The sequence below is a fragment of the Diospyros lotus genome, chromosome 10 (genome assembly GCF_014633365.1).
Source record: "Diospyros lotus cultivar Yz01 chromosome 10, ASM1463336v1, whole genome shotgun sequence".
NCBI lineage: Eukaryota > Viridiplantae > Streptophyta > Magnoliopsida > Ericales > Ebenaceae > Diospyros > Diospyros lotus.
The window spans coordinates 27,729,079-27,873,257 of NC_068347.1; the positions used below are offsets into that span (position 1 = coordinate 27,729,079).

The 144,179-nt window shown below is 34.4% G+C and overlaps 11 protein-coding genes across 19 annotated transcripts; 7 read left to right on the forward strand and 4 right to left on the reverse strand.

Annotated features, from left to right (window-relative positions):
* Nucleotides 1–9,070: 9,070 nt before the first annotated feature.
* On the forward strand, nucleotides 9,071–15,254 carry LOC127811640 (serine/threonine-protein kinase RHS3). Of its 2 annotated transcripts, none has more exons than XM_052351668.1 (3): nucleotides 9,071–9,577; nucleotides 11,770–12,641; nucleotides 14,154–15,254. In XM_052351668.1, exons 2-3 carry the CDS (start codon nucleotides 11,770–11,772, stop codon nucleotides 15,019–15,021), a joined length of 1,740 nt encoding a protein of 579 aa, XP_052207628.1. In that variant the 5' UTR covers nucleotides 9,071–9,577; the 3' UTR covers nucleotides 15,022–15,254. The 2 variants fall into 2 exon arrangements, with proteins under 2 accessions (XP_052207628.1, XP_052207629.1); XM_052351669.1 differs by having other exon boundaries at nucleotides 9,071–9,552.
* A 1,381-nt stretch (nucleotides 15,255–16,635) lies between these two features.
* Nucleotides 16,636–25,301, forward strand: LOC127811641 (isocitrate dehydrogenase [NADP]-like). Its single transcript, XM_052351671.1, has 15 exons — nucleotides 16,636–16,773; nucleotides 19,004–19,047; nucleotides 19,156–19,265; nucleotides 20,881–20,918; nucleotides 21,057–21,134; nucleotides 21,251–21,304; nucleotides 21,403–21,504; nucleotides 21,648–21,739; nucleotides 21,855–21,958; nucleotides 23,992–24,060; nucleotides 24,140–24,255; nucleotides 24,437–24,471; nucleotides 24,565–24,707; nucleotides 24,817–24,939; nucleotides 25,025–25,301. Exons 1-15 carry the CDS (start codon nucleotides 16,725–16,727, stop codon nucleotides 25,116–25,118), a joined length of 1,251 nt encoding a protein of 416 aa, XP_052207631.1. The 5' UTR covers nucleotides 16,636–16,724; the 3' UTR covers nucleotides 25,119–25,301.
* A 12,304-nt stretch (nucleotides 25,302–37,605) lies between these two features.
* On the forward strand, nucleotides 37,606–43,795 carry LOC127812237 (uncharacterized). Of its 2 annotated transcripts, none has more exons than XM_052352620.1 (5): nucleotides 37,606–37,947; nucleotides 38,050–38,130; nucleotides 38,334–38,371; nucleotides 38,525–38,591; nucleotides 43,207–43,795. In XM_052352620.1, exons 1-5 carry the CDS (start codon nucleotides 37,738–37,740, stop codon nucleotides 43,585–43,587), a joined length of 777 nt encoding a protein of 258 aa, XP_052208580.1. In that variant the 5' UTR covers nucleotides 37,606–37,737; the 3' UTR covers nucleotides 43,588–43,795. The 2 variants fall into 2 exon arrangements, with proteins under 2 accessions (XP_052208580.1, XP_052208579.1); XM_052352619.1 differs by having other exon boundaries at nucleotides 37,608–37,947; nucleotides 38,050–38,190.
* A 959-nt stretch (nucleotides 43,796–44,754) lies between these two features.
* On the reverse strand, nucleotides 44,755–56,899 carry LOC127811461 (zinc finger CCCH domain-containing protein 37). The gene is made up of 12 exons (XM_052351349.1): nucleotides 56,460–56,899; nucleotides 54,066–54,313; nucleotides 51,910–51,969; nucleotides 51,741–51,818; nucleotides 51,582–51,644; nucleotides 51,292–51,495; nucleotides 50,552–50,589; nucleotides 50,401–50,447; nucleotides 50,169–50,299; nucleotides 49,240–49,293; nucleotides 48,488–48,631; nucleotides 44,755–45,171 (listed from the first exon to the last, which is right to left on the reverse strand). Exons 1-12 carry the CDS (start codon nucleotides 56,863–56,865, stop codon nucleotides 45,016–45,018), a joined length of 1,629 nt encoding a protein of 542 aa, XP_052207309.1. The 5' UTR covers nucleotides 56,866–56,899; the 3' UTR covers nucleotides 44,755–45,015.
* A 17,423-nt stretch (nucleotides 56,900–74,322) lies between these two features.
* On the forward strand, nucleotides 74,323–91,225 carry LOC127811458 (ABC transporter D family member 2, chloroplastic). The gene is made up of 10 exons (XM_052351345.1): nucleotides 74,323–74,662; nucleotides 74,771–74,957; nucleotides 75,765–75,832; nucleotides 76,446–76,772; nucleotides 76,881–77,045; nucleotides 79,154–79,382; nucleotides 85,725–85,966; nucleotides 86,057–86,363; nucleotides 88,784–89,055; nucleotides 90,648–91,225. Exons 1-10 carry the CDS (start codon nucleotides 74,414–74,416, stop codon nucleotides 90,831–90,833), a joined length of 2,232 nt encoding a protein of 743 aa, XP_052207305.1. The 5' UTR covers nucleotides 74,323–74,413; the 3' UTR covers nucleotides 90,834–91,225.
* Nucleotides 91,226–92,809: 1,584 nt separating this feature from the next.
* On the forward strand, nucleotides 92,810–95,718 carry LOC127811459 (protein SOMBRERO). 2 transcript variants are annotated; one of them, XM_052351347.1, is made up of 4 exons: nucleotides 92,810–93,114; nucleotides 93,963–94,152; nucleotides 94,283–94,557; nucleotides 94,958–95,718. In XM_052351347.1, exons 2-4 carry the CDS (start codon nucleotides 93,984–93,986, stop codon nucleotides 95,468–95,470), a joined length of 957 nt encoding a protein of 318 aa, XP_052207307.1. In that variant the 5' UTR covers nucleotides 92,810–93,114; nucleotides 93,963–93,983; the 3' UTR covers nucleotides 95,471–95,718. The 2 variants fall into 2 exon arrangements, with proteins under 2 accessions (XP_052207307.1, XP_052207306.1); XM_052351346.1 differs by having other exon boundaries at nucleotides 92,811–93,114; nucleotides 93,902–94,152; nucleotides 94,958–95,706.
* Nucleotides 95,719–96,408: 690 nt separating this feature from the next.
* LOC127811211 (cation/H(+) antiporter 19) lies at nucleotides 96,409–99,397 on the reverse strand. Its single transcript, XM_052350919.1, has 3 exons — nucleotides 99,197–99,397; nucleotides 97,865–98,866; nucleotides 96,409–97,659 (listed from the first exon to the last, which is right to left on the reverse strand). The coding sequence occupies exons 1-3, from the start codon at nucleotides 99,395–99,397 to the stop codon at nucleotides 96,409–96,411; spliced, it is 2,454 nt and encodes an 817-aa protein (XP_052206879.1).
* Nucleotides 99,398–104,863: 5,466 nt separating this feature from the next.
* On the forward strand, nucleotides 104,864–110,785 carry LOC127812238 (chromatin structure-remodeling complex protein BSH). Its single transcript, XM_052352621.1, has 10 exons — nucleotides 104,864–105,126; nucleotides 105,321–105,409; nucleotides 106,052–106,146; nucleotides 106,292–106,363; nucleotides 107,968–108,015; nucleotides 108,100–108,183; nucleotides 109,523–109,561; nucleotides 109,663–109,751; nucleotides 109,871–109,933; nucleotides 110,201–110,785. The coding sequence occupies exons 1-10, from the start codon at nucleotides 104,972–104,974 to the stop codon at nucleotides 110,304–110,306; spliced, it is 840 nt and encodes a 279-aa protein (XP_052208581.1). The 5' UTR covers nucleotides 104,864–104,971; the 3' UTR covers nucleotides 110,307–110,785.
* A 13,939-nt stretch (nucleotides 110,786–124,724) lies between these two features.
* On the forward strand, nucleotides 124,725–127,358 carry LOC127811717 (1,4-dihydroxy-2-naphthoyl-CoA thioesterase 1). The gene is made up of 3 exons (XM_052351859.1): nucleotides 124,725–125,060; nucleotides 125,236–125,427; nucleotides 127,034–127,358. Exons 1-3 carry the CDS (start codon nucleotides 124,920–124,922, stop codon nucleotides 127,184–127,186), a joined length of 486 nt encoding a protein of 161 aa, XP_052207819.1. The 5' UTR covers nucleotides 124,725–124,919; the 3' UTR covers nucleotides 127,187–127,358.
* Nucleotides 127,359–131,353: 3,995 nt separating this feature from the next.
* LOC127811716 (uncharacterized) lies at nucleotides 131,354–133,527 on the reverse strand. Of its 6 annotated transcripts, none has more exons than XM_052351855.1 (4): nucleotides 133,193–133,527; nucleotides 132,147–132,191; nucleotides 131,912–132,045; nucleotides 131,354–131,776 (listed from the first exon to the last, which is right to left on the reverse strand). In XM_052351855.1, the coding sequence occupies exons 1-4, from the start codon at nucleotides 133,472–133,474 to the stop codon at nucleotides 131,743–131,745; spliced, it is 495 nt and encodes a 164-aa protein (XP_052207815.1). In that variant the 5' UTR covers nucleotides 133,475–133,527; the 3' UTR covers nucleotides 131,354–131,742. The 6 variants fall into 6 exon arrangements, with proteins under 6 accessions (XP_052207815.1, XP_052207816.1, XP_052207812.1 ...); XM_052351856.1 differs by having other exon boundaries at nucleotides 131,354–131,780; XM_052351852.1 differs by having other exon boundaries at nucleotides 132,141–132,191.
* Nucleotides 133,528–136,853: 3,326 nt separating this feature from the next.
* On the reverse strand, nucleotides 136,854–138,594 carry LOC127812316 (diacylglycerol O-acyltransferase 3). The gene is made up of 2 exons (XM_052352743.1): nucleotides 138,022–138,594; nucleotides 136,854–137,650 (listed from the first exon to the last, which is right to left on the reverse strand). Exons 1-2 carry the CDS (start codon nucleotides 138,421–138,423, stop codon nucleotides 137,018–137,020), a joined length of 1,035 nt encoding a protein of 344 aa, XP_052208703.1. The 5' UTR covers nucleotides 138,424–138,594; the 3' UTR covers nucleotides 136,854–137,017.
* Between the last annotated feature and the right edge of the window lie 5,585 nt (nucleotides 138,595–144,179).

Genomic DNA, 144,179 nt, shown 5'->3' on the forward strand with positions numbered 1-144,179 from the left:
AAAGATCGAAATTTCAATAAAAAAAAGACCTAAATTTGGTCTTTTATAAAATTTAGATTTTGTTATCAAATTTGATCTTTTTTCATATTAGGGACCAAATATCAATTTTTTTAATTGTTGAGAAACCAAATATCATTTTTATGTATTAAGCTTAATTTAATGTGTCTCGTTAAAGTGATTTTTTTATGTAATGTGACATCCTATGTGGTATAGATAACAACTCTATTTACTCTCAATCACAATAAAGATAATTTTTAATAGTTAAGATACTGAATCTTAACGTTTTGTATTTTAAAGACCAAATGCTATATTTTTTTAATTATTGAGACGGTGTCATATATATTAAGTCAATTGTAAATTGAAAATATTTGAGGGTTTTAAGTATTAAAAAGTTATTATATTTAAAATTATTTAATTATTTTTAATTGTAATTCTGTCAAACACTTTTTTATATTTTAAATGGTGTGTTGATTATTTCTTATGAAAATTGTCAATAGATAGATTTTTATTACATTAAAAATAGTTTAATTACATAAAATTTTTATAAAATTAACAATGAGCTTGATAAAAAATTAAAAGAGTGCCCCATGCCATCTCCTTGTAAAAAGAATAACAATTTTATTTTTCTCTTTAACGTTGGAAATCAATGAGATCTCACCTAACAGCACATTTGGCACGAGTGTTATTCTTTCCCTATAAACCAACGAGGCCCACCCAAACCGAGCAATCTGGCTGGCCAAGGTAAATTTGGGTCAAAGACCCGTATCCGTGATCTCTCATGTAGCGTAGTGATACAGTGTTGTATTATTCGACAATTAAACATGTAACCTAGCAATATTCAACACCTAGATCCCGTGCGGACGATGACTGCGTGAGCTATCCTAAGGGGCTAAAAGAATAACAATTTTAATTGGTCCCTAGGTCATGTTTGACTATTAGAGTTTATTTTTAACTTCTTTTAGGAAAAAATTTATATAAGATAAGTTTTGGTGTATTAGTTAAGTTGTTTTAAAAAATATTTATTATGTAAAAGTAATAAGTTTAAATCTTGTTAACGTAATTAATATTTTTTAAATAAGATAGGTAAAGAGTATCGTTATATATATTTTTCGCACCACTTTGATAGAGCGTATATTTTCATATTATTTAGCCCTCATATTTAGTCTTTTTGCACGTTAGTTGTGTCATTTTATTCATCTTGATTTTGTTTTATTTTATTTTATAAGAATTGGCTTCACACTATTTTATTTTATTTTGGACAGATTTGGGCTTCCTGGGTCAAGAGGAATTTTGATGGCAAGAAGGGAAACAAGGAGATTGGAGACAAAGAAGCAAAAAGTGTGCTGATAAATTTGACCTTCTGTGATTCTTTTAAATGTTTGGCCAAGTTATAATCCCAGAACGTGAATGATGTCTTCAAAGATATTGTAGAGGACTTCTTAGGCTTTTTGGAATGGTATGATTTGTCCAAATCCGAGTTCGTTTGGGCCTCCAAACATCTCTTCAAAGTCGGGACCAGATAGCTGGGTTAAATTAGGAAAGCTGCACAGACGCTGAATCTTTAAAAGGCCATAACTTGGGCGTCCGATATCCAAATCAAGTGATTAAAAATCCCAAATTCATATACTCTTCCTTATCTACAATTTTTATGAAGGGGCCGAAGTCCAGAACGCACGTTATCCTATTCGAAATCAGCTGTGAAGTTTCGGTAACCTAGGGTTTCCTCCCTAAGCTCTATTTAAGCACATTAAGAGGCCATTAGGGCTGGACAATTCTTTTTTCACGTGAATAGTAGCCAATTTTCCTTTTCTCCATTGTTCTCGTCAAGATGGAAGGTTAAGGATTTTGTAACCGGTTGCATGCCATACTCCTTATCCGATTTGAATCTTTGGATTTTTTTGTATATCTGTTTTCATCTTTAATCTTATGGTTTTGTTTCTTTGTTTCTTCTCAAGTGTGTATGTATTTTATGCGATCGTATGAATGCATGCATGATGCTTGGGCAGATTTGACTAATAGGCTCGATTGGGGTATTGGTTTGCAAGAAACAACATAAACTTAGTGGGCGATTGTTCATGTCGGTTTCAGATCTGTATGCTAAAAAAATTGAAACTTGTATATTGACTAAGAAGATCTTCTGTAATTTTTATATTTGTTTCGATTTAGTCTTCGACGATTGTCAAGCATTTTTTTTAGATCTGGGGATTAAAGATAAATAGGTTCTTTATATGGTGGATGATGATACCCGGGTAGGGAGGAAAGGTTGCAACTGGTTGCATCTCGATTTACTGTGTTCTTGTTTATTTTATTTTCTGTTTTTCATCAAACCCCCCCCCCCCCCGGTTTAGTCTTGTTTTGATAGATCCGTTTGAGGTTCGTTGGGAGACGACTTTGGGTTGCACCCTTATTGCAAATCCGAATCATTATTCATCTAATCTATCGATGTTCGACAGCCCGACCACACTTCTTATGGGCTAGACTCAGTCTAGTGGACCAGCCCAATCGCCCGAAGCCGAAAAGGTCCAAGCGACCTCATCAAAGAGAACTCATACACCCCTGAAATCCGAACTCATATCGCAGAACCTAGCGAGCTCCCAATACAACCCCTAGTTCGCTGGCTCAACCGTTCAACTCGTTGGCCTAAACCCTCTAGCTCGCATAGACAACAAAACTGATGAATAGCCAAAAACAAAGACCCACTTACTTTATCTGAGGCGGACCATACTCCTCGTAATAAGAATCTCACTCTCAATTTTATGCAGATAATAAGGACTGTTTGTCCCCCATTATATTATCTTTATATTTTTATATCTTATGCAAATTGTAAAGGCCCCTTATTATAGATAAAAGTCAAAAATATCAAAAGGGGGGACAGGGAAAATAATTAGATACCGCCATTCTAGATGAATAATCAGGATACAGTTCTAGAGTAGGTATCGTTCTGGCCAAATCACGTAAAAACATTTTTGTGTTCTTCCCACCTTCTTCTTCCTCCTTGCATTTTGGACTCACTCACCGTGACCCAAACGAATCACGGTCGACTAAAATTGAACGTCGACAAGTATTTTATTATATTAGACTTATGAAAAAAATAATTTTTCTTAGTACAAAATCTTTTGATAATAGTTGGTTTAAAATATGAGATTTTTCAAAATATGTAAGGGAACCAAAAAAAAAAATATATATCACAACACAAGTTTTATAAAGGCTTGGCTATAAAATTCTACATCCCCTCTTTTCAAGATATCCCTTGAAGGTTTCACTAAGAAACTATCTCTACTTGTGTACATATTGTCATTTGGTGGCTTTGTCATTACACTCAATCCTTAGTGCTTGATCTAGGATTTTGCTATAGTTGAATATGATTTAAAGTCTTTCTTGATGCTCTTTTGGACTATGTTTTTTCTCTCTGTGTAGGAGTGATTTGATTGTTGCTATTCTTGATAAGATATTATTGGATAAATTTGGGTTGCGATGTATATTTATTTTAGATTCCGTCTTTATTGGTTGGGACTCTTGAGTTTAGTGTTAGTTTCTTGCATTCGTTGTGCACTGGGGTATGCCCTAAATGCTTTTGGCGTAATTTTCTTTTAATACAAGTCTTTTTTTTAAAAAAAAAAAAAACTTATGTTTAAAAACTAGTAATCTCGATTTTAACTCTACCCTTTGTATAGGAGCTAATAAACCTCTATTACAATCCCTTGCAAACAAGATAACTTCTTGATATAAGTATTACAAATCCCCTAAAAAAATTTAATACAAAACTTACGTAGCATTTAACAACAAAGATAGTGAACATAGTCATAACTCTTCAAAATTCAGTATAACCCTTTACTTCAACACAATAATTCTCTTGTATTCTTAGACTTTTTGTGTCTTGGTTTGAAATATATGAAGGATTTTTATAGAAAACTTCTTTAACTAGTCGATAGAAGATAGTTAGAAGTATTCAATAAGTACTCCCTCAAAAGCCATCAGATGCAAATCATAAAGTGAAGATACAAAGTTGGTCCTGGATTTTCTAAGGTCCAGGGCAAATTTTATCTCAAGTGTGTCTCTTTATACAAATTAAATAAAAAAATAAAAATTATTAACTAATTAATTTTATTAAAATTATAAGAATTTACAAAAGATAAAGAAGAATATTTTGGGGTCTCATTAAATTTTTTTTTCAAATATGTAATTTGTTTGTTCTAAAATAATAGAGTAAAATATAATATCAAATGAAAATTGATCAAATAATTTAATTTATTAAGTTACAAAAATTTAATATTACTAATAGAGAACATGTATTATAAATATATTATTATTTAATTTTATAATTTAAATATTTAATTAATTTAATGTGTTTAATTAATAAGATAAAGAGATGAGAGTTAATTAGATTTATGAAGGGAGAGTAATGTGAGAGAGAGAGAGAGAGGGGGAGGGGGGGTGGAACAATGAGCTGAGAAAGAGGGAGAGCTGAGAGGGAGATTGTTTGCGAAAAAGTAAGAGTGGGGAAAGGGAAATATTAAAAAATTAGAAAGTAGCTCAAGAAAAAGTTTGTGAGAGAGATTGAGTGGGGGAAGGAAAAATATTAAAAAATTAAAAGGTAGCGAATGTAGCACTATAAAAAAAAATAATTATGCTCCCTCAGTCGTGGGCCTCGGGCTGTAGCCCTGGTAGCCCTAGCCATGGCCGGGTCTGTGAAGATAAATCATCTAAAACTAATCTCGAAAGGTAATAGTATATTTAAAAAATAGAAACTTTTAAGTTAACATGTTTAAAGATGTTAATTATTATATAAATTAACAAAAATAACACAAAAACTAAAATAACCAAAATAGGGAATGCGTACAACCTTTTGTACCTTTTGAAAGTTGAAAAGATCAGGCAAAATATCAAGTAAAAATGAATGTTTTAAACATATAAAGATTATATATAGGCATTTGGTTCAAGTGTCTATAGAATGATTGTTATGAAATGAATTTGTGATTCTTGTGATAGTGTTCAAATGTCTAAGGGTACCCCTTTAGATGTCTATAATCTATTCAAAAGTCTAAACAATTTTAGTATAGAAATTTGAACAAGATTCAGAAACAAGAGTACTTACTGGTCAATATTCGGACATTTGTACCCCTTAGTTCAAAGATATATACGAACCCCTGGAAATTAGGATACATTATGGGCATGCTTTGGACTTTTATATCATGGTCTCAATCATTTGTATGAAGCCTTGCTCAAGGATATATACTAGAAGTATTTTGGACTTCTGTAGCTTTTGTCTTGAAAGTTTGAATAAAAACCTTAAGTTTTGTTGCATTGTAGACCAAGTTTAGACATCTAAGCATGTGCTTCAGATGTTTGTATGACAACCTGGATGAGATTGACTTTTTGGGATTAGTTCAGATATCTATTTTTTATTTTTTAGACATTTAAAACATTTCAAATCATATAAGCCTATTTTAAGATTATTTTTTGTTGTTATAAAATATTTTTATTATCATTAAAATTAAATTATTCAAGATCAATGCATTCTACACGTTGATTGGTCTTTATCATTTTGGGGATTATGTTTCTAATTTAATGAAATTCAATTATGACTGTGTCCACCTCTCCAATCGATAAAAATATAAAAGAGAGAATCGCTCTCGCCTGCTCTATTTATTAAATTTGAAATTCGTGAAATAGGAATATTTTTAAGGACCCAAGGTTTCATGTGGACTGTTTTATTCATCAGATTAAAACACATGTATATAGAATTATCTTTTTTTTGTATCCCCATATTTTAGTACAGTACGAGTCTTTTGTTTTTAGGCATTAGGTTGGCCCTTTTGTTTCTCCTGTGTATGCTCAGTGTATTCTGTATAGTTTTGATCTCTATATATATTTATTTTTAAATAAAAAAAAAACATAAAAGAGAGTGGAAATTATTCAAATGAAGACTAAAAAAGTTAGAGATTTACATATCATCTACTGCCTGGAAGAGAATCTATGGAAGGTGTATTTCGATTGTTGGAAGTATTTATTTTGGTAGTTAGCGATCAACCAAAGCTAGATATGATTGTGAATAATGTTTTATAATAAAAAAAATGTTAATCAAATAATTAAGAGTTTTAGACTTGAAAATAAAAAGAAATATAAAATAATTAAAATATTCAAAGATAATAAGACACTAGAGTAGGGGTGAGCAAGAGTTCGAATAAATTGAACCTTGTCAATTCGGTTCGATTTTTCACTGATAGAGGTTCAATTTAGTTATTTCCCTCAAGATTTTTGGTTATTCAGTTCAATTTGATTTTGTTATTTTCTCAAATAATTTTAGTTATTCAGTTCAATTTTTTTAGTATCATTAACCAAAAAACTGAATCGGAGCGACAACCTAACCCTCTTTTATTAGGTTCGGTTCAATTATTTTGGTAAAAATTTTAATTCAATTTTTAGTTCAGTTATAACGGCTCAAAATTAAGTTAGTTCAGTTTTGATTAATTTGAATGATTCAGCTAGTTCGGTTCAGCTGTATGTCTTAATTCAATTAGTGATTTTCGATCAGTTCAGTTCAATTATAATCGATTATATACCCTCTATACTAGAGCATATAGTTAAAAAAATAAAATAAAAGAGCAATATAGCAAGAGAGTAATAACAAGGGACAAATAAATAAACGAATTAAGACCCTTTTATATAAACATTTCGTATCTCATAGTCACTTATGAAATCATAGTATGTGAAACTATGAGAGTATTTACAAGGATTCCCTTGGAAGCGTGTTGGCACACTTTGAGCGTGTTGCGCAACACACTTACAAATTCTCTATAAGTAAAAATATTTGTTTTTTATTTTATTATTATATGATTAAATATTTATTTAATTTTTTTGTAAAATTTTGTTATCTTAAGATTTCTTTTAAAAATATATATTTTGACAAAAATTAATTTTTTTTGTTTCTCCTCAACATTAAATACAATTTGATATAGAAACATATTATTTATTAGGTAAATGATATCAGGTTGATAATAATTATCTTGAATTTAAATAAATTAAAAAATATCGTGTTCTATTTATTTCTTATTTGAACTTTTCTTAGTTAGAATTGTAAATTTATTGACATAAAATCATCTAATTATTAGTGAAATTATAATTTTAAATTTATAATATCGAGTTCATAAGACAATATTTTTAAGCTTTTAAATTAGACTCATAATTTTAAAAGTATAGTATAAATTTATTATAATCCACAGTAATATTATTAATGAGTGTGTAATAATCTAATAAGTAATAACTAAATAAATAAATACTAAATGTAATGCCATTATTATGAAACATACTTGATTGATTAAAAAAAAATTATATATTTTTTAAAAAATTCTTGAAAAATCAACTAAATGAATCAAATGAGTTGAATAAGTCGTGTTGGGACATATCACAAGCATGTTGTATCAAAATGACAAGATACGTCGTGTCAAGGTGCAAGTCGCATACCTTTAGTCTGACATGACATTATATTTTTAGTTTAAATTAGCACGATTCACTTTTTAAAATAATAAATTGTATTACGTAAACTATTAGATAAGCGAATTAAGATAGCAATGATAGTCCAATTCAGTCCCCTCGACATTTCTATCTCTAGTAAGAATCAGACCCAATAAACTAATTTCAAGACATTTTGGGCAATTCATCAATTCTCTTGTTTACATATATATTTTATACTTAAATATGACTCATTCATCTAATTGTAGAGAAATAAATTTTGAATGTAATAATAATTAGTATAATATTTTTTAATTTTTTTATTTGTTAGTCTGAATAATCTAACTAGACTTTTTTTTTTATATGAGTGTTCAAAATAATCGTTAAATCATGAAAACCGACTGCATCACACGATTTTTTTAAAAGAACGAGTTGAGATGATTTAAGAAATTTATAAACCGTACAATTTGTAATTTAATAAAAATAATTTCAATTTTTAACTGAACTGCCTAACTATTAAGTTTTTAGTAATTAGTAGTAATTTGATTATGCTTGGTGTTTGGACTTTAATAGTTATGACATATTTTGGAAATATGTTTAAATTTACGTTTTGATTTTTAATTAAGTTGTAGTTTGTTTAAACTATTTATCAGTATAGTTTTTCTTTTTTTTTTATTGTAAAAAAGTTAATTTTAAAGTGATAAACTCAAAATATATTAAAATGATTAACCAAAAAAGCTTTAAACCCATTTTGTTAATAGATCAAATCTAATAGAAAACTTACTCGGACAAACCTTGGAAACTGCACCATATTTTATGGTGCGGTCTAATGTAGTTTATGAAAATTAAATAAGATCACGTGATTTGAAATAATAAAAAAATTATACATATAATTTGACGCATTAAAAAGAGTTTAGATCAACTCAATTATACCACAAACACATTTATTTTTTTAATTATTATATCAGAAAATAAACATATGAACTACGAGCTATTAGTCATGGAAGTTCATCGAGGTGTCCATTTACATAAGAATTTAGGCGATATACATGATTGTCCATTTCTTCTCAAAGAATCCCTTAATAGGGCCTCTTTTGATAGCGTCAATTCGCATCTTGTCAAATTTATTTATAAATTTTATGATCAAGATACCACCAAAGATTATAGAAAGAAAATTTCTTTCACATAAACATAATATTTTACAGCCAAACTGATTCAATGCTGATAATTAATCTAATAGTAATAATTAATATAATTTTTAAAATATAAAAATACTTATATTTTTATATAAAAATGTTATGTTACTCACGTCAGACAACATAACAGTTATCCGACACGAGTAATTGTGAGAGGACGAGTGTAAACCTAACCACAGACTGTACCCCTTTGTTACCCTGCGTCGAACAATACGAATAATATATCAAGACTCCATTTTTATAAAAAGCATTACTCTTTTTACTCATGTTATAATTTTAGCCTAACCAAGCAGAGAAATCCAGTCCAACTCAGAGCAGATGTCATTTTTCCATCGAATTTGATGACACGTCTGTATGTACGATAGGCACGGCCACAGACGATTACCAAACTATATAGAGCCCTTGAACAGATTAAACGGCGATCCGTCCGTCTTCGCAAATGGAAGAACGGTGACCAGTTCCTCCCCCTCGTTGCTCGTCTCCACGTCGTCTTCTCTCTCTCTTTCTCTCTCTCTGTGATTCACATGCATCTTCATGCTCGTGCGTGCACACACGCGAAAATGGAAGATTTTCCAAATCCGTCTTTTTTTCTCTCCCCTCCTTCCCACGAATTTCTCGCCACAACTGTCTTCACAACCAGCAGCAATAATAGTAATACCAACCTCCATTCCTGCACCGGCAATGTCCCCAATCCAAGACCACCTCATTTTCTTATCCAAACCGCCATTTTCTATTTCTTTCCCTACATTCCTCTCCTGCATTTGTTCGTCTTCTACAGCGGGAAGAGATCGAGGAATTTGATCGATTGGAATGGACTCGAGTGAATGAAACTTGTGATTCGCCGATCGAACAAGCTAGGGAGGCATTTTGCCAGGTTTTGGTCGAGGAAGCGGATTCCCGTCCGGTTTGTCTCTTAGAATCTTCTAAAAGTTCGTTTAATTCTCTCACTTCCTTTCTCTAATTATTTTTTATTACGTTAGCTTCTTCATTCTTCTGCCGGGTTTAGCTGTATCGCTTATGCTTTATCTACTATGTTATCCATGACAGTGTTTTACATCCAGGGAGGTTAATGTTTGTTTTGTTTGATTTGCCATTTCATTCGGCTTGAATTCATACACCCGTTATGCAGTTTTCTCCCATAGATAAAAAAATTTAAAAATTTAAATCTGGTTTGAGTTGGATTAGATCGACGTTTCCATTGCCTGGCTAATATTTCTTTGTCTTCATGTCATCTTTTCATCTAGTGTGTGTTGAAGCAATTATGCTCTCAGATGATCCTTTTCAGTACATGAAACTAACGGGATCCCCATTTAAATCTAATCACGGTATCTGGTTGAGGCTATTGCTTGCTTCTGCGCCCCCCCTCTCATGTCAAAGCCCAAGAGCAAAGACTTGTCAAATGAGGTCGTGTTCCAATTAAACGACATAACAAGCCTTAGAGGGTCGGTTAATTGAATTCTTGCTTGCTAATCATTTCTGTCTATGACCTTAGCTTTTGCAAGGCCTTTATACATAAGAGTCTACCTGTAAGTTTTTCTTGTCTTCCTCTACCTATTTTGCTAAAGACTTGTTTCATTTAATCCACTTTGCTCATAAAAGCTTCTATTGGTCTTCTTCTCACATGATAAAACTATTTCAATCATGTCTCACACATTTTTTCTTCAATGGGAGCTACCTTGATTACGAATAATCTCATTTCTAATTTTATCTTTTCGTATATAACACATCTATCCTAACATCTTCATCTTTGTTACGTTTTTATTTTGGATGTATTGTTATTTTACAACTCAACATTCTGTATGATATAACAAAGCTGGTCTTATACGTCTTTACAAAATCCTTTTTGAAAAATAAACCTGTTAATGGCCCTGTAAAAATAATTGATAGGAGTGGGCATATGTATTCACGAAAGTCATGGACTAAAATTTAGTCGCATTTACTTCCCCTGAATTTCAAGTCACATGCTCCTTTTAATTCTTCTTTTATCAGGCTACAGGAATTTAAATAATTTTTATCAGTTATGAAATTCATAATGTTTGATGTTTCTATCTTACTTTATTGTTATGGAAGTTCCAAGGCGTCCCTTGTTCAGTGTCAAAAAGAGGCACCACTACCTCTATGATCAGTTCTCATGTATTAGTGCTTGTATCATGCTCCCATGTTCGCCATTTTAACTCCTAGCAATTATATTCCAAACTTGAAGTGAAACCCAACTCAAGCTCACTAAAGAAGTTTCCTCCGATGTTCATGTGTTCTGGAACTTACCAGTCCACTAGTGAGGCCTAGGCAAAACTGTCTCTTTCCCGGGTCCTTAAAGCTCTAATAAATCAGGTTATGTTCTTTCACGGGAATAATGATGTAGGCTTGGATATTTTTGGTCTTGTTTGTTTTTGTTTGTTTTCACTGCGTCTTTACTTCAGAGATCTTGAATATTACAAGTTCTCCGATCTGAATTCCATTTACTTGACTCTCCTTGCAACAGACTGGCACAGCTGCCAACCATTCAGTCTTCTACACTGCCAAATACATCTTAACCATATGTTCAACATTTCACCAGTTCTACCCCATTCACTCCCCTCTAATCAAAATCTGCACTTTAGGCACAGGAGCCCTAATGATTTCCAATAACTCTGCCCTCATTATTAACTGATCCATGGAACAAGCTGTAAATTAGTCTTAAGTAAAATGTTTTTCTTTTCTTTTCTTTCTTTCCTTGACTGTATGCATGTGTGCTTTCTTTTTTCATCTTTCTCTATCTTATAACTAATAGCCAAGCTGTCATCTCACCATGTGGGGTCGGCTAAAATCTGACAGTTTTTCCTGTGGTCCTAACTTGAATCTACTTAATCACCTTGATGAACCTGAATGTCATCTTTGAGGTGACAGTCAATAGACCCACATTTTGTGTAGTTCTCTTTAGTTTTTTTATTCTTTTCTCCAACTTCTCATCCTTACAACTCTACTGTTTAATGACTATGAACATTTTTTGCTGCATGGTGAATTTTGAATGGATTCTCTCAGTTGTTTTAATTCACAAGCATGCATTTCTTCTTATTGATTATGGTCCAGACAAAAAACAAGACAATGGAATAACAGTAGCGTGTTTTCTCGTCTAGTGCAGATGAGCTACATGTCATCAGAAGGAACATGCGAACATAAGAAAATAGATCTGACTGCCGAAAGTATTACCAAATCAACCTCTAGCCAACCAGATGATCCTAAACAAGAGCAAACAACAAAACCCGCTGTCAATTTAAATCGTAATTTGCCATGCGGACCTGAACATATGGATCAAATTCCCAAAAGTTATGCGAATTCAGATGGCAATCCATGCCCAGTTCCAACTCCAAGGATGCCCATCACTGACAGTAACTCAACTTCCAAACAGGACCTAGTTGAAAAGGCTGCCAATTCTGCAACTAACCCAAATATGTTTCCGAATTCTGAACTCCCAATAGCAAGACCAAAAGGAGCAGCAGCAGCTACTCTATCAAGTGTGACAGCAAGTGACCCTAAAGGTATTCCACCAGTCAGCAATTTTGACAGAGGGACTGGCAATGCCACACGTAGTGACAGCACAGAGAGCTCCAGTGGACACCTTAGGCCCCACACTGGTGGTGATGGTCATTGGGATGCAATTAACTTGGCTTCTTCCAGAGATCCCCCTCTTGGTCTCAGCCACTTTAGGCTCCTAAAACGGCTTGGATATGGAGATATAGGAAGTGTCTACCTTGTTGAGCTCAGAGGAACCAATACCTACTTCGCCATGAAAGTCATGGACAAGGGGTCTCTTGCCAGTAGAAACAAGCTTCTTCGAGCTCAAACAGAGAGGGAGATTCTTGGTCTTCTTGATCACCCATTTCTGCCTACTTTGTATTCATATTTTGAGACTGACAAGTTCTATTGCTTGGTCATGGAGTTCTGTAGTGGAGGTAATCTTCACACTCTTCGTCAAAAGCAACCAAACAAGTATTTTACAGAGGAAGCTGCTAGGTTGGTATCTATCCCTTTAATTTTATGTACATTTTGCTTCTTCAATTATATATTATTCAAAATTCACCTTTAGCTGCATTATTATGGCAATATGGGATTTTATCTGCTTAATAACTTTATTTATTAGTATCTGTATTTTTCAGTACTGAAAATTGCCATATGTGGAGCCTGCTTAAATGATAAGTGGTTGTAATAGACCGGTAGCATTTTAGATCCTCTGACATTCTTGACGTCTCTATTTGTGCTTATAAGTCAAGGGTTTTAAGTTTCACCCCTGCCCTTTCTTTTTCTCCTCTCTCCAAGTATGCTTAAAAGGGTATTCATTAATTAAAGATTAGTAAAGCTGGTTTCTTAATTACTTGTTGAGAGGGCACTCGTGCATTATAATGGTCTGCCAAATTTCGTGGTTCTAGTTTTGCTTGGGGAAAGAGAAATAAGATTTTGAGTTAATAAAGTGACAACTTTTGGGATGTTAATCGGTTCTTTTCAGGGTAGCAACTTTGGTATCGCATTGCTCATTATGTATTTGAAAAAGTTTTTATTTAATTCCTATGATAGTGAGTGTATCAATCTCCGTCTTAATTTGACAAAGGAGTTTATTTGTGTTCTTAGCTTCCTCATATCTTCTGCAATTAATACCAATCATGCTCAATTTATGAAGTTGAATAAAGAGTTATCTATTCTTCTACTTTTGCCCCTGTTGAATTGCTAATAAAGCCATTCCTTAGTTGTGGATCAGTGATCTGTAAAAGCATTTATGTCAGCAAGACCAATTCAAGACAGAAATTGTTGGTGTCTTATGGAAAAATATTTTCTGTTTTGTAACTTCTTTTTTTTTCCCATAACCTCTCTAAACAACAGCACATATTTTCTAATGCTAGCAAAAAGAAATATTTAAAATGCTTTACTGCTTTGTTAATTTTGTCATCAGTATGTTTTGGTAAGTTACTCTATGTTATTGATATGCCTGTGATCTTATTCGACCGAAGTTACTTACGTCTAGTTTTCTGTAGTATATATATATGTTCTTTAAATCATATTGAGACTGGAACTGGCACCCAAGTGCCCTCCATCTGTTGGCAATACCCATAGATCCTTCAACAACATTAGAACCAAATAATTCAAAAGGAATAAAAAAAATAGTAATTAAACAAATAAGATTAGATAACTGAAGAAACAAGAAACAGTTCTATGCATTGGCATTTGCGCCATTTTAGTTTAGACATCGAACATGCCGTGAATATTTTGCGGTAATCATGCCTGGCTATTCCCCTACTTTGTTGGTTTGGTATTTATGCAGCAGAATCTGCTTTTGCCAAGTATAAGAGCTTCCCGAATTGCATGACAGGATTCTTTTAGAAGCTTCACTTATATGTATGGTTGAAATTTTTATGTATGATCTTGGAGGTTTATGGATCTTAACTGGATTTGATTTGTAATTCAAATCCTACCCCTTTCTTGTAAGTAGATAGTGTTGACATGATACAATTTGTCTTCCATTTAATTCACCAGATTTTATGCATCAGAGGTGCTGTTGGCACTGGAGTATCTGCACATGCTGGGAATTGTGTACAGGGATCTGAAGCCAGAAAATGTGCTAGTAAGAGATCAAGGTCATATCATGCTATCTGATTTTGATCTCTCACTTCGCTGCTCTGTTTGCCCAACACTTGTCAAGTCCTCATCGGTACTTGTAGGCAATGGCGGTGGTGGCATTTTGGATGAGGAGAATACAGTCTATGGTTGCACCCAACCCTCAACTTTTCTCCCGCGCATCCTACCTTCAAAGAAGAACCGCAAATCAAAGTCAGATTTTGGCCTCCTAGGTGGGGGATCTCTCCCGGAACTAATGGCAGAGCCCACCAACGTGAGGTCAATGTCGTTTGTTGGGACCCACGAATACCTGGCCCCGGAGATCATACGTGGAGAGGGTCATGGCAGTGCAGTGGACTGGTGGACGTTTGGCATTTTCCTGTACGAGCTATTGCATGGGACAACCCCTTTCAAAGGGGCAGGAAACCGCGCCACACTTTTTAACGTTGTAGGCCAGCCGTTGAGGTTCCCCGAGAGTCCGCAGGCGAGTTCTACAGCTCGTGATCTTATAAAGGGGCTCTTGGTAAAGGAGCCCCAGAAGCGAATCGCGTACAAGCGGGGCGCGACAGAAATAAAACAACACCCTTTCTTTGAGGGTGTGAACTGGGCTTTGGTGAGGAGTGCCATGCCTCCCCACATACCAGATCCTGTAGACTTTGGGCGTTTTGCTAGTAAAGAGACGGGCCAAGGCGACAAGAAAATGACGGACATTGGAGCTGCTAATAATGCTCATGTAAACCAAAATAGTTCTGATGATTCTTCGTATGTTGATTTTGAGTACTTTTAGGAAATTTGACCATATTGATGATGATAATGTATATTTTTCCAAGTGAAATATATGTCACACAAAGAGCAAAATCACATATCAACATGATTGTGATTTTGCTGTGTCTGTACTGAAGAAAGCTTTTTATACGTTACTTTTTGCAGGGTGTTTTCACTTCATTTTCTCTTCTCCTTTTTTCTGTCCGTATAATTTCATGTAAGACGTGGCTTTTGTCCTTCTCTTTGTAGTTGAGGTTTGACTTCCACAAAGTCACACTGCCTTCCCTTCAATTCTGACTATATATTTCTTGTTTAGTGTTATATCTGCCATTTTTTAAAATATGTATGAAACATACTTATCTTTAATATATATACTAAATTCCTTATTTTTCAAAAATTAATGCTTAGAAGAAGATCATTTTATGAATAATCTTATTTTTTTTCGTTACAAATAGAGTTTTCACAATTTAAATGAGTGATATTTCAATTATAAAGCAATCACTAATCATTCAAGATTATTCCAATCAAAACTTAATAAAATAATAACTCAAAAAATTTAAACTACCAATATCTGCTTAGACAAAATAATAATAATAATAATAATAATAATAATAATAATATTATTATTATTATTATTATTATAATTATTATTATACAAGTCCACTCATAAGCTGACCCCTTTCTTTGGCTTTAGGCAAATTTGCAAAAATAGGACGGCCGGTAAAGAATTTTGCAAAAATAGGACTCTTAAATTTTTTTTACAAAATTATGACTTTTGAGAGTTAAATTGACTAAAATATCCCTAATTTAAATCAGCCTACGATCCCCTTCGTCTTCTTCTTTTTCAATAAATCTTTTTCCTTCTTTCTCTATTACTCTATATATATAAGGTACATATATATATATCCATCTATCATTCTTTTGTTCTTTTACCATTATTTGTAACCTAAATATATGTGTATATATTGTTTATGATTCAAGAGACGTGAGTCTCTCTCATTCTCTCTCCATTATGTATTATATATTATACATGTACTGTGTGTATTTGCGTTGATGGGTGAGGAAAAGAGACAAATGGTGGCCATGTACAAGAAAATGAGAAAAACGATTGCAGTAGGGCCATGGCATCGTTGATTACGGTCGTGACTGATATATTCACTGCGACTGTTTTAGTTTCTTGTCGTGGTCATGACAGATATCTTCAACAGATAAGTGTTAAGGATATCTGATATTTGTTAAATATATCTGTTAAGGTTATTGGTAACATATACCGATATCGGTAACGGATATCGGTTAACAGATATCGGTAACGGATATCAGTATCTGTTAATCGATATTCTTAACAGATATCTTTAACAAATATCAGATATTTTTAAATTACCTGTAATGGCTTTGAAAGCGAAGACCGACGAAGAAGTAGTAACCTTATATGCTTAGAATAAAGGACGGGCGAGAGAGATGTTTTGATCGACGGAGCGATTGGGGATGTGCGTACGAGAGGAAGAAGATGAAGGGATCGTAAGCTTATTTAAATCGGGGGCATTTTAATTCATTCAACTTTTAAAAGTCCTAGTTTTTCAAAAAAAAAAATTAAGAGTCCAATTTTTACGAAATTCTTCGCTGGCAGTCCTATTTTTGCAAATTTCCCTTGGCTTTATCGTCCACTCTCGGCCAGGCTCTGTCGTCTTCGTTTTCTGGAATTCCGAGGGAGGCAGTCGCTCAGAAATGGCTTTCGAGAGAATAAAGGTTGCCAACCCCATCGTTGAAATGGACGGTAAGTTTCGACGAAGTTTTCTCTTCGTGAACGAGGCATAATTCTTCCTGTTTACGCTTCAAATGTTCCCCGATTCGATAGGGCGAAACCAGAGAGTTCTGGTTACTTATGAATAGTTACTGATGAATCAATCGCCAATTGGATGTTGATATCGCGCCTTTCCTTTCCCGTGTACTTTTGTGTTATCTCTCAGTCGTTTAAGGCTGTGATCGATTGAGAGATCATGAATTTCTAGAAGGAAGTGAGAACTGAGAAGTGTTTTTGTTTGGTCAAACTTCGCATTCGACATAAATGGCCGGATAAATTGAGTATTTTGATATTTTTCTTTTTGAATTTGTTTTTGGTGAATGAAGTACAGTTATATTAGATTTTGTCAAAACTACAAGTTCCCATCTGGACAACTTACATTCAGAGTTGAGCCTTAGGGCAGCATCTGAATATATCTGAAGTGGTAGTTCTCTGAAACTTTCTACGATTTGTCAAATCAAGCATAATTATGGCAATAATGAGAAACAGTTAATATTGTTTGTAATAAAGTGAGGCATGAGAGATAAGGAGGGAATGATACCAGACCGAACCAACCAAACAATTTAATTAGTGATGGTTTAAAAACACAAAGACTTGTGATCTCGAATTTACTTACATATCTCTAGGTAGTAGTCTCCTTGCCAAATCAACACTCTTAACTGGTCATCATCCCGTGCTTGAACCAAAGCTCTTTCAAGACTACCACTATTCAAATGAGTAACCCACATGAACTCTGAACATAATCCTCAATCACCAAGTACTTGTAAGGAATAAAAGATATAAAATGCTTGAATTAAATCTTGAGGCTTAGAGGTGCATGAATGCTTCTTAAAGATAGTTGAAACCTCTCCCATGGGAGCAATAAAGTATTAATGGTAGCACTATCTCCTGAATTCAATTAAGCCCACAATGTGTGAACATTATGAGAAATGTTTTGTCTATTTGAACCAATGTAATCACCTCCTACTAATGTCTCAAAGGTTACAAAGAAATTGCACAGTACTAGAGAAGGCTTAAATTTATGAATATGCCTTGAAAGACAACTATGGTCACTTTCTAGTCTTTCAAAGGTAAAGCAAAAGCCAAATGACTTTTTCAAGATACATGGGTTTAGAAGTTTAAGAAATGTATCTTCATGAGTAAGGAATGAATTCATTTCTCAGAAATTGACAAGTCATTTGAATTGGAATTTGAAACACATACCAACTGTAATTTGATTATTCTGTGCTCTGTATGTGATATCTCAAATACTTGATGTCCTCCCCATATATAGACAAAAGAGTTTAAAACCTTTTGGGCTTTCAAATTGGCAAAAAGAAGTTGGTAGAAAGTTGAATGGGAAAATAAGCTTCATTCAGTACTTCATAAGACCTTTATCTTACAACAGCTGTTGGAAGTTGTCTTTCTAATGGTTTATGATGAACATCCGAAGTACACTTCAATAGTTAGGTTTTTAAACCTCGAGGACTTGTGTGTCCATGGGAACATGCATGTTTGTTGCTTGGACAAAGTAGAATGACATTAAGATTTAAAAAGTTGAGTGAAATATAGATTATAAAAAAAAAATAGTTCTGATTTATGTTTATTTGTTCTTCTTCTTTTGAATTTTAATCTTAGGTATTTTAAGTATCAAAATATTCAACTGGTTCATGAATAGAGTTATTCAACATAGATGTTATCGTTTTTTCTTCATATTTCTGCAATACACAGGATATGAAGAATAATTTCTTAATATTTTGATATAATAAAATACAAATGTATAATGTAACAAAATGGAGTAAGAAACTATTTTCATGAATGCTTATAAACTATATATTTATTCATTGACATGCTCAGGCCCTGTCATGTCCTAATTTTTTTAAAAATTGATCGTATTGGTTTGTTTCTGCAGTTTCGTGTCTTTATCCTGCATTCCTGTTGGTGCTTCCTAATGTTACCTCTCCTAACCAAAGATACTTGTCAGAACTAAAGTGCTTTCTTAAGAAAGCATGAAGAAAATTGCATTACAGTGCCATCAAAATGCAATCCTTGACTTCCTGTGGCATAAATGCCTACTGTATTTACATGTCTAGGGATTTGGTTTTTACCAAAGATGCATTATCTTTCCTCTTTCTACAACACAATTGCACTAACATAGGCACATGCATATGCACTGGGTTTTTCTTCTGCACTCCTGACTGAGTCATTGATGCACGTTATGTAGGAGATGAGATGACTCGAGTTTTCTGGAAATCAATCAAGGATAAGGTAATTATGTTTTCACTAAATAAAACAATGTGTTTTCTTTTCTTCCAGGGCTGTCACTTCATTTGTCTTAAATACTTCCAACAGTTTTTATTGCAAAATATTCTGCAGCTTATATTCCCCTTTCTGGAGTTAGATATAAAGTACTTTGACCTTGGTCTCCCCAATCGTGATGCTACCAATGATAAAGTTACGGTTGAAAGTGCTGAAGCTACTCTCAAGTATGTGTAGTCATTTTCATGTGGACATTTAATTGTACTTTTGGTGCTAAAAAATAGAAGGCTTGGTCAAGTGTTTCTTGCTTTTGTGTTTTCCTTATTCTAATGGGTTCTATCAGCATGGACATAAGTTAAAATACGGAAATCAACATGAATGATGAAAAGCTTTAGATTATTACTTGATTGAAAAATTTTCTAATGGCAATTAGCTTATGTTTAAAAATTGAGGTTGGTGTAACATTAAAAGTTTAAGCTACCAAGTGCAATGAGAATGTTACAGTGGATGTGGAGGCAGACAATAAAAGATGAAATAAGAAATGGGACCATAAATGATAAGATTGGAATGGGGCCTATTGAAGATAAGAGGCTAGAGTCATGAAAAAAGATGGTTTGGATATTTAAAAAGGAGACCCATAAAAGCATCTGTGAAGCAAGTCGATGAATGGAAGAAATTTGTAGCAAAAGAGAGAGAGGAAGACCAAGAAAACTTGGTGGGTGTCAAGGCTCGGGGACAAGACTTTGTAGAACAGAAATTTAGAAAGATCGAGAGGGAGAGATAAATATAGAATTGGGAGGGAAAATGAGAGAATTGAGAGGGAAAAGAGAGAGTTTAAGAGGGAAAGATCTTCTCATTCAACATAGAAGTCCCATCCTCCTACATTCAGCCTTATATAGGCCCTTCCCGCAGTTCAGATTGTAACCATGGGGAAAGTTCTAGTTCCCGCTACACAAGTGGCCCATGTGGGCTACGGTTATTACAACAGACAATTGCAAAAAAAATTACAATACTGCCACTGGGACATAACAGTGGGAAACCGTTTTACATGACATAGGATATTATGGGCTTACAGAGAATATGGCCTAGGATAGAGATGTATGGAGGTCTAGAATTCATGTAGCTGAACCCACCTTGTGGGATTAAGACTTGTGATTCTGTTGTTGTATCAACAATTCCAAACTGTTAGGATTTTTTTAGAACTTAAGGGTTTATAACTGTTTCAATAAAGCATTAACCCCGCTCTTTGGGTTTGGCTGCATGTATTCTATTCGACAAGAGAATGGAGTAGATATTGTAAATATGCTGCTAAGCATGTTCAATATGGCATCTAGGTTTGACCTGTTAATACCTGTTCAAGTATTTTCATGATATGTTGTTGTATGCTTCAATGCTATTTTCTCTTTTGAGCATTTTATTTAATATGGTATACACAACCATGCTTGAAAAGTATTTGGTATTGGACAAGAGAAATGGAGTAGATATTGTAATTCTGCTAAGTCATGTGCAATATGGCATGTAGATTTGACATGTTAATACCCGTTCAAGTATTTCCATTTTATGTTGTTCTGTGCTTCAATGCTATTTTGTCTTTTGAGCATTTTTTTAATATTGTATACACAACTATGCTTGAAAAAGTATTTGGCATTTGACTAATTACTCTTTTATCTTTTCTTTTTGTGGCATTAGTTTGCACCTGTATGTGCCTCTTCATTATAGTACCTAGTGGGCCCATCAGTTTGCCATTTGTTGCGTAGGCTGTTCTCTCACATTTACCACTCGACCATTTCTTTGTTTTTCCTTTTCATCTAATCCCTTCATTTATTCATTTGTTTATCTTAGGTACAACGTAGCAATTAAGTGTGCAACTATAACTCCAGGTATAAATTCTTCTGTTGCCAATAATGTATTTCTTTTTATTGGTGACGTTGAACTACTTGGTTTGCCTCTTAAGTTGTTTTAGTTGTATTTTCCTACTTGGGCAAAGTATTTTTAACATTAACTTTGATGATTGGCAGATGAAGGTCGTGTCAAGGAGTTCAACTTGAAACACATGTGGAAGAGTCCAAATGGGACAATTAGAAACATTCTAAATGGTCTATGAACTTTCTGTAACTTTCTCTTATGATTACTATTTTTTGTGTTTGTCTTGGTCACCATTTGTGGACTTGTTTGTAATGAGCATAATAATATGTATCTTCACTTGGTATAGGCACGGTGTTTAGAGAGCCAATTATCTGCTGGAATGTCCCTCGGCTTGTCCCAGGTTTTTATCCATTTCTTCCCTATCCTGTCCTATTCTGCTGGGGGTATCGTTGTTGCTATAATGCATACAATGAGCATACAGATTTGCAATCATGTCAGGCTGGACGAAGCCAATATGCATTGGGAGGCATGCTTTTGGTGATCAGTATCGAGCAACAGATATCGTTATTAAAGGACCTGGAAAACTGAAAATGGTGTTTGGTATTTTGCTTGTTCCCTCCTGAGAGCTTTAAGAAAACTGATCCATTTTAAACTGTTGCATGTAAAGTGGTGTTCCCTGTGATTTTATTGCCAGTATCACTAAAAATTAATTGTTTAAAATGGCTTCTAACAATTATCTGCAGTACCAGATGGACAAGAAGAGAAAACAGAGTTGGAGGTTTTTAACTTTGCTGGCAATGGAGGAATAGCTCTCTCAATGTACAACACCAATGAGGTCTTGATTTAGCTAGTGCTTTACTTACATGCAAACTAACTGGTATCTACCTTGAGAAGAATTAAGCAATATCAGCCATTAATTTTTTTATTAATTCATTGAGCTGGGATTACAGTCAATTCATGCTTTTGCTGAGGCTTCAATGAACACTGCTTATCTGAAACGGTGGCCACTTTATCTTAGCACAAAAAATACCATTCTTAAGAATTATGATGGAAGGTAACACGCTGTTAGCTTTTCTTTTAGTTGTTTGTTTTTCCCTTTCCCTTCTAATTTTGGTAGTGAATGAAGCCTGTTGGTTATAGTCTGAGCTCCTCCCCATACCCCACCCAGCTGCCCCTTTCCCAGGAAAAACATGCCATCAGCTGTGGCCCCTGTATTATACAACGGATTAATGGCATGTACATCTCTTGTGTAAATTATGTTAGCCTCAAATTTCTGGGATAACCCCATCCCAAGAAAGAAAGTGCCACCAGTTTTAGCTCCCCATAATATGCAACCGATCATGGAACTTTTGGAATATTACACTGACCTCCTTTTTCTGGGGTGACAGGAAATTTGATTTATTCTAATTTTGATATTAGAAATTTTATTTTCCTAACTTTTAATACTATCTGGTGTAATGAATAAAATTGTATGTCTCTCTCTCTCAGGTCTCCCTCTCCCTCTGAACTTAAACTTCTCCAGAGTTCTCTCCCTGATTTTCTTCTCCAATTTTCTACAATCCTTCTGCCATCCCACATCACGGGCAGTCAGATACTTTCAGCCCTTTGTGTTAATTGTATTTTTCCATAGGGACGAAGGCTTACTTGAATATAATGCATTCTGCAGCATGTATTATTCTCTCTCTCCTCCACTAAACGTTCAGACCCAATCAACCAAAATTGCCATCATCTATAGAATCTCCATTACCACCCAAAAATAGCACTTCTAAATTCTTAAGGTCCTGTGTTTATTTGCCAATTTTCACAGCGCAGTCTGATATTTTTCAGGCCCATGTGTTAATTTTATTTTACAGTAGGAAAGGCTTATTTGAATATAATGTTTTTTGCAGCATGTTTAATGGTCTCTCTCATCTACTAACCATTCTTTCCCAATCAACCAAAAGCACCATCGCCTATAGTATCTTCATTACCAGCCAAAATACTTCCAAATTCATAACGTGCTGCGTTTATTTGCCAATCCAAATAAAATATACAAGGAGGACTGAAAAGCAATTCATATAGAAACCCAAAAGGAAAAAAAAATTATGGATATTATATACAACTGTAATATGTAAGCCAACCAGCAAAACTACCTGGCCAATTGCCTCAACCTACTCTTAGCTCCCCTTCCTTCACCCTTGACCACATCAAATGCTTCTCTTTCACTTAAGCTATCCATGGCCCCACAATGCAGATAGTAACACCTAATACAACCTCTTTGTCCTCCTTTTTCTTCATCATCCTTCTACCACCAGTTTTGCAGTCCAACACCAACAAGCCAACATTTTAGCATTGATGGAGGCATCAGGCAGGTGCTCTGGACTCTGTCTCCATCAATAGCAAGCCAACATTTATGCATTGCAACTAGCAATAGTTATTTGCATCATTTTCAATGTTACTGGTATCCGTTGCAAGCTGTTAATAGGTTTAGGGATTGAAGTTGAATACCCACTATAGTTGGAGAGAGTATCACTCCTAACCAGATATCTGTTTCTGTAGTGTTATACCAAAATAGGTGCAGTTCTAAATGGGTTTGACTTTGTATGTACTTGATATCTATTCCTCTCTCCAGCACTCAGTGCACACACTCTCGCACAATTTTTTAACAATGCTTGAGCAAGACCACATCCAGACACTCTAGTGAAGGCATTGTTTTTACCAAGGAAAAGAAAAATTGCCTTGGAAGGCACATTAACATCGCCATATTAAATTTAAAGCTCATATAAAACTCCCCCAACCCTTGCAAAGTGGTGCACTAGGGATGGCCTTTTCATATAGAAGTAGCTGTGCAATTTTGAGCTTTTAGTATGCTGACATGTTCTTTCCATTGTTGCCTTAATGGTCCTTTAGTAATTTGGGCAAAGTGACTTCTAACCAAAAAGGACTGTGTATTTTAGAAACCAAAGGCAAGGTTTTTGTGACTGTAAAACTCCAGGGAAAGTTGGAATAATTTATCACATCTGTTTCTATATTCATATTCCGCCATCCATGGAACTGTGTTTTCTGTTCTAGTTTTAGTTCTGTTTTCTGATTCTTGTTTTCCTAAAGATTCAAGGACATTTTTCAAGAAGTTTATGATAATACATGGAGATCCAAGTTTGAGGCTGCAGGGATATGGTGAGCTACAATCCTGCAATCAATCTGGTTTATGCTAATGGAGCTGTTTCTGAATGAGTTATTTTCTCAATAATGGAAGGTATGAACATCGTCTTATTGATGATATGGTTGCTTATGCTCTTAAGAGCGAAGGAGGTTACGTGTGGGCATGCAAGAACTATGATGGAGATGTTCAAAGTGATTTTCTAGCCCAAGGTATGTTCAAACTTAGGTGTTTATTGTTTTGCAACCTATGGATATCAGTGTATTCTACTGCTGTTCGAGTAATTTAATATGAATTGACAGTTGAGGAAGCTTATAGCTCAGGCAATGGTCAGTTCAGATAGTTCTTGCTTTATTAAATTTCTGACAGATTTCTGTTTCCACTGTGTCGCAGGTTTTGGTTCTCTTGGTTTAATGACATCGGTGCTGGTATATCTGCTGTGCCAATTTATGCATTTCTTTTCAGATGCATTCTCTTTTTATGTGCTCCCTCATTAAGGTTGAAAATACGGATGGGTCCAGGTATGCCCAGATGGAAAGACCATTGAAGCCGAGGCAGCCCATGGCACCGTCACTCGCCATTACCGCGTTCATCAAAAAGGAGGAGAAACGAGCACCAACAGCATAGCATCGATTTTTGCCTGGTCTCGAGGCCTTGCACACAGGTGCTTTAATGTCATCGACTGTATTCATAGCTTGGCTGCTTCCACAAGTATATGCTATTTCAGATACCCTTTCACTAATAGGTGAAAAATGCCGATTTGATGCTAATAGGGCACGCTTAGACGACAACCAGAGACTGCTGGATTTTACTCGAAAACTGGAAGCAGCCTGCATTGCAAGCGTTGAATCCGGAAAGATGACGAAGGATCTTGCACTTCTTGTCCATGGACCCAAGTACTGATCAACAGGGTGTTTCCTGCTAGCGTAAACTGGTTGTTTTGTTTGAATGTTGATAGTAATTGTCCATGTATTGATGCAGGGTTACCAGGGCTCATTACTTGAACACTGAAGAGTTCATAGATGCTGTGGCTGAGGAGCTGAAAGCTAGGTTATCTCAGCAAGCCAAGCTGTAAACTACTCCCATTTGCAGTGGATTCAAGTAGGGCAGAAAGAATAAATTTGTTCAATACATTTACAAGTGCATTTATCTTTGGCTAAGTGTTATTGTAGTTTGGGGATGAAACCCGTCATATTTAAGTGTCCATGAATATACTTTGTATTAGAAGTGGAACATTAATAAATCCATTTGAATATAATACTATGCCATGCTTCGTGTATCAGTTTTTTTTTTTATCTTTCCATTCTTAGTAATAAATTGTAAATCAATGTAAAGGGAATGAATCTTGCTTAATTCTCGTGTTGTCCCTGAGATGAGATAAGACTTTGTAGGATCAATTTGTTATTTTTTTGGATTACGTTTTATTATTGGCGTTCTCAGCCACCTTACTTTTAGAGTTATACTAAAAAAAGGTAAATCGCAGAATGTGCTCGAGTGATCATGGTGGTAGGCCTTGGCACTATTGATGCCACTCTCAAGGTCCTCTCTTAGAAGAAAACATTTTACTTTTCCCAATAATTGAACTCACACTGAGAGCTCCCAAACAAACTTTCAATATGCACTTTTGCTAGTCGACTATGCTCCGGGGGCATTGATTTGCTATTCTTTTGTTCATATTGTATACAATCAATTCTGATAACTATGAATAATATTTTATGGATTATGAATAGTGTCAACATTAGTCCCTTTACACTTAAGTTCCACATAAGCATAAATGCGTGCTATGTAAATCTCATGCTAAGTATGATATTCATATTCTTGATTACTATTCTAAGTTTAACTTCAATTTACTTATCACTTCCTTGGGAGCATTTTTATTTTCAATCTTTTGTTGAATCCTTTTTGAAAAATAAGAGTTTAATAAGTGAAATTGTTAAAAAGTGATAACAATTCTTAATATATAGGAATTAGAATTATTGCAAATATTTCTTATCTCTCGTGAATTTTTAGAGAAGATTTCAAATGTCAATTTATGCTTTTTTGTACTGACGCATGAGACTCTCCATCAAGTTTCCCAAGTCTCTCATAGTCCCTCCACCTAAGAGGGTCTCCTTTACTCTTTGTGGCTTTCTGGTTTATTTAGGCCTTTATATTTCATTTTAACTTTTAGGTTTCTTCCTCGTGGGTTTTGTAAATGGGCTTTTTGCTTGTGTCGCCGCTAGTATTCATATCAATAAAGTTTTTATATCATGTATCTTAATAATAATATAAGATAAAAAATATATATATTATTTTTAAATCATGTATATTTATTAACTTTTTTTAAAAAAATAAATATTTTTATCTATTGATTTTATCATAATAAGTGTATTTGCTTGATACCAACTAATAAAATATATTTAAGTGTATCTTGTTTATAGATAATATGTATTATTTTTAATTTTAAAATAGTTTTATTGGTTAATCAAATATTACAAAACATGATCAACCATTTAAGTGAACTGTAGGGAAATGGATAGTATTACTTTTATTAAAATATTTGTTTTAAACAAATTCTAGAAAATTTATGGTTTTGATTGTTTCATCGAATATTATGAGAATCAAAATTGGGTATTTATTGAAAATGTGAGAAATTCAGAGTTTAGTGTATGATCGAAATTAGAATAGATTTGTCTTTTTATAAAATAAAATAAATATATATTTGTTAACTTTAAGTGTACAATCAAAGACTTTTGATAATAACAAAAATAATTTTTTGTTTAAATAAAAGGACTCTTAAAATGTTATCAAATTTTTCTTTTGGTTTTCTTGATAAATTAAAGAGTTTAAAACCATTATTTTCTTTCACCAAAAAGATCCCCCAAAAGTTTTTTCAAGGCTTCAATAACAAAAGTACGGTCACCAATGTTCTATTTTAGTAGACCAATGATATCCATAGCCTCATATTAAAAAGGTTAGTCAAATTAGTTAACTACAATTTCACTCTAATCAACCCAAAGTCTCATAGAATATCCCAAATTTTTTTCAACCAAAGTTTGATCGACCAAAATGTTGATCTAAGGGTACAATCCATTTTTACTTTTTTTTATGATAACAAAACAAATCATCTTTAAAGTTTGCCAAAATGCATTCTTAGTAAAATCATCTTAATATATTATAATTTTTAATTTATTAAAAGATTATGTCGGTATTTACAATCACATTCCAAGATTAACAATTAAATATTTGATTGCTAAGATGGTCGATCCAAATAGGTGGATTTGGTCAACCAACAATGGATAAAAAATGTAACACGTCATTTTCTCTCGAATATGTTATAACTTAAGAAATTTGGGATATATATATATATTTTTAAAACAATCTTAACGTTATATTAATTTTCAAAATTTTTCATTTACTTACATAGCATAAGAACCATCATACATCATAAATACTAAGCTAGATATTCATCAATAGCGGAAGCATGAATCGAACCTAAATATACATCGAACCATATTAATACTACATGATCGCTTCGGACATATTCTATAATACAAGACTAATCACTAACAGAACATAAGTTTTTCAACATGACGTGAAACATAATATAACATAATCAAATTTTCATGAATAAGCAGAACATCGGATCTATACGTAAAATCCATCAGCCACGTCATCACGTGCCTCGAACTCTAACTTTATCACTAACCATAAATAAGGTTGTACATCATCATTCCTCAAAACATTCAGAATTCAATATAGCAGAACTTAAACACATAGGCTACATAACATTCAATCATTACATCTTGCACTTTACTAAGTGTCATATCATGCCTCATTCATCCTCGTTTCTGCTACAATCTTCATCTGAAACGTTTGAATATTCTAGGGGTAAAACCCAAATTGGATGATGAATCATCTAAGTAAGATAATAATAAACATATTTCGCATATGGATGCAATAAGCAACATAACATCATTCATTTCATTTGAGTCGACCGCACCCAACTGTTACTCTCCATTTTAACAATCTCCTTACCAGACCGAGGTGTATGGGTGCACCATTGGCAGAGTAGCTACGTCAGTTCCTAATCTCAAACCCTTATGCGTTGCATGTTCAATATTATCATCATGAACATATGCATAATATATCATCAATACATATAAATGCACTTTACATGATGCATAACATAACATAACATAACATGCCAATATGATAGAATCATTGGCATAAAATTGATTTTGGGTTGAACCACTTGTCTTTTCATGAAGTTTAGAATACCTCAAAAAAATGATCCTCTCAATTTGCATGCCTGACATCGATTATCGTGCACAATCTTAATTTTTCCACAAATCACTTCACCTCAAGCCTTAAAGTACCATATTCATCATATTTATTTAATTGAACATCAATGCCTATTTTTCCATAATTTCTTTGCATTTTTCTTTATTTTCTTTCTATTTTTCTCTTTGAAAATCTAAAATAAATACCTAATCGAATATTTCTCTAAATATTTTCATACCAAAAATCATAAAATACTATTCCAGATAATCTAGAATTTTTCCTGGATTTTCTCCTATTTTTCTCTAATTTCCATTATCCCATTTTTCTCCAAAATTGTAAAAACAAATATTTATCACATCATTTTCCAAAATTTTCTCCACAATAATACCCAAAATAGTTTTCTGGATTTTTTAAATTTTTCAGAGAATTTTTCAGAATTTTATTCTATTTTTTCCTTTTTTTCTTTTTCTATTTTTCTTACCTTCTCTGATCATCTTCTCCGACAACGGCGACCAGAAACTTGCTTTGATACTCGATCTGACTTCACCTCTTAAAATATCTCCTCAATCCGATCATAATGGTGCCTTTGAATACTCGAAAAACCAACTGGAAGTGCCTTAAATTGGCCAATTACAGTTCGGCCCCGACGATGCTCGTTTTTCCGACGAACTCTTAAAACATGCTCAAATAAATATGAAATTTCTCCAAACTTTTCAGAAATGATCTAAAAATTTGAGGAACAAAAGCCCCTTATCCTTCTTCCTCAATTTTTCCTCAAACATGCAGATTTCAAGACTCGTCCGATTTTTCGACGACCCTTAAAACCCTCTCAAATGAACACGAAATCTCACCAAAATTTTAGAAATGATTCTAAAAATATAAGGAATAGAAGCCCTTCATCCACTTTTCACAATTTTTCCTCAAATCCTCGAATTTGAAAGATAAATTTTTGAAGAATTTCGTTCATCCCATAACCTCTATTTATAAGCAATCCTGAGCTCTTAAATGCTCATGGCTGCTCAACCCAGCGCCTCTAAGGCTTCTATCTTCTCCAGATCGAGTCAAAACATCATCATTCAACCTTCAAATCATGCACCAAAATTTTGGCCAAAAACGGCCGAAAAACATGAAAAATCAGCCACCTTTGAGGCTAATGTCGGCCTAGGACCGATCCTAAGCATCCCCCATCACCTTTCTCAAGCCTCTCGTGGTCGAAAGCAGTTGTCGGCAGCCAGCAAGGTGGCTGGTCGGCCATGGCAAATCTCTTCACTGTTCAAGTTGCAAAAATTGTACTTCAGCCCCTCTACAAATTTTCAATTTTACTTTAATCCTTTATTTGAAGCCCTTAAACTTTTCAATAGTTTCATTACGACCCTGAAGCTCTATAACCTTTATTTCATCCCCGAAGATTCGGGAATAACGTCATTTCGACCTCCCTTGAGCAAAATTAAAAAATTATACTTAGGCCCAAATGTATATTTTGACTATAAACCTTTTCATTTCAATCTGAAATCACTAAATGGTTGTTCCTTATGTAAAATCAGAGCCCCTTCAGGGTTCCGTTGACTTCCTAGAAGTCTCATACGACAATTCGATTTTTTAGCCCAAGTCACAGTTGTACCGAAAATTGTCTCTAACTCGAATTCTTTCGATGTCATAAATCATGCATTGATACACTCGTCAATACTGTATCATTTTATTTAGACATCTTGACTCCAGAATACTCCTTGCAGTCAATTTGATCGCTCATAACTGTACCAAAATTACCCTATAATCTCAATTTATCCATAAATTATATTTTTGTTCCAAGATAAAATACTTTTGAGTCTTTTAAAAATTCTTGAGTATTACAAAAAGAATATTTTATTTAAAAGTTTTAAAAAAATTTAAATTTGTGAGTTTGGTCAACTAATTATCTTGTTTTGGTCAATCAAATATAAATAGAATACTAAGGATATCAACTAATTATCTTGTTTTGGTCAACCAAATTCAAATAAAATGCTAATAATATCATCATGCACTAAGTTAGTCGACCACTTTATCTTCCTTAATCAGATCAATGTTCCCCAAGTTATATATTAGTTATCATTTAGTTGACCAAAATCTCACTTTTGATTGATCAAATGTGTCCAACAAATTTTAAATCATTTCAAGAAAACTGTCTAATGAATCAATTGTACCCATTTGATCAACCAAAACACCCTTGATTCATTGAGTTTTTTTTTTTTTTTGAAAAACATGTTTTTATAAACCATCATTTATACGATTTTTGAAATATTACTATACATTATCATAAATTCTTAATATTTTATCTTAAAAATTCAAGTCAAATGTATTTTTTTCTTCTTTTAATATTAAAAACTAGCATGTGACCCTTCTCTAAATATTAATACTTTCTAAAACAGTCCTATATACAGTCTATTTTATCTTTCTTTTTCTTTGTTGAGAGCTATTAATTGCTTTCAGAACTCACTTGTCTGATCCATTTTGTTGTTTATTCTTTTGATTTCTAAATACAAACTAATACAAAATACATTTGATTATCCATTTAAAGATGCAATCACATTTCATATTTAGATAGTGAGCTTTATTGAAATGGTTTAAAATTTTTAATTTGTTTTACATAGTCAATTTAATCGATCAAATTTAAAGTTTAGTCAACCAAACTCTCCTGACATACTTTTTTCACTTTCAAAAAGATATTTAGTCGACCAAAGGTCCATTTTGGTCAACCAAAATCATCAAATTTCAAAAATTAAATTCAAATAAAGTTATTTTTCAAGTCACATTTGATCCCAAAAAGAAGTCAAAGACTATTCAGTTTTTCAAATTTTTTTATACAATTTTTATCTCATTTTTCTTTAGATTCTTAAATGGTTTATAATCAAACAAATTTCTTGATTTAGTGTAAAAGACAATTAAAATTTCTTTTTGGGCACTAATGTCTTTCACAAGAAAATATTTTTTAACAATCTAATTGCTTTCAAACCTAAGTGTTTCCATGATTATTAATGACTTATCATCTGCATTCTTTGTTACTGCTGACCTAGACTCTTTTTTGATATATTAAATGTCATTATTTTTTACAAAAAATAATTATTTTTTATTAATATGATTTGTTAATTCATATTACTTAGCTAAATTGTTGCTAACATTTACATTGTTGAAATCTCTCTAATAGACTTCTCTCTTTGTTGTTTAACATTTAGGTGCGTTTGATTGCAAGCATGGAACTTGCATGAAAAGAAAATAAGTTCTAGGTAATTCAATTGTGTAGAAATTATTTACATGAAAATTATCAATTGAGGGCGTTTGATTACAATTTTATTTTCTATGGAATTCCCTCTCCAAACCCACCCCATCTTCTCCCTGCCTCCCCCAATCTCTCTCTCTCCCCCCCTTCTCAAACCCACTTCTCCTTTCTGTCTCATCCCATTACCGCCATCGCCGCTTCCATCCTCTGTGGTAGATTCAGATACAAAAAAGTGAAGTTGTAGCGAATAGACTGTGTGTCAAGGATGGGGTTTTTGCTTATCGTTGACCGCTCACCCCTACAAACCCCTCGGCCATTCACCGTCGCTCTCATTTGCTACCCCTCTCTCTCTCTCTCGCCCGCCCAGCCTCTCTCTCACTTACTTCGTCTTGGCCTCTCCTTCGCTCCATGTCCCTCTCTCGCTACAGATCTACTTACAGGGGAAGGGGATGTCAAAAATGAGAACATAAAATGGCTAAAACCTTACCTTGAACGAAGATGAAGATCAACCCTCGGAGCTATTCTTCGGTAAAGATAGTGACGAACACTGAGCTGTTCTTCGGCAGAGAAAATGAAGATCAACCATCGCTAGTTGTAGATTGCTCGCTCGTCACTCGCACTCACTCTCAACCATGGTTTCCCACTGAGCTCTAGTCGCTGCCCCTCCCCCTCTCGCTACAAATCGAAGGTTGCCTACCTAGAAAATAATTTCTCTCCCCCACCCTAAGAATTCATTTTTCAGCTAAAGTGAGAAAAGAGGGTCACGTGACCCTCAAGTGAGAATTTAAATTACCTGAAAAATTAAGCAATCAAACACTACAAAAACTAGAATTTAGATAGAAAATAGTCATTTTTTATGAAAAATGTAGGCAATCAAACAGGCCCTTATTATTTTTCAACAAACATATTATTTATCCATTAATCCATACATTATATTATTTGCTTGTAATCTATAGAGTTAAGAAGTGTTAACAAAATTAACAAAAAGATGTATTCAAACAAATTTTGAATTTCAAATCTCTCAAATGAGATGGACTTTCGATGGTGTAGACCCCCGAGCGCGGGGCATCTAGCCAATTAGCTTCTTTGCATCTTGCGAGTTTACTCGCTAGTAAACTCGTAAATATGTCAAACCCATTAATTCGTGGTTCAAAACGAGCTGGATGGGGAGCTCATTGGCTGATGCAGGAAGCACGCAAATGCCGAGGCACATCATAGACACGCGCTGCCAACCACTATCGGGGCAAATGTGTGTTGTTCATTTAAGATTTGCTCATTGCTTTTTGTTAGTGCATTCAAAATTGAAGGATCTCAAGCTTTAATTATTGTTTATATCATTTTGCATTTCTTTTTGGGCTATTAGCACCGGAAAGCCAAACATTTTCGAGTTTTGGCAATTTTATCCAATACTTTCAATTTTGGCAAAAATAGCCCAATTTCTGAAATTAGTTGCAATTTTAGCCAATGCTGAAATCAATTTTGATCGACGTGCGGCTTTACCCAGGTGACATGCCACTTGGCATTTAATTTATTTTTAATTTTTTTTTCATTATTTTCTAAAGAAAAATACTGTAACAGCCCGCCTCCCGGAGCCCCCGTGCACCAAGAGGATCCGTGAGAGGGTCATTATAAAATGATATCGAACAATGGCGCACCTACAACACACACATAACCCTTTTTGAAATCGTAATTTTTCTTTATTATAACATCTCATCATAATCTTTACAAACCATTCATCACTTGGGCCCACCTGAGCTTACATAACATGCGACAAACTCTGAAAACATAAACATTAACCTTATTAGGACACGATGACACCCAGGATCTAGTTTTGGGAGAGCTCTGCACTGGCTACCATGACTTGACGGTCTGGACCCAAACCCCGATGAACGCACATGCGATCTCAGGATATGCTGACCTGGAATGATGTAAAACAAACATGAGTCGCGAGACTCAGCAAGCTCATGAAAGGAAGGCTAATGGTTTAGGATATGACTCTTCCCATAACACCCCATGCAATTCATGCCAACGCAATCACGCCATGTCATGAGCTATACGTACCTTACTTCTACATGCATAACATAAAATTAACTGCACATAAGGAACCAGGGGCCCACATAAGTCAAACATTGACACCTGGGTCCCACATACAAACCTGTTGTAGCCTAACATAGGCTACTATATCATCATTCTCTTCGACCAGTCTTTTCCTGACATGGTCGGCTTTTCCTGACATTCAACATTTGTCTTTTCCTTATACTTGTTACATACTTTTCCAGATTCTCATCATATTCTCATGTGTTCCTCATGTCATACATCACATAATCATGTACTTCCGCGATCTTGGTCTTCCCTCGGGCCAACCCCGAGCTAATATCTAAGCCGAGCCGAAGCTCACATGAGTCGGTACTCCCGACACCTGGCACGGTACTCCCGTCCAGAATAACAGTAACATTAGAACCATGTAATGCAACACATAAGAAATGCAAGGGCTTCTGTAGCATAAACGTGATGACAAGGCCCCCATAAATCAAGCATCAGGCCCTGCTACGCCCACACATAAGAATTCACACGTGCGACATGCTCTAAATGCATATGCTCATCTAGGATACCCAAATTGGCTCTTAGGCCAACCGGGTCATGCAAATGTTCACACATCCCGTCACACACAAAGCATGATCCCAAGTGAATGCAACCCAGCCCCTTGTAGCACACACATCATGATATGCACAAACCAAGGCGGGAATCTGGAGTACTAGCTCTTCTGGCCGTTTAGCGCTTATCGTAACAACCGATGACTGGCGCCCATACATCCAGCCATCAACTGCCACGACCCACGGTCAACAGTCAGTGGCTTTGTATCCATACCCTTAGACACACTTACTGACCCTATTAACTTTAGATTCTCTAAACTTAACATTACACAACATTTCTCCATAACTTTTCATGTACATAATCACATAGCATCATGACATCATTCTCATTCTTCCTCATTCATAGAAAACCATCTCAACATACATAATAGACTCTTTGACACATTTTCCTAATTCTGACCATAACCAATTTCTCTAAGAACCTAACCCCAACGGGTTCGACATCATTCCCAAGGGAAGCGGAGCGATACGAAGCTCCGTGACGGTCGAAATAAAAGACGTCATGACATCCTTACTTAGCTTATCCCATTAACAATAAACTCATTAATAAAATAAAAGTCATAAAATGGTTACTACGCAGATTATTATTATTTATGCGTAGAACCGAGTCACGATGAGGGAGTGTTTAGAGTAGAAGAAACCTCAAAGACTTTCAAGGAAAATAAATAACGCGAAGAGGGGGTTAGGAACTTGCCTTCCAGTAATGGATTCCAACTTCCTCGCTCAACTGCTGCAAAATAATAACTTTTTACTAATACTTCAAAGCCACAGTCTAGATACTAAATTTATCTGTCTAAAAATTGAATCCACCGCACAGTGTCTAATATACTTATTTCCTACTTACCTGATTATACAGACACTAGTTAAAATCCAAACTTCTTCACTCCAAATTTCTCCACTTCTTCGCTGCTGCTCGTTGCTCTTCTTCTTCAATCTTCTCCTCTAATTTGCTCCCTTAATTTCCCTCTTTTAACTGGCTTGGCTCGCTGCCCACGTCGTGCGGCCTCCTCTGTTACCTTCTCTCTTCTTATCATAAATATATTTATATACATGGATAGCGACTAGAAGACCTGACAGACGCGAGGGAGGAGCAGACAAATAAAATTATAATTTTATTTGCACCACAAAATAATTTTTAGCGATATGGGGGTTAGATTTTCAATTGAAGTTTCCTAGGAGTATCATGACGCCTGCCTGCTTCTATCCAATCCATTGACCACACTTGACAATTTTTCCCGCACCCAATATGGCCATCCCTTCTTCCAAGATCATCTTTTCCCACATTTGACAATAATTTACCTTGATTTGCCTTACATTTAATTTTATTATAATATTCACTAATTCAAGTTATCACACACATCTTATATATATATATATATATAACTATAAAGCGAACTCAGCAGCCACTGCTTCACCATTTTATTTTCTTAATTTTTGACTTTTCTACAAACATATCCCTTCCTCAATTGCCATCATTATTCACAATTAATTCATCTGATTTCTTCTTCTCCAACGCTAATCCAAGCTTCCACGTTTATGGCTGGAATTACATTAAAATTGGAGAGTAATTGCTTGGTCCAAAATCACATTGAAATTGGTGAGAAGGTAAGGCTATATTAATATATATATATATATGCATTATGCCATTGATATAATATATAATAAAATTATATATGTATATAATTTACTCATTCATTATGAGAACAAATCACGCACAGCAACATGCTCCAATTTACAATCTCTTTTTTTTTAATTATTTAGTTATTTTATTTTATATATATACATATTAATTAAATTTTTTTTATAATATTTAATTTACTTTAAACACTTAATAATTTAAGTCCTAAGAATTCTACAAATTTTCGATCACTTCCTTATTTAAAAATACAATAAATTTAATATCCTCTCTTATATTTCTTTAACTCACAAGTATTCCATATATCACCAATTGCCCTAAACACTGGAATTAATAGTTAATATTTATTTTTGAAATTTCGGATGTTACAAATACTATTTCTTCTCTTCTCTGCACATATATACACACACAGAGCAACATATATTTATACACACACACAACAACATATATATACACACATACAGAAATATTTACACACAACAACATTTATATATATAAACATATACACACACAACAACATATATATACACACAACAATATATATACAGTGGCCGACAATGGGGAGGGCGACGGACGGCTGATTGAGCAGTGGTGGGGGGTGGCGGGAGGGAGAAAGAGGGTGAAAGAGAAAGATCGATGATGAAATTTGACGGTCTTCATCAGAGAAATTCGATCGGAATTCTCTGATTGAACTTCTCTAATCGGACTTCTACAGCCTTTATTATCAGATTTTTCCAACCTTCATTATCAGATTTCTACGCCCTTCATTATCAAACTTCTCTTGTCGGCTTTTCCGATCGGACTTTTCCAACCTTCATTATCAAATTTCTTCGATCAGACTTTTCTGATCGGGCTTTTCTAACCTTCATTATCGGGCTTTTCTAATCGGATTTTTCTAGCTTTCATTATCAGACTTTTTCGATCGGGCTTTTCCAGCTTTCATTATCGGGCTTTTCCGATCAGGCTTTTCCAATCGAACTTTTTCAGTCTTCATTATTAAACTTCTTTTATTTGACTTTTTCAATCGGACTTTTTCGATCGGGCTTATTTTAGTATTGACTAAAATTGTAACTAATTTCAGAAATTGGACTCTTCTTACCAAAATTGAAAGCATTAGATAAAATTGTCAAAATTAAAAACGTTTGATTTTTTGGTGTTAATAGCACTTCCTTTTTTTTATCTTTGAACAGAGTTGTAAGTCACATATTTTATATTTAACTTGTTTTAGAAAGGTTTGTAGTTGAATTTTTTATTTTTTTTAACAAAAAAAGAGAGAATGTAAACTTTTAATCTCTATCAAAAATTAATATTATGTTATTGGGCTTAATTTGCTTACTTTTAATTTAATAATTTTATCAACAAATTACGCTCAAAATCAAATTCATTAAAACTAATCCACTCTTCATGGATTATTTTCTTTGGGCAACAATATTGCTTAAAATTATGATATGAAAACTTTAAAAAAAATTAAATTTATCATATAATAATAATTAATTATATTTAAAAGTACATTAAGTAACATTATTCTAAAATTAAAAAATATATATTAACACAAGTTTATGATGAAGTAGAATAAAACTTGTAATTAAATATTAATAAAAATAAAAATTATCCATATGTTAACAAAATAATATTTAAATAATACAAATAAACTCGTTTTAATATCTTAAACTATTATTATATTTTCTAATAGATAAAAATAAAAATATCTGGATTCACCCATCCAACCATGATTTTTTTTTTTTTTGTAAAAAAAATTAATATTTCGGTCGTCCCCGGCCAATGTCCATGTCCAGCCCTAGAAATTAGGAAGCAAAGATACTGTATCTAGATAGCTTGTTTCCGTTCGCTTGGTTGACCTGCCGGCCGGCGGTGGCGGCGAGAGAACATGTTATTGCAAGCTTCGAGCTGCTCTTCCTGTGCTCTGCTGCTCTCTCCATTTTCACGTTCCGGCAATGTCATTATCGACGTTTCACATTCCCGTCGTCTTGGACTCAGAAGAAAGGCTTCCAAATCTTCTTCTTCTTCTTCTTATCCGGGCACGTCCGCATGTGCCAGAGTTGGAATCGACGGAATCGCTGAAATCGTCCGCAACAAGGTATAGTGTAATAAACATGGTGATTACGTTTCTACTTTTGCTTCGTGTGATGTAGTAGGGTTTTGTTAGTTATTTCTTTGTCCTCTCTACGGATGCTTGTAGGTTATAATTTCAGCAGCTGTGTCGGCGGCTATTGGGCAGCTCTCGAAGCCATTCACCGCGGCCATCTTTTCTGGGAATAGAGTTAGTTTCAATTTCAAGGCTTCCTTTCAGTCTGGAGGGTTCCCTTCTACCCATTCCTCCGTAAATAATACTTCCAAACCTTCATATTCCTAATCCATGTCTCTGATTAATTTTCGTTTCTCTGTTGCAATAGTTACGAATATTTGTTTTTTGGTCCTAAAATTTTACTATCGTGTACTATGTTTCTTCTACTTTGGTGACAGACAGCAGTGGCCACTGCAACAGCCCTTGGCCTTGAAAGGTCGGTAAAATGCTGCATCTCTGATATGACCTCCGTTAAGGTGGATATGGCTTATTAATTGTGTGTATTATAAACAATTAAATTTATATATTGGTTTTGCATTTTGTTTGCTTATTGAGAATTATATACCTGCTATTGACTCTACGATTGCAGGGGTTTCTCTGATGCAGTGTTTGGTTTAGCAGCTGTTTATGCTGCGCTTATCATGTTTGACGCCCAGGTATACATATTATCATTTCATGTATGTACAAATCTGCTATGCCAGAAATATATCATCTGTATATTCATGCACACACAAGTGTAATATAGCATTGATGCATTTAAGTTTGTGTTCTCCATCTACCATGATCTCCAGTCAAAGGCATTGGATACGAACCTGCATTAAAGATATTGAATTTCAGCTTCTGCTAGCTATGTTTCCTTGAACGTTAACCAATTAGTGTTCCTTCATATTGGAGTAAACTTAGAAAACTATTTTGATGTAGGATTATTATAGTGGCGAATTGAGTCAACATCTGTGATCCAGTTATCCTTTTCAAATTATCCAATCAAGTATCATGAGGAAAAGATGTCAAGCCCAAACTGAAGTACTAACTGAAAATTTGGAACTCTCTCTTACTCCCCATCAAACTTCAAATTTGAAAATAATGACTACTGAACTCCACTAAACCTAAAAATTTCCAATTTCAGAGGTGCTATTATACATGGAGAATGTATTAGCATCCCCTTGACCCTGTCATCCACTTAAACTAGCGGCTATCTTGTTTTATTTGTAGTTTTTTTAAGTGAAAGCATTATTTTGCTGCAGTTGCACATGAATGATTCTTTGGTTTAAAAAAGAACTCTATAATTATTATCAGTATTCCCTGTACTGTTTACTTTCTGTTTCCCAACATTTTGAAACTTAAAAATATATATATATATATATACGAACAGAACAGAACTTTTTATTCTGTTCTGATAAGTTTGCATTCCTCTGCAATCAGAAATGAAAATGCAATCCACGAATGAATGATGAGGGAAGGGCAGGAGGTGCATAAAAGTCCTGGTTTACCCATCTCATCCACTGGAGGAATCTTACTCTTAGCTGCTACCGGATTAATGCATAAGCAGAACACTGCCTTGAGATGCAAAAGAACACATTCAAGAACCTCTGCTCTTTTTCAGACGCCTCACACAATAGAGAAGTATTATTTCTAAAAGGGAGATGTAGCACCAGATAAAGGAGCCCACCCTAACACAAACCTGAAAACCATGCATTTGCCCTACCCTCTCTACTTTTTGCACCATAAGGCTCTACTGCCTCCATCACCACAATAGGAAGGGGAAAGAACATCCCCTTTCTAAGGCAGCTGAAAATTGCTTTAGACAACATTAGTTAAGTTTGAGAACAAGACTGTATCGGTATCTATCTATAGCTAAAACTTCGATAAACCCGGGGGAAAAAGGACATTATATGATGTCAAAATCACATTTTATATGATGTCCATGAGCCTTGAGGAAATAACTTTGGGAATTATCTTATACATTCTGGCCCCTAGATCAATGGGAATAAAGTCCTTCAGCTCCCGACCACTTCATAGCAATGAACAGGTATTTAAACTCTGAAACTGTCTGCATGAAAGAAATGTTGGACTCCACCTGGGTACTCCAGCAGTGTTGGAAGAAGGGTAGAGAGAAGCTATCTGGATTGTGGTCCTCATCGTTGTTCAAGCTATTTAAAGATCTCACCATCATCCATTCCCCAAAAGGCCTTTCAAGTCAATCAGGAACTCCCTAAAGGGAAAATTCAACATCCAAGCCTCTTCCCTGGATAGAGCATTTTATAGAACTCAACAATGCCCTTGCCAATATCTTCTTCTCACCTCCTCCATGTCAAGAAGAAACTTTGTACTATGATTAGATCTTCTATAAGCATTAGGCAACCTATGGAGGAACTTTGTATTCCTCCTTTTCAATGCACACCACTCCAGATTTCTCGTCCAATTAGTTTCTCCTCAGCTTTTGCCTACTTCTCATTCCTCAAAAGTGACTCACTACCTTATTAATTATCCAACAACCTAATGGGATCCACCGCCTCCCCCCCCCCCCACTTATTCTTACCTGACATATTCTTGCTTTAGTTCTGAAAATCATTCTATAACAGTCACTTCTAGCTAGATCAAAATTGAGAGCACCATGAACTGCATAGCCAGCCCAACAACCTTAATCGAAATCCATTAACATTAGCTGTACCTCCCTATCACGACCCAAAGGCATATTAGTAATAGTAGACTACGTGTATTAGTTAGGTGTTGTACTTTGTTGCTTTACTTGTTGTACCTTTTAGTTAGACAGCCTATAAATAGGCTAAAAGTATAGGTAGAGAATTGGATTGTGAAATGATATTTTGAATTCAGTCTTCTCTCTCTTGATCTCCTCTGTGCTCCCTTAAAACTCTCTGTTTCTGTTCTGTCTCTCCCTCCATTTCTGCTCTCTCTCTCGTATTCTTCTCAATTTCTTTTCTAAACCCTAGCCCAACCCTAGGCGTGACACTTCCTAAGCCATATATTCTAAATCCTAAAAAGGTGCAGAGACCAAGTTGATATCTCCACTATCAAGCAAAATAGGGGAATGGTTTGTAAAGGCCCTAGGAAGACATGACAAGAAAATGTCCAAGAAATGCTCCTCCATTCCATCTTATGGACACAGGACATGGGAGAATTCTCTCAGACTCTATACCAAGTATAAGGCCTCCCCTCTCCATCAACTCCTCTCATGGCCAAGTCTATCGTATCAAAATTTGATCATGTAGAGACTGCCCTCGAACACCAGGTCAAGTCCTCTAACCTATGTCAGATAATTCTTCCATGTTACTCTTAACAGTAATGTGCAAGCCATACATTCCTCCCCCCCCCCCCCCCCCCCCCTTTCTTCCGGGCCAAAATTTCCCCTGCTGCCTCACATATCCCACAGAACAAGCAGCCTTGCTCCCTCCCTTCCTAAACAACCTTTAAAAAAATGAAAATAATTTTTTGACTAATTAATAATTGGAAAAATCTTTTAATCTTTTGATACAGTATTGAGCCAATTTAAGGTTAAAAATTTTGTAAAATATTAACTTCATGAAGCTTTTATTTGTTATTTAAAAGTTTTGGTTAAAATAATGTGACAACATGTTTAATCTTAGAAGTCATCATAAGAAAAGAAGAGGCGTGTATTTTGCATACTCCCCACTGCTGAAAATAATGTTTGACAGCACAAATTGTGTAAATAGAAACGTCTCTTTAATAAATCACACATATATATTGATCTTTGATTTCCATCTAGATGTATTAAATAATTTTATTTGCTTAGATGAAGATGGGTCAGGTAAAAACGTACAAGATTGGAAGCCAAATATAAGTATTTTTATTAAAGATTATTATGTTGTACCCCAATTTCTTACCTTGAGTGTTTATTTTCATATATGTTTATCTAGCACTATCTAGAGAAATATCATCAACCTCAATCTCTTGTAAAAAGCAAGGTCAACTTTCCAGTTAATAAGGATTTGACAGTCACCCTTTTTCTAGGGTTGTTATGATGCCTAACAAGGCTAACATGCCAATAGAGCTTAAGGGGTTTCAAATGGACAACAATCTGGCAGCACCCCTGAACCCTTATTTCTTAGTTCACCTTTTGTAACAGGTCTCTTAGGCTCCCTCTCCCTCCTAGAGCTAGAGGGCCTAAAAGCTTAGGGCCTCAAGATTCCTGTGCTTTCATCAACCTAGTTTTCCTAAACACTAATTAAACTACCTAGTTTTCCTGACCACCCAGCCAGATAACTCTTGATATGCAAGAGATGAGGGTGGGGTCACATGACTCAAGCCCCTTTGGCCCTGGAGAACCGGACAGTCAGAGGGATACACAAAGGGGGCCAGGCTCGCCAAAAGGTCTTACCAAAGAGCAAGACCCAAACATTCCTTGTCACTAGCAACCCTCATAATGATCCTTCTCCCAGAAAAGAAAAGGAATGAAAAAAAAAGAAGATAAAATCTTCCCTGACTACAACTGCTTGTTTGGCAATATCATTGTTCCTGAAAGTGGAGAGAGAACCCAAACTCTCATATCTTCAAAAGCATAAATCCTTCCCCAACTCCTACCCTATCTGAGATTGGAATTAGAACAACCCACATGATCAAATGAAAAGGGGTCTGGAACACCCCTAGTTGCACTATGGCAAAACCTTATAGTAGGGCCTCACTGTCTGAAAAACCATACCTCAAAAGACTAGAGATGAACAAGAGGGTTCCTAATCGTACCTATTAGGGATCCAAAGGAAAGAGCATAACCTATTGGTGCCATTGAGAAAACAAACTCTCTACAGCTGAAGGTGCTCCAAGTGCTGTAGAATGGCCCCTGGATAAAGGGACACACCCAAACCCAGCTTTGTCCCATTGAGGAAACAAACTCTCTACAGCTGAAGGTGCTCCAAGTGCTGTAGAATGGCCCCGAAAAAAGGGACAAACCCAAACCCAGCTTTGTCCTTTTTCATGTTCAAGCACATATTAAATCAAGAAAGGAAGGATTCATGGTTCCCCTTTTTTGCCACCTTATGGAGGACAGGACTCTCGCTTACTGCTGCAGCTTTGTCTTTATTCTATTTTGCTTTTTGTTATAACTAGGTTCTGGTCTCTTTTTCTATAGAATAGCCCCTTTTGGCAGGTTATATATATATATATCATTCAAATATAACAATAACAATGAAGGTGGAAAAGGAAACAAAAAGTACATCAAATCAAACAACTAAGGCTGTTTTGACATTCTTCACATGAAAAATATCCAGTCTTATGCTGATTCTTTACTTTTGGCAGGGAGTGAGGAGAGAAGTGGGCATCCATGCCAAGACACTAAACAGGTTACTGCTCCAGAACTTAGATTCCTCAAACGATGCTGAAGATCTGATTGATTTAAAACCTAGAAAATCATACTCAAATCCTGAAAGCCTTGAGCCTCTCCTTTTGGAGGAAGCAAATTTTCTCAACGCAAAGTTAAATGCTAATCTTTTCGTTAGACCTGAGAACAGCAATAAGGTAATGTCATCTACTCTAGCATCCGATGATGGAGGAAAATCGGGAAAGGTTGCAGAAAGTAGAAAGTTGCTGAAAGAATCTGTTGGCCACAATGAGATTGAAGTTATTGCAGGTGCCTTTCTGGGGTTTCTTGTAAGCTTGGCAGTCTACACTGTGATATGATTTTTTTTTTCCTTGCCCGATATTTTCTATTATATGTTTGCCTTTCTCAGACTAAATAATTAGCATAACCGAAATGTTCAAGATCTACCAATGTTTTGAGCATTTGTTTGATTTGTAATGGATTTGAATGTTCTAGCCAAGATCATAGGGTCACATTATTAGTATGATGTGTTGGAAAAAAATTGGTGGAATTTTCTTCCTTTTCCTCCATGTTCAACTTTCTTTGTTTTTTTTTTTTCTTTTATATATAAATGCGTAGGAATAGCAATGGGGTAAGAGGAGGAGGAGGGGGGGGGGGAGGGGGAGGGAGCCAGAAGTGACTTCATGACCTCAAACTTGAACTACCAAATTCATCCCCAAACTTGATCGAGAGTTAAAATCAACCATTACCCCATGGGGTTTGAAAATTCTTGGAGAACTCATTCCTCAAATCATCTAGCCTAAAGTTATCCAAAATCACTTAAAACATTAACTAAACACGTGATTAAAATTAAAAAAATATTAAAATATCAACAATTTATAACATTTAATTAAGATATTTATAATTAAGATTAAAATATTCAAAAGAATGTACTATTGTGAAATTAAAATTTTAAATTAGGTTAATATTTTTTATATATTTTGATAATTTAATAACTTGACTTATTTATGAGTTAAAATACAAATAATATTTTATATATATATATATTTATAATGTTGAGGTCCGGGTTTGTCCCCACCCCCACTTCAAACCTAATTTTTATATTTTGAGTTTTTCCTGCATGGAACTCACAACTGAAATTGACTATGATACACTCGCTTTTGACCAACATGAAATTCAAACAGGTAGAAATTATCATACCTAACCAATGACTTCATTTGAAATACTTCAGAGAGCAGTGTTTTATTTAGGATCCAGAGATGAGCCACTTCTAATTCTGAACTCGATATGATTATTATTCTTTAAGTTCTGCACAAGTGCCCAACACAAAAGCTATAAATAAATCAGACAATTATTAACCGCATTATTTGGTACATTTCTACGTTGCTAGTCTTGCGACAAACTTCTGATTACCAGAAGCTCCAAACTGCCTCCAATAATGATCTGAGTTTGCCAATAAGAATCAAAGAAATCTATAGTGGGGCAATACTGACATCGATGCCATATATGTTGCCATGGATTAAATGTTAAACAAAAATAAAAGTAAAATTTCTTCATGAAAAAAGCAAATTGCAATAGACAACCATCAATAACCAAACCACTCAAAAAGTACATCTATCTCAGTACCAGCTCTACTGGACAAACACAACTAACAATGAAAAGAAACGTCAAGAATAAGCGAACAACGTGCCATGTTGAACAGTTGGGAGAGACACGGTCAAAAAGGAAACAATGCCGAAAAGGCCCACAGAACCCTTGGGTCATTCATGTGAACTTGTTCACTGCTGCTACTCTTCAATGGTCTCGTCGTCTTTGCCTTCCCCTGTTGATGTTCCTGATGTCCCCATAGCCATAACCTCTCCGGGAGGTGGGTGGTCAAATTTGCATGTCGCACCATATTTGCATGTCCCGGTCTTCATATAGTAAGGGCAGTGAATAGAACCCTGCTCAAATGAACTCAATTACTGTGAACCAATCCAACTAAACGGCACAGTACAACAGAAAATAACTTGCACATAGACAAGTTCACATGCAAATCAGAGAGATAAAAAGGAATCTTCTGAAAGAAGTTGAAGGTCAACTTCTTCATCCTGTTATTGTCTTGTAGTTATAATTTTACAGGCATCTATTAGTGTGAAAATTCATAGCGAACTGCATGTTAAGGGCCAGGATTCAAAGCATCAAAGGTATTGGCCTGATGTACTAAAATCCCAGATCATAATCAAATGTGCCTAAAAACGCAGGCAAAAAAGATCGTGACAGGAGCTTGAGAGCTTCCGTCCTCCCTCCAAAGATTCCTACTTCAATTCTTCATTTCTTCAAGTCTCAATATATATTATATTTTACTTATGCAGAAACCGGTCAACTTACTAACTATTAACTCTATCAAACAACTTTATAGATCTAGTTCTTGTAATTGGCCCAAGTTCACCGTAGAATAAATTGTCTTTTCCATTTTTATTATCCATTTTAACAAACCTGAAACACAGATTTAAGTGCCACTTACACCACAAAAGCTGCATGCATCCGCAAGCAGCTTGAGACCACACAAGGGAAAGGTCCAAGACACTTTCCACTATCAAGTAAACATAACATCGACCAACATTTCAAGACAGAGGCGGCAAATGATGAAGAAAGCACCAGCCAAAGAAAAAACAAGCTGGCTGAAAAGAACACCATCAAGTATTTGTTATTTAATAAACCAACAACAAAGTGCAGCATCAAAATTCATTTCCATTTCTCTTCTGCAGTTTGGAAAAAGGAAATCAGGAACATTAGAGAAATAGAAAAGAGTTGCAAATGAGGGCTTTGTAACAAAAACCAAACTCTATGCATATGTCTATATAAGCTGAATAACATTAATAACTTAGAATCCTTAAGGTCTACACATCTCTTTACATAAAGGTCAATGTGAATTATGAAACGGATAATGAAGATTATGATGTATAAATAATCCTAAATGCCCATAATATTCTTAAAAAATCAGGTCAACAGATAGTAACCTGTTATCCAAGTAACACTAAGAAGGTCCAAAGGAATCTAAGGTGTGGAAGGTATCTTCAGTATCAGATTATTCATTGATAAGATTAAAAATATTATTTATCAATGGGGTCACCAAGATAAAAACAAATAAGAAAAGTAAAGAGCATTTAATAGTAAGGATACAAACTATCCCTAAAACAGATCAATTTCAATATCTTGGATCAATTGTTCAAAAAGAGGATCAGATTGTAGAGGATATCATTCATAGAACTAAAGCATGATGGTCAAAGTGAAGGCGTTCAATCAGCATTTTATGCAATCATTTTTCAAGGCTAAAGGGGAAGTTCTAGACAACAGCTACAAAACCACCTTTCTTGTATAATTCACAATAAGGCAATTAAGCACCAGCACGTGCAAAATATGAGCATTGCTAAAATATAAATGCTAAAGTGAATATGCAGCCATATAAGAAAAGACAAAATAAGATATGATGCCATACATAATAAGATTAGTGTGGCACCTATTAAAGATAATATGGGAGAATCACTATTAACATGGCTTGGACATACGAGAATAAGACTTACAGATGCACTTGTGAGGCAGGTGAATGAAATAAAGGGAGTTAGTAGAAAAGATAGAGGAAGACCAAAGAAAACTCAGTGGAAAACACTATGCCAATGGTAATGTTGGTCAGATGGGAAAGAAAAATTTTAGGCTGCTTCAATGGAAAATAAATGACATTTTAATCTTCATAACATGTAAGGGCTTCTTGAAGACTTGCGTCATTAAATGTTAATACATATGTTTAACTGAGTTAATAAATATTTTACATCTTTTTGTAATTTTTAATTCATCTGTTCAAGGTGTTCAATCATCTAATCATGATCAGTTTCTGCTCATACGGCATTATATGCCATGAAGAAATTAATACTCAATTTGTTGCTCTAAAGCCAACATACTGTAGCTCATATTTGGAATTAAGACGACAAAAATTGCAGAATTTGCATATTCAGCAGATAACTCAAAATCCATGAGTATCCACACAAACAAACCCTATACAATAGAAATTCAGAAATATTAAGAAACTAAAGCATGAAATATAAACCATTTTTACTTAGGATGTTTTCTAGTCTTTCTTTTACAAAAATAAGGAAAGAGTTTTCCCTGTGTTTTCTTCCATATAGAAAACATGAATTAACCCAACCAAAATCAATATGAATTACATTTACATTTATATTAATGTCAATATAAATAGTCAAAGTATGAATTTTCAAATTTACTAATAATAAATAATATTGTAATATATAAATGTCAATAATATTAGTGAATAGAAAAAATAATTACAGAATTATTAATATTTTAATACAAGAACAATCCCAAGCCTTAATCCCACTAGGTGGGGGAATCTATAAATCTTTCAATATTACAATCATAGTAATAATATATTGCATTACTAAACAATGAACACATGTTTTGTGTAACTATTTTGAACACTTTTTTTCAAATTTCATGAAAAGAAAATACTCCCCCATAGTTAACAATTGACACATTTTCTAAATTTTTTGTTAAAGAAATCCCACTCTACAACAAATGTTTGAGAGAGAGAATCCATATAGCCAACTCTACCAAGTGAGATTCAAGCTTGCAGTGATGATGATGATTCCCTTCTCATAAAGTAGAGAACTTTTTTCCCTATCAAAAATAACCTTAAATGTTCATTACATAAAAGAAGAAAGAGAAAATAGGTGGGATATGGAGTGGGTGTTGGTGGCAGTGGGTGTTTGGGTGTGTGGAAAAAGGCAACAGAAAGGGATGCTGCTTTTATGGAAGTTAGTTCTGGGATAAGTGTAGAATAGATGAGGCTGTGTTGAAGAGAGAAGCGGGAGAGGAGGCAGAGGTTGGCACATGTTAGTTGGGAAAGGTTTTAATGCGCACAAGGCTGAGAATTCTGTAAATTTGACCTGAGGCATTTCAAACAGACTTTTAACTGTTGCAGGTTCCATGAATATGCTGCCACTCTTTCTATTTACTAACTTCTAATAGCTAGAAAATCCTAGAAATGTTTTGTGTTGCCACTCTTTATCATGCCAAAATATAAAAGGTTCAAGCAAATCCAGTAGAAATGGGGGTAAATTTAAAAAAAAAAAACAAAACAAAACAAAAGGCAAACAACTTAACCACCAACTCTTTTAATTAGTTGCAAATATTGATTGCACCAATGCATGCTCAATACATGGTTATCTTTTGATGCTAGTTAGAGAAACATGTAGTGCGTACCTCTCTCCTAGGTAGGCCAGCAAGAGTGAGCTTGACATTTTGTGGTTGGGCTTCATTTATTGATAGGCTAGGTGCTAACCGATCAAAGGGATGATGAAACTTGCATCTTTCTCCAAACTTACACTCCCCAGTTTTCATGTAGTACTACAATGAAAGCAAACAAATTCACATCAACCATAAAGATTAACTTGAAGATGACAAATCCACATGAGAACATAAACTTTCGGTCTTTTTTTTTTTTGCCTAGGTAATAAACAATTCCTCTTGATACTACAATAAAGAGAAAGATATTCATTTGAACACAAAAAGTTGTTTAGGAGAGTACACCGAAATTGGTTGACATGGAAGTTAACTTTACAGTTATCTTCTGCCAAATCATTTCTTAAACATGGATGAAAAACAATACAAATAAAAACCCTGCCTCCAGAAATAATAAAGGATTACACACCTATTATTGTGTAAAATTCTTTGAGACTCGGCCCATGTTTATGAGATGGTTTAGTATCAGTCAGAAGGAAAACAAATAATAGCATGTTTACTTTAAGAAAAGATATGCCAATCTAGTCGGGGGGAAAAATAGAAAAGGTAAACTAATCAAGTCTTTCATAAAGAACCATCCAGACAAATTTCAACAAACACAAAAAACTAATAATTGGCAGTCCCCATTTAACTATCCAGTGAAGCAAGGCATATGTTCTTTCACTACACAAATATTTTTACTACTAGAAGAATGGAATCAAATAGATACACACATCACATTCAATCTGCCCAGGTCGTTGAGGGTATATGGCAGGTGCCAGTCCAAGCTGCAGCATGCAACACACATTCCGTTAGTACTTGAGATTAAAAAGAAAAAAACAGAATCTTCATTTCATAAACCACATTTTTTATTAAATCCAAAACCAAAATGGTAACAATGATGATGGGAAACGGAAAAGCTTGACCATGCAGATTCAGTTACATATTGTTCCGGAGACAAAGTAAAAAGGGGGAATGCAACAGCTCCTTGAAGAACCCATGAGATACAATACAACAATAATGATGATAAAATTAGTTCATTCTGAGAACTCGGAAAAAGATTAAGAGATAAATAATCAACATAAAAACTAAGATGGGCATTGATAGTAACTGCAGAAAATCAAAACCTGATTACTGTATTCAATATCAAGAAAATGGTAAGGGGCTGTTTAGTTGTGGAAAACAGCCTCAGTTTTCCGGAAGATTACTCCACAGAAAATGGTAACATAAGGCTTTTTTTCAGATACAAAAATTTCTAAATAGAAAATGTTGTTGTTCTACACAATTGAACTGAACTTTTAGAACTCCTAAAATGAGTTTGCCAAATTTTCCTTACTAATTTGGAGATTTAGAAACATGGTTTTCCACAATCTCCACTTCTCTCTAACACAAGTTACACAAAAAGAAAAACCTCTCTCTCTTTCTTTTTTGAACATATGTTCCGATTTTCTAGATTAGAAATTATTTTTCTGTACTTATAGCATTTGATTGCGTTTTACAAATTTTCTATAGAAAATGAAAACTGAGATTTTACAGAAAATTGGAGGTAAAATACTATAAAACATTTTCTACAACTAAACAGCCCCTCACTTTTTCCTCCATCTCATGCATCCTAGATAGCTGAAAGTGGGGTTGACATATGAAGTAAAAATCTCCAATTTACCGTTGTCTGAGTTAGCCTGGGGTCAATTGTTTGCAGAATAGAGGCAGCTGGATTAACAACTCCAAGGTTCAAATGTGCAACAGGAGATGCTATTACAGAAGCTCCAAATGCAGCAGCAGGAGGATTAATTGCTGCAAGAAAACTTAGGTGAACTCTAAAACCTAAGAAAAAAAATCATTTACAGCTTTCCTTCATGCATCCCAGTCATATGGATATATAGATATATACTTACAGTATCTGTCTGGATGATTGTAGCGGCAACTGGCACCATACTTGCAACTGATTAATTGCAACAATTAGAAAAAGAAGAAAATTTTATAAGAATTTTTCCAAAGAAAAAGAAGGAACAAACACCCATTCTGCATTGAAAAGGTGGAACACACCTGCCAGTTTTCATGTAGAATGGGCAATCCATTTCACCCTGTCATAGACAAACCATATACATGAAAAGGGAAAGGCAATTGGTAGCCCAGTGCTGGGTTTACAGAGAGGTGATTACTACTGATAATAGCAACAGAAGTAAATAGAAAGAAAGAAAGAGAAATTGTGGACAACCAATAATTTGGCAGCTGAAAATTCAGAAATGTTGGAATTTAAAAGCCTAGATAATATAGAACTGGAAACTAAAACTAACAAAAGCAAAAAAGAATTATGAAAAAAGTCGTTCCACCTGTAGTTTGGACCAAACATATATTAGAGTTCTAAAGCATGTTCAGCATAAAAATATTGACAACAGATCAAGTTGAATAAATCATCAAACAACTATAGATAGCAAATAAATGAACATCAATCAAGCAGTTGGACAAGCACATTATCTTTTATAAACAATTTTCTCCCTATCTTCCGTCATTTTTTTCTGGCAGGGGAGGAGCATTGGATTGTTCAAAGTCTTATAATATGTTAATGAGAATAATCAACATTTAAACACGTGACGTTGAATGCATGTGAACTCCAAGTGCAAGGTATTATATTACAGAACAAAAGAGGAGAGAAAAGAACTTTCACCAAGACTGGTAAGTGAAAAACTGCCTACATAATGGACACTTAATGTACAATAATGGAAAACAGAATATGAAAAGGAGACAAGAGACCAATGTATTCATCATTATAGGATACACATTACCGGTCTGATGGGAAGCCCTTTGGAATTGTGCAATAATGCTGGGGTAAAAATTTGCTTCCCCTCTCCAATTGGTCCGTCATTATCAGCAGCTATTAAATTTTGCCCATCATTTACATCATCTTGCCCAGATGGTAACAAGAGATCTCTAGGGTGATGAAATTTGCAGTTTGCACCAAATTTACATTTTCCAGTCTTCATATAGAACTGCTCACATGTCACAGCAAGAAGGGTCAAACTCATATCTAAAAAGATGTGGGAAATGCTTCCACTTGGAAAGGGTAATAACATACCGCACAGGGGGGCTCAGTTGGCCTCTCTGGTAAAGCAGATAAGATGGCACTGTCCTGTGCATCCTGTAATCAGAGTCAATAAGCCAAATAGTACATTGCACAAAACACAAAGGCAGAACTATTAACAGGACCAGTAAGCACCATGATAATGCCACTTACTGACAATAATATTTTGTCCCTTGGATGGTTAAATTTGCATCTAAGACCGAACTTGCATTTTTGAGTCTTCAAGAAGTACTGGTGTACATCCAACAAAAAATTGAGTACAATTAGCATTGGTTGATTCTAAAAAACGTTGCAAGAACAAAAGATTTGAAGCACAGCTTACGGGGCAATCAGGCTCCCCCGGTCTCTCAGGAAGGGACTCGCCAACAGGAACAAGTGGAACCTGTTTATATAGGTGTTGTAAAAATTCAATTATATACAGATATATTAACAAGGAACAGAAATGCCAGAAATGAAAAAAATATATATAGGAAATTTACAACTATATTCCAGCAATAAAATAATGAAATAAAGTAAAAGGCTCAAAGGAGAGGTAAATATTGGATTAATAAAGTTTATTCCTTCTGAATCAAACAACCAGCAAACCTAATAAGATGGCAGAACTTCATTACAAATGGTTTATCCACAGTGGAAAGAACAAAGAACAGACTTTTGCATGGTTACTACATGAACTCAGCTCAGAGAACCAATGCAAATAGGAAAAGAAAAATCTCATCAAAAGTAGTAAGATTTAAGCTAAATGAATATTATTTGGCATATTAGACAAAACAGAAACAAAATTATAAGTTAGTGACAGTTCAGATTAGAGTGTCCAAAGTCGGTTTCAACAATCTTTCGAAGTTACTTCCAAATAATAGTAAAATCTGGCCAAAGTCATTTGTTGAATTGTTAACCACCAACTAATTTAAAAACTTAAGCTGTTAGATAGAGGGTTAACATCATCTTTTATACTATTCTTTTACTCTTAACATGCCCACTCACGTGTGGCCAAACTTCACTGACAACTAGTCCAACCACATGCAACAATTTAAATATCAAGTTGGCAGTGAGGTTTGAACTCAAGACCCTTGCTAGCAAAGTTTTTTCCCAAATAATCAAGCAGAATTTTTCAACTAATCACCAAAGTTTTACAAGATTACAACATAATTCTAGGGTAATTACACTTATGGTCAAGAATGCAACTTGTAGAATCAACAAGATGTTGATTAGGAATAAGGGGTTTCTCAAAATTAATCCGAAATGTGGATCACTAGTTAAAGTAGCCTGCCTATCGGTAATTGTTAATTATAGAGTAAAATCAAGGACTCCACTATCAAAGACTCTCTCTATATAGCCAACTCCAATCCCAACAGTAGCCTCTCCGTCTTATCCAACTCGGAAGACAACCTGAGAAATTGCCAACTGCACCTAGACCGTCTAAATGGCTCATAAAAAGAATTAGTAGACAAAAAAATTCAGTGACTACCATTAATGCGCACACAATAAAATCTAAGGAAAGCACTTAACTCCTAAACATTGGGCACTATACATAAAGCTAGGAAAGCACTGGAGCAAAATAAAACCTCAAGACTCAGGTTCAATAAAAGCTTAAAGAGCAAGATCCCAATCAGGCCCCCAAGAAATCCTCAACAAGGATGCCAAAAACCAACTTATAGCTATTCCAAAGGACCTGGTTTTACATGAAAGAACATCAATCATTTATATAAATTGAGGAAATTATTCTCTTCCTATATATCTGTTTTTGTGTAATAAATTGCAATTCTGCTTATCAAAAAAAATAAATAATTGTCAACTACATTCTAAAATATTATCATCAGATTGATTTAACTATAGCAGGATAAGTTAAGCAGATATAGCAAATTAATAAAATTATTAATAAAAAAAAAAAAAAAACTTCAGGTGAAACCATTAACAACAAACATATTATAACATCCAAGGAGACACAAACTTCAAAAAGTACAGGGGCAATTGGACCAAGTATGTATTCAAGTTATCCTAGAAAGAGTAATAAAGGAAATAGAATATCAATAAGTGATAATTAGCCATATTATCCACCATTTTTGTTTTATAACAATAGCCTCAGTATTACAAGCTTTATGAGCTATTTGGCCTCTATATCAGGGTATCATACAAAACAAGTAGTTCATACATAAACCAGAGAAACTTGAATTGAATATATATATATATACATACTAAAGTGTAAGAACTGCTAAAATGCAAATCTTCAAAAATACAGGTAAACTAGAAGAATACTTTATGTTAGCTTTTAAAAGACTACTTATACATATAATTAAACAGTTGTAGAAATTAGTGGGAACATATGGTCCACACACACACACACACAAAAATCAACTCTCTTGAAAAAAAAAATGCATAAATCAATTGGAATGTATAACTTAAGATAGCGTATTACAAAAATGTCAATATGTATAAGATAGGTTACCAATATGATAGAGAAAAATAGCAATGAATTGTCACCTCTTTCCAATCTGGGATTCCACCTTCTGGAACCCAAATAGGATGGTCAAATTTGCAGCTATCTCCAAACTTACAGGTTCTTGTGAGCATATAATGGGCACAGTCCTTCTCTCCTGGCCTCTGTGGATATATAGGCAAATTGCTTGCACTCTCGAATCTAGGGCGCTTGGCTAAAGGATTGGTGGAAAACCAAGCTTCACTTTGCCCAATCGTGTTATGGGCACCCAGAAGAGTCTGATGATAGAGCACTATGATAGATAGTAGACACGTATAGACAAGAAAACATATATGTTACTATTTAAGTATGAATATAAATACTATTTGGAGTAAGGTTACAAGAAATGTATTAAAGCAACGAGTACTACTAAAACCATATTTTAAGGTATATATAGAGAGGAATCATGAAATATATGCTCTGTAACTAACAATTTTGAATATTATTGAATAGATAAGTGAAATCAATAATGGTAATTTACAAAATTAATGTCATAAGGTTGCTAATAAATAAAACTCATAAAGTGATATTCTGTGATTGGGGATATACATATCAATTATTATACAGAACATTAGAATAGAATCCTAGGGATAATAACTAAATCAAATCATACAGATACGTAAATTCAGAAGCCATAAGTATTAGAATTCATGATTGCTTAGCATCATGCATTGACAGAAGCTCTACGCTTTCAGATTTCAGAACTAAATTATGTCTCAAAGGATTCAGGTTCACCATCAGGCTACTCATACTGAATCAATAATAAACTTTACATCTTTAGCATTTACGATGGCTGAAAACCAAGAGGTACAATTAAATTGCCATCCACGTCACACTCACAGTTGGAGGTTCAAATGCAACCACAGAAGGGTACAGGAAGAACACTTGGTCATTGTAAACTAGTCTTCATCACTATCAATGGTAGAGTTGGGAAGCATTGATTGCACCCGGTTAAATACTATCACAGTATGTTTATGCGTGTAACCATTGGATAATTAAGAAAAAGGTGATAAAATAAATTCTTATCATGGAACTCATAATTGAGATTGTAAATATTGCCCCAGAGTGCTGCAGAGTCAATTCAAACTAATTTTACAATGAAAAAGAAATGGAAACAAAAAAAAAAAGGCCAGCCCATTTAACTCAGATTTCAGACATTTTAAGTGGGCATAAAGAATTCTCATTCACGGTATCAAAACTTATGACTAATATATCCATAGAAAAGCTAAAATGACTAGTGTGCTTAAGTTATTCCGTACAATCCAGTATATGTTCCATCTTTATATGCAATGCACAACATAGACATATGATACATGCCTGAACCTGTGGTAATTGCACTGGCAGGAATAATGGAATAATGATTTTAGTCTACATTATGTACTGGTTCTACAACTAGTCTCATTACAAAATCTCTCCCCCTCCCCCTTTAATCCCAGTAAGTAATCAATTCATTTGCAGAGGTTTTGGGGGTAGAAACAAGAATAGACAATCCAAAACTGCACTATCTATACGGCAGCAGTCCATTGTCATAGCTTCTTTTATGCAGACTGCCAAGTCCTCTAAAAAATGATAGATGACAAATGACAAGAGATATTAATTTGAGCAATAGCATAGCCTTCAAACTTTAGAGTTTTACGTACTTATCGTTTCTTCTAAACAACAAAACAGTACACATACCTTCACTCGATATTATTTCTAATTTTGAAATCAAATTACCAAAAGGAAATTCTAGCATTTTATGTGTTCAATTATATCATTCCACGTAATAGAGTTCAATTATATCATTCCACGTAATAGAGTAGAGACAGGATGGAACTTTCCAACAGATTAAATGTTCCTAAAGCAGTTTATGAAGCATCATCCAATTAGGAAGCCCTTCAAAGGTTATTCTAAGCTTGAAATATTATAAGATCAGTCCAATTTCCCTAGTGACAGGCAGCCACAATCATACTGGATTATTTCTGCCTCGCCAAACATCAAATTTCCTTCTATTGAAAACTAAATCAATAGCAGAAAAAATGAAAATAATAAAGACCAAATAAAATGAAAGAACAAGTAAAGGAATGAAAATTATCAAAGCGCTCTCTATAGCACGTCCATAAACAGGTATTTAGCATGCCTTTGTCTTCTAGGGGCTGGGAGCGGCAACTTGTTTTTGGGTAAATAAGGAAGGAGCTTGGTCTGGTCATACAATATAAACCATCTTGACGATGTAAATTATACCATATGCTCCAATAGATATTCCAGGGATGATGCCGGGCAATGTAGAAAGTACATATTCAGTTAAAACTATATGGAGACGAGAAATGAGTAACAAAGAACAAAGAAACACCAACAGGTTGGGAGTGCGGAAAGACGAGATAAGGATACATATAACCAATCCAAGAGAAGACCCTTACTTTCAGAAGAACGCTTGATACCCGCAAGCGGATCGACGGCAGCAGCGCCAACGTCAAGACCGGACCAAGACGCCTGGGAAGCCTGTGTCGCAGCAGCAGCTCCGATGCCTCCCCCACTGGCAACCCTAGCAGCCGCCGACGAGTAACTTCCGCCAATGTCAGCGGCCGAAAACCTTAGGGCGTCGCTCTGGTTGAAGAGCATGGACGATCTCCTCTCGCTGATGGATGAATAACTGGAAGGATTCGTTGAGAGCGGATCGGCGCCGAGGTACCTGGATGAGCCTAGCAACGAGGAGTCGCCGGAGAGGTAAGCGTCGGCACCGGATCTCGACGAATACAAGCTGGAAAGGCTCGCCGCTCCCCCTCTATAGTTGCTGGAGTCGTAGCCGAATAGCTGATTCGCCATCCAAGGACAGGATAAACCCTAGGTTTATATAAAATGATATGTTTCACTGTGTATATATATATATATCTATGGCGACCGGGTGGAGGGAGAGTGCAACTACAGTCCTCTTTTCAATTTTGTGGCAATGAGAAGAGGTTTCAGGTGGAATTTCATCGGGAGGTAACCTTTTGTATCCGGTCACCGGTATATAGTATATATATATATATATATATTTAGTAGCTGTAAGGGTAACTTCATCAAATGAATTCATAACTAACCTAAAATAAATGCATATAATTTTTTTAATTATTTTTTTAAAATATTTTCAATCACTTAAACAAACTAATTATATTTTATAATCATTCCAATAAACTAATTACACTCTATAATTGTTTTTTATTTTTTTTTAAATTATACTTAATTAAAAATGTGACAAGATCAAAATTGACTGAATTAAAATTTAAAAAAAATAACAAACTTACAAAATTAATTAACAAGGTCAAAATTGGTAAACTTGACTATAAAAAGAGATACCATACTAAGTAGCGAGCGCTTAATTTTCTTGTTAAAACTTTTTACTAAATATTTCTTATTTAATTCTTTCAAATTTTTTAGTAATATTTATAATTACTCAAAATTCTTTCTCGTAAGTTTGGCTCCATCTTTCTTTATTAAATAAAGAATAAAAAAACTTTTATTTATAGAGTTTTGACACCTCCACAAGTATGAAATCTTATTGGCTTTGATTTTAACACTATTGGCGTGTCTTGAAATTTATTTTTTAATCAATTGCCTCTTGAACATCTTTGCTACATTACTTGATCTATAATTGATCAATTAGAGGTCCAATTTAACGACATCAATTCCTATATTGAGAAATGGATCTTCATCCACCTTTATTTTTTTTATATTGTGTGATTTTTGTTAAATTTTTATTTTTCAAAAGCGACAATAATTGTTGTTGATGTGTCTTCATGAGTGATGAAATTAAAAATCTATTCCCTATGATATTTTATCTCATCAACCCATGGAATCACATGCCTTTCTAACATAGTTTATTTATATGAATTACATTTTTTATTCTCAAAAATTATGATGTGTATTATGTTGTTAAAAGTAAATAAATATAACATTGTACTTAAATCTTGTATCAGTAATCTCCTGTAAACTAAGTTGACCCACTCACTTTTAAATCCACCCTAATACGACTCATTAATGTAGCAAATGAGTCATGTCGGACTAATCTATATAAAACCGGGCTAAGAGTATGTGACTCGCAACATAACTAGTCATTTTGACAAAAGTCCATTTGAAGAAATTTTTTAAAAAAATTATAAAAATAAAAAAAACATTTTAATAAACTAAGTAATATCTATAATAATTTAAATTTTGAAGTTAATATTATATTTATTATTTAATTATTACTCATTAAAGTATTATGCACTAATTTCATTAATAGTATTATAATTGATTATAATAAATTAAGCTATATTTCCTCTTGTCCCATTTTTTTTTCTTTAATAATTGGCGTGGCACCGAGTAGCGGTGAATACACTCGTCACTGAATTTTTCTAAATAAAAAATGTAACCCCTATAATTATAAAATCAACTAATGTTTGATAACCTTTACCCCTACCCCTTCCCCTTTCTCCTCGATTACCAAATGAGCAACCTCTACTAACTTAGTAGCCATCCACCTTGAAATATAACTCTAGGCACATATGCTTAGAGTATATTCAAGATTATTCATATAATCGATAAATGTCAAATAATATTATGTAAATTTTATGAAAAGACTATGCATATCAATCAAAATAAAGGACCGAACACTTGCTCATACAAGCTAAGAAACATGATGATAGTGGTCATGATATATTGCACTCACAACTACAACCCGACAAAGGTATAACTTTTGATACATTTGTGAACTTGATAAATCCAGTTTAGCAAAGCTGATAATTAAAACATAATGCTTGTTTTTATTTAGGAATGATGAAATGTTCAAATGGTATTGTTCACACGCACTATAACCCATAGATAGAGGGTTTTTAAGAAACACGATAAAAAGTAAAGCAATGAGATTATATTCATAATATAAAGAAAATGTAACAAATACATTCAATAAATTTAGTAAAAGGGTGTCATTAACATCTGACATTTAATATGACATTATCATGATATCTTACTATATGTGTGACATGTGTTATAGTCCATTGGATTAATGAAGAACATACAATATAACAAAGAATAATTGGATTTTATTTATTGGTAGAATAATATAATGGTAGTCTAATTACAAATAAAATTAGAGAGATTAAAATGATCTCCCATTATTTTTGTATGAAATCGGATGTACAACGATACAGGTAAAAATAATTTTTTTATCGTGTATTAGATACACACAACGGAATATAATACACACGTCATATATAGCTTGAGTATTTAAGTAGCACACATATTCAATAATTGAATATAAATAAATGCATATTTACTACCCGATGAAGGAATGAAACACAAAAATTATTTCTATACCGAGACTGAATCCACCTCAAGATGCAGTCATAGTCGGTCCACATTTAATATGTTGAATGGTATCATTTTGATCACATCTTCCTATGCTAGACCTAGAGATTCTGCATATTACCAATATCTACGTCTCAAAATTATACACGTGACATTCACTTGCATAATTTATATGGTAGCATAATATTTTTAGAGGAAGAAAAATAAGAAAAAAACAACATCGAGAGAGAGAATAATTTTTAAAAATCTTAAGCCCTCATTTCTTCTATCAATAAATTACACACACACACACATATATATATATATATATATCTCAATCAATCTATCTCACTTCATAATTCAACCTCCACCACATTCACAATCCAATTGAAATTGGATAGGAATCCGCAGCCATCCCCCACCTTCAATAATTTTGATGATGCACTATACATATCAATTATGCACTATGTATTTTACCTATATACTATATAATTCAACTATATACTATGTATTTCAACTATACTATGCATTAAACTCTTTTATTATTGACACGTGGGGCCAATGGTTAATTTTTTACCAATCAATTTCCTGAGACATTTTGGGTATATGATATCGATACCAAATGCAACATTATATAATGCGTGACTTTATAAGGTCACTACCTGCTAGTAATCAAATAATATCGAAACTTCTTTCAGTATTGGTCAATCCTTTGACCCATCATCGAAACTTTTCAAAATCCCGATGACGTTATGAGAGTTTATAAATAACACATAACAACGATTCATGATAGTATATGTGGCATTGAAGTTTTATTTCAAATAAACCTATTATGGTTGACGATTATTGTGTGCTATAATCCTTCCATCACCTAACGTCCCAACTAAGCGAGAGCCATGGAACAATAAATTCACAAACTCAGTGACTGTGTGTCATACTTCATTAATGTGACTAAATGACATCTCATGAAACACATTTCTTGATTTTCAATATGTCATGCCCAATAACGGACTGTCTCGTGACATTAATAATAGATCACATATAATGTTCACTCCATCAAATATCTACGAAAACGATGGATCTTATTCCCAACACCTTTCTTCATATACCAACAATATGAAACCATATAGATGAACATTCTCACCTCCCAATTATATAGTTCGGCTCATTAGTAAATCCCGCATACCAATACACAAAATAACCTATCAGTTCAAGTATAAGGGTTAACACACAATCACAACCTGATGACTCAACCATTATCCACCAGACTATGTGGTTAGTTATCGGCGTCATATTCAGTTGATCGTTCCCCAACGACCACTCACAGATTTACTAGCGATATCTCATGTCATATGGCGCATGACACACCACCCTCCCATCGGTATCCTTATACTGAACGAGGTAGTAACCCATATGCTAATCCATACTCGATTAATCAAAGTCCCATCTAAATAATCTAATGACTATAAATAGTTTAAAAAGTTATATTACTATAGAATCTTGTCACACAATCTCAACACTTTGAAAATAAGATTCTCATATAAAATATCTAGTGACTTATTCATATAAATGATTGGAAAAAATATGAATGAGTAAAATCTTGCATTTTATAGATCTACACAAAGATACAGTGAATGCATAAAACAAGCCTGCTAGATATCATCCAAATATAGTATAAGGGCACACAATACTAATAATTTTAAGTGGACATTTCATAATGAATGTGCATGTCATGTTTTAAACTTGTGTGTACATGATAGCTTACAAGTGTACAGATAAGCATTAGTTGAAATAAGCGGTGTATTGTCCCTAATATGTAGCAGTGATACTCATACGTAATCATGAAAACAACTAATTACTGAATTTGGCCTACCATATAGAAAATTTTCGACATTCAAACCAGATAAAACTCCACATTTTAATTGTTACAAAAAATAATACTTTATAGATAACAACTCAAAACTATTTTGGAATAAGGAAACCTTAGATACATAGCACATGCGAGATGGTGATTGACAACAATTTAATATCATTATCCATTTATTAGGAATATTTTATAATGTAACAAGAGCATTGTTTTGCTCTAAATACCATATAACACATTTGTATTTGTGAATATTTTCAATTGTTAATTGTTTTACATAACTAGTTCTCGACCGGTGCGATACACGGGATACAATATTCAACAAATATATATATATAAAATAATAGTTTAAAATATAAAATGCACATTACAATAAATTTAATATACTACATGAATTAGTAAAGAAACAATAATTTTATTTCATTATGATTAAAGTAAATTTTGGAAGACTTCTTTGTATACAACATTTGTCCTTTGTAGTGGATCCGGTTATATAAAGATACATTCTACAACAAAAAAAGATAAAAAAAAAAAATATTAAAGACAGATAAACAAAATTAAAAAATCATACTCCAAATCTTCAAGAACAATATCAATATACTTTGTAGTAGATCCGGAAGATGACTGAGTTCTAACTTTGTCCTTCTGGACGACTTCGCCTATCATATCTTTAAATCTGAGATAAACATGGACAAAACAAAAATGAAAATGTATTATAATTGTGGAATAGTGCGTCTCACCAAAAAGAGATGCAAGCAAACAGTGAAGAATAATTTTAAAAAAATAAACTAAAAAATTGATTTAAATTAACTGGGAAAAGAGACAAAACAATGTAGTAAAAAATTGACCGAAAAAAGAGGTAGAAAAATATTAACTTAAAAAAGGGGCCGAACACACACTAAATAGATAAGTTTTCTTGGACTGTGGACTGGACATAATTTTGGCAAAAGGCTTGATCCTATATATATTAATAGGAAATGATTGATCTTCAACCTCAGTCACTTGAGTGGTCCTCATGAAACTTAACACTTACATATGTGTGGTAGTCTTGAACATCATAGTATTATGATCAACTTCGAAATTTTTCATTATGTACAACTTGTGCTCTTCAATTTTATCTGCAAAGTAACGCATCAAGTTTTTCGCGATTATTGCATGCATTCGTGTCCCCTACATAACATGATAAATGACACATTACACATATTATATATTGGCAAAAACGACAAAAGTGCATGGTACAAAAAATAGCATTTTTCGAACTTACATATTTGTCAGACAATACTAAAGCAATATTATTAATCTCGTTCTGGTTATGATAACTGTAACTTCCCACTTTCGAATGACTCGTATCTTGAACACCCAATTTGCCCGAGTGTTGTCAACATATCTCAGCATATGCAGTATTTGAGTTATGACAAATACTGTGTCTTAGTTTTAGTTTGTAGAGAAATCGATTGAATGAAGAATATTTATTTGCTGTATTCCTAAATATTTATATGCTATATTCAGATGCCATTTAGGGAGCAGATAAATTTTTTTGTTTGACAAACAGGTTCCAAAGATGTTTCACTCGTTTGGAAGGGTAATTTTATCTACCGTTTAATGTGTAAGATATGTTTTTTTATTTCTTAACTCCTAAATATTTATCTATTGTATTTAATAAATTGAATAACTTGTTTTTTTATGCATTGGAATTGTTATATTCAATAAATTGAATAATTCATTTTTTGGTGCATTGAAACTTGTTGTATTTAATAAGTTTAATATATTATAATTGAATACTTTATTTTTTGGCGCGTTGGAATTTGCACCAAAAAATATTTATCTGTTGTATTCCTAAATATTTATCTATTGTATTCAATAAATTGAATAATTTATTTTTTGATGCATTAAAACTGTTGTATTCAATAAATTAAATAAATCATAATTGAATAATTTATTTTTTGGTACCTGTATTCAATAAATTAAATGTAAGATATTGAATTAATATTGAAATCATCATCAATCATATTTATTTATTGTTTAATGTGTAAGATATATTTTTTTATTTTTTAATTCCTAAATATTTATATGTTGTATTTAGATGCCAGAAGGAGCTTGAAAGTGTTTTTGTTTGACAAACAGGTGCCAAAGACATTCCACGCGTTTGGAAGGGTAATTTTATCTGTTGTTTAATATGTAAGATATATTTTTTTATTTTTTAATTGCTAAATATTTATTTGTTGTATTCAATAAATTGAATAATTTAGTTTTTAATGCATTAAAACTGCTATATTCAATAAATTGAGTAATTCATTTTTTGATGCATTGAAACTTGTTGTATTTAATAAGTTGAATAAATTATTATTGAATAATTTATTTTTTGGTGCATTGGAACCTGCACTAAAAAATATTTATCTATTGGATTTTTAAATATTTATCTGTTGTATTCAATAAATTAAATAATTTATTTTTTGATGTATTGAAATTATTGTATTTGATAAATTAAATAAATCATAATTAAATAATTATATATTTTATTTAATTACTATATGTTGTATTCAGATGCCATAAGGAGCTTGAAATTTTTTTTGTTTGACAAACATATTCCAAAGACGTTCCACTCGTTTGGAGGGGTAATTTTATATGCTGTTTAATGTGTAAGATATATTTTTTATTTAATAATTTATTTTTTGATACATTGAAATTTGTTGTATTTAATAAGTTTAAATAAATTATTTTTTGATGCATTGAAATTGCTATATTCAATAAATTAAATAATTCAATTTTTGGTGCATTGAAACTTGTTGTATTTAATAAGTTGAATAAAATATTATTGAATAATTTATTTTTTAGTGCATTTAAATAAGTTATATTTAATAAATTGAATAATTAATTTTTTGGTTTAGTGCATTGAAACTTGTTGTATTTGATAAATTGAATAAAATATTATTAAATAATTTTTTTTGGTACATTGAAACCTGCTATATTCAATAAACCTGCTACATTGAAACTTGTTGAATAATTAATATGAGCAGAGTAATAGTTTGGGAAAAAAATAAATAAATCAGCATAGTTTAGGCGGGAAATTGGGCAAGTCAACTCTTAGCAATGACTATCCTACTTTTATATATATAAAGATATAGGGCACTGGAGATATTTGAACAATTTAAAATGTTATTGTAAATAAAATTTAAAAAATATTAAACTGATGTCCCAATGTTATATCTTTTGGTAACAATATATTAGACCACATGCAGGGATAGAATGCTTTTTAGAGTTTTATGAAGTAGCCACGCGAGTTAACACACAAGAAACAAGATAAAGATTTAAAATTTAATTTTTTATATTTATAATTTATATGAGTCTCATTTTAATAATAAATCATCCGATAAAGATTTTGATACATAGGAAAAGTTTAATAGATTGTTAAAGTAAGGGTGGTCAAATATTTGAAATTTAAAAATTCAAAAGGGGCACAAATACAAAACCAACAAAGTCTATTGACATAATCTTTTTTAGAGTGAAAGATGAACAATGAAGTTTAACTATAACTTTTTTTTTTTTTTTTTACTTAGCTTTCGAGTTTCGCCCGATTAGTATTGGGAGATAATGGTCTTCTCCCTTGATTCGCCTACTAGATAAATTTAGATACGATCACAATTTATACACACTCGAAGTAGACATTTGGGGAACGACTATTTGCCTTACAGACCCCCATTTACATCATGCAGACAGAATCCTTAGAAGGACGACGGGGCACACCAAAACCCTGCCTCCACAAAAATTTGAACATCCGATACTCACTTAAATCTTCTAGCGCTTTACTAATGTGCTATGCACATGGGAGCAAGTCTAAATATAATCATAGACTTAGAATGTGATGTTTCAAAATTTGACATAAAATGTGTTGTTCTTGCATAACCCAATGTGAATAATGTCAAATTATGTTTGCTTGATGGCCTTTTTAATCCACCGACTCATTAAACAAAAAGTATCTATTTTTTAAATTTATAATTATAGATAAATATATCAAGATATTGTAATACCCTGAATTTTTTAGATAATTTATTAAATTATGATATATTATTTCAAACAAACAAAAAATGGGTTTAATAGTATGATTTAAGATATTTTGGTAATATTGTAAAGCTTCAGACCTCTTATGTAATTTGTCAAAAGGTTCTACATAATCAACCATATTTTGATTAGCTTTGAGGATATTTAATAGAAATTTGTTCTCTTGAAGTAAGGTGTTTTGGTTGAGAGATACGAGTTTGGTTGGAAAATTGAGATTCACTTGAGTCATAATTTCATTAGCAAAAATTAAGACTTTTTAGTGGGTTTTTTGGTAAATGTAGGAACGAGGGTGACACATCGAAATGAATGGAGATCGAAATGAAAGGAAGAGATTTGAAGCAAAAAAAGAAAAAAAAAAAAGAGTGAGATTATTGAATTTTAGAAAATTTATCAAAAAAATTGCTACTCCACTAAAAAAACTAGTCTAGCAAGGCCTCAAATTTGGTGATTCCTAACTTGTTTTGGCAATAAATTATTGAGAATGAGAGGATAAAATGGTTGCAAAATAATAAGGAAAAAAAAATAAAAGAACATATAGTTACTAACAACAAGTGGTTGGAGAAGATGATCGAAGACGGAGAGGGTATCAGGCATATACAACACGTATGCTAGAAGTAAGGGGGCACGTGAGACATATGTGATGCAAAGTGCTAAAGTGGAAAATAAGGGGAAAAAAATAAAATAAGAAAAATTTGAAAATAATTAAAATATATATATTTGGGAAAATAGTAAATGTTCAAAAAATATTTCAAGTCCTAGAAAAATATTTTGGAGTGCATCTAGACCATAAACAAGGAGCATGAGATTGACATTGACATAACTTTTTTTTCAATTTGTCTTCAGACATAATCAAGGCCGAACCTTCCATGAGGCCTGTGAGGCAGCTGCCTCAGGGCCCATGAAAATTAATCAATTTGAGGGCCCATAAATTGGAACCCCCCTTTTTGGTGAGGCCCAGCCCAATCGCCCACAGTTTTCCCCCTCCCCCTCGAAGCTTCGCGATCTCCCATGCCTTTCTCGTCCTCTCGCTCTCGCTTTCGCTGCCCTCTCTCACTCAATCGCTCTGTAATTGCAAGTCCCTCCGTCCGTCGTCCTCATCCTCGCCTCGCGCCTCGCCTTCCTCGTCGGTCAGTGGCTCGCCATTGCTCTCACCTTTCGCTGCCTCTCTCATTTCGCTGCTCCGTCAGTCCATTAGATCGTCGCCCTTGCTTTCTCGCCTACCGCCTTTTGCTGCGCCTGCTCGGTCGGCGTCGGCGATCGCTCGCCCTCGTGGCCGGTCATCGGTGGTCCGGTGGCTCGCTGCCTCGCTCTCGCCTATCAGTCGACAGTCGTACCAGCCTTGGAGTCTCCAGATTCAGTCAGCGTCGGCGGTCCTTGAAGCAGATCTACTTCTCCAGAAGAATCCAAATCTACTTAGCTTATCTTCATTGCTTCAACTTTCACTTTCAGCGATTAGTTTCTCTTTCACGAATCATTTTCATTTCGTTTCGTTTGTGATACATTGGAGATTTGGATTATTTGATAGCTTTGTGATACATTGGAGATTTGGATTATTTGATAGCTGATTCATTTCGTTTCGTTTGTGATACATTGGAGATTTGGATTATTTGATAGCTGGTTCATTTCATTTCATTTGTGATACTGATACATTGGAGATTTGGATTATTTGATAGCTGCCTATGTGTCTATTTTATTGATGTTGGCTAACTTGGCTTTATTGGTGTTGGCTGAATCTGGGAAAATAAAATTTAATTTTATTGTTGTCTTTATTTTGTTTATATACGTGATAATTGTTTTATTCTTAGAAATTGTAATTAGAGTCTATGTTTGGTTCATTTTATTCTTCTTATTATTACAAGTTGAGATAAAAATTAAGTTTAACATTATTATTGCTTAAGTATGTCGTGTAATGTCATAATATTTTTTTCCTTTTGACTTTTGTTAGGTTTAAGCAATAGTCACAAATCATGCCTCCTAAACATATGTCTGGAGCTCAAAAAAGAAAAAGGAAACAAAGGGAAGAAACATTAGTTCAATATCAAGGCAGTGATATGTTTAAATACTTTAATAGCAGCAAAGTAACACAGAGAGAAGAAATAGTTAAAAACTTGGGTGAAACTTCAGTAGAGAAACAAGAAACTTGGAATGATAATGTCAATGACCAAGTAGACTTAGTTGATGAATTGAATGAAGACAAAGATGATCACGTTGATGTCAATGAATTAAATGAGAAAGAAGAAGACAATGTTCAACATAAAGATTTATTGATTAATTTTTATGATCCAGGGTGTTGGGAAAAAATTGACCAAAATATGAGAGATTTGTTAGTAGAGAGGGGTCCAAAAAGAGTTGATGGAGTCTTGTTTCCTAAAGATAGTAGTGGTAGGCATTTTGAATTATCACAATATAAGCGAGTATTGCTCAATGGGGAAACAAATGACAGGAGATGGCTAGTATATTCAGTTCATTTGGACAAGATTTTTTGCTTTTGCTGTAAGTTATTCAAGACTCAAAAAACAATGAGTAAAATTGGTCCGTTGGGAAATGAAGGATACAGAGATTGGCATAATATGGGTCGAGGCCTTAAAAATCATGAAGCAAGTAAGGAGCATATAGATTGCATGACTAGTTGGATTGAATTAGAAACAGGACTGAGTAAAAATAAGACAATTGATCAAAGTATGCAGATTTAAATCAATAAAGAAATAGAAAACTAGAGACAAGTGTTGAAGAGAATAATAGTTGTTGTGCAAAGATTGGCAAAAAATAACTTGGCATTTCGAGGAGATTGTAAGAAGCTGTATGTAGAAAACAATGGTCTTTTTTTGCAAATGATTGAAATGATTGTTGAGTTTGATCCGATTATGAAAGAGCACATTCGACGTATTCAAGCACATGAGACTCATTATACATATTTGGGCCCTAAAATTCAAAATGAATTGATACAAATGTTGGCAAATGAGGTAAAAAGTTCAATTCTTAGAAAAGTTAAACAAGCAAAATATTTTTTGGTCATATTAGATTGTACGCCAAATGCGAGTCATGAGGAGCAAATGTCTCTTGTAATACGATGTGTGGATTATTCAGCAAACTCTGTAATGGTAGAAGAATATTGGGTAAAATTTTTAAAGGTTGATGATACATCAGGGCTTGGACTTTTTACTGAGCTTAAAAACATATTGATCAATCTTGAGCTGGACATTGATGATATAAGGGGTCAGGGGTATGACAATGGGTCTAATATGAAAGGGAAGTATAAAGGTGTACAAACAATATTACTTGAAATAAATCCAAGGGCTTTTTATACTCCATGTGGTTGTCATAGTCTTAATTTGACTTTATATGATATGGAAAATTGTTGTCCTAAAGCTATGTCATTTTTTGGAGTGATACAACGCATCTATACATTGTTTTCTTCATCTACCAAGCGATGGAAAATTTTCAAAGATCATATAAAAGGTCTTACACTTAAGCCATTGTCACAAACACGTTGGGAAAGTCATGTTGAAAGTGTGAGGCCTATAAAAGAGCAAATTGTACAAATAATAGATGCTTTATTTGACTTGGTAGATACTAGTGAAGATCCTAAAACAAAGAGCGAAGCTAAGTCCTTAGCAACACATGAACTTCAGAATTTTGAGTTCTTGCTTGGCATGGTAATTTGGTACAAGTTGTTGCATGCAATCAACACTGTAAGTAAATTCCTTTAAGCTGAAAATATGGATATTAATGTTGCTATCAGTCTTTTAGAATGACTTATTTTGTTTTTTTATGACTATAGAGAATCTGGGTTTAATAAGGCCATGGTTGAAGTGAAATAAATAGCAAATGAAATGGGAGTTGAAGTTGTATTTCGAGAAAAACGTATGATTCGAAGAAAGAAACAGTTTGATGAGGATGACAGTGATGAGATAACACAATCAGCAGAAGATTCTTTTAGAGTAAATTATTTCCTCTTCATAATTGATCGAGCTCGTTCTTCATTTCAAACTAGATTTGAACAATTTAAAAAATATGAGGAAACATTTGGATTTCTGTTTAATTTGGAGAAGTTGAAGTGTGCTGATGATGATACTTTATTGGGGGTCTTGTAAGAATCTTGAAAAATCCTTAACGCATAATGGTCATTCTGATATTGATGGAGATGATTTGTTTTTGGAGTTGACAATCTTGAAATACTCTTTACCTAAAGAAACAAAAAAAAAAACAATTGATGTGGTGAACTATTTGAAGAGAATGGATGGGTGTTTCCCAAATGCTTGTGTAGCGTACAGAATTTTGTTAACTATACCAGTTACAGTTGCATCTGCAGAAAGAAGTTTCTCCAAGTTGAAGTTGATCAAGACTTATCTCCGCTCAACTATGTCACAAGACAGATTGAATGGATTGGCTATGTTGTCTATTGAGAAAAAAATGTTAGAACAGCTTGATTATGTAAACTTGATTGATATTTTTGCCTCCAAAACTACAAGGAGAATAGTTTTAAATTGAAAATTTATTGATAATTTAGAAAATTTTCAATTTTATTATTTGATATGGTATAAATATTTATTTATTTATTTTATATTTTATTATAAAAAAATAAAATTTAAATATACTCTATGATTTGGGGGTCCATTTTTACATTTCGTCTCAGGGTCCCCAAATCTCAGGTACGGCACTGGACATCATGAAGATTGGGATATAAATGTTTTATTTTTATATAATTAACATAAAATACATGATTCTATAGCATTATATTAAATAAGTATGAGATAAAATGTATTTATTGGGGTTGCCCTAATGGTTAAGAGGGAGTGGTGGGAGGTCTGAGTTCCCAGGTTTGAATCCACTTCTTACATAGTCACTATGGATCAGATTCAAATTTACCTTTCTTACTAAAAATTGTGAGATTGAGCGACGGGACCCCTACAAGGAAAGGCATCTAAAGTATGAGATAAAATGTGAAAATGGTCGTGTTAGTTTTTTAAAAAGTTTATGTGAATGTGTTATATGTGGTATTTTGATCAAATTATTTAATCTAGTTATTTCAAGTGGTATTTTTGTGCTACTAAATTATTGAATATGGCTATTTATGTTGTGCTATGTTGAATGTAAATGAAAATAGAAAACATATACGATACGAAATATAAATGAGAAAACGTCATTTTTCAAAAAGTAAAAATGAAAATGCATAAATAAAAAAATAGAAAGGTTTTTTGTAAATATAATATTTAATATATAAAATTATAAAAATAGTTATTTAATCTGAAAATAAATATAAATTTCATAATACATTAAATAAATTATAAAAAAGTTTAAGTAAAAGACAAACAAAAATAAATTAATTTATATTCGTGAATTGATATTTTTCTAATATTATGAAATGACAATGAAAAGTTTATAAAATTGTAAAAATAGTTTAGAAACATTTTTTGTTGTTTCGAAAACCAACATGTTTCGAAATCGCCGAAATGATACGTTCGAGAAGTTTTCGTGCATCATAGATGTTGTGTACCTTATGTAAAAAAAAATTTAAAATGTTTAAGTCACCTAAAATGTATTTTCTCCTATAAAATATATATAAATGTAGATGTGATGAATGATTCATATTGAATAAAGTATTGGTTGACTGAACATGATAAATTTGCTCCTTAAAGTTTCAAACTCAATTGCATGTTTATAACTTAATGATTGGAATTTGTATTTTTATGTTTTGTATATTGAATAAATTTAGATTGTTAATTGAGGTCAACTTACATGTATATACATATACTGCTTATATTTCGTTTTAGGTTTGATTCCGTATATATTTCGTTTGAGATTCTGTTAAATGCCTTAACTTTATGTTTATCATGGTTACTATGTTAAGGGGGTACAAAGGGAAACTTTGGAAACCTTCGAGGTCAACATGTAATTATTAGTAAAATTCCTGAATACTGCACACATGAAAAAGCGGGATATTATAGATATAATATCTTTCTATATCATTACAAAAAATATCATTTATTGTTTAAACATTAAAAACATTATGCCAAGCAAGCAGAGGCCAGCGGCCCAGCACGGCTGTATTTGGAGGCTGGAAAACAATTTTTTCGATGCCTTCTCTTTACACATTCAGAATTTTGATTATTTATATTATTTAAAATTTAAAATTTACTCATTTAATTTTTAAATATTTTAAAAATTAATTAGGTACATTTTTCAGTTAGTAATGACGTTAATTATATGTTCTCTAAACTTTAGGTAGAGGTGTCAAAAGGGCCGGCGACCCAGTTCGTGATAGGCCGGGCTTTGGCTCAGCCCGTTACTGTTCAAACGGGCTCGGCCAAAGAAATTGGGCTCACGGCCCGGCCCGATTCGTGGCCCGTTGGGCCCTTATCCCTTACTTATTTTTTTTAATTTTGTTATTCTTTAATAATTATTGATATTGGATACTAAAAAATTTAATTTCACAATATATATAAATAATAACCATCAATTTATTTACAATTTTTAAGTTAAATTTTTATATATTTAAATTATAAATAAACATTCTCCTTTTTATATGTACATTATTTTTCATATCAATTCACAAGAAAAATTATAAGGCATATAAAATTTTGAAATATAAAATAATGAAATAATATTTAAAACTTAAGAATTAAGATAGAAAATATTTTTAAAAGAAAAAAAATTAATTTTTATATATGTATTATTTTGATATTTATATATATTATATGTATTATTTTTAAAAAAATATTTAAAAAAAAAAAGGAAAAAAAAAGGCGGGGCCCGGCCCGCTAGGCCCTGTGGGCTAAGGGCCTAGCCCGGCCCTCTAGCCCATGAGCTGACCCGTCTGGCTCCTTTGTAGAGGGGCCGTGGGCCGAGCCCTATCCATGGCAAAAGGGCTCGGCCCCAGTCCGACCCTTTTAGTAAAAGGGCCGGCTTGGCTTGTTTAAAAAGCCCGTGGGCCAACTTGGGCCGGCCCGGCCCTTTTGACACCTATAACTTTAGGTCTTTGAATTCAACACTAGTTGATCTTTTTTTTTTGGTCAAATTAATTATTGAACTTCTTAAAAAAAATCAAGAATATTTTGATAACAATAAAAGTTCAAGTGTCTAAATTAAAACTTAAAGTTCACGAGGAGTTTGAGATATAAACTCAAAGTGGAGGGGTTGTATAGTCAATTTATTCAACTTTATCAGTAACAAATAAGTATTGTGACTAATTTTAAAAAGTTTAAAGGTTAACTAGGTTAATTTTAAAATTGTTGTAACATTCTGTATTGAGCAATATGAATGATCGGATCAACTTATATTAATGGGCCTACGCGAAATTCTCAGATGTCACCCATTATTGAATTATCCTAACTTAATTATGCTTAATTCGGGAGTTCTTTATTCATATTCAACTCAAAATGTATCAAGTTAGTATTATTTATTTCTTTATTATTCTCAATATATATAATAACTTTCCTAGAGTCCCTCTTGAACTTCATCTTGAATTCAAAAGATATCACAATTTTGAAGGTGTTTGAGGTAAGGGAACTAATTTTCTATTTTATCTTAACCTTATTATTATGTTATTTTAGAATAATTGCACCAGGACCCTTGTTTATGCTATTTGGATGGAGATCCCATGTTTTAAAAATTATTCTAAAGGTCCTTCTAGTTTAATTTTGTTACTAAAAACACCATTTTATCACAAACGGTGTTGCTCTAAACACAGTTGGATAAATTTAAATAAAATAAAATATTCAAAAAATATCAAAAATAAAATAAAAAATAATAAAATTTATTCAATAAAAATCTATAATTGATTCTACAAGTGAACCCATTGTGATGGATTCTAGTGCCAAGGATCTATTTTTGTGATGATTTTCAATTGTTGATAACTATAAAGGATAAGAGATAATGAGGAAAAAAGAGAAAAAAATGAAGAATAAGATTGATTAGATCTAATTAAACGTTGTAGCGCAATGTATACAAGCAAAAGGGCAATTGCCCTCCTCAACTTCTAAAATTGTCCTTGAGTCTTTGATTTTGCATATATAAATTATTATGTTTTATAACACTTACCTCCATAAATTAAAAAATATGAGAGACAATTAAGTAATACAAAAAAAAATTAGTATATAGACTTGAGACTTCTATCTTTTAATCTAAGATCCTGACTCTGTCACTAATTACAAATATTAAGGCTACGTTATTTTTATTTTTTAATTTTTAATTTTGAGTTTTGAATTTATTTTCAATTTTCTATTTCAGTAGTTTGTATTTAGAATATTGAAAACGTATTTTCTTTGTCATTTTGAAAAACTATTTCTCAAAATAGAAAATTAGAAAATGCGTTCTCTTTGAAATTTTGGAAATAATTTTTTAATAATATTTTACTCAATAAATTTGATTATTAAATATTTAATGCTAATATATTATTAAAATATATATATATATATATATTTAAAGTTAATGAATTTTGTCATATTTTTCCCATTATAATAATAAGATATGAATAAATAAATAAATAAATGTGTTTTGATTTTGGAGTTTGTTTTGGATGAAAACACTCAAAACAACTTTTTGTTGTTTTGAGTTTTCTTTATAATTTTTTCTTGTTTTAAAAAATGCATTTTTAAAAATAACAAAGAGAACACGTTTTCATTATTTTATAAAATTAAAAACTAAAAATGATTTGAAAACAACAAAGAAAATGCAACCTAAGTTTTCATGTTATTTGTTATTATTGTTATATTTTTCTTAGTTATTCTCACATTCAATTTATGTTTAGCGATCGAAAATGATGGTTTACCTCGACTATTATTTTTTTAATTAAATTTTTAGTTTTTGTTATGTAGTTTTAATTTTAATTTAAGTAATGATTAATTAAGTTAATTAAAATTAAACTACTGGTGTTTGTAATGGAAGAGGTACTTGAGCCAAAAAATTAAACCACAATAATTTTTAGAATTAATTTTAAAATAAGATTTTAATGAACTTACATTTTTTTTAAAGTTTAATTATCACTTCAAATAACATTAAAGGAAAAAATGTGACATTTTTCACTATTTCTCTTGCTTTTTTGCAAGGATTTGGCCACCACACAATAGCAACCCAATCAGTTTGGCCAACTGAAGCAAGTTCTCTGCGTAAAGCAATCGACCGCCTTCTTCCGGAGGACAAACAATGTTACAGTGTCGAGCAAACCCTCTCATTTGCCCCAACGAGATCCGTTCTCCTCCTCCTATATCCACCAAAAAGCCGCCTAGATCTCAACTACACTCATCTAGTACCTACTTTCAGCCTCCCGCCATGCCATCTCCCGGCAATAGCCGCCGCCGCCGCCGTCGCGGGAGCAGCTCGGATAAGTCCACATTCTTTTCACTTCCTTCCGCGGCCGCCGTGGAGTCTCCTTCTCCGCAACCGGATGATCAGGTGCTGTGCATATTACAGTTTATTTTGCTCACAGTCCTTTCTCTCTCTCTCTCTATGTGGTCTTGCCGTTTGTTAGCATTCATTGTGATTGGAATTCTGGATGTGCAGAGGAAGGGCACCGATCTCCAGACGCTTTTTAGGAGGTTTTGGAAGGTTGCTGGGCCGTATTGGTTTTCGGATGATAAGGTTCAAGCCAGATTGGAGTTGGCTGCTGTTTTTGCCCTTACACTTGGAACCACCGGCATTAGTGTCGGTTTTAATTTCCTTGGCCGCGACTTCTACAATGCTCTTGCTAGTAGGGATACTGTTATCGTTACTGGAGCTATTTTCGCACACGCTATCCTCGTTACGTGCCCCCTTCGCTAAACGTTAATTATTTTTAGTGATGCATATGAGCTAGCAGACGCATTCGTTGTTTTTTCCCTCTCAAAATCAGTACATCTATTTTAGGAAAATAATTGCGAACCTATTAAATTCATGATTTACTTCAAGTTGAACGCGTGGATTGGGCACAGATTCATCTTGAAGTCGGGCACACTGTTTTGTTTCAGCTACACAAAGTCTAAATAGAGCTTGAATCTATTTCAATTGCAAACTCTAACCATGAATTCAACAGACCCACTAGTTTTGACAATTACTTTTTATTGGCATTGGGATCAGTAGTAAAATCACAAAGAGACAAAAGAAAAGGCCTTATTCCCATCGTGTTTCAGTTTTTAATTTTAAATTTTGAATTCATTTTCAATTTTGTATTTTGAGTGTCTATTTTGAAATTGTTGAAAACATGTTTTTTTTTTTTATCTGTAGCATTTTTCGCATTTTGAAAATTTTGTACGTGTTTGTGATAAAAACAACCAAAACGACTTTTTGTTGTTTTAAGTTTTCTTTACAAATTTTTTCTTTGTTTTCGAAAATATATTTTTAAAAATATGAAAGTAAACACGTTTTCATTGTTTTAGAAAACTGAAAACAGAAAACGGCCTGAAAATAAGAGAAAAGGGCCAAACACTCTGAATTTGTTTCCTCACTATAGAACTGACAAAACATGTATCTGACTGTTTTTGGTTGATTCATTGTTGTATTTATTGCAATCCACGTGAAGACAAAGACCAAGAACAGTTCACTAAGCAACTGCTGTACTACCTTGCTGGATTTGCTGGTGGAATCCCGGTGAGCACATTGCTGCACTTTTTTAGGTATTCCTCGCTCAGTCTTTTCTCCTTCATGGTTGTCCAGAAACCATAGAGCTATTGTGCTGAGATCAGTCATAACCCGACACTTTATATTGCATTTGATTTAAAAAGAAAAACTCTTTTCTAAGCCTTTAATTACCTCAAGAGTCAATACATGTTTTAGAATATTTCCTATCTGTCAGTCTGGTACAATTAAAAACCAACAACTGACTGCTTATTTTTATCTTCACAGGATACTGTTCATAGTATTGTTAGTTAATACCACATGACAAAAAAGAGTTTTATTAATTTAGAAGCTGCAATTGCATTCTGGTGTTTCTTCTGTAGGGTAATCTCTGTTATTTTTTTTGGTTTCCTGGCTCTAGAACATACTCTCTAATGTGGAATGTAGATGTTCTTTATGAACATTATATCCATTGGCTTTCTTTACAAACATTATTGTATCATTTGCAACAATTGCATTGAATTGCGATTTATTTTATTTATTGATTGCAACTGTGAAAGTACTAAAGGATAGTTCTGTGTGTTCTGTTGGATTAATATGTTGAAGTTTTAGCAGCCAGTCCTATTCACACTCTGTTATTTTGCAGTTCTTTGTGTTAAGAGACTATGCCAGAGAAATCCTTGCTTTAAGATGGAGAGCTTGGATGACAAGCTATTACATAGATCGCTATCTCAAAAATCAAACATTCTACAAAATACAGTCGCAATCAATAATTGATAATCCAGACCAGCGGATTGTTGATGATCTAAGTTCCTTCACGGGGACGGCACTTTCATTCTCGTTGGCACTATTCAATGCTGCTGTTGATTTAGTGTCTTTTAGCAACATCCTATATGGTATATATCCACCATTGTTTGCTGTACTTCTTGTTTATTCAATTGGTGGAACAGCAATAAGTGTTTTCCTTGGGAAGGTAAGTTCTTTGTTTCTGCAGTTGTAGTTCTGGAATTGCAGTGAAGCTTCTTTCTGCTAAAGGTGGTATTTACTTTATGTAATGGGATTGTTTCATGTGCAATTTCAGGGATTAGTGACACTAAACTTTTTGCAAGAAAAAAAGGAAGCTGATTTCCGTTTTGGGTTGGTACGCATTAGAGAAAATGCTGAATCAATTGCATTCTACGGTGGTGAGGAAAATGAGATGCAACTTATGCTGCAGCGCTTCAGAAGTGCTTTTGAAAATTTAACTGTATGGATTACTTTTACTCTTTGTTGATACATGTCCATACCATAGTTGGCTATATTCCTTTAGAAGTACTTTGGCTTAGAAGATTCTTTCTATTTGACTTCTTGGAGTTCTTGTTTCTTAGCCATTCATTTCTTTTAAGAACTGATGGTTTTGGTAGTGTAGCTCAAATGAATGGGTGAGAATGACCCATTTTCTTTTTAAGCTAGCTCTCTCTCATGGTTGCTGAAGGAGTAATTCAAAGAAATCAGGATAGGCAATAGGGTGTAGGATTATTACCTTGTTTATGCTAAGTAAGTTTCTATTGTGTTAATTTTATTGGTCTTAGAGAACAATTTAGTAACAACTGGAACCTGTGGCTTAGCATTGTGTTCCATATCACAATCAAATGAATGGGGATGACCAACCCTATAAAATATGACAAGCATCCATTGGTAAAGTATCATACTATACTTCATCCTTGTAGACAACACCTATATTAAATTTAACCTAACGTGTTGGGGTTACAAGTATTTAATTATCTTTCTGCATCAATGAGATTTTGTAAGATTGAGGATATTTCTTTGCAGCAAGTTTTACCTTTTCCATTGTTTCCTTCAATATGATATTCTCCATACTACCATTATCAATAATCACATCACAAGTCTTTCATCCACAAGTTACCTTGATGCAAGATATGCTAGTCTTCTCCAATTCTCTTGCTCTTATCACCTTAAGAGTAGATAAACCTGTTGTACAACGAGACTTTGTCCTTGGATAGGTAATAAGTCAATTTCTCCCTCCTCATCTTCAAAATATTCATCATAAATGGGTTATTCAAAGTACTGTTTATGCTCAGCTTCAGCTCTTACTACATTAACTTGATGTTGAGGATAACAATAAGAAGCATGGCCCAACTCATGACAATTGAAACAGTGAAGGCCATATTGTGTAGGGTTGCTGCCAACACCCATTGAAGCTCTAAAGTGCATGGTTTCTTCCCCTTTTGCTGTGACTTGAACCCCAAACAACTCTAGCGCCTGTCCTTGGAAACTAATGCTTGTTTGGTCCTTTGTTCGAGCTATTTGGGCAATTTTCAAGTCTTGGAGAGCAACTGGAACCTTGGGACTTGATGCAACAGTCTCTTCAATCATTAAAGGATATGCATCTTCAAGATTAGAAGGTTGCATGTTCATCTCATCCCAAATAGCAATTTTCAACCCGATAAATAGCAAGTTGTTAGAAGTTAACCTGTTTTATTGAGTTCAATGTAAATTAGCAAATTATAGAACTCGCTGTTATACTCCTCAACATTCAATTCACGCTGAATGCTTAGCATGAGATCACTCGTATAGATTCATTAGGTAATCAACTAGGGACATTGCTTTATCATTTTAGCTTTCATCAATTCCCATGCATGAATCATCAGCTTATATGGACACATTAGGTCTGTGTACAAAGTCATGGGGGAGTACTTTGGGCTTTTGATATTTTTTTTTGGCATTTATTGGGTTAGACTTCCTATGATTCCAAAATCCTCCACTTAAGACTGAAGATGATTTTAAAGGAGGCCTTTGCTGAAGACTACATCTTTGACATAGGAGTTATAATTTGAGCCAGGCCAAATAGATTTTAAACAGATTGTCTAACGAAGAAAGGCCTTTATGCAGTTGGTAATGCTATGTGAAACTGGATTGAACTAATTCCCCTTTTGGATTTTGTAATGACTCCTTATTAATTGATAAATATGATCAAAATATTGTGGTAAGCAACATTGGGTGACTGGTGAATGATATAGATTGCGGTATTTGATTTCCCCTCCAGTACAAACAGTAAATCGAAATATCTATTAGGAAGAGAACAATAAGCTTTATACCAGAGACACATTGTCTCTAATTTGAATTGTCTGCTTTTACTCTATATGTTAAACCTTTTCTTTAAGTTCTCTTTTTTAGTAGCTGCTGTTAGTCTTGGTAGAAAGTTGGGTTTGTTATTGCTCTTTCCATGGTGTTTCTATGTGCATAGGTTGTGTTTCTAGGCATCAGTGCGGTGAAATCCATTCTAGTTCATTCTCACAAATACTATTACATCATTATGATTTAATGTTCTTAAGTTTATCTTTAATTCTGCAGCAATTGTTGGTGTCCTCTAGAAATCTGGAGTTCTTCACCAATGGCTACCGATATCTGATTCAGATTCTTCCTGCTGCAGTTGTTGCACCCATGTATTTCTCTGGAAAGATTGAATTCGGTGTCATAAATCAGTCTGTCTCTGCTTTTAATCATATTCTTGGGGATTTTTCTCTCATTGTATACCAATTTCAAGCAATCAGTGCCTTCTCAGCTGTCATTGACAGACTAGGTACCTTGCATTACCAATTTCTCTCTGCAGTTCTCCCTGATTACATCATGACGAGTATAGTTATCTGTTAATGGATAAAACAAAAATTAGAAGTTCTCTAATTTTGTGTCTTACAACTATACTTGTCATGGTCTATGTGAATCTCCCATGGTAATGGAGGAAAGATGATTATAAAAAGAGGAGGAAAGATGAAGCATTTACAACATTTTCTGTGATAACAGATGCGTATTTACTCTGCAGCTAAGTAATACAAATTTTTAGATACTGATTGGTATTATTTGAAATTTGGCTTGTGAATCATGGCGATGGTTTGTTAGATCTTTTAAGGATCTGACTGGGAACTCTCAAGAATTCGTGAGAATTAAGGGAGAGGAGGATAGAATTCGGAGAAAGAGAGAGAGAATTGAGAGGGAGAGAGATAGAATTGAGGGAGAAATCCATAATGATTTCAATTCAAATTTCAGCATGCCTCAATACAAGTAAGTGGGTCCTTTATATAGAGGATCCCGCCCAAAAGGGAGTCTTATTTACAATTATACCCCCTTTTATAAGTAACTACCCAACTCCTAACCGTTACACGTGAAGGCCATGCCACTTGCACGGCATATCCTCCCTTCTAAGTACTTGTACCATGACAAATTCCCCCATGCTTGAGACTTTTCTTATCCTGAAGAAATATTAAGTAGGCTGACTACTTAGGGAAATTGCCTTAAGAGATTAGGCAAGTATTCCCAAGTATTGCTGTTGTGGGGAAGGTTGGACCCCTTTACCAACACCTATATGATAGGGGCTCCATGCTTGTACAAGATTCTTTTGTCTAGTATTGAGCTGTGTTCTACTGTCATATCCGGTTCTCTTAACAGTTGGGGTAGGTTGGGAGCCAGCTATTGTGCTCCTACTGATCTCTTGAGTAAGGAGACAAGAAAAATTGGGTGGATCTTGGACTTTCTGGTAGTTTCAGCTTATACTCCACTTTTCGCACCTTAGCTTGAATTAGGTATGGTCCATAGTACCTGGGGCTCAATTTGGTTATCTGATCATGGGCAATCATCTTGAGGTGGGTCGGCTTGAGCTCTAAATAGACCTTCTCTTCTAAATTAAACTCCCTCTCACTTCTTCTTCTATCCGCATACTGCTTCATGCGGTTTTGGGCCAATGCAAGTTCTTCCTTGAGTTGTTGTAATACCCTTTGCCTTTTTGCCAAATAAGCCTCCATAGTAGCCACGATAGTACTTTCCCCTATTGCTGGAAGGAGTGGGGGTTGGTAACCAAACAATGCTTCAAAAGGGGACCTCTTGATCGATGCATCATGGTTGGAATTATACCACCACTGTGTAAGTGAAATCCATTTATGCCACCCCTTAGGGTGCATGAAACATAATCATCTTAGGTGCCCCTCCACACACTGATTCACTTGTTCAGTCTGACCATCTGTTTGAGGATGGTAGGCTGTAGACATCTTCAACTTCACCCCTAGGGCCTTCATCAACTCTTGACAGAATAAGCTGGTGAAGATCTTGTCTCTGTTAGAAACTATTGAATTGGGGATTCCATGCAGCTTCTTTACTTGCTCCAAAAAAACCCTGGCTACTTCTTGGGCCGAATAAGGGTGGGTTAAACCAATGAAGTGTGCAAATTTGGTGAATCTGTCCACCACTACCATGATACAATCATTTCCCTTTGATTTAGGCAAACCCTCAATAAAGTCTATGCGTATACCTTCCTATGCCTGTGCAGGGATAGGCAGGGGCTGTCGTAAGCTTGGTGGGGCTACGGTCTCATATTTGCAACGATTGCAAGGATCAAAGGCTATTACATATTCAGTCACATACTTCTTTAATTGGGTCCAATAGAAGATTTGCCTCACCTTGCAATAAGTATTTTGAATTCTCGAGTGGCCTCCCAAGGGTGATTCGTGGAGGGAACTCAATATCTTCTTTCTCAGTGTCTCATTGCCCCTAATTACCAATCTTCCTTTATATCTTATCACTCCTTGATTCAGTGTATACTGGGTTTGTTGCTTGGATTCAAAATCAATTGCTCCCTTAACTCCTTCATTATGTTATCTCCCTCATAACTCTCCTCTACCTCTCGATACCAATATGGGGTTATCATAGTAAGGGTTGCTGCCTGACCTTCATCATGGCATCTGGAAAGGGCATCAACGACCACATTTTCCCTTCCCTTCTTATATTGTATGGTGTAGTCCAAACCCATAAGTTTGGCCATCCATTTCCTTTGAAGGTGCGTATGGTATTTTTGTTGAAGGAGAAATTTTAAATTTTCATGGTTAGTTCGAATGATGAACTGACCTCCTTCCAAATAATGTCTCCACCTTTCCACGGCCATCACTACCGCCAATGACTCCTTCTCATGTATGCTCAACCCTTCATGCCTAGGTAACAAGGCTTGGCTGAGATAAGCCAAGGGCCTCTCTTCATGCATTAGCACCACTCTTATCCCCGTACCACAAGCATTGGTCTCCAAGGTGAAGGGTTTACTGAAGTTAGGTAAACCCAACACCGAGGCCTTGGTCATGGCCTCCTTCAACTGCCCAAATGCCTTCTCTACCTCCGGTCCCCACTTGAACCCATTTTTCTTCAATAGCTTTGTCAGTGGCTGGCTTATGAGGCCATAATTCCTCACAAATCGTTTGTCTATCAACCCCAAGATGCCCCTTAATGCCTTCAGGTTAGTAGATTTGGGCCAATTTACCATAGCTGCCACTTTCCTCGGGTCAGTGCTTACCCTAACACCTGAAATGATATGCCCCAAGTACTCCACCTCTACTTGATTTTGGTTTGGAGTGATCGTGGTTAGGTGGAACTCCCCTTTTGGTTCACTCCTTTCTTCAGCCTCCTCCACTGCTTGGATTAAAAACAGTTGAGTTACTTGAGCCCACTTGTGCTTGAGTAACTTCTGTAGCTTTCTCCCAGTAATCATCTTACAATCCCTTGTCTCTGTACTGCCTGTGAGGGTCATCTTCTTCCCACCCTTCTCAAAGGTCATTTCCATTCGGTTAAAGTCAAAGCTAATAAGGCTAACTTGTTTCATCCAATCCACCCCCAACACCAAGTCACAACCCCCTTGCTTAAGTGGTCTTAGATCAGCCTCTAACAATTTCCCTTGCATCTCCTAGAAAAAACCGATGCAAGTTGAGTTGCTCAGCACCTTGTTGCCATTGGCAACTGTCACTGACAAGTGTTGGGTTTCGGTCAGCTTGCAGTGAAGTCTCTTGGTAGTGCTCTCATCCAAGAAACTGTGGGTACTCCCACTGTCAATTAGGATCATCAAGCTTCCCTCCTGCACCTTACCTTCCACCTTGGTGATTTGGTTGTTGGTTAACCCCTTGAGGGCATGCAACGAAATCTCCTCATTATCTTCCCCTTCCAACTCCTCTGCTTCGACTATTTCCTCTTCTTCTTCCATGATTCCATCTTCCCTTTCCAGCAAGAGTAATTGTCTCTTGCATTGGTGTCCGGAGTAATACCGATCACCACATTTAAAGCACAGCCCGACCTATCTTCTTTGATCTATAAAGTCCTCACTCTGTCTTGCTGAGTGGTTGCCAAGTGCAACCACTGTTAGCCTTTTCATGCTTGGATTTACCCTTACCAGTTCCTTACCATACCCCTTCATTATAGGCACTGCAGACCCATATTGGCTCCCTTGCTCTGCTGCCTCTGTTTCTTCATGATAGTTTCTATCATGATCTCCTGTAGTCTCGCATTCTAGACTGCTTCCTCCACTATATTCGGGTGGCGCATCTTGACCATAGGCTGGAGTTCCTCATTCAACCCACTCAAGAAGCTAGAGACAAAATATGCTTATGAGAGGTGGGGGTTCAAAGTGACCATGATTGATCTTAACTCCTCAAACCGTGCTTGGTAAGACTGGTACACCCCCTTCTTGTCGTAGTTTATTGAACTCCTCCACCACATCCTTCCTATTTCTGTCACCAAATCTCTCACACAATTTATCCGCAAATTCTCCCCAAGGGCATTCTCATCTAGGTTGTGACCACCTTTGGTACCAAGCATCCCTCGCATCATTAAGGTATGTGGTTGCCAAGGCTACTCTTAGGCCCCTCAGGGATATTGTACTAGCAAAACATCCTTTCACATCTCCTCACCCACCACCTCAGATTACTCCCATCAATAAGGGGAATCTCCAATTTAGGCATAGGGAACCCCGGTTGATTGATTGCAACCGGTCTCTCTCACCTCTGTTTCACATCAGTATCCTCATCTTCTCTCGGGGCAACCTCAATTTTCGAGGGCCCGGCATTTCCATTCCTTCCTCCATTACTGGATAGAACCGGTTCTATCCTTTCTCTAGGGGGAAAATCATGTGATATACTTACTTGATTTTGATGTGTAAACTTTACCATGAAGCTTTGCAGTTGATCCCGTATCTGAGCTCCCACCTCGTCTTGGATCCCATCCAACCTCATCTCCAAACTTCCTAGAGAGGTGTCCATCTTTTAGTCTATCGCCATGATCGCCTCATGGTTGCGATTGGATCCAATCTCCATCAATTCCACCCGAGCTTGTAGATTAGTAACTGTCGAATGGAACTATCTGCGACTTGAGATTCTTCATTCGAGTCCCTTTTGCCATCGCTCCTTTTACTGAATTCCTTGGGGACTTACTCTGATACCAACTTGTCAGATCTTTGAAGGATCTAATTGGGAACTCTCAAGAATTCATGAGAATTCTAGAGAATTCAGGGAGAGGTTGATAGAATTCGGAGAGAGAGAGAGAGAGATCCAAAATGATTTCAATTCAAATTTCAGCATGCCTCAATGCAAGTAAGTGGGTCCTTTATATAGAGGATCCCGCCCAAAAGGGAGTCTTATTTACAATTATACCCCTCTTCTAGAAGTAACTACCCCACTCCTAACCGTTACACGTGAAGGCTATGCCACTTGCACGGCATATCCTCCCTTCTAAGTACTTACACCATGACATGGTTTCATGTCTGGTAGGTCAACAATGGAAGTTATATATCTACTGAGGCGCCTAATGGAAAAGTATCGGGATCATCAGAAGGACCTACATATGGTGTTTATAGATCTAGAAAAGGCTTATGATAGGGTCCCTAGAGAAGTATTATGGAGGGTTTAAGAGAAGAAAGGAGTCAGAATAGCCTAGATACAAGCCCTTAAGGACATGTATCACGGTGTAGAGACAAGGGTCAGAACATGCGGAGGGGATACTGAACCGTTTACAACTACAATAGGACTGCATCAAGGTTCTGCACTAAGTCCATACTTATTTGCTCTAGTAATGGATTAACTCACTAAAGATATTCAGACAGAGGTGCCATGGTGTATGCTATTTGCAGACAACATAGTGTTGGTGGATGAAACAAAAGAAGGAGTGAACACTAAGCTTGAGTTGTGGAGAAGCAATTTAGAATCTAAGGGATTTAAATTAAGTAGAAAGAAAACAGAATATATGAAATGTAAATTTAGTAAGAATGCAAGAGTGGATGATGTTATAATAAAATTGGAAGACCAAATCTTACAAAGAAAAGACCATTTTCGATATTTGGGATCAGTAATTCAAAAAGATGGAGAAATTCACGACGATGTCGCACATAGAATTAAGGCAGGTTGGCTAAAATGGAGAAATGCATCGGGGGTGTTATGTGATGGTAAAATTCCATTAAAACTGAAAGAAAAATTCTATAGGACAGCTATAAGACCAGTCTTACTATATGGCTCAGAATGTTGGGCAGTCAAATACCAACATGAGCAAAAGACGAGTGTAGCGGAGATGAGGATGTTAAGATGGATGTGCGGCCATACAAGGAAGGATAAGATTAGAAATGAAGTTATTCGTAATAAGGTAGGAGTAGTGCCAATCGATGAGAAGATGAGAGAGACTAGACTAAGATGATTTGGTCATGTGAGAAGGAGACCAATAGACGCTCCTGTGAGGAGAGTTGATGAAATGGAACAATTAGTCAAAAAAAGAGGTAGAGGCAGACCCAAGAAGATTTCGGGAGAGACATTAAAGTTTGATATGAAGTGTATGGATCTAAATGAAGATATGTCAAAAGACAGAAATATATGAAAGTCTAGAATTCATGTAGCCGACCTCACATAGTGGGATAAAGGCTTGATATGTTGTTGTTGTTGTTTGGTCATTTTGGGCTGCATGCTGGCTGTGTAACTGTCAGTGTCATCCACTAATTTCCTTGGTTTCAGCTTGGATCCAGAAGGGATTACTTTATTCTATGTTTTTTTTTAAGGAAACCAAGGATAATTTACAAGTTAGTGCCATTTAAACATGATTCACGTGTGATTAGTAACTTTGACACCATTCATGCCTTCAGGTGAATTTGATGATGTTTTGGATAGCAGCAGCTCAAATCCTCTTTCTGATCCCTCGGATAAGATTGTTCTTATATACTGCAACATGCAAACTTCTACCTCCTTGCAGTCTAATGGATCTATGATTCTGGACAACCATCAAGAGTTGCTTGACATTGAGAACTTGACCATACAGACACCATCAAATAAAGCTACACTCTTGAGGGAATTGTCATTGAAGATATATGAGAAGGATCATCTGTTGGTTGGGCTTCTGCTTGTGTCTTACTGGTAACGTGCTTAGCTGGTTTGCTATTAAAGGAAATATTTGACTAGTTTATAACTATATTAACAGATAACAGGACCAAGTGGGAGTGGTAAAACTTCATTGCTGAGAGCTATTGCTGGTCTTTGGAGCAACGGAAAGGGAAAAATCAGGTTCTACACAAAAGATACAAAAGATCCCAATGTCACTGCTCTGGAAGATAGTACCATACATGATGCCTACGGGGATTTTGAAAGCTCCAGTTGTAGAAGTTATAGAGGTGTATTTTTCCTTCCACAAAGACCCTATATGGTTCTGGGAACGCTTCGTCAACAACTTCTTTATCCTATATGGACTGAAGATTCAGTTTCTTTGCCAGAAAACACTAAACCAGCTGGTATGGAATTTTTGTTTGGGTGGATGCCCTTTTTATGTTGTTCTATGCTATTAAAGTACATTTCTATTATTTATATGTGAAAATAAATTTGTTTGGCTGATGATGCTAACTACCAACAAAGTCAAAATACCTATATTCAAATGTCTAACACGTACATTAATCTAGCTGAATTTCTTAATGAGGTTCCAATTAATCTAATGGATCCTTGTTGAGAGATAGCAAATTAAAAGCTCTCTTTTGAAATAAATTGGAGAGGAAGTGGAAGAGTTGGGGGAGGTGGAGCATGAGCATAGGATAAGGGCCTATATAAAAGTTCAACCACCCAATGTTATTCCTTGTCTGTCTTCTCTTGCGCATGATTGTGGATTAATGGTTGAATGAAACTGGTACTTGCAAAGCTAAAAAGCACAGGTTCAAAAAGATTGAAAACTAAAACACAGTAGGATAGATGGCTGGGAGAGTGAATTTTCTTTTTTGTATTTTGCTTCTTTTGCAAATTGCAATATGCAGGGGTCTGTTCTTTGGATGACCTGATTTCCTGTTCCCATCTGAGTGCCCCTCATTGTCTTGATTCAAGTTCAACCTTTTGAATAATTAGTAGCATCTTTTTTCACAATTCAATCTATTTTTTGAAGTTAACCTCACGTGAATTCATGATCAATAGTTTGTGTGCTTTGCTTTATCAAGTCAAGATTATTGTGCAGGTACAATTATTGCCTGTGTTGCAATGTTGTATAGTGTGTCTCTACAACGCCATCATCAGCAAACATCAAGCATTAGTTTTCCTAGGTTAGTTAGAGTAAATGAATTCTAGCTTGTCAATCATTTCTATATATGACCATATCTTCTGTGAGGTCATTGTAACACATATCACACCCAAGAGTCTTCCACCAAGTTTTTCTTGGTCTTCCTCTACCTCTTTTGTTAAAGACGTGTTCCTTTCCATCCCTTTCCTCAGAGGAGTCTATTTGTTTTCATAACAAATGACCAAATGATTTTGTGTCTCTCACATTTCAATAAAAATTACTCTGATCTTATAACGAATAAATTCATTTTTTATGTATGGTCTTTTTTATGGCTGCACATTCATTATAAACTTGCCCCCCAAAATAAAAAAGATGAGGGGGCAACTAAGTAATGCCCCTTGAGCCAAAGTCCTGACTCTGCCATTGCTTTACTACCCAACATTTGTGCTATACAACAAAGTTAGTCTTATAATTTTTTTTAACTTTAACACAATCTCATCATCACATAAAAAGCCATACATACTTTTTCATTTTAATTGTCCTGTCTTAATTACATGGGTATATCTTTATTAATCTCTCCATCTTTTTGGATGCTTGATTTGAGATATGAAAACTGATTTTTTTTTTGGGATGACTTGATTTTCAAGTTTAACCATAATATAATCCACACTAATATTTTCACTAAACTTACATTTCATATATATATTTTTTCAATTTGCCTAACTTGGGGGCCATTGATAGAGTTTTTAGTGTTGGTTTTCATTTTTTTGGGTTCCTTTTTTTTTTTCATTTAAAATATGAAAGATTAATATATTGTTTGGTAGTTGTGGTTTGTCTTCAGTTTTGTTTTTGAATTTTTGTGTCTTTTCTTTTCTCTCCCCTGCTCTCCCTGCCTCCCGTGACCCCTCTGTCTAGTGTCCCCCTATGGGGCCCTTGGTAACTTTGGTCACTGAACAAAACGAAAAATATGACAACACTTTTTTTTTTTTGGGTTCATTTCTTGAGAAGTTTTCAAATTTTTGAGAATGAAAACAAGCAATCAAATGCCATTTTTTGTATATGTTTTCAAAATAACGAAAACTAAAGCAAAAAACAAAAACTTGTACCAAATGGACTGTATCCAAGTTATTTGTGGGAAAAAGGAGTACCTTAAATAACTAATATACTTTTGTGCCTGAGCAAGCTTTTGTTTTGAGGGGTTCTGTGGCGGCACAGTTCCAAAACTGAAAGAAGAATACTGGGAGGTGTCTGCTTTCTTCTTCTACTTCTACAATCCTTATCCTTGTCTCACGTGCTAGGGTGCTTCTTCTTCTTCTTCTTCTTCAACTTCTTCTGATACTCTTGTCCTAATTTCATGCACGAGGGGCATGTTTTCTCCCCCTCTTTTGCTGAAACCTTATTCTGTGACTGGACAAATGCTTTTAAAATAGGCAGAAACTTGAATGGTCCCACAAATCTTTGCTTGTTATTGAAGCAATGGAGGACTTACGTGATCCCTTTTTTCCATTATGCCTCCTTTGGTTAATGCTATCTAAATAATAACTTTATTACTTCGCTGATTTTATTGGCAATTCAACATTAGCCATGCTGTTTAGAAGTATTATTGTTTCTCTTCTTTACCCCCTCCTTGCTGGCGCTGTGTTATTTCTCATTTGCATCTCAATGTTGTCACAGGTATGCCACCTTTTTTCATGCAGGGACTGAACTCAAAAGATGTTTGTCTCAAGCCTCAAAAGCCCACTACTGATGATCTACTCCAAGTTTTGGAAGATGTTCGCCTTGGCTATGTACTATCTCGCTTTAATAGTCTGGATTCTACTTGTGAGTGGTCTAGTGTTCTTTCTCTTGGTGAACAGCAGCGCCTGGCTTTTGCACGTCTTTTGCTTTCAAAACCATCTTTGGTTCTATTGGATGAATCAACCAGTGCTTTAGATGAAGCTAATGAGGTATTTATGTATACTTAATTTGTCTTTTATTTCTACTTGTCTCTTATGCTTCTGTCTTGTAAGTATGCAGGGTCATTGAGTAGTCATATCTCATTTTTTGAGCTATCTTACCTTTAGGGTTCCTAATGTTCTTTATTAAAGTATTTCCCAGTTTTCTGAGAATAGACTTGATGGAAGTAGTTTTAGGGGCCATAGCAATGTTAGGGTGTTTGTGTGGGCCCTATGCCACTATAAAATTCTACATACTGCATGTTAGTCCTTTATAATGAAGAATTCAACAGCTGGAGAAACACTTGGCTCTAAGCTATCTTAAGAAGCAAGAAGATCTGCAGTTATTAGGTCATATGGGGCTATGCTAGACAATTTGCTTGGCCATATGGCTGGGTTTCCCAGATCTTTCTCTACAGCTGGCTGACATAATTGTACATACAAATATGTGATGTATTGGTGAAAAGCTTGACGTACATTATTGGGGATCTTTTTTCTATTAGTTTAAGCCTTGTAGATTAGTGGTAACTTGACATTGTAGTAGTACCATATTAGAGCTATGATTCCGGGAGATCTGGGTTCAAGTTGTAGTACACATGCTTGTTGCTAATTATATATGTTTGTTTGTTTATTATTATCTCTGCCTGTTTTTTCACCTTAGTTTGGTCAACACACCGACCTTAACTTGGTTAGGATAAGGTGTAGTTGGTGATGACGATGATGATGAGTTTGGTTAGTCCACCACATGGTTGCAATAGTGTTGAAAACTTGATATATATTGTGAGACTCATTTTCTCATAGCTTAAAGTTTTAGGACTGATGGTGATTCGACATATATTAACCATAAAAAGGGCGTCCTCAGTGCTTGGGACTCCCTACTTTGAGAGGGTTAGGGGAGGGTAGTCTTTGTACGCAGCTTTACCAATGCTATCTTTATTAATTTAAGGTTGCTTTTTATGTTTTATTATCTTAACCTTCCAATTTTTATAGCTCAATATATCTCCAAATATTATTCTACACCTGCATAATTCATGCCATCAAAGGTCATATCGAGCACGGGTTGCACCACTGCCATGTTAGTTTTGGGAATGAACTGTCAATAAAATATAGCCTCCTCCTCCTGAGCTGTTAGAAGATCTAGTCATTAACACAAGTAGAACGAACTGTCTCACACGCGCGTGCGTGTATACAAACACAACATGCTCAGTTTTTCTTTCTTTTATGAGAGGAACATGGGAAACAATAGAAATTAGACCCGAGAAAAGAATATTATGATGATGAAATGGCTTGCTTACTAAGAAAGAACACCATTATTGTGGCAGGATTCGATTATCTCTATATGGTTTCAGTAGGTCTCTCTTCAATTGAACTTGTTTAGAACATCTAAGCATGGGCAGCTGACCAGCAATCTATTGATTTCAGAACCTTTTTATCAGGACATAGGGATAGGACAATGGATTCGAAGTTGTTCTTCTCACCAAAGGGGAAATCTAAACCAAATTTGTTACAAGTTTTGATGTGAATTCTAAATTCATTGTTCTTTGATTCATTTCTGACATGTCATCCTGGGCTGAATAGCTATTTATTCATGCTTCTCTCTGCAGGCCCATCTATACCAGCTGATTGAAGCAGCAGGGATAACATATATAAGCATCGGCCACAGAAGAACCCTCTACAAGTACCACACCAAGAACCTTCATATATCAACACTGGACCCTCTCAGTAGCCACCGCAATTGGCACATTGAGTCCATCAAACAAGAAGCCGAATACAATTTATCAAAGCAATAGGGGCAGTTCCAACAAGCTTTCTGCCTCTTTCTCAACCTTGGCTGTCCCGAGGCACGAGGGTGACCTGTGAGTTAATTTGCTTGTCGCCTAATTGGTGTTTCATTCACCAGAACTTAGCCAAAAGGATACAAAGAAGGCTGACTACGAAGTTCATCGCATTCTTCAACCGGGTGCCTGTGAAAGGTGTTAATTCGAATCCCCGGCTTTAGCTGTCAAGGATTAAACTAAACTAAATGTACATGTTGATATTGAGAGTGGACATTGAAAGGGATTTTTAAAAGCGGAAACTATACTGCAAATGCAAGTTAAATCTCATGTCGATGAGCCAGTTAGGTTAAGATGCAAAGCCATTAAACCAAAGCAGGAATATAGGATTCCTTTCTCTTTGTGCATTTGATTCAATTCATATTAATGATGATGCGAAGTGTACGTGAAGGCACCGGCACCACCAAGGGCGCTGTAGTAGTTATGGGAGTGCTCAGCCTCTGCCAATGCAAAGTTTGCTATTTCACAGCTGCGTGGCTGGTCAAGTCTCCGTGTTTGACCGGGAACCACCGTTTATAAATACATATAAAATGGGCACTGTCGAATGTGGATGATGATTTGGTGTTAGTTAATTATGGACTGAAATCAGAGAGGGGTATTTGTGAGATGGATGGATATATCTGCATGATCATAATAATAATAATAATAAGATATTGGGATCTGGGAGGGGGGGTTGCGTGGGAATCCAATTGGGTCTGAAATTAAGGCGCATCCATCCGAGACCTTGGATTGTGTAGTGCATGTGTTGGATCAGGGCGTCGTTAGCCCCACGGACTTCCAGGACTCTGCCTTTTCGTCCCCTACGTGCAATTCTACCTACCCTTCACCATAGGATTAGGGGCTGTGGAATTTCTTAAATTGTGTAAAATTTTGGTGGGTTATCTTTCTCTGATTAATTGAATGGGTCATGCTACTTTGCATCAGCTACAGTGTTAATTTTCAACTCGACAAGAGATAATATACTAGTTGTTCTTAGAAGACTTTTGTCATAGGATAGGGTTTTAGGAGGGTCATTATCCAAGACCAAAATTTAGGATAATTGTATTTAGATTTGAATGGAGCCTAGAGTGGAAAATTGGTTAAAGTCATTTTGAATTTGAATCATTTTTTTAGTATTTGTTTGAAAGCTAAAATTGTTTAACCTTCCTTTTCGTTATATTTGATTGGTCTGTTTGAAGATGAAGCCGGCTATGAATTGGAAACAAGAATGAATCAACATCAGTTATTTATCAGACAAAAAAAATCAATCAACGTCAGTTTAGTTCTTGGTCTATGGACTTGTTGCTGGACATCCGTGCATGCACTTGAAGAACATGTTATTTAAGTTAACATGTTTTATGTGTACTCAATTGTTGACTACACACACATTTCTGGGTCACTTAATTTAGGGAGTGGATAATTAGTAAATGGTTTCATAAAGGTTTATCTTATATATATATATATATATATATGCACATCAATGATATAAGGGCTTCTGTATAAAGCTTTATATGATCGTTAATATTAATAGAGCTTTGATTGGCATGATACAATAATAAAATACTTAAAATTTCATATAGAGTATCACGGTTTGATTTAGTGCAATGACTTGAAAAGTAAATTTATTGTTGGAAGATAGTATTTAGTTGGAAGACAACTCTTCCTCATAGATTGTGCCCATATCTAAATTTATTCGAAAATGCATAAAAAAAAAAATCACCCTCATTCAGAAATTAGTTAATTGGAGATAAATAATATATATATATGCATATATATCAATGGATCATTAAAAAGTGAAAAATGATGGTGTTGACATTGAAGAATTAGGAAGGGCAGCTGCCAGCTGGGCAGCTTTTGATCAGCTAATCAGGCGAATTTGGGGATGGGGTCCCTTATTCAACGACAGTTTCCAAGTCTCCATTTGTACCCTCGCAAGAATCAGAGAATTGCTAGCAACACAACACTACCCCCAAACTGTTAATATATCCCTTATTCCTCTTTCCTCCTATATAATTTAAAAATTAATTAATATTTCCTCCTCCTCTTCTTCTTCTTCATCTTCTTCTTTATTTCCGTTCCCATCCTCGATTCTTGCGTTCCATTCTATCTTTAACCTTCACCTTCACTCTCTCTCTCTCTCTCTAAACTCCTCTCCTAGCTACCCATTTTCAAGAACAGATATTGGCAAAACCTGCTTTCGAGTTGAAGCTGCTTCCTTCTTTGTCACGGCGGAAGAGCATTTGATCCAACAGATCAGGTATATCTTTTATCTCCTTTCGTCTTTTCATCACTTCTCTCTCTCTCTCTCCTGCTTCTTCTTCTTCGGGAAAATGGTTTGCAACTGCTCTTTCTTTCTTCTTCTTTTTTTTTTTGGTAACACTTGTGAACGTCTTGGGTTCTTGTTTGTGGGTCTTCCGAAAAAATGAGAAAAGAAAGAATTATTTCAAGTCATTGCTGTATATTTTTCTCGGACTTATTACAAGAAAGTCGATATATATATATATATATATAGTTTTCAATTCTTTTTTTGTCTACAGAGGGTTCCAATAATTCTTTGTTGAAATGGACGTTTTCTCCCTTTGTTCCTATGGAAGGTGCATGCTCATTCGTTTTCTCTTGTCAGATCTACACGTACGTTTGTCGGGTTCTCCCTCTGCTTTTCCACGGGCCGGGAAATTAGGGTTTTGGTTTCTTTTCAAAACTTTGAAGACCCAATTAGTTCGTCTCTTCTTCTCATAAAAAACAGTAGCTACTGAACATCACAATTTATTTGAACGATTTATCTCAACACACGTACGACATGCAAGCTACCTTGTCCTTACATATATAGATCCTCAAGCAGAAGGGTCTTCAGACTTCAGACCTAGTTTTTTTTTTTTTTTCTTTATAATGATGAAAACCCGTTATTACTATTCTTCATGTATGCACACTGGCTTTCAAGTAAACTCCTCAAACACATGCAATAATCCGCAAGCCTTAATTCTTTTACATCTTCACAACACATTTTCATTTTCTTATCATACTTATACCCGCTCAATTTTCAGGAGAAGCTAGGGGCTAGCGAAATATATATATTATAATACACACACATATATATATATACAGAGAGGGAGGGAGAGGGAGAGGATGATGCCAGGAAACGGGCAGCTTTCAGTCCCGCCAGGCTTCCGGTTCCATCCGACCGACGAGGAGTTGCTGTACTACTATCTGAGGAAGAAGGTTTCCTACGAAGCCATTGATCTCGATGTCATCCGAGAAGTCGATCTCAACAAGCTCGAGCCTTGGGATCTCAAAGGTTCCTACTTAATTTCGTTCATTATATATATATATGCGTGTGTGTGTGTATATCTATGTATCTATCTTCTGATGAATCGATCGTTGGATTATTTGTTCTGAAAATCGATGGATCCATTTGGGATATGCAGACAAGTGCAGAATCGGGTCTGGTCCTCAGAACGAGTGGTACTTCTTCAGCCACAAGGACAAGAAGTATCCTACGGGAACCCGGACTAACCGCGCCACCAGGGCCGGGTTCTGGAAGGCGACGGGGCGGGACAAGGCCATTCACCTCAGCTCCACCTCCAAGAGGATTGGCATGAGGAAAACCCTCGTCTTCTACACCGGCCGCGCCCCCCATGGCCAGAAAACCGATTGGATCATGCACGAGTATCGACTTGAAGACGACGACGCTCAAGTTCAGGTACATGATCGTCTCCTGGTTTGCCCTAGTGAATTTGCAATGGATTTTTTTTTTTTCTTCTTTTCTTTTGGAAACATGAAGAGAATTAGATTGAATCGGTGGGTTTATACGAGAATTGGTTTGATGAATGGGTCTGATTCGAAGCACATAGTCAGAACTAGTTTGATTCAACCCACCAACTGTTCGGTTGAACAAGATCGGTTCAACATGCAATTTTTTTAGATATTTTAATTTAAAAAATATTAATTTTCACTCATGTTCAGTAGATATTTCAATTTAAAAATAAAAAAAATTTAATAGAACCTTCTCTTATGATTTTAGGAGAAAAATCATATGATTACTTAATTAAACTTAATATCATAATCACTAAGAGCTTCTCCTATGGCGGGTGTTGAAGCAGGAAGATGGCTGGGTGGTTTGCAGAGTGTTCAAGAAGAAGATCCAAACGAGGGGCTTCCAGCCAGAAGCCGCCGGAGAAGACCACTTCGCCGATCACACGAGGGCAGCAGCCGCCACAGCCCCGCCGGACCCCAAACACAACCTCCATACAGGCGCCGCTCTCTACGACTGCAGCTTCAACGGATCCATGCACCTGCCCCAACTACTCAGCACCGAATCCGCCGTCCACCCGTCTTTTCTGCCTCCGGCAATGTTCCACACCATGGACGTAGACTGTTCCCAGAGCCTGCTGCGACTGACGTCCTCCGGCTACGGCGGACTCCTCCACCACCACCACGAGAGGTTTAACGGCGAGTGGTCATTCTTGGACAAGCTTCTGGCTTCTACTTCCCATCAGAATAACGCCGCAGCGGCGGCGCAAGCTCTTGATCACGTGGGTTCTTCGTCGGCCCATCGATTCCCGTTTCAGTATCTTGGTTCCGAGACGGACGTCCTCAAGTTCGCTTCCAAGTAGGAACGATCGACGGCCATGATCTCGTGTCGCCGTAGCTGTTTGTTAAGTCTCGTTCCGCCGTCACCGACGGCGACATTACGTTTCTTCCTATCAGAGAGTATTTGGTTGGAATCACTTCTAACTGTTATTTAGTATGTAGCTAATAGTTATGCTTATGTCTCAATTCTATAAATATATATATATATATAATTTATATCTACCAATATATATATATATAATTAATGGGTGATTGTATAAAATCATAAATTTTATACAACTTTTTTATTACATTCATAAAAAATTTCCCACAAATAAAAAAGGGATGGATTGCTTAAATTCCATTAATAATCTTTATTTAAAGTCATTAAATCTTAAAAGAAAAATGTTTCTAAAGCTATAGGTACATGATATATATATATATATATGAATTATATTAAGTTTAAGAATTCGTATTTCATGGATCATCCTCATAAATGCATTTATTAGAATTCTTTTCATTTGGTTAAATTATTTGAATGGTGTGATATAACTTATTATAAATAATTTCATTTTTATTTATGAAGATATATATATATATAGTGAGAAATTTTATTTTTTACTAATATATATAATTATCACTGATCAAAGACACATCACACATCACTTGACAATATATAGAATTTTGAATAAAATTGTTAATTATTCTTCTACACATATGGAATTGGAATTACGTACCACAACAAATTAAAATATTTGTGTTAGGCTATGAATTTCTTATTTATATATATATATATGCTTCAAATTTAGTAGCAAATTAAGTTGTAATTAACTTTTTTGCTACTAAATTAATAAAACATAGACAATCGAAAGGAGTCAAATATGTTTTGCCACCAAATATACTTTGGACGCCCTTATCCTATACCCTGCACCAATCCTATCTAATTAACTAAGAAAAGCGTATAAGCCTAGCTCATCAGTAATCACACCGGCGTATCTGGAATATTATTGTCCGGCATTTCCGTGTCTTCTTCTTCGACGAGCGGCCGGGGATTTGCTGTCGGATTATATTGCTGAATTACTAGTACCGATACTTTGTTGGAGAATTCTGACGATGCTAGGAAACTGCCTACAGGTCCTAGGTCCGGGCTATCACTTCTTTCAACCAACGACGCCATCGGCTGCGACCTGCCGACTAGGAAGAGATTGAACTTGTTCATTGACTTCAATGCCTCAACTATATCTGTCCGGCTAGCCACCACCTTTTCCTCGTACGATATCGTTGTTGACTCATCCTTCTTCCTGGCCATGCACTCCGAGAGGAAGGCCTCATCGCTGTCATCGTCCCTTCCACTGCTATTTATTTTTGAGGATTTTTCCTTTGCCTGGATACCGACAACATTAACAGGAAAGCCGTCTTCTGATATCGTCGTCAATGATTTCCCTGGTGGGGCCTTGAATCTAACCACGGTCAACTGGATTCCAGGGTGCTCGGCCATGCGAACCCCATAAGCTAGCGCCTCGCAATCGTCTTGGCCGCTGAAAAAGGGCACCACCACTGTGTACGACACATCGCTGGCGGCGACTTGGGTGGTGCCGCCGAGGCCTCTGTCAATGAGGATTCCGACCGTGCAAGGCGCGTGCCGGAGGACTCGTTGGTTCACTAGGTGGAACGAGTGGCCAAAGGACTCCATCGCCCCGTCCATCCGTTGGTGCTTGTGGAAGGGCAGTATGATCAAGGCAGCCCGTTTCTGGTGTCCGCTTGTGCAAATGTCTTCATGGATGCTGTTGAGAGCGGAGATGGCAGTCATCGGCCGGATGCTGACACTGCTGAGCTGCTTATAGGCCTCAAACGCTATCACCATCCGATCAGTGTCATCGCGTTTCTTGTTCCAAAAAGGGAGGCCATTGTTGCGGGCTTTGTGAACCATGGAGATGGCGGAGGATCTCTCAGAGAACTCCATCAGGTGCATGGCGTAGACGCAGAGGCGCCCGCGACGGCGATTGCCGCGAGATGACTCTATGAGGTTGATCATGGCGGGAATGTTTCGAGTGCTATGGAAGCAGGCTAGGATCCGGAGCTCTGTCTCGACATCTTTCCTCTGTACTGTCCGGTGCTCGTAGGGCGGCGCTTGCCTAGCCGGGCGGTATAATGTTATCACAATTGGGGTGGTGATGAAGGTGGTGAACAAGGCCATTAGAACTAAGATTGCAAAAGTTTCGTCATTCAGCACCTAGATGTAACAGAATGATTAAAAGTATTTATATAGTTACATTATAGATAGCCTAATTAATTATATGGTAAGTATATATATATAGCACCAATTAATTAAAAGAATTTTTTTCTTAGAATATATAAATGACATCATATCATTATATATATATATGCATATTAATTTATTGCGTTCTGAGCAAGGAAGAGGGAGCGGTGTTACTTACCTTTCTATCCTTGCCGATGTTGAGAACAATCAACTCGACCAACCCTTTAGTGTTCATCAGAAATCCAATGGTAAGGGCTTCCCTCAGCTTCACCTTAAACAACCTTGTTATTGCCACTGTCCCCGCAATCTTCCCAAAGCAAGCGTTGAAGACCACAAGCACAAGTAATCCCCAAGCCCGAGCTCCACTAATTGCTGAAATATTCGTCTTCAATCCGCTGGAAACGAAGTAGAGCGGCAGAAGAAGCCCCGAAACCAGATCCTCGATCTTCTCTATCAGAGTCCCGGCAAACGGGCCATCTTTCGGCACCACAACCCCAACCACGAAAGCGCCGAAAAGCGCATGAATCCCGATTGTGTCGGTGATAAAGCCAGCGGCCAAAACCAAGCACAGTGTGATGCAAATGTATAGCTCTTTCACGGGCTCTCCCTCCAGCGAGCGGCGAGCCATTAAGGCCAGCACCGGTCGAAGGCACACGATTGCAAAAGCGACGAAAGCGACGCCGCAGAGCAAGACCCACAAGGATACGAGTGGAGATGTGCTGTCGCCGGAGAGAGCAATGGCGAGGGCGAGGAGAATCCAGGCAGCAACGTCGTTGACCGCGGCTGCGGACATGGCCATGCGGCCTACGTCGGTAGTGAGGAGCTTGAGTTCGGCCAGAATGCGGGCCAGGACTGGGAACGCGGTGACGGAGAGGGAGACGCCCATGAAGACGATGAATGGGCCTGCTTTGACGCCCTTTGATATGGTTTCGAGGAGAACAAAGGATGTGCCGATGCCAAGAAAGAAAGGTAAGCTGATTCCGGCCAGAGCTACGCAGAGGGCCTTCTTGCCCGTGCGGCGGAGTGTGCGCATGTCGAGCTCCAGACCGACAAGGAACAGGAAGAAGAGGAGGCCGATGTTGGCGAGCGTGTCCAGCACAGTCATGCTTTTGGTTGGGAAAACAGTGTGAAGAAACTTCTTGTTTCGTCCGAATGCCGATGGTCCTAGTAGTATTCCTCCCTGCAGAAGCCATCATATCTCAAACTCATCATTTTTGCTAATCATCTTTGCAATTTAATTTGTTCAAGAACTGATTTTCTTTTTTTGTTTTCCCAGCTTCCTGTTTTGTAAATGGATCGTCCAACCCCGAGTGGAGATATATTGTAGTTTGGGGTGTGAAATTTTTCAATGTCAATCGCTCCTTCCTTCCTTTTTGTTGCCAACCCCATGATGCTTTTAATTATCTTTCATGCGGAGCTTGTAGCTTGGTCTTGTTTAATCTTTCATGCGGAGAGATTGCGAGGATATGTTAACCGAGTTCAGCACTGGAAATTAAAAGCAATCACTTACGATGATCTCGGCGATGACTCTCGGTTGTCGGAGAGGCCTGAGAAGGATCGAAAGCGATCGCGTGAACGCAACCACCATACATATCTGCAAAATTGCGAGGGGAAGTGCAAAGTCCAAGGGATTTTCTCTCTGGAATGCTCCCTCCGATGTCGCCTTCATCGGCTGCGGAAAACTCGTTGTCCCGTTCGTAGGTGCTGCCATTCTTGATCTACGACGGCAACGGCGACGTACGTCCCGTCCGTGTTGCTGGCCAGCTGAATTTTTAATGCTTTTTTTTTTTTTTTTTCTGGTTGCGGAGACGACGAGGAAAAGACGGATAGAAGAAAAAGAAGTGGGGGAGAGAGAGAGAGAGAGAGACAGAGAGAGAGAGAGAGAGAGAGAAGCGAGCGTTCAGTGTCTGGAATTCTCCAAGCCGTAGAAAGAGACGGAGAATGCAGCGATGGAGAATGAATACAGTCACTGGCAACTCGGACGCGCTGTGTAACTGAATTTTCGGGGGCGGCCAGATGGATGTCACTAATTAGAGGAAAGTGCATCTTCAAATGGGAACAGAAACAGGACCATCTCAGCCCAATCCTGACCTTTGCCCCGCGGCCCAGTTTCGATCCATGGCCCAAATCGCGACCCAATCTCGACCTCTAGCCTGCAGTCCAATCTCAACCCTAGGCCCACGGCCCAAATCTCAATCCTCAATCGACGGTCTCGTTCTTGACCCTAGGCTCGCTGCTTGATTTGGTCATTTGCCAGCTTGTAACAGTATCATGCCAGTATCATTACAGTGGCACACTGAATACTCTCACACCTGTTCAAAATTTCATCTTTATTTATGATAGATCACATCTTTATTTATGACAAATCATGTCCACATTAATGGTAATCTCATCAACATCATGCCATTATTAGGAAGCTCCGGTGCAGAATGTTTAGTCCTATCACCCTACAAACGCACAACACATGCATATAAGAGAACCTCTCATCCTTCTATATAAACTAACTCTCTTCAGAGTCCATGTATGTTCTTCTTTTTCGGCCTACTGATACTTTGTCATTTTACTCTCTTACTCACTTAAGTGTCAAAGTACTTGCAGGTGCTAACAGCCCCCGATAGACCAATCGTTGGAGCCCATCCCTTATCGTTGCAAGTTCGTTTCCGACCATTTATTTGGTCAAGAAATAACATAAACAATTTTTCCTAAACTTGTATATGCCTTACATGTCTTAACCTATTCCAGTAACAATGTCCATGCTCGAGTAATTTAAATAAAAAATAATTAATATATATTATATTATACTTATGCATATAAATGTTACTATATTAAATTTGAATTTGATACATGTCATTAGCTCATATAAATTTCAAATTTGAATTTAATAATTCATTTCATTGGACCATATAAATTTTGAATTCAAATATTTTCAATTTGTTAATGGGGAACTAAAACCCCTTTTTTATCCTCTGCCCATAAGATTGAGTTAAAATCAAGTCAGAGTGCTTTCTTGATGAAATTACGTTTTTACCCTTAAGCTTTTCAAAAATTTTATTTCTATCCCAAGGTTTAGGTAACTTACACTTGGAACCCACGGGGGGAACTATCTTCCCCTCACTCTAGGATTTGACGAATTAACCTTTGGCCCCTTCGATTTTCAAGAATAGCATTTGAACCTCAAGTTTAAGTAAAATCTTATTTCTGCAACTTTTCTTGGAAATTCACCCCTAGGTCATTTTTTGATAAAATAACTCATGTTATCCTTAATATATGGCAAATTATGATTAGACCCCTAAAACTTGGAAATACCAAATTTTGTCTTTAAACTCATGAAAATATCGCTTTTCAAACCCATTTTACAATTTATTTTTCCAAATTTTTCTTTAGCCAAAAATATAATATCTTTCCAACATAAATATTTCAAAATCATGTCCCATATTTTAAAATTTCACCAGGGCCCAAGGTCTTCAGAAAAACTGTCTGAAACTTTCCAAACAAAAAATTAAAGTTATGTTATTTATATAGGAAAGAGTTTCACATAAGACGGGCAAACAAAAATCGGCCAAACTCCTTATTCTTTGCTCTACCCAAATCAATCGATCACTGACGAAGCCACCATTCTTCATTGACGACACAGAAATGGTGAGGTGGTGAGAAATGAGGCAGCGACGGTGAGAAAAAAGTGGCAAATGACGATTGTTGAAGTGAAAAAAGAGAAAGATGAGAGAGTAGAGTGGAGAAGAGATGAGATGAAAGAGAGAGATTTCAATTAGTCTACACAGGGGCAAAATGGTCATTCACCACTCACCCGTACATCATCTGTAAATCTCCCTTATACAAATAGACTTTAAATAATACTATTCATTTAAACTGAAGATGAATGTGACATCTTTTTCATTAAGTAATATTAACAATTACACATTTTTATTGTTCAATCAAAAAATGCCAAATTAGAAATATGAATAACATTACTCAATAGCTCACTATGTCCAAGTCCTTGTAGTCAACTTTCAAACATCGTTTGATATCCCAAATTTCATCAGATGAACACAAAACTTTGATATGTATATTTTAGTTATTTGGGATATCTTTGCACAACATATTATAAGTCAAATTTGGATAACATCTGGCTAATCATCAAACCATGACCATCCACGACCCTTATATATACATATATTATTTTAGGCTTTTTTACGGTATGATAAACATCCAGAAGTCATCATACAAGCCCTAAAATTAGGATTGCATCCATAAAAAGAACACAAGGTTCTACCACAAAGGATGTTAATTATATCGAAATAAGCCAAGTGCAAGGCAACAAACTTCCCCTTTGAACCACTTGCCAAATCTAAACAACAAAATAAATCTTATGTGTAAGGTTGCATATATATATATATATGAAAATTATGTGAGTTTATACAGTGAAATGTAAGTAAAGTATACATTGACGATAATGCGGGACTGATCAGCGAGAGCGCCTACAAGGGAGGGCATCCCAAGAGCGAAGTATATTAAATTACGCTCATGATAATTGTCCTTTTCAATTTACTCTTTACCATTTTTTTTTGAATATTTTAATTCCATTTTCTAATTTATTTTCATTCATTAAAAATTCCACAATGGTAATTTGGTAAATAGACATTTACCTTTCATTTATTAAAATGGTAATTTCTTATCTTCTTAACCCTTGAACCTCTTAGCATTAGCTAAATGCTTTGCAATTAGGGTTGGATTTTAACTAAGGTTCAGTACCATCTCTCTCTCGATATACTTAGCTTATCTTATTTATTTATTTTTTGATGATCTTATTTTTATCATCTTATTTATGATAAAAAAAAAAAAAATTCAATCCCTACTATCAAGATCATTTTGTGACCTTTGATTGCGTCAAGATTATTTTTAATGTCAAATTATGTCACCTTATAGGTTTTCATTGTCATTCCCTCACATATTCAAAAAAAAATTCCTTAATTATTGCTATATCATAATTAATTATTGAACTAATCCTAGATCCCATAGAGGACTAGTCAAACGACCTCTGATCAATACCAAATTTTGACATATTGTAAGTCCTTTCAAGACATTTCCAACAACATATTTCATGCCAAATTGGAGTTGATCACAGAAGTTCCCCATGTCATGTCATTAGTACTAGAAAAGCTTACAGATAAATTCTCTTTACCGCTATATTCTTAATTTTTCTTTTGGAGGCATTTGTTAAAATGAGCAAGATAAGAGATATTAAGATAAACTTGGAATACATTTTGAATTAAGATATGAAATGATCAAGATAAGACTGAAAAATATTCTAAGATTTTTATATTTGTTAAATTTTTTAGAATCCATTAATAATTGTATTTTTTTTATATGTTTGTTAATGCATATGATAAGTACCAAGATAAGAGTTTTTTTTACCAAAATATTCATATTATTAAATTTATGATTAAAATACTATTTTATGATTAATATGAATTGTCAAAAAAATAAAAATAAAAAATAAAAATAATATTTTATTTTCTAAATTCATATTCAAAAATAAATTTAAAAGGAGTTGAAAAGTAGAAATAATTATTATTAGAATTACAATAATTTCACATAGATAATTAAAAATGGCCAAAACATATTTTCATAATAGATAATAAAATATAAAATTAAATAAAATAATTTAAAAATTGGTAAAATGAATTATATTAGTTAATAAAATATATATATAGAGAGAGAAATTTAAATTTTAAAAATCAATGAAATGAATAATGTCATTTAAATTTTAAAAATTATTAAAACATATAACAATTTAAAATTTTATTAAATAATATTAATTATAAGACGTAAATAAATAAGTTTTTTTAATAAATTTAAATTTTAAAATGCATTAAATGACATTAATTATCCTACAATGGGCATATAAGTAATTGAGTTTTATCTTAAAAGAGTTAGATAAATTTATCCTATGAGGACATTTATCTTGGCATTTATTTTGAAAGAGGGAAATAAGAGGTCAAGTAAGGTTTTTTCGGAAATGATCAGATAAATTTAACAAACACGTTAGAAATACAAAACATTCGGAATGCTTCTCATATATGACATTTTTTCCCTCTTATCTTGATTAACAAACACCCATTTAGTATACAATTCATCCATTTCTATTTCCATATCAAATATAATATCTGGTATTACAATTAATTACACGAATTTTACTAAACCTTTATGTACTTTGTTATAAATACACAGAATCTCTTAAATGTATAAATTAATTATGTATGTGATGACCCTTGAGATGTAGCTTAGTTGACACATATACCTTTTACTTGGGCCATATTTGGCCTAATTATTTAAGCCATCCTCAGCTTTAGTATGCTACTCGATCAAGTCCTATTTAACCTGAGAACCCAAAAATAAATCAATTCTATTCAAGATTGAATTACCCAATCTGACTAAAACTCTCACCTAGAATTAAACACTAAATTCGATTATAATTTTTGATTAATTCCTAAAATCTAGCAATTAATACTAATATTGATAAACTTATTTTCTTAAATCTTAGGAGGTTATATTCAAAGATAAGGTTAATTTTTTAAATTAGTGTAGGATCACTATTCTTAGATGACATCTAATAAGGAAACTTAATTTTAAGCAAATAATTATCTCTAAACAATTATATATAAAGGAAGATCTCTTCTAGAATAAGCATAATTTATAATCTTTAACTTCCTTACTCTATCTTATTCTTCAACATCTAAATTTGATATTAGTGACTTTCTCAATAAACTTTGAGACAATTCTTACGATCCTTATTTTATAAATCTGTTAACTCAAAGTTCTACTTGTGATTAGTGCCAACTCTTATACTTTTTAATTAAATATATTAACATAAATTTTTTACATCATCATAGAGGCTTGAAGTTTTGCTTAGAATTAATCTTGTCGGATTGCTTCTTTTTTTTTTTTTTTTTTTCTTTTTAATGTATAAAAAGAATTACGGGCTGGGCCAGCTTGGGCCTGACCCATCGATGTGGGCCGTCTTGGCCTACCCTCAGGCTGGGGAAGGCATGGCACCGTGCATCCTTTTCTGGAGATGGGCAATATGCATATTATTAAAAAATTAATATTAAATTTGAATTTAATTATACAAAAATTAGGTAATTTAAATGCTACGTAACTATATCTTCTGCGGACAGGGTGTTCTATATCGATCCCAATTAGTAATTCGAGCCAATTCGAGGGGGATGTGAGTAATTTATCTAAATTTCTGGGCACAGCCTCTTTTGACAATTGTCTCGAACAGGTGATGTTTGTGAAGTGCAACCCTAAACCGCGAAGGAAAATCCAAATCCAGAGAATCCGGCGATTAAATTGGAGCAGACGGAAATCGGCGATCTGGAAAACCATGAAAAACCTCTCGGTACCATCAGCTTCCTCTAGGAATCCCGTTAAGTTCAGGATGTAATCTCTCTCTCTCTCTCTCTCTCTCTCTCTCTCTCTCTCTCTCTCTATATATATATATATATATATTATCGTGTTGGATTTCTCGAATTCTAGTTCTTCTCAGTTGACGAAATCGTTGCCTTCCATGGAAATGCTTTCACTGCGCTTGTGTCTTTCAACTTGAAGGAAACCTTTGTTCTTTTGGATTGTAGTCCAACGGCCGAGAACCTGGTTCCAATCCGTCTGGATATCGAGATCGATGGTCAGAGGTTCAGAGATGCGTTCACGTGGAATCCCTCTGGTTCGTTTTCGATCTCTCTCCCAAGCTCCGTTATCGTCCCTAATGAGAACAACAATGTCGCATGTTTGTGCGACAATTTGACCCTTATTAACGCTTTTCAAAATGTTTTGAGTGTAACTGTATAAGATAGACTAAAAAATTACGAGTATCAGCCACCACTAGAACTGTTATCCTGGTCAGCGTTTTTTGTTTTTTAGTTTTTCTTTTTGAATTCTACCTATAGATGGAGAGCAAAGAATCGGACACTATGAGGCGCACACGTCTGTTTGTTGTTTATACCTGTGTGTCTAAAATTCCTATGTTCTCTCGGTACTGACTTGTTTGGTACTCACAAACTTGGGGTAGAGAAAGCACCAATCAGAAAGAATAAAATTCATTGGAGTCGATGCTCGAGTGTCATTTATGCGGCAAGTATCAAAGCCAGTATACTTTTATAGCCCGGCTGGGTGTTAGTATGAATCATCTAGTGACATATTTCAATTTTTTTTTGCTCCAGGAGGTATATTATTGCAAGAAGTTGAAATAAATGATCCAACTATACCATACAAATTTAATTGCACATGAGTAATATCTATCACAAATATGTATAGTATTCCCATTTACATCCTATGAACTATTTCTGTATGTTATTTAATCTTAAAGATCCAGATTCAGAGGTGGTGGTATTTGCGAAAAGGACTGTTAAAGACTTGAAGCTTCCTCCAGCATTTGTTACACAGATTGCTCAATCCATTCAAGTAAGTCAATTAGTGAAAAACATAATTTTACACATCCAATCTCCTTAATTCCCTACGGTCTCATGCTGATGAACACAAAAATAAAATGAAATGATATCTGTTTTGTTATCTTATTAGCATTGTTTTCAAAATTTATTTTTTGCAGTCACAGCTGACAGAATTTCGATCATTTGAGGGACAGGATATGACCACTGGTGAGAAGATTGTGCCCATCAAGGTTTGTCTTTGTTATCATGTAATATCAGTTGTTTTTTCTCTGAAAGTTATTTGGGTTAATGTTTCTTCCTTTTGATGTTTTTGCAAATTCACAATTGTTTGGTGGGAGTTTAGCTTTTTAGGAAGTCCATCCTCAAGAAGTGCATGGAAGGAGGGCCTTCTTGAAAATCCTTTCTAATGTCTTTGCAATTGTTAGAAGACATAGAGAACTCTACAATTTTCCTTCTAAATTATAAAATAACAATTTATGGACAATAATTGAGTTTTGTAGTTGACCAGTAAATATAAGAGAATCCCTTGGTTAGAGAAAATAATCCTCTTTAAATTAATCAATGAACACCATTCTCATCAGAGCAGTAATTGAGAAAAGAAATATGGGAAATACTTTGAATTGGTTGTAAAAATCCACAAGAAAAACTTTCCTCGAGTATTTTTAAAGTTTTCTAATGCCTATCTACACCCTCTTTTTGTTGTTGAATAATTGAATAATGATGGAAGATTGCTTTTTATTGCATTTCTTTTCTCCCTTTTTTGTTTTATTGTACTTATACCCGTAGTCATGATGGACTGTTGTACATGCAAACACTCCATGTATGCATAAGAAATAGAATCAGGAGTAAATTTAAAATAAGAAGTCAATGCTTTACAAAGACTGACTTGTATAGTACTATGACCGCTTTTTTTTATTGAGACAACAACCCCTTCTCTATAAGCTAGAAGTAGAGTGACAGAGAGAATGTTATGACGATGATGGTTGCGGAGAATAAGAAGAGAATGGTCTACTTGATCTGACCTGAAATTGGATTTTCTCAGTAGTTTTTCTATCACTAATGTGCAAAACACCATTGCCTAGATATTCAAAATTGAGGATGCATGGGTACAATGGCAAGTATGATGTTCAATAAGGGGCAAATCAGAGATTTGAAGTCTTTTTACTTAAATAATATACTTGCTTCATGAGAAGCCATTTTCTGAAAGCAAGTCGTCATAGCTTCTGCGGCATAGAATTCCTACTGCAGTGTATTTGCAGAAAGCCCCGTTGTTCTGGTTTGAAAGAACTTCTAAGACCAGTCCTCTTAACCAAAAACTCCATTTGTGAAGTGTCACGCCTCCAAATTTACATGTGGGAATGTGACAATGCTGCAGGTTCAAAGGAAACATGCAAGGCCAATTCGTTCCAACTATCATTCCCTCACTATCATTGAAAATTGTGAATAATAACCTTAACATATTTTAACACTCTCTCTCCAATAAGGTCTAATTCAAGGAATGGTTTATTCTTGTACGAATATCCATATAAAAAGTGCAATGTTATAAATTTCCTATGCCAAAATAACAAAAACAAATGTCTTAATAATGTAAACAGATCAATTGTGCTCATAAATTCCTATAAATTCAGGTTAATTACTAAAAAAATACGTTATTAATAATATTGTTATTTTTTTCATCAATTACTATATTTTGGAGTATTACAGGAATTTTGCCCAAACTTACGCTTGATTGATAACATGCAAAATTATGGTCAACTAGTACTTCTTCCTGTCTTCTAACTTGTAAGAGTGTGGTCGTATTGATGCTTCTTCTTTTCCTTTTTAATATTTACAGCTTGATCTTCGAGTAAATCATACGCTGATAAAAGACCAGTTTTTGTGGGTAAGTTTGATGAAAAGAATGATATCAAACGTGTTCTACATTTGTTCACTGCAATAGTTCATTCTGATTTAAATTGATTGCCAGGACTTGAACAACTTTGAGAGTGATCCAGAAGAATTTGCAAGAACCTTCTGCAAAGATTTGGGTGTTGACGATCCTGAAGTTGGAGTAAGTTGAGCAAATTCACCATATTTTTCAAAGATAAACTGATTTTACCAATCTGTTGTTTTTCTTATTTTACCTAGTAATATTTGCAATAAGATCATAGTTATTTTTTTGCTCTATCTCAACCTGAATTTATATCCGGGCCTAATCTTTTGAGGAAGCTGAAATCAGCTCAGGTCAGACTTGATGAAAGCTTAGCTACAATTTGCTCAGGATAGAGTGAAGAGCAAATTTCTGAAGAAAGTATAAGTTTAAACTAAAATCAATTTTTTTACTGCTCCTATTTGGGCAGAAAACAGACAAAACTAGTCTCATTATAACTTTCGCCTGCTTCTAGTGGGCCGTTTGATATAAACATTAAATAGTGACAGGATAAAGTTTAATATGGGAGAAGTTAGTAAATTTTCATGTTTGGTAAATGCGGTGTAACTTTAAGGCAGAAGCAATTCCACGTTTGGTAAAATGTCACTTTTCATACATGAACTTATATATGATTTAGTCAATTTTGTATATGATTGTTTTGGGGACAATTTCATACATAAAACTTTTTTTATGGTCAATTTCATACAAATATTGAATAATTAATAAATAAGTTAAAAAATTGCTTTACAAAACCGGAAAACCCATTTTTATTTGCATCAATATCAAAATAGTTTTTTATTTGATATAAAAATCTTAGTTGATATAAAAATATTTATGAAATGGTTTCCTAAACTAATTTACACATAATTTCCCATAAACATCAAAATGTTTTTTGAAGTTATAATTTTTTATCAATTTCATTAGCAATTTTGAATAATTTAGAAAATAATTAATGGGTACTCAGCCAAAAAAAAAAAAAGAGAATAATAAAAAAAGAATTTAATGAATAATTAAAAAATGCTTCACAAAAACCCATTCTGATCAACGTCAACCTCAAAACGGTTTATTATTTGATATAAAAATCCATAAAAATTTGAAGTTGGATATAAAAATATCTATAAAATGGTCTTGTAAAATAATTTTCGCAATTTTCCATAAATATCAGAAATGTTTTTTAAATGATTTCTAAAAATTATGATTTTCCGTACTTATTTCATGAATGTACTAACATTTTTATATGTAATTGACCAAAATTATAAGGTCGTGTATGAAATTGACTATAGCAAGGTCTATGTATAAAATTGACTAAATTGGACAAGTTCATTGACCAAAAAAGATAGTTATGTATGAAATTGACGAAATGGAGTAAAGTTAATCTGTGAAATTGACATTTTGCCTAAAATCTGGGTTTTAATTGTGCTCCATCTGGATTTTAATTGTTCTCCATCTGGATTTTTGTCATTTGAGTACTGTCTTGCAGCCTGCAGTTGCTGTCGCGATCAGAGAACAACTATATGAGGTGAGGGCATAGTACTCCTTTGGTCTCTTACATTGTTTCTGTTGCTCCAGGAACATGTTATTTTAGTTCTCTTCATTACTGTTTAGTAGTTCATGTGCTAGATTGCAATGCAAAGTGTAGCTTCAGCAAAGGAAACCAGAATAAACAAGAAGGGCCGCAGAGGGGCCGAACATTTCCCTGCCAGTGCCAGGTTTTTGTTTGACTGCTTTTGCCTGTTTCCTCTTATTCTTGATTTTGTTTTGGGTGGAAGAGGAAGCATGATCCTGTTAGATGAATATCCTAACTCTCTGTCGCAAATCCCTGGAACAGTAAGGTTGGTGGAAGTGCATTAGATTTGATGAAGTTGTTTGGTAACAGAGCGAGTGCCATCCGGTAAGTCTGCTTGTTTTCGCCCATTTATATAACTTGTTTATCTGCTGAGCTTCCAGTAGGCGACTGCAGCTCAACCTCCCTATCGTTGCCCTCTTCAAAGCAACCACTACTTAAAACATGAGAAGAAGAGGTTATATAAACTGATGGTCCATCCTTGTTCGTCAGTGTCACCTGGAAATCATAGGACTTATTCATTCTCCAATTGTTGATATCATTTGATGATAAAGGAGGCCTATCAGACCGTTGATTTTCGTTTCGGTTTTGTAGGAAGAGAAGGGAGTGGGATGTGTACGAACCCATTGTTGATCTTCTGTCGAATGAGGAAGTAGATGCCCTCGAGGCAAGGGAGGAGCAGAGGAATGCTCGGGCATAGAGTTTGTTGTACAGGTTGTAGTTGCCTTCGAATCTCTTGCATTGAGTTTAAGGATAAAAATGATTGGTGGCTTGCATGGAACGTCCTGAACAAAGTAGGTTTTATTTCTCTTTACGCGTGTGTGTGTGTGTATATAGAATATCAGTATGTTAGGAGAATTACACGTCAACCATCGGCATGAGGCTTGATGAAAAGTCCATTTTTATCAAGAAATAGTATCATCAGATTGTGGCCAAGAGGTGATGTGTGTGTGTGTGTATATATATTGTCATATTATTAACGAGAATCAAGCAAAGGAAAGGTACCAATAGCCAAACAAAGAATTGTTAGCATTCTCTTCCTTTCCTTGGCCTGCTTTGTCAGCCGGAAATTGTTGCCTTGTCCACGTCATTCTTCGTCACCACCACGATCTCGATGATTCCATTTCTATCATTCGATGGAAATCAACATTATTTGATAATTTTGGCCCTTTGTTTAAATTCAATTGGCCCGAGGCACGCTTTTTAATATTGCTCTGTAATTTATCCTATTGCTATAGCGTCAAAGTTCCATAATTGAAGTCATCACATCATCGCCACTCAATTAGCATCATCCATCCTTCAAAGAATTTTGCGACCAACTGTTTCTTTTTTAATTTGATAAATGTAAACTATTTTGTCTTTTACTTTTTCTCTATACTGATTACTCGTTACCATTACTCACTAACAAAATCCTTCGACTGTTTCGGGAGATTTGACATTTTAAAAAATGACAATTCGCATTTTTTAAAATACAACTATTTAGGGACTTTCTTTGATATTTATATATAATTATATATAGTTTTTAGTTTTGCTCGGAGGTATATTTCTTTTTATGTATTAGTTTAGACTTTATTTTTTTTTTTTTAAGTTTTCATCATGAGACTCGAGATATAGCTTAATTTTAAACAATACACACTTTAAGTTTTTAGTTCAATGAAATATTACTTACAAAAAAATGAAAAAATAAAACTTGTTGCGGTTACTCATTAATGAGTTCGAATCAACTCAAAAATCGATTTAAACTAACATTGTTAGATCAACTTAGTTCAATCTTTTTTTTTAAACTTAATTTAATTATAATTATATTTTATTAAACTTGATGTGGAGTAACGTTAAGAATTAAAGCATCAAGTTTAAGAACTTGATCCGACTTTAACATGAATAAAAACATCAAAATCTAGATGTTTATAATATGCTTTTGCATTCTAATATTTTGCCTGTGTTTGCTGAGTTTTTTGGCTTTTAGGATTTATGTTAAAATAAGATTTTGACAAGACCATGAATTTTAGAATTAAGACGACCTAACACGCACAGTCAAACTCAAACTAAATTGAGTTTGATTTTATGTTATAATTAAATCAATTTTCTATATCTAAACTTATAGGCTCGAATTAATTAATTTAAACCTAACTTCATATAAAACCCAAATCAACTTCATCTTTACCTACCTCTCCTTTCTTCAACCACCATGCATCCATCTCCATCCATTCCCCTCAAATGAGACATTCTTCTTTCAATGTCTTAATTGATGTTATAAATTAGACTAGTTCGTACAACCAATGCTGCAGGGACTAAAATAATTTTAATTGTAATTTGAAAATTAACTCCAAATATTTTATACAAATTTAATAATAATATGGTAATAATACTTTGTAATTAAAAGACTCGTTAATTAATGAGATTTTTGCATTAAAATAATATATACCCACAAATAAACACAAAATTAACATATAATAATTCTCTAGACCTTTACATTTATATATAAAATTTTATAAGATATATTAGTTGAGAAGAATAATTTTTTTCTTGAAAGGCACTTTGAATGTTCTTCAAGGCACCGCCTGTGTTGTGATTGCACAAAACGAAAGACAATATTGTTGGCATTATCACCAACTAAGAAAAGCTCAAGTCTGCACAGACATAACGCAGTAGTAAAGTATTAAAAAGATAACAAGAATATTGAAAATTTGAATTCTTGTGAAAGTAGGGTTGTGGTGCGGTTTGTATCTCTCCAAGAGTCTCGTTCACATGACATAAATGGGGATCTACGGGGACGGCAACTGCCTTCCGAAAGTCTACTCTGAGTGCGTATGGATAAATTGTGACAGCATCTAGATTTACTTGAAGGGCGAACTGGAGACTAGTCAAGTATAGCTCGAAATCTGGGTCACAAAAAAAAAAAAAGAAGCTTAATTTGAGTTCATTTGTTCCCATCTCAACTTGATATATATAGGTATATGTATCTATATATATGTATATTTATATATGTAAATAAATATATGGATGTATATAGATATTTATATGCATATACAAGAATATACATATAAATATGTACTTATGATGCGTACACACATATAATTTATATGTATGTACATACTTATGTACATGTATATGTGACGATGCTGGAAGACCGCCAAGTGTGTTGAATTCGGACGAGGCTTGGAGACCACCAAATATGTTAGAGTTCGGACTCTCTTTGCAAGGGTGATGCTCTGTCCTTTATTTCTAATAATCAAGTTAGCACTTAAAAATGAGTGAAATAAGGATCAATAAATATTGTGGTGTTAAATGTCCTTACCTATTAAGGTCTTACACCTTATATAGGTCAAGCCTACAATGGCTAAACAAGATCCTTAACTAAGATTTTCAGACTTCGAGAGAGATCTTTAGGTGTGAATTATTTTGCTAGTTAACAAAATATTTTGAAAGACACGTGCATGTTGCGATAGGCTCTTCTCAAAAGGGATTTGATAGTAGATTTATAAATAAGCATAATTTTGAAATGTTTCCTCAAGGTTGAGCTTGCTAGAAATTTAGTAGAGTACTTTTGGGTACGATTCTTTCTTGACTCTTCTCCTTCCTCTAGCTCATGATTGCGTCTTAGGATAGGTGCCTAGGTGCATGGCTAGCATTGTTTCATGTCATCAAACTTCAAAGCAATAGTTCAGATTTGATGGTGATTAATATTTCTCCTTGACTTACCTTCTTTGCCCCACTTCTTTCGTTTACGGATTCATTATTAGAGAGTTGTTAGAGAGGGAGCGTGTGCTTGTGCTTGATTCTTCTTGTTGCTCAATTTTCCTTATCAATAGTCCTTCATTATTCCAATCAATCCATCACTTTCCTCAATATAGTCATCTTCTCCCAATGATTCCCAAAACCAAGAGAACAACATTAGTGTAGGCTCGAAAGAAACTTGAGAATATAAAAGAGCAATAGGTCTAGTTTGAGTGAGGACTTTGTAGATCATAGGTTGCTAAAGAGGCCAAGGGTAGGAGATTTGGGGAAGGCCAAGGTATCTTCTGATTTGGTCGAGCACAGGGTTGAGGAGTTAGATAAGACCATTTACCTCAACCCACCTCTTCATTAAAACCAATTAAGAGGGTTGGACACTTTTAAGCTCTTCCTTCTTATAGCCCATCCATGAGTAAGCATCTCAATAAAGGATGTCCATCGAGCTCCCCATCTACACTAGAATTTGCTGAATGTCACAATTGACTACCTTGGTTTAGATGATGAGGGGGTTGTTATAATTTGATTTGGTAAGTAAGTTCACATCTATAAACATAATTACCTCGTCACAACGCGGCTTTTTCAAATATTTAGCTCACAGAGGGTATTTAATGCCTAGATGAGCCACCTTATCCATCTTGTCTTGGGGGTTCGCTTGGGTCGTCAAGGTATGGATGATCCAAGGTTAGTTTATCTCTGCAAAAGGCTATTTCCCTTCTCGTTAAGGAGGAGTTTGAGAATTGGCTTGTTGATTAGTATGTTCTTCAATACTATTTGATTCTTCATGGAGGGTGGTCATTTCTCATGCAATGTAGTTTTCGAGAAAACCTCGATTAATGGGCTCTTAGATGAATTCTTTCAACTACAAGCGTTCATCAGTGTCGTGGCCGTGATCTTGATAGAGCTGACAATACCTCTTTCGATTTCTTTTGCTTGGAAATCCTAACATTTTTTTCGATAGCCAACATAGGATATCCTTGTGTTGCACATTCATTAATATAGTTGAGCGAGAATCGTTATGCAAGGTGTATCGAACTGGACTTCAGTATTAAGTAAACTCAAGCAGTTATGCACTTGAACCACGTGGTCATTTGATTAATGCTCCAAAAATTACCTTTCTTTTTTTTTCTTTTCTTTCGAGTTGTTCGACCTTTTTGGATTAAGGGATGTCATTAACATTAATGTAGTTTTGAGCTCGGTCGAGGATCTATACAAAAGATTGAGGAGGATTCAAGGAATGGTAGCATGGCTCTAGACTATTCTAGAAAGCTACCATGGCCACGCATTTAGGGGTGGAGTTAAGATTTTAATTTAGTGGTGGCGAACTTAAATATAAAAAATATAATTTTAAAAGTATAATAATAATAATAATAAAATATATATATTTTTTACAATTGTTCCTTACAGTTTTTCATAATATAAATTGCAATTGTATAAGAAAGTTATCTTGATTATTTGAATTTTCAAATTTGTTATGATCACAAAAGGCTAGTCTTTGCCATAGAAAAAGTCAAGCACAATCGATTGATGTATTTAAATGAATTTGATAATCACACCGTTGTTTCATTAAGGTTGTCTCAATATTTTGCTCTTAATTCATTAAGGTTTCACAATTATTTCGAGTTTGATTGTGTGCACTATTGGCATCTACAACATGAACTTGAAAACTATATTTCTTTTTAAAATTGTCGAACCCTTTTTTCACAAAAGAATCACTACCTCCTTGTTTCCCATTCTTTATTTTAAAAAGATAACATTATAAGTCAAATGGGACATTTTTGCTTATACTATATTTTAACCAATCACCAAATTCATTGAACCAAACTAGAATGAATCGTTTTGATTTTGAGGCTAACATAAATTTCTTTGCAAGTAGGCTCTTTTAATTTGGTCTTGAAGATTAACATTGTAATCCATTAGTGGAGTTCTTAGTCTGAGATCCATAAAAAGTTGTGCAACATCAATTTGCTCAATACTTGTTTTGTTAACTTGTTTATTTTTTTCAATAAAAATTTCCTCCATACTTGCTTTTTTTGCTTCACAATTTTCTTCAATACTTTGTTTTCTTTGCATCATCGTTGTAAAAAAAATAAAATTATGAGTAGATTATAAAAAATGGTGTGATAGTTACTACTGGCCATTATATATTTGTTTTCTTTAATATTTATTTTTTATTTCTAATCTTAATCTTAATATATATTAAAGTAACAGAATTTCTGCGCATAGTTTCTGACCAAAAAGGTATCACTAAAATTTGTATGGGTTTTCCAATGATATTAATTTATCAAAAATAAATATTTTATGTCATTTTCTCATCAATTAATCTATCAAAAATAAATATTATTTCTAAGAAATATGAATGGACAACTTAAACTATTAATTAAGTCATAAAAAATCGTCTATTTGTATAAAATCTTATCTTTTCTTTATATAATATATTAAATAAACTAGAATAATTTGCAAATATTTTTTTCCTCCAAAAATTAATCTGCCAAACTGTTTTCTACCTCTAAAATTTGCACGAATTTTTCAATACTATTAATTAATCAAAAATAATATTGTATATCATATCATCTCATCAATTAATCCCTTAATCAATCAAAGATAAATATTATTTATGTAAAATATGAATAGACAACTTAAACTATTAATTAAGTCATAGAAAACCGTCAATTCGTATCAAATCTTATCTTTAAATCTGTTAAACTCAAGGGTAAGTAAATATGATTTTGATGATAACAAAAATATTTTTATAATATAAATGTATTATTTATTTATGCAAAATGTAAATTTATTCTGAATTAAAAGTGGGTTCAAAGAGTAAATTTATTTTGAATTAAAGGTGGATTATTTTTAGACATATTTCCTTGTTTTGATCATTTATGTCTTAAAAGTTTATGTTTGAATTTTCATTTATTGATAAATGCATTTCTTACTTATGCAAAAAGTATACTTATTTTGAATTAAAGGAGAATTACTTTTAAACATATTTTCTCTTTCTCATACAAAAATTGAATTTATTTTCAATTAAGAATAATTAGTTTTAAACATATTTTCTCTTACTCATACAAAAAGTAAATTTATTTTGAATTAAAGGAGAATTGCTTTTAGACATGTTTTCATGTTTTAATCATTTATGTCTCAAAATGTTATATTTGAATTTTCAAATCTTGATTTCTCATACAAAAAGTAAATTTATTTTGAATTAAATGTGAGATATGTTTTCTTATTGTTTAAAAAAGCCTAAATATTTTTTGAATTTTAAATTTCATATTAACATTTTATTTAATGGCTAGTGTGTTTGGAATATGTATATATATGGTAAGTATGGAGGTTCAAGGTAGAACAAAATTGATAGAGCATTTAAACAAGAGTGAGAATGTTCGAAGTGTTGGAAATGTACTAACTGGTGGAATTCTCAATCGTTTGTGACTTATTTGCATGTCTCTAGTTATAAGTTTATTATTTTTACTCACTTGTTGTGTGAGGAGATTATATTTACTAGTAGTATGCTAGTGGTTCTTGCTTAGACAATGGATTGTATGTTGGTTCTAGCTCCAATTAAAAACTAGTGTTGATTCTCCTTAGTGGAACCTCAAGCTAAGTCTTGAGAGAGAGAATTAGGCTCTTTAGAGCCAAACCTCTATAAATTTATCTTGTTGCTTGTGGTTGTGTGATTTTATTGTTATTAATTCTACTGCAATCACAACATATTAAAATCACAAATTTAAAAATTCTTAAAAGAGTTAAAATTATTAATTTTTCTTTAAAAACCTAATTCACCCCCCCTCTTTGGGTATTTTTCTGGGCAACAATTGGTATCAGATCAAGTCCTAAAATATCTGTGTTTCAAATCTCAAATCTTAGGAAAAGATCATAAAATAACCTCATATCTACCTCATGGTATAGTTGAGGGAACTTCTCCCTTCCGTCCCTCATTCTTTGATGGAACCAATTATGTCTATTGAGGATGTAATTCTACATCTTTTCAATTAGCTATATGTTGTGGAAACTTGTTAAGGATGGTTTTACCTTATCTAATAAAGAAGAAAAAGATTGGAGTGAAGAAGATATAAATAATCTTGAAATGAACCATAGGGTCAAATATATCTTGTTTCGTTCTATATTGCTTAGTGAATATGAAAAAATATCTTCATGCTCTACATCTCATGAAATATGAAAAAAATTAGAAGTTATGTTTGAAGAGACTGGTCAAGTTAAGGATACTAGGATAAATCTTTTGATGTCCTAATATGAAGGGTTTAAATTGTTAGCCAATGAGACCATTAGTGATATGAATGTTAGGTTTCAAAAATTGGTTAACTCTCTAAAAATGTTTGGCAAGGTTATCCCCAAAAGTGATTAAGTAAGGAAAATACTTAGATCACTTAACATAGATTGGCAACCTGTGATTACCGCTATCACTCAAGCCAAAGATCTTGGAATTTTAAAAATGGAAGAGCTCATTGGGAATCTCTTAACCCATGAGTTAGTTCTTAATCAAATGAAAGAACCCATAAAGATGATAAAGAATATAGCTTTAAAAGCTAAATTTCCAATTAAAAGTAAAAGTGGGTCTTTTAGTGAAAATGATGAAGATGTAATTCCCCTATAAACGACTTTAAAGAGTTTAATGAAAAAGCAATGTAAGGATAACAAAAAGTCGCTTCCTATTTGCTACAATTGTCAAAAAGTTGGGCATTATAAAAATGAGTGTCCAAAGAAAGAGGAAGAAAGGAAATATAAGAAGAAGAATAAGTATTTAAAATATCAAAAAATGCATGCTTTTAATGCATAGGATGGAAGTGAATCAATTGAATCTTCCCAATCCCAAAACGAAAAGGCAAGAATATGTTTCATGTCCCTTAAGAAGGAGTTTAAGAATGCAAAGAAATTCTTTGCTAAGGAAAAAGAAGATCTTGATAAGCAGAATGAATTTTTGAAAAATGAAGTAGAGATCTTAAAGGAAAAGATTTTAGAAATCAAAGAAGAAAATGAAGTCTTAGAAGAAAATCTTAAAAAAAAAAAATGAAGCAAAAATAGATGATAAAGTGGTTGAAAGATTTTCCATCTTGGAGAAAGAAGTATTGGTTTTAAAAGTTCAAAACTCCAAACTCACATTAGAAAATAGTGTAATAGAGAAGTCTTTGGCAATCTTAATTGTGAAAAATATTCTATTCACCCAAGGCCAAAGACAAAATATCAAAAGAAATTTTGGAAAACATATAGATGGACTTCTCAACCCCCCCAAAAGAAATAAAATCAAAATTTGGATGCCAAAAGGAATAGTTCAACAAATGAGAGCTTTAGATCCTCTTAAAGAGACCAACACTAAGGTAAAGAGCATTCAAGAGACAAAAGCCAAAGGTTCTCTGTGCCCAAAGCTAAAACTTAGCCTTATGTGTGCCAATGTGCATGAGATCCACATGGAAACATGTTATATTTGTTTAAGTAGAGACTCATGTTATATTTGTTTAAGTGGAGACTCATTACAAAAATTAAATTTTAATATAAAAAATTAAAAATTTCAAGAGAATTTTTAGTTAGCATTGGAAAACCAATGCTTCCTCTTAATTTATATTTATATTTATTATAAATTTATAAATAAATATATAATATAATAAATAATTTTACTTTAATAATTAATTAATCACTACATTTAATTTAATGTATATATTTAATAATTTTTTATTCTAATGTAATAGTTTTTGTGTATAAATAGAAAATTCATGTCAAGATTTTTCATTTTATATAACGTTGTGCAATTTAGTAAAAGCCTTTATAAAGTAATTTTTTAAAAATATAGACATTAAAGATTCGAGTCGTGAGACTTTAGAAAATTCCATGCTTTGAAAATAAGTTAAAAACTTATAACATTGCCATTGAAATGATTTCATGGATGAATATGTTTTTTTTTGTCTTATAAATTTATTGTTAATTATTTATATAGATTTTGCCATCAAATTTATTTATATAGAAACTTATAGCATTAGTTGGTTCGATCTTTCAAAATATTGATTTGTAAAAAATAATTGTATTTCATGCTAAATTTTATATTTATATATAACAATATATATAAAATATAAGACTACAAGTCACAAGTACAAACTAAATTTATACTCAAAGACTACTGTTGTAGATATTATGAATGAAAGTTTTTTAATACAAAATTTTATCTTTAGGTTATTTGCTAATATTTTGAGTATAGTTGAACTTGATAAATAAGAATTGTTTTGTAAGTATAAAGTTGATTAGGTAATTATTTATGCCTTTATAACTGATAAATTTTTTTTTTCAATTTTATTAAAGATACAATTGAAGAGATCATTGGCAAAAACAATACTAAGTGCCAAGAATCTTGTGGGAGGATAAGTGAGAAATTGTGACAACTTATTTAATATGTTAATTTTTTTTAGCATATTAAATGGCTCTACATTAAATTAAAGGTGTTCTCTATTAACACATTGAATAGAAAATAATTAATTAAACTTAAATTTTGATAAAAGACTAAGTATTAAAACAAAAAAAAAAAACCTTGTAATTATCGATTTTGCGATTATTTAAAATAATAAATTTAATTTTTTTTTTAAATTTAAAAATCTATTTTAATTACATCTTCCGTGCAATTTCCATGCATCGCACAGGTTTAACACTAAGTAGTAAACTTTAATATAATTTTCTTTATTTTCAATTATAAATAATTGTAAAAAATAAAATTTAAAAAAAAACACCCGCTCTGCCACTACACATGGACTAAAATCTTAAATACCTAGGGCCTCCTTATTGATACAGGTGACGTATGGATAACGTTAGACGAACTAACTGGTGGACAACTTGGTGAATATCAAAATATTGCGAGAAGTTGGTATATTTGTGAATGCCCGTGCCAAATATTTTTGAATTAATTTTATATTTGCCCGCCCATTTTCAAACCCATTCTCTCACTCTCTATCTCAAAACCATCCTCTCTCAAACTCACTGTCTCTCCCCCATTCTTTCTCTCAAAACCACCCCCGCGGGTGCAACGTCGGACCCCACACCGCTCTCGCACCTCTTTCATCGTCAACCTCGCCATCGTTGCTCCCACCGTCGTCGCCCAAAGATGGCGCCACCGCCGTCACCCCCTGCTCGCATAGCCGTTTCCCCTACCAACATCGTAAACACCGCCCGCCATCGCTGTCACCCCTTACCAGCCATTGACCACCGTCGCCCGCCCCCCACACCACCTTGCCCCCACCCACCGTCGCTAGCAACTGCAGCCCAAACTTCACCCACTCTCTCTCTCTAATCCTTAGCCTTGAGGGAGGAACGTTACACCGTTGCTCCCATTGTCGTCGCCCCCCCCTGCGTCGCTCAGACCGCCCAAACTTCACCCATTCTCTATTATGTTTTTTCATTGAAGAAATGTAATTTTAATATAAAATAAGGGATGATTTTAAGATATAATTGATACTATTGCAATAAGTTGGTATTTAAAGTGATTTTAAATGAGAAAATAAATTATTTAATTACTTGTATGATCATTTTTAATGACAACTATCAAGATTGTTGTTACATCTGATTGCAAAATAATAAAAAAAAATTATTGTTATATTTGATCGTAAAATAATAAAAAAATATATCTAATTATATTATATTTGATCTTAAAAATATTAATTTTACTCCAGTCTTATTTTACACTACTCCAATTTTACCAAGTAATTTTACTCTAATCTGATTAGTAAAATATAAATCTTATTTTACACAAATGTTATAATTTTATAAGTAAATAATTTAAATTAAGTAATTTGATTAATACCCTCAAATTGAAGAAAAATTAATAACAGAGGATGAAATAAGCAAAAATAACACAAGCAATATTTTTTACTCAATTGTCAAATATACAATCAAAATAAATTATGTTCTTTCATAATTCAAAATAAATTATATTTTTTAATTTTTATTTCAACAGCTAAATCACCATAAAAAACAATAGAAGTAAAAAAAACAACAGCAGAAAAAAAGAAAATATATAAATATATATACATATATGTAAAAAAATAAAATATTTATAAATGCATATATAAACGTTGTCTTTTACAACAGCGATGGGGCCTGACGGTGCCGGTCCGAATGACGTATAAGGGTCAACGATGGGGCCATCCTTGGGCGGTGGCTATGCAAGAGCGGTGTGTTGGGAGGGGGGGGACATTGCAACCCACAGGGGTTTGAGAGAGAGAATGGGGAGAGATAGAGTGGGTTTGAGAAAAGGTAGGGAGGAAGGGGAGACATTGCAACCCGCAGGGGTTTGAGCGAAAGAATGAGAGTGAGATAAAGTACGTTTGAGAGAGGGTGGGGAGACACTGCAATCCGCAGGGATTTGTGAGAGAGAATGGATTTGAGGGAGAGTGATTTTGAGAGAGAGAGAGTGAAAGTGAAAGAGTGAGAGCTGAGAGTAAAAGAGAGAGTAAGAGCTGAGGGTTAACTTGTAATTTTGGTTGAAGGGTTAACTTGTAATTTAAAAGGTTTTATCAACCCATTCGTTAAGTTGTTCGTCTGTGTAACATTATTCGGTGACGTATTCCTTGAGTGATTCTCCCAAATTTTGCTTAACATTCACCAATGTCATTGATGTTTTTAGCTGTCACTGACACGACATAAATTCTTCTCAAAGCTCGTGATGGAGTTGCCCAATAGGCTCAACTACCAGATCAAAGCATTAACTTCTAACGTAGTCTAGAATGCCTAACACCACGTGTTATTTGAGGCTCACTAAATGAGCACAAGAATAGATCTATATGATCTCTAGGGTTGCTTAAGCCATTATGCAATATGATAGAAGGGATATTAAACTGCTTGAGAGGAATCTCGACCATTATCACACAGTTGAGGGGCTAGTTCAAGCTTTGTATTGGGGGAGGCTCCCATCCTTTCTTCAATGATTGAATCTCCTTTTCCTAGAGCCTTAGTCAATCCTCTTGCTTGACTTGCTCGTCTTTGGAATGGCTGTGAACCGAGAAGGCAAAGGTTGCAAGCTTGGTCTTATGCATTACATTCTTGGAGGGTTTTCTCCTAGTTTTTGCAAGCTTGGTCGCAAGCTATTTGAGTCATTCTCCAAGCATACATGTCAATTCCTAGACCTACAACTCAAGGTTACCAATGCTTTCGGCAATTTCAAGAGAAGGATCGTTGTTAACATGTGATGTTGCTATTTTTGTCCACTCTGTTTGCTTCAAGCCAAAGGTGCACAACAAGAGGCATGGTGGGGGTGTCTAGGAGTACGATTATATAGACTATTATGGGATCACTCCATTGTAGGCGCCAATTGATGATGTTAGGAGAGACCACCAAGGATGTATGGTTCTGATCTCCTCATGTGAAGGTGGAACTCATCCTTGGTATAATTTCTAATGATCAAGGTAATACTTGAGAAAGAGTTAAATAAAGAGCAATAAATAAATTGATATCAAATGTCCTTATTTGTCGAATCTTACACCTTATATAAGTTAAGTTTGCAATGATTGGGCAAGATTATTGATGAAGTCTTTGATTGAGATCTTTAAAATTTTAGAAAGATATTTAGACATATATCTCACCACGAGTTAATGAAAAATTTGACAGAACAAATGTCACGCCTAATTAAATAAGAGAAGTGTCATGATTCAACTAGTGAGACACTTGGCATGCCTAATAGGTTTTTTCACAAGAGATCTTAAGCGAAAATTTATAAATATGTATAATTTTGAGATGCCCATTTTCAATTTGTATGTATAAATATTTTAAAAATATTATGTATATAAACATTTGTTACTAATGAATGAAAATAAAATATGTTGAATTGTGCCTAATTGGCTTGTTGATTTGTGCCTAACATTGGGTTGTTTTGTGCCTAACTTTGACAAAATTAGGCAATCTAATTTTGCCTAACTTAGATAGCTTAATTTTGTCATTTAAAAGGTATGCTCCATGTATAAATACTCTCTTTTCCCATAGATTTTGACATCTCATCTCATCTTATCTCAATCATCTCATTCCTCGTTAAGAGAGGTGTTTATTCCTATTGAAAAAGAGAAAGTGATACTTGTTCTTTCTTTATAATTTAAGAGTAGTTGTAATTTCCTTATTCTTTTTAGTGAGATCCTTCTTTTTTGCTTGCCCGTGGACGTAGCCTATATTGGATAAATCACGTAAATTTTTATGTTCATTTTACCTTTAATTTATCTCATTTCAATTATTAGTTGTAAACCATTCAAGACCCATCATTTTCCAACAAAATATACTATAGTTAATGTGTAATTAAATATTTTAGTCCAACTCACCCCTTATTAAGTCATTTGAAATCCTCCTATCTATGATGGATTTAAAACACAAATCCAAATCCTAGTCGAACATTGAATTTCAAGTTTCATCTCACGATTATATCATTTTGTCATATTACCATGAAAATTGTAGATTAAGGGCGCATTTGATAGCCCAAATTTTTTAAGGAAAAGGTAATTTTTTCACTCATTTTTCAACTTTTGTATTGTTTGATTATATTTTTTTTTTCCAAGAAACTCATTTTTTTATTAATGGTCACGTGAGACCATTTTTCTTCAAATCAATAAAATCAAATTCCTTAAGGAGAGGAAATGAAATTTTCCTAACAATTGAAAAATGGAGATGGGCTACCGCTGGGACGAGTAGGGCAGGCTGGGGGTTTGGTTTGGGAGGGGGGTTATTTAATAAATATAAATATATAAATATATATATAAAAAGTGAATATGTCAAAAATTATATATAAATTATTTCTTTGTTTCATTTTTTGAGAAAATAATTTAATTAATTTAAAATACGTTATTATTTTAATTTTTCTGTATAAAATTTAATATTTTTTAATACATTTTCACCATTGAATTTCATGAAAAATATGTCATTTTTCATAAAAAATAATGCCTATCAAACATGAAATGTCAGGAAAATTATCTAATTCTATAAAAAATATTATCAATCAAACACCAAAAGATAAAAAATAACATCATTTTCTAGGTAAAAAATTATACTAATCAAACAGCTTAAATTTTTAATTTTTAAAAATTCATTTTTTCCAAAATTTAATTCTCTAAAATTTATTTTATTTCCATTCAAATTTCACCCCAGCAATAAAAAGCACCCTAATAATAATTCACATCGCTAGTGAACTCGGGATCTTAATTTTTGAATTTAAATTGCGTGAACAGAGCTGTTCCTCCTATGTGGTACTTGTTATCTAGAGGGGGGAAGGAAAAGTCCTGTCCTATTATTAGGGCTATCGTAGAATAAGATGAGAAAACGACAAGGTGCACCCATCCCATACCCCTGAGAGAGTCAACCGTACTCAACAGTCAACATTTCATTTCGCCCATACCTACCCCGCCCCAACACGAAGGCCCACCCGCAACCAGCAACCCCCTCAATCAACCACTCATCCGCCTCTCCAACCCAATCTCACCCACTTTTTTCTTTTCCTTTCTTTTTTCTCATTTCCCACTCCCATCCATCTCCCCAGCTGAATTCTGCAGCCGGATCGGAGTCCTCTAGATCACCCCCCAAGAGATAGAAGAATAAGAAGAAGAAGAAGAAGATGGAGTCGGCGCCACCCACATCGCCCTCGGAGAAGACCCAGCTCCTGGACGCTCCCCTCTACGCAATTGGCTTCGAGCTTCACGAACTCTCGCCGGAAAAGGTCACCGGCCGGCTACTAGTCACTGACAAGTGTTGCCAGGTTTTTCCCTTCATTTCTTTTCATCATATCCTTGAAATTTTTTACAAATTTAGCAATCGCTCCTTCTCTTGTTTGTTTTTTTATTTCTTCTCCAATCCTCTTATGGCTGATGCTTCGAATTACTGAGGGCTTAGAATATGCGCGTGTGGGTGTGTGTGGGTGTGTGTGGATGTAGCCATTCAAGGTGTTACATGGAGGGGTGTCGGCGCTGATAGCGGAGTCACTGGCGAGCATCGGAGCTCACATGGCGTCGGGGCTGCAGAGGGTGGCCGGAATTCACCTCAGCATCAACCATCTCCGGCGAGCGGAGCTTGGCGACCTCGTCAACGCTGAAGCCAACCCGGTCAACGTCGGTAAAACCATTCAGGTATTTATATTCCCTCCTCGCCAACGCATTGCCAACCTACACACATCAGAAGTTTCGTCAAGTTGTCCTATATAATTTATGGAAACAGCCACTTCTTGCTAGTTGCTATTTTAGACTTTAAGCCCGTTAACAAATTTATCAAAATTACATCACCTAATTGCTAAATTTTAACCCTCTAAGTGTTGGCTTGATAGGTACCCAGAGACTATAACAACCTCTTTATCTAAGTAAGGATTGAATTTCCCATGTCTGACTCACCATCTAGATTTTTAGATTTTTATGATTTTAATTAGTACACGTCATTTATGAGTTATTGTAATATCTAATGAGTCTATTTAGTGTGCGCCTGAAAGATTTGGGTTGTAATATAGAATTCCCACTGATAACAAAAATAAATAAATTTAAATCTCAAGAGATTTGAGCCCTACTATGTTTTTTAGGTAGTTAATAACATCTATTTGAAAAAGAAGCAAACCTTTAGCCAGGAAAAAAAAAAAAAAGAAAGAAAGAAAAGAAGCAAACTATATGGATATCAAATAGTAAATTTAAATCACAAGCAATCTCCATAAAAATGGCCTGAACTACATAAAAGTCTTGATGAAATTTGCCCAAAATATTATTCCAGAATTTATAATTGCAAAACCATTATTATTGCCTCACAATTTTATAATATTTATGTGCCAATAATACACTTTGACAAAGAAATTGCTAAATATTATTTGTTCAATTAATCCCGTTGTGTTTGTTCTTCTTGTTATTAAATTAACAGGTAAACTTCTCAGCAAAAGAAATTAACTGGTAACTAGTTGAACAACCATTTAATTATGATTTAATATGACTCCATGCATCAATCAAGCACCCAAACTTAAGTGCAAGTTTAGCTTGGTGTCATCTTGCAAAGGAATTCGATCCCTCTAGTTTAACATTATTATCGTTTTGCTCAATATCTTATAAAACTTGTTAGTTGTATAGAGAATGTCTTAAGAGTGGCATTACTCTTTACTTTATGAGATTTAGTTAAAGATCATTTTTGAATTTGAACCCCTAATTTTCTAGTCACAGTTTACAAAGGAAAAACTAACCGTTGTCAGTCATATGACTTGCAAAAGTTAATAATTCTCTGAACTTTACCCTGGAAAAGATTTCATCATGAAATCATAATATGCAGACCGCCCTGTCTTCACAAGATTTATGCTCTTATATACTAAAGTAAGGTGAAACAATTATGTACAGTTAGAAGGTTATAACTACAAGTTAAAGGCCCTGTTGTACCGGTGACTTCTCAAGATGGTCGCCTTCTTGCTGGGAAAAAATAATCAAAACAATTACATATGTTGTTGTTGTCATCATCAATTTCATCTTATTCCAACCAAGTTAGGTTAGTGACATAATATTCATAATATTAATTGATTTCTCAAAGTCACATTGACAACATAAATTCACTTAAAAGGAAAAATGTGGCAAAATGTTATGCTGAATGGTCTTTCTAACACAACCCTCTAGTAAAATAATAAAAATTATAACACAGGTATTAATAAGATAATTAGTTGGTAATATCAAGTTAGTAAATGAATGTAATATCAATGATATAATGCATCTTTTGCAGGTATGGGAGGTACGGCTTTACAAAATTGATCCTAAAAACATGGAAAAGAGACATTTGATATCATCGTCTAGGGTTACTCTTCTATCTAACATGCCTGTGCCAGAGCATGCAAAGGATGCAGCTGAAAACATCAAGAAGTATGCAAAATTATAGCAATAAAAAGCTTCAAATAAGTGTTCACCCAGTAACACTATGTAGAATACACGTACATAGATTCAGAGCATTAAGGGCACCATAGAGAAGGGCTTGTCTGAAGGACACTAGAAAAGACTGGCTGCTTGAATTTGTGGTGGATAATAATTGAAATCCTTTGAGTTCCACTGAAGTTTGCTTTTTGGTTAGGAATATCTAATTTTTAAGGATAATCATTCAAGTATGTCTAGTGCTTGTCTAATTATCAGTTTGGCTCTTTTAATTTGTGAATTTTGAGAGAAAGTCTTGATAGCAAGGGTTGCTCCTTTATAACTAGCAGGTCATAGATTCAAGTTGTGGAAACAACTATTTGCAAAAATGTGAGGGAAGTGTTGTGTACAAATACAACCTTCCGTTAATCCTCACAAAGTGGGGAGCCTCGTACACTAAAACACTCCTTTTTTATAGAAGCAATGAGTTTCACCTGATATGCACAAGTAAATCCTCTCTGTCATGAATTCAACCAATGTTGGTATAATTTCTTAGAACAGCAATAGAAAATCCGATTATGGCAACAGCAACCACAGCAATTGAATATCTCACAGAACCAGGCAACAATGAATTAATGCAATAACAGCAATAGGAATATCACAGAGCTTGATAGCCAGAAAATAATAGCAAACCCAGAAACTAGTGGGGCAGATGACTACCGAAAAACTCAATAGACGGGGGAGGGAAAACGACGACTGAGGCACACTGAAAGCGCTGTCCTAAGACACTGGCGCCCTGTTTCGGTCACATGCAGGCTTCGGCAACTGTCCACGTAGGATACAACAGTTGGCTTTGACGAAGAGTGATCATGAACGGCGGATCTAGCAAAAACTCTCTCAGGCACTAGCTCTCCTTGATCGAGAAACTCAAAACAATAACTCGGGTGTAAAACAACAAGGACCCCCCCAGCCAACCTTTTATAATCAAACCCAGAAAGCCAAACCGCCACAGCATTCACGCCGATAATGAAAGTGGCCATTAATTCCGACTATTAGAGCTCCTAAAGCACCGGTGGCATAAATGTACAACCTGTTTGATACCCAAAAAGAGAAAAAAATAAAATAATAAATAATAAATATAAGTTTATCCAAATATATATATAGACATCCAAGCAGACTTGCCCAACCGACCGACAAGACGGCGACGACGACAATGCGCGAAGGCTTAGGTGCTCGCAAAATCTGGGTGCCCCTTGTGGACCAACCCCAAGTGCAAGGAAGGGGTTGTTATTCCCTTGGAAATCCCCTTGCACCAACGATGTGGGATTCAGCCCTCTCACACACACTTCCCCCACATGAGTATAAGTGTGCTTAAAGCAAATAAAAGAACAAAACACCGCGACGCCAAGGAGAGCAACATATTATACATCAGATAAGATATCTTTTGGACTTGAATTTTCTTTAGTGAGTATCCATTTAACTTATTGAAGAAATAGTGAGGCCGGCTCTTGAACTATCTTTGTTGTGGTAAATCGATAGACAATGAATATCACGCACAACATGCCTTGTACTAACGAGTTCTATACGACTGTATCCATTTTGGTCCTGTACAGCATCCTGAATTCATGAGAGTTTTAGAGAACCCAAGCTTTCCAAACTATTCTCATAGAAACAATCCACTTCTACTCTCACATAAGTAATCATTGATTAAAAGCACTCTGTCACTACTTCTCTTGTAACAAGATATCAATATTACCTGTATCATCGACAAATTACACACTCTTTATTTTACCGGGAACTAGGGAATAAACTATAAGTTCCATAATGGGTAAACTATGAATTATTCCAGTCAGTGTGCCTATTTAACCTAGATCTTGGGATCTTAAATCAACTAGGTTAGGTTACCACCGAAAAATTCATTTCACAAACTTTAGCCCCATTCCCTTAGATGTATAGGTGATTTGCTTTCTTGTCACTCCTTTGTCAAATGATCTACCAAATTTTCCTTAGACTTTACATAATCAATGGAAATTATTCAATTGGTAAGCAGTTGTCTTATTGTATTGTGCTTGCGCCTTATATGTCTTGACTTTCCATTATAAATTGTGAGTGTAATTTTACGTAAGAATGTTTGGATGGAAGCTGATCCTTTATTTGAACATAGATATAACTTATTTATACAGGAAGTTGTTAACTAAAAAGCTAGAAAATAGGCTTGATATCAGCCAAACTAACTTCCTAACATTATGCTAGCTAACTTCTTGAAGATCAGCAACTAATCCTAACTGTTTGACTAATTCAGCATCTTGAGTTAACTGAGTCAACATAAATACTATTTTTAGCTCTCATCAAAGCAGTTAAATTGTCACAATAGATACATATAGCGTTTACAGGCTTTGGCCACAATGGAATGTCTTCAAGGAAATTTCGAAGTCATTCTGCTTCTTCACCTGATTTATCCAAAAAGATAAATTCTAACTCCATAGTAGACCGTGTTGTGCACGTCTGTTTTGAAGACTTCCATGACATGGCAGCACCACCTAAGGTAAACACATACCTTCCACTTGTGTTTGAGATAGTTTTTGAAGTTTTTGCACAAGGGTGACAACTTCTCAATCACAACAACAACTTGGAATTGTTCATTAAAGACCATTTCCTCACTGAACAAATCACTAATGATCATTTGAAGTTCTTCCAACTGGTTGACCACTAACTTGGTATCAAATATCTTGTAATCGAGGAACTTCCCCACTAGGAACTTCTTGGTGCCAGCATCGTCAAGCTTGTATTTCTTGTCCAGTGCCTCCCAGAACTGTTTGGACGTCTAAAACGCAGTGCAATAAATATTGTACAGGGGGTTTGCTAGCCCACTCAACATGTAGTTTCGACAAAGGAAATCCAAATGCTGCCATGCCTCCTTGGCAACCTATGTTTCCACCGTGACATCTCATTCGGGAGTGACTCCACACTCCTTGAGGATATGGGCTAAATTCAAGGTGGTGAGATAAAAAAATCTTCTGTTGCCACCTCTTAAAATCGTTGTCGTTGAATTGTTGTAGCTTCTCAACGTCAGGCGTTGCCTTGATGGCAGCCGATTCGACAGTGACAATCGTGATAGTGGTCAAAACAACGACCGGGGTAGCGGCCTGAGCAGAGGCCAAACCAGCAACAACGACAATGTTGTTGGGGGCAACCATATCATATTATATACACTGTCTTCAGATTGTTAGAACAATAATAGAAAATCCGTACATGTATACAATTCGATCATGGAAACAACACCCACAACAATTGAATATCTCACAGAACCAACAAGCTGGCAACAATGAATTAACGCAATAACATCAACAGGAACAACACAGAGCTTGATAACCAAAAAATAACAGCAAACCCAGAAACCGACGAGGCAAACAGCTACCAAAAAACTCAACAGACGACGAAGGGAAAACAACAACCGAGGTACGCTAAAAGTGTTATCTTGAAGACAGTGGCGCCTTGCTCTGATCACAAGTAGGCTTCGACAACTATCCACGCAGGATACAACGGTTGACTCCAACGAACGATGACCATGAATAGCCGGATCTAGCAAAAACTCTTTCAGGCACTAGCTCTCGTTGACTGGGAAACTCAAATATATGAACTCAGGTCTAAAACAAAGACCTCCCCCCCCCCCCCCCCCAATCCCCCGACCTTTTATAGTTGAACCCAAAAAGTCGAACCGCCACAACATTCACGCCGGTAATGAAAATAGTCATTAACTTCGATGATTGGAGCTCCAGAAGCGCCAGTGGCATAAATGTGCAACCTGTTCGGTACCCAAGAAGAGAAATAATTAATAAATATAAGTTTATCCAAAAATATATATATAGACATCCGACCCGACCCGCCCGCCTGATCAGATGACAGCAGTGCACGAGGGCCTAGGTGCTTGCTCGTTCGCAAAATCTGGGTGCTGTTTAGGCCTAACCCCAAGTGCAAGGGAGAGGTTGTTATTCCCTTGGAAATCCCCTTGCACCAGTGATGTGGGATTCAGTCCTCTGACACACACTTACACTCACACACATTGGAACACAACATAATTTAATGGTGACTACAGCGTTTTTTAGAAATAATTCCTCCATCTTCTTTCCCAGATATAATGTGTTTGCTAAAATGCCAAAGAGAAGGATCAACAAGAATAGTATCAAATTGTAATGGCTAGGGACGTAAAATATCTGTTTTATTTAACAGGCAAATATGACAAGAAAACCAGGCTCATTTCTGTTCTTAAGCAAAACCAGGCTCATTTCTGTTCTTAAGCACAACCACCATAAACATGGACCACGAGTTCCCAAGAAAAATGCTATTGGGGGGAGAAGATTCTAAAAAAGCAGTGTATACTATATATGGAGAAATTCGATGCCGCCTCATCCATTTTAGCAGAAGCTCCAGTATAAGTACATATCTCTTTAATTTGCATTTGAGTCAAGTCGGTGTCCTGCAATAGACCACCATGGATCTGCATGGGTAAATTCAGGCAGGCTGCCAGCCAGTGGGTAACGGGGGAATTCTCATACTAAGTCCCAGAAGAACCAAGCTCCTTGGTACCTACTTTTCTTTACGTTCTGATTCCAGATATCTTCTGCCTTCAAACCCACAAGTTAAATAAAAATTTTCCATGAAATTGCATTAGTTTGATGATATTTTCATATAAAATTTTATGAAAACAATTAGTTTGTAGTGTCGTATGATATGATGCATGGTACGTATATATTACCGAAGATTGTTAAGTTGTTGGACCAATTCATTAACCTCGAGGACAGAGAGTCTGAGGGAGGTCAAGGTTCCTGGTACCTCTTTAAGGACTAAGTGAACCAACTTATCCATCGAAACTGCCAATCGTTTAAGCGCCTGCCACGTAATGAAAAGAACAATTGTTCTTCAATGATGGGCACGAAATTAGGGAGAGGCTGGAAAGATAGCTAGACAGGAAGAATACTGCATACGCTCACAGTTGGAAGCGAAATTAAAGCCAAGGAGATTATTGCTCCAATAGCCTGAAACAATCCAATCCATACAGAACCAAAACCTTGCCTGAGCAATTTATTTCCAGGTGTATATAATGGAAACAAACGCAAATAGATACTCAAGAACAACATCATTTAGAACTATAGATCAGATAAGGGGAGAAGAACTCTAAACTAGAAGCAAAGCAATTTACAATACTAATTAACAATAATTACATTAGGCAATGTCAAACAAAAAAAAATTGTACAAAACCATGTCGATTTTTTTTATCCATTTATTGGATGAGGTCAACAACATAAATTCTAGCTCCCCTACCATTTCTTAATTAGTCTAGAATTTATGATATTTGATCATTTACTGATAACTTTTATACAAAAACTCCAGTAGAATAATATTATCTTGCTAAAATATTATTATAATATTATCATAATGTTATTTCTGACGTTAAACGTAGATGTCACTTTTTTCCATTTTTATTTGGTGGTGGTTGAGAGGAGCTAACCAACCTCAAGAATCGGTAAGTCGAAGACCTAGTATCTCTCCACATGATAAGCGGAAGGGGTATCTACCGTATCAAATTTTATATTTTGTAATCAGTAGAAAGTTTAAGTTCAATTCTATCTTATCAAATCTATATCATATTCATCGATCTCATTGCTCATTTTTCGATCCTACCTTCAATTTTTTCTCAATCGTTCTTCTAGCATCCTTATCGGTGAGTTCACAACTCATTGCTCCTAACATTAACCAACTTTTGCCGTTCTGGTTACCAACCACAGAAACTGAATGTTATATACTTAGCCAAAAATATATATATATACATGAATAAAAGATACAATTTAAATAAAAAATCTTAACGGATTGAACAACATAAATTTTGAACAGGAAATTTCATGTTATTCCTATCTGTTCTGCTCATTATCTGGAGAGAGCTTGACTGAGAAAAATGCATCGATTCTTTAATTCTTCTGGTTTTGTTAACATAGAGGCATGGAAATAGAGACAAATAAGAAAAGTTAACGACACATACCATGGAGAGGACGAAAAAGAGAGAAAGAAGACCTAGCTCAGCACCGGACCGAAGGCTTAATCGTCTGCCAAAATCACTAAGCGGAGCTGAAAGCACCGTCGCCGTTGAGTGCCTGGAGCCACCGGAGATCGTTGCCAGTTTCTCATTCAGCCTCACCCCGGAGCCGCCGGTAGTGACAGAAAGGAAGGGCGTTATCGGCCGGCGAGGAGTCTCCTGCTTCGCGGAGGCCAACGCCGTCGGCGGTTTGCGGAGAAGCTGCACAGAACAAGCGCACCCTAGCATTTCGGATCAGAGAGGAAAGATATGTTCTAGACCAATCCAAGAAATCATTCCAAACCAGAATTTAAAATAAAAACGTTTAAATAGAACAATATAAATATTTTTTTGATAGCAATATAAGTCTTTCTATTTAATTCTTTGAACTTTATACTTTATACTTTTAATTCAAAATAAAAATAAAAACCGAATACTTAATTTAATTATGTATAATTCCTTTATATAAAAAATCATAATTTTGTAAAATTTATTAAAATAGGTAATACTTCTGTGATACTCAAAGAGTATCAGTGCCTTAAAAAGATAATATATTAACTGGTCAAAATTAAAATTTTAAAAAAATTAAGTAAATTATAATAATCAACCCTAAAATTTGACGAAATTTATTAAATAGTATAAACAGATACAAAAAGTGTTTATTCAATAATGACGGAATTTATTAAATTTATTTGTTATATTATTTGTATTTAATAATAGTTTGATCAATATTTATTTCATAATATAAAAGTTTATTTAATTTTATCTTAAATTCTTTAATCTTTCAGCATTTGAAGAAAAAAGTAGAAGAAGAAACCATGATTTTTTAAAAACTAAAACCAAGTAGTTCGGTTTAGGTTCATCTTAATTACATATTTAGATCGATTTTGGCTTGATTAATTTCAAAAATCAAATAATTCAATTTAGTTTAATATGATGTTTTTTTGAAAAAAATTACACTTTGAACATTCTTCAACTATGGGTCCCTCAACATTAAACTATATCTATCCTTACGTGGTAACATAAATATCACTATAGTATTACACATACCACGGACACTTATTTTTGTACTAAACTTATATAATTAATACTTTAATATTATAATATAGATATTTTTATATTATAAAACAAATATCTCAAATTGTAACATGAATATATTAAAGTTGGGATGGCGCGAGCGCGACCTCCGATGCTCATGTCTTTGATTATGTTAGAAGAGATAAATTACAAATTGAATCTTTAGACCTTATACAGGGTAAAAATCAAACTCGCAACTTATCGCATTAACACTGACATATTGCTCATTCGACTGCTCAACATGTACCCTTGGTGCATAGTTATAGTTATATGAAAGTTATACCACAAATACCTTATATGAGTATCACAATACAAACATAATTTTTTGGTGTCAAATCCATCAATAACAACATTATTTGTTGCTATGCATAAATGCATCAGTTTAAAATATATTTATTATATTTTATTTTAAATATTTAAATAATTTTATCGACTAATGATATGTATTTATGTTTTAAAATATTTAATCAATTAATATAGTTGGTTGTAAATTAAAAATTAAATGCAATGATGATGCTGAGATTTGATCACCCGTTGAATTTATTTTATTTGAGTCACATTCCAATTATATACTGTTTGAACTTGAAAAGCTCGCACCAAAAAAAAAAAAAAGAAAAAAAAGTGATGACTACCCGTAAAGGTTTGTCGAGATTGTCACTCCAAAAGGTTGACTAAAAATTTTAAAAATATAAGAATTTAGAAGATGATACATTTAGTCTTTCTCTTAATAGATGTTTGTTAATTAACATATGGGTGAAAAAATTAAGATATGGGATGAATTTTGGGTTTCTATATTTTGTAATATATTTCTTAAGCTTATTTAATCATTATTCGAAAAATTATTAATGACGCCTTATCTTAATTTTTCAAGATATACATATCTCTCATTCTCTCACAATAAGTATATATTGATCTTTACATATAAAAAAAAATGACGTCTATGTTCTTTAATGCAATCCAAAAATTTTAATAAATAATTTAATAAAAATTTTGAAATACTTTCCAATTTTATCTTGACAATTTCATATCTTGATCCGAAAACTATTTCGACTTTATCTTGATACTCTCTTATCTTACTCATTTTAACAAATGTTATCTTAATATATATATATATATATATTTAAATATAATAATAAGTTTTCATGTTCTACCCTTGTCACCGAGAACAAATTGACTTTTTGGGATGCTCTTTCTTACGAGGCTCCCGTCGCATAATCCAACGATTTTGACAAAAAAAGATAAATCTGAGTTTGAAAGTTAACTTCTTCTTATTACATAAGTTTGAGATAAATTGGATTTAAAGGAAGTCAATAGTTGTTATCTTTGTTTTTTTGCTATGAAAGAAAATAGATGTGTCACTTGTAAAATTTAAATACCAATCCTCCAAGTCTATATAATTATATATGGATTTATAATCTTTCAAAATATTAGGATAAGCTCGTATGAAAGTTTATCTTCATTGCTACTTTAAATCTTCTTCATTTAGAGGTATAATTTTGTGTCATGCCATCTTGAATTATATAATGATTTATCTTGGAATGTGTGTTACATGATTCATGCCTTGTTTAGGTTTTTTCCTTGTTCTTTCCGATCTTGGTCTATTTCGGATCACCTCTGGTCAAGACCTTCTTTATTCCAAGTCTTACTTCAAATAAGACAACTTGTTGACAAAGTCAAATTATTTTGACTTGACCATGTGGCTTTATCTGTTAAGGTGGCTTGATGGCATCATCCCCTTAGTTTCTCACGCTTTATCATATAAGTGAGATGAAAATAAAATATACTTATTGTTACTCATTTATAAATGGAACAATGTTAATTTTTCTATTTTATGATAATTAAGAAAGTTGTTAAAAAATAACAGAAAATATCAACACTACTTACTTATGATAGAATATACCACGTGAGCCACCACCATTGAAAGTAATTTAATTAGAAAAATATTATTAGTACACCCATTTTGTACATCTTGAGCTATATAAGGGGTATTATGACAAAAAAATTCCTCATAAAAGGTATGTAAGGCGTAGGGTATTTTAATTATAATACCCCCTTATGTAGCCAAGATATACAAAATAGATGTATACCTAACATGATTCCTTTAATTAACCCTTCACTTTGCCCAACAAAATTGTTTTCACAATTCATGCATTTAACATTCTGATTGAAAAGAAGTCTACTCTTGGGTGTGTTTGATTGTGATTGTAAAACAAAAACTACCCTATTTATTGAGAAAATAAATTTCGTAGAAAGAAGTTCTAAATATTTAAACCATACACATATTTTTTATAGAAAAATTAAAAATATTTGATTATTTTTATAAAAAATATATATAATAATTACTCTTATTGTCAATAATAATATCGGTAAGAATTAAATCAAAGTCAATAAGTGAGAATCATTTCATTTCGTGAACTTGTGGATCTTAGAGCGGCTGCTGTTCCATGCACTCGCCAACAAATATATTGAACGCAGGAAGAACAGAGCACGGTACAAAGCCATGCTTAATCAGTGAATGGCCAAGAAAATGCAGAACTCAAATGTGAGAGGGTTACTTCAAACACCATAACCATTTCATTTCAACCATAAATCTATACACTAAAGTATTTACATTTGCACAACTGAAAACCAAAAGCCCTATAATTTGCAGCGACCAGAAAAAAATTTCAAGATCCAAATCCACCAAAAAAACAAAATCATCAATCAAGCAATCATTCAAGACGCAGCCGCCAGACCCGCATCCTCCTTGATTTCTCCGAAGAACTTGTCCACAATCAAAGCCACATCCTCCAAACCAACCCCAATGCAGAGCGGATTGCTGGGTTTCCTCACAGATTCATCCCCACCCAGAGCCCCGGTTCCATTCCTATCACAGTTCAAAACCCTGACATTCGGCCCATCTCTGCATTTCCCCATGCACTTGCATCCAACAGCAGCAGCTTCTCCTCCACCAAGCAGCCTCTGAAACTCGCCCAGCAAGGCTTCAGAACCAGATTTCTTGCACTTCCCTCCCATGCAAACCTCAACCCTCTTCCCCGATTCTTGTGCAGCCTTTCCAATGGCTGCCATTACTGGCTTCTGAATCGGCTGTAACTCGACGATGCTCTCTGGTTTTGATTCTTTGGTGGCTGTTAATGGCAGCCGGGCTTCTGTTTTCATGTCTAGAACCTCGCTGCATTCGCCATCGCTTGATTCTGAGGACGAGGAAGAAGATGATTCTTCACAATCAGCCATGTGTAGAGTCCGAACAGCTCTGGCTTTGGCCTTCTCCTCCTTCCTCTTCCTTTTCAGATCCTCCTCCTCTGCTCTTAGCTGTTCCAGTTGCTTGAGTAAGAGCTCTGTAGCTTCCTGAAAAAATGATTATGTAAACCATTCAGATACAAAGTTGAACAAGACTAGCAATAACTAGAAGATTGAATTCATACAGTTTTAAGTTCTCTTGCGGCAAGAAAAAGTATAGAAATCCTCGTTCAAGTATTTGTTAGTTAACACTGTCAAAAGATTCAACAATTCCTAAATCTCCTTTTGAAACTATAATTGAATTGAAATCAACTGATCAAACCACTGTATTAACGAAGATTCGCCAGATTTATTTTGGTTTCACAAAAAAGGGTTGCTTCAAAGGACAAAAACCGGCCAAATTGCTCCAGAAAACAACGAAAAGGTTATACAGTTTATCTAACAAAAGTGGATCAAAAGATAGAAAATACGGTTCTTACCGTTATCATCTTGCCTTTAACTTCGTCGACCAAGCCGCGATTCTCAGGATCCAACCCAAAACCCATCTCGGAGAACAACGACAAGTCCTTCGACAATCCCCTGAGCAATTTCAGCCTCTTCTTCATCGTCTTCTTCTCCGATCCCTCCTTAACCTTCTCCTTCTTCTTGCCGTCGCACGTGATTGCCGCCGGCGTGGCCTTCCCGCAGTAATACTGTCTGTACGCGTTGTCGCAGAACCCCGAATTCGAAAACCCGCAAAACTTACGGCTCCCTGGGTTCCGACGACCGGAAAGCTGGGAATCGACGCAAACGAGGCGGTTCACAAAAGATCGCGGGCGGGCTTCGATTCGAACGCCACCGGAGACGAAAGGGAGCGGCCGTAGAACGCCGGAAGCCTCCATCGTAACTGGCTTCGCAAGGATTATCGACCCCGGAATCTCTCTCTCTCTCTCTCTCGCAAGCAACGAATGGAAGAGATGGGTCTCTCTCTCTCTCTCTCTCGCAAGCAATGAATTGGAAGAGTGGGAACCTCTCTCTCTCTCGCAATCTGTAAGCAACGAATCGGAAGCGGTGGGAAAAGGTTCCTACAAATAGGGAGAGAAACCAAAGCGAGGCCGGAATAGGATTCAAACTGATTTTCGGGAAACGTGGAGCTGTTTTATTGGTTGATAGTTAGTGCGTTCGACGTGGACGCGCTATCTGGCTGGCGTCTGGAGGCTCGCGACCGTTGTCGGTTGGCCACGCTCTTGCCGCTTCGGAGCATGCGAATCTGATGGATCCAGAGCGTTGGATATTTCCCGGGAAATTGGACGGTATAGATGGAGCCATGTGGATACCACGTCAACTGACCAGTAGACACGTGGGTTAAAATTATGTTCGGTAAATACAACATCGTTTCGATGTGCTAAAGTTGTGCAGGTAATAGATATGTATATTTTGAAGCTTAGTATAATTTTTTTTAGAAATTATTATACAGAGTGTAATAATTCAAAATTTGTATTTATAATTTGTTTTCCTATTAAACTTGTCTTGTCAAAATTTTATTGTATAAATTTTTATATAAAAATACAAGAGAAAATTAAATAAAAATGAATGATAAAATTTTCTATAAAGTAAATATTTTAGATTAAAATATGTCACAAAAGATAAAAAGGCCATATTTTATAATTTTATCTACTAACACCCCCCCCCCCCAAAGTTTATAACTTGAAACACTTAGCTCCTTTATGATTTTTTTTGGATAAAAAAATCCCTTTTAATATTATTTTTCTGTCAAAAAATAACCATAATGCCTCAATTAATAAAACATAATTACAAAAAAAATATTTTTGTAAATAAATTAAATATAAAAATACCAACCTTACTCTCTTAAGTGGAGGAAACTGTCCCAACTGCTAATTTAAAAGTGAAAAATAAAAATAAAATGTACCCACTAACTCCAAATATAGAGGAGATTCTTTGGTGATTGGGATCAATTGATAGTTTTTGCTTCAAGAATTTTATTCTAAGTTATGCTCCTAAATTATTAAATTTAAGTTTTTGAGTGCTTATGATTTTGAGCACTTGTGATTGTAACATTTTTTTTTTTTTTGAGTTTAGTATGTTAATTTGTTATTATTCATTTTGGTGGCTTAGTGAGTGTGGGAAGAATATCTATTAGCCTCATAGTTGTTGATTTGTTTTTATTCATTTAGTAGAATAACGACTCTTTGAGTTGTGATTGCTTGAAGAATGTTAGGCTTTAGATTTATACCATTGGTGTTGTTCCATGCGCAACAATAATTTATGAGTATTTATTTAGATAATATTTGTTAAAATGAGTAAAATAAAGTTATATCAAGATTGTAATGTTTTTCGAACAAATATATAAAATGATTAAGATAAGACTAATAACTATTCTAAAATTTATATTAAATTATTTGTTAATTTTTATATAATGTACTGGAGGATACATGCATTATTTTTTCTTATCTGTAAGAATCAAGATAAATTTATAAAAGAGAGGAGATAAATTTATTTGAAATAACTTAGACAACAAGTTTCGTGAATTTTTTTTTTTCAAATATTACTAGATAAATTTAACAAACACGATGAAAAGTATTTTTATCTAAAATATTTTTCACATCTCACTTTTTTTTTATCTATATCTTAATTAATAAACATTACCTTAATATTTTTTATTTAGTTTTGGAGGCAATTCATTACCTGTATCTTGGACTTTAGTTGAGACTTAGCATGCTAAGGATTGTCTTTTTTAGAGAGCTAAACTATAAGGCTTGTTTGAAATTGTGGATTTCGATTTGTGAAATACCATAAGAGATTGTTGTGTCACTATTTCTTTGGGGGATTTATGTGGGGACCTTTACAAAATATTGTACGTTGTGAGATGATTTTAATTTTGACCAAAGCTTGATTTTTTTTTCTTTTTTTATGTAAAATGCTATTGAATACTTGGATTTATTCTGAACTTAACATTGGTTGGGAATGGAGCCCCTTTGGTAAAAAATAAAGCTACAAGGAAGTTAAGTGTCTAAGTTGTAAACTTTAAGTGGGTTTTATGGATTTTAAGCATGGGAAAATTTCACCAACCATTCCTAAGGTTTGCTTATTGCATGTACCACCCCTGTATTTTGGGGAATATTACCAACTGCTCTTGACTTTCTAAACCATGTAACATATAATGCTTGTAGGAGTAATGATTGCTATTTTTATTCAAATTTTCAAAATACCCTTTCATAAATATCTTTATTGTAATTATACAAAAATAAAAAGAAATAAATAAAAAAAATTACAATTCTTCTATAATACCCAAAAAACCTAGCGACAAGCCATGTTTAGCCATAGACCCTAATTATTGACAATGAGTTTTCTTTGAGCCAGAGATAAGGGATAGAAATAAAAAGAGTTTTCTAGACTAACGTGATTTCACCAAAAACCCTATCTTGATAGATTGAGTTTCCAATAAAACCTTGTCATCGCGAAATTGGGCAAGAAAGTGATAAAGTTTTCATAATCAACAAGGTCTTATTAAAACCCTTATCACAATCAATGGAGTTTCTAGTATAACACTATTAGTTGCGAAACTATTCAAGAAAGAAAATAAATGAGAGAAAAAGAGAAACTTACTATCGTTTTCATCACTGACAACCCACCAAACCACTTTCTCTACCACCCTGATGTACAATAGGGCCATTGTCTATTTGTGAAATCGTACATAGCTGTCGACATTTGGAGTTGATCGACCGTGATTCGTAAACCCGCAATGAGAAAAATGAGCACAAATACAAAGATGAGGACCAATAAAAACCAATAATAAGTCACTCACATAGAAATTTTTACATGATTCGACTAGAATGATGCGTAAGCCACAACTGTTCTCTAATTATTCTGACAAAGTAACAGTATATCATTCTTATTGTTCATCTCCCTTTTACAATGATTTTTGACTTCTATTTATATTATGGGGTGTTTGCAATTTACATAAAATCCATAAATGGGATGATAATGTCATGGGGGACAAAGTGTCATTATCAATTCCATAAAATTGGGAGTGGATTCCGCATTACTATAGATCTGATTTGCCTTAAATAGGGTAAATGGGTCTATGTCTCCGGTTGTTCAGCGACTTTGTTATTATGCGACCTGAACAATTAGGCTAGCGAGCTAGAAGCATAACTGAGAGTTCGCTTGGTTAGGCCGACGAGCTGGAAGCATCGCTGGGAGCTCGCTTGATTTCGCGGTCTGAGCTCGGGTCTCAGTACCGTGTGACTTTGTTCTGACGAGCTCGACGTTGGGCCCATTCAGTTTCAAGAGATTGGGCATATTGGGCCGGTCTGTTGGGTCAAGTCCAACCCATAAAAAATGATTTAAAAAATACCCATAACAATAGCAAAATCAAACTAGTGGATTTAATTTTGTAAACATATCGATCCATCAAACATTACTAGTTTAATTATGCGATTTGATTTCTCTATAAATATTTAATTTGAAAAGGTTAGAGTTGTTTTGGCAACGAGGATTCAAGTGAGAAATATAGATGACTTCAAGTCGTTGGTTGGCTATCAAAATGAGGAATAAAAGAGAAAATAAGCTGCTAAGGACAACAAGGTATGGAGAGAGATGCACAAGAGTGAAGGGAGAAAAAGAGAAAATTATTTAAATATAAAGGTAAATTAAAATTTTTTTATATTTACTACTATAGAGGAAATCCATGTTATTTTAAAAAGACATTGGAGATAATCTATATAATTTAGATAAATCTTATAAATAGTATATAAAAATTACCTTTTTTATTATTTGTCACATCATATTTTAACAATATGTTACAAGTGACCTGGCAGATGACTTGGCAAATTAATAACCCATAATGTGGATGGCATGATGGATTGCGAGACAAATTAGTAACATATAACGTTAGTGTGGTGGCAAATTGATTAAAATAGATTCTCACAAGCGAATAGCATATGCTTGAAGCCAATCTAATGGGCAAAGGAATATCCATAAGATGCCGGATATTGCCACAGTCTCCCACTCATTTCGTGTATTCTTTATGTGAATAATGATTACGTTCTTTGGCGGACATGTAAAGGGGTGGGGTTGGGGTGAAGTTCACGTCCCCCATTCTGATTTGACTTATTTAAAGTAAATCTTATATTATTTGGTAATCTCTTATCATTTATAATTTTTAATTTTGATAAAAACGATAAATTAAATATAAAAACTTTATCTTATATACAGAATAAGAAATCAAACTCATGATCTATTAGTACGAATTCTAATTTATCATGGTCTAATCACTTGACATGTATTCTGAGAACAAATTTTTTTTTTTTATGTGAGAAAGACTGTAATTCAAGGTAATAATTTTTTTTATGATTTTATTTTTACTTAAAGAAATTTTGTTGATTATTATTTTATTATGAATAAGGGTAATATTAATTATTATTTTAAGAATAATGGTTACACAATAATAGATGCATTTTATTTTTAAATAAGATGTAATTATTATATCTTATTTCAATAACTAAATAATTTTATTAGATGATGATAAATGTATTTTATTTTAATTAATCAATAAAATTATTTGATTGTTGAAAATAATATACAATAAATGTATTTTTTTTTAAAATAAGGCACATCAATTGTTGCTCATAAGCAATAACTAGCATAACCCTAATTGAATGCGGCCCATGCCATGTTAATTCACCAATAGATTAAATAAATTATATATTAGTCTATTTATTTGAAGACCTTAATTGTATACTCAATAAATTTGGGAGACTCAATTTTATCCATCTATGTCATCTTTAGGTTTATCTTAAAAATCTTGTAATGGTATTATTAAATGTCACGCACCCTTTTTAAAATTAGATGGGCGATCATGAATCTTAAGCCGAGATCTAAAATTCATCCATTTTATTAATAAAAATTATCAAAAAGTGTTATAAAAGATAAATTAAAATAAAAACTAAAAATATATTCAATTCAAAATTCCAACCCCATTTAATATCTTCTATAATTATGATAATTCCTCTAATCTCATTTTCCAATTACAATCTAAACTCAATTCTCATTCTCTTCAAAATTATAATTAGATTATTATCCTAATCCAAATTTATATGATTAACACTATTTTATTGTAAACTATATATATGTGTGCACACGAGCGTGTTCTTTGTAAAAATTGAAGCGTTACATTTTTTTTTTTTGGTACCAAATCATCATATAATGCTATCATTTTTCTACTTAAAAGGTAAATTTGGTACTTTTAACAATTAATTGATTTATAAAAATAGGATTATGCATAATAATTTTAAATTAATAGAGACATTATGATCATTCTTTTTTGGGAAAATGAGATTTTTTTCACCATTGATTTTAGGTCAAAGGTAGTTCTTTGTCAAAAATAATATTATAGAAGAGTTTGGGTACTAAGAGTGCAAACATTTATAATTTATTATTGACACGATGAATTTTATTATTTCTTCACCTAAAAAAAATAGTTAGTTAATTTAAGGAGAAGTGTGTGTCTCTCTCTCTAATTTTGATCTTATATGAATATTACCCGATTAGAAGTAAAAAAATTAAAAATTAACCCAATTTTTTATCTTATAAGGTTAATTTTGATCTTATATGAATATCACCTAAAGTGAGTGAT

Coding starts and splice junctions, on each gene's coding strand:
- LOC127811640 (XM_052351668.1), top strand. CDS start 11,770: ATGAGCTACATGTCATCAGAAGGAACATGCGAACATAAGAAAATAGAT. Junction 12,642..14,153: donor TTTACAGAGGAAGCTGCTAG/GTTGGTATCTAT, acceptor TTAATTCACCAG/ATTTTATGCATCAGAGGTGC.
- LOC127811641 (XM_052351671.1), top strand. CDS start 16,725: ATGGCTTTCGAGAGAATAAAGGTTGCCAACCCCATCGTTGAAATGGAC. Junction 16,774..19,003: donor CCCCATCGTTGAAATGGACG/GTAAGTTTCGAC, acceptor CACGTTATGTAG/GAGATGAGATGACTCGAGTT. Junction 24,256..24,436: donor AAGTGATTTTCTAGCCCAAG/GTATGTTCAAAC, acceptor ACTGTGTCGCAG/GTTTTGGTTCTCTTGGTTTA.
- LOC127812237 (XM_052352619.1), top strand. CDS start 37,738: ATGTTATTGCAAGCTTCGAGCTGCTCTTCCTGTGCTCTGCTGCTCTCT. Junction 37,948..38,049: donor CTGAAATCGTCCGCAACAAG/GTATAGTGTAAT, acceptor GGATGCTTGTAG/GTTATAATTTCAGCAGCTGT. Junction 38,592..43,206: donor TTATCATGTTTGACGCCCAG/GTATACATATTA, acceptor TACTTTTGGCAG/GGAGTGAGGAGAGAAGTGGG.
- LOC127811461 (XM_052351349.1), bottom strand. CDS start 56,865: ATGGCGAATCAGCTATTCGGCTACGACTCCAGCAACTATAGAGGGGGA. Junction 51,819..51,909: donor CGGGGGAGCCTGATTGCCCC/GTAAGCTGTGCT, acceptor GATGTACACCAG/TACTTCTTGAAGACTCAAAA. Junction 50,590..51,291: donor AAGGGCTTCCCATCAGACCG/GTAATGTGTATC, acceptor TGTCTATGACAG/GGTGAAATGGATTGCCCATT.
- LOC127811458 (XM_052351345.1), top strand. CDS start 74,414: ATGTTACAGTGTCGAGCAAACCCTCTCATTTGCCCCAACGAGATCCGT. Junction 74,663..74,770: donor CTCCGCAACCGGATGATCAG/GTGCTGTGCATA, acceptor CTGGATGTGCAG/AGGAAGGGCACCGATCTCCA. Junction 75,833..76,445: donor GATTTGCTGGTGGAATCCCG/GTGAGCACATTG, acceptor GTTATTTTGCAG/TTCTTTGTGTTAAGAGACTA.
- LOC127811459 (XM_052351347.1), top strand. CDS start 93,984: ATGATGCCAGGAAACGGGCAGCTTTCAGTCCCGCCAGGCTTCCGGTTC. Junction 94,153..94,282: donor CGAGCCTTGGGATCTCAAAG/GTTCCTACTTAA, acceptor TGGGATATGCAG/ACAAGTGCAGAATCGGGTCT. Junction 94,558..94,957: donor ACGACGACGCTCAAGTTCAG/GTACATGATCGT, acceptor GTGTTGAAGCAG/GAAGATGGCTGGGTGGTTTG.
- LOC127811211 (XM_052350919.1), bottom strand. CDS start 99,397: ATGGCAGCACCTACGAACGGGACAACGAGTTTTCCGCAGCCGATGAAG. Junction 98,867..99,196: donor GAGTCATCGCCGAGATCATC/GTAAGTGATTGC, acceptor TGGCTTCTGCAG/GGAGGAATACTACTAGGACC. Junction 97,660..97,864: donor ACATCGGCAAGGATAGAAAG/GTAAGTAACACC, acceptor TGTTACATCTAG/GTGCTGAATGACGAAACTTT.
- LOC127812238 (XM_052352621.1), top strand. CDS start 104,972: ATGTTTGTGAAGTGCAACCCTAAACCGCGAAGGAAAATCCAAATCCAG. Junction 105,127..105,320: donor AATCCCGTTAAGTTCAGGAT/GTAATCTCTCTC, acceptor TTTGGATTGTAG/TCCAACGGCCGAGAACCTGG. Junction 109,934..110,200: donor AACAGAGCGAGTGCCATCCG/GTAAGTCTGCTT, acceptor TCGGTTTTGTAG/GAAGAGAAGGGAGTGGGATG.
- LOC127811717 (XM_052351859.1), top strand. CDS start 124,920: ATGGAGTCGGCGCCACCCACATCGCCCTCGGAGAAGACCCAGCTCCTG. Junction 125,061..125,235: donor TCACTGACAAGTGTTGCCAG/GTTTTTCCCTTC, acceptor GTGTGGATGTAG/CCATTCAAGGTGTTACATGG. Junction 125,428..127,033: donor ACGTCGGTAAAACCATTCAG/GTATTTATATTC, acceptor CATCTTTTGCAG/GTATGGGAGGTACGGCTTTA.
- LOC127811716 (XM_052351852.1), bottom strand. CDS start 133,474: ATGCTAGGGTGCGCTTGTTCTGTGCAGCTTCTCCGCAAACCGCCGACG. Junction 132,046..132,140: donor TTTCGCTTCCAACTGTGAGC/GTATGCAGTATT, acceptor ATTACGTGGCAG/GCGCTTAAACGATTGGCAGT. Junction 131,777..131,911: donor CAACAACTTAACAATCTTCG/GTAATATATACG, acceptor GTTTGAAGGCAG/AAGATATCTGGAATCAGAAC.
- LOC127812316 (XM_052352743.1), bottom strand. CDS start 138,423: ATGGAGGCTTCCGGCGTTCTACGGCCGCTCCCTTTCGTCTCCGGTGGC. Junction 137,651..138,021: donor TTAAAGGCAAGATGATAACG/GTAAGAACCGTA, acceptor TCATTTTTTCAG/GAAGCTACAGAGCTCTTACT.